Source organism: Drosophila sechellia, chromosome 3L (assembly GCF_004382195.2).
Source record: "Drosophila sechellia strain sech25 chromosome 3L, ASM438219v1, whole genome shotgun sequence".
NCBI classification, from domain to species: Eukaryota; Metazoa; Arthropoda; class Insecta; order Diptera; family Drosophilidae; genus Drosophila; species Drosophila sechellia.
Window position 1 is genome coordinate 13,932,149 of NC_045951.1, and position 120,608 is coordinate 14,052,756.

Below are 120,608 nucleotides of genomic sequence, written 5' to 3' on the forward strand. Positions count from 1 at the left end.
AGTTTAGCACCTAAGTAGCCTTTAACATTTTCCAAGCTCCTCTACGGAAGAAGTATTTATTAGCGTAAATTATAAATTATATATATGTATTTACTATTATTGTATATTAATATTATTAAAACTGCACTGCTAATTTTATTTAAAAATGTTACTTTAATCCATTTTTTGTTAAGTGTATCTAGTGATAGCAAGGGGGAGACCGAGAAAAAGAGCCTTTTTATACGGCGCAACTTTGGCGCTTTTTATTAAACAAGCCGACGAAGTGTAGAAGCGAAGAATAGGAGGAGATGGCGGTGGGGCAGAGCTGGGAGAGAAGGAGCCAAGAAGAGAGCGGACAAAAAGAGCAAAGCATAAAATGAACTTTGCCGGCTAAACCGGTAACACTTGTTTAACGCAAAAGAGAGTGCGGGAGAGCCAGTTATGTGCTGAAAGAGATATGTTAAGTAGAGAGCGACAGAGACAGAGAAAGCCTGATCGGAGAAAAGGGTTCTACAGGTGACAAAGACAAAAGACTGCAAGATTCCTCTAATGTCATCATTATTGTCAATATAACAAGTTTATTGACTGGCAGCAGATGCCGAACCCCCCACACCCCCTCTTGACGAACCCACCATGGGGTCATTAGACAAATTCCCGCGATAAGTTCTCTTCACTCATGCTAAAGCTCAGATTAAACGCAAGTTAATGACTTAATTAACTGCCGGGAAAAAGCGAGCAAGTAAACAAACAACAGCAAAAACTCAAGATAAAGATAAATGGTAAATGCAAGTGCGCAGAGAAATGGTCGGCGATAAAAATTGTCGCAGAAATCAAGGAAATTAACGCGTGGAAATATGTATTTGCCGGAGAAGAGTAATTATTATAGGTCTATTCCAGTAGAGGGCTAATGTCTTCTAACGGCACTTGCAACAGCTGCTGAAGATTACCAAAGAACAGTGGGAAGTGTAACGGACATCGATGGATTGATATAAAAAGATAAGAAGGTGCGGTGACCTAAGCAATGTGACATTTTAGAAACTGGAAAATATTTAGCTTATATTTGTCATATTCGGACTGAAAGGTTGTATACTCATTTCATTTTCTGATATGTATATCCCGGATTTTATTTTGGCAAAATGATTCGATTCCAGTCTTTTTATTTTATAGTAATTTTCGATGCAGCACTTATTCCTTTTATTCATCTTATATGCAACAGATTGTTCCTAATTTATAATATCGAAAAAATGGTTAATTTAAGTATTATTTAAATCGGAATCTACAAATATTTACGTATTACAAAGTGAATATCGAGGTTCAAATTTCCATTGACCGGGAGCAACACATGGAATTGGGCACAGCTTCCGGCCCTAATTTCCTATTAGCCCTGTCGATTGCATAATCATCTTGAATTCTAATTAATTAAATGGTCCCTTATTTAGTTGTTTGTTGATGCTTTCTTTTTCCTGTCTGCTAATCAACAGGAGGCCAAGAAGTTAAGAGGAGACAGAGTGCGAGCGGGACAGCATCCAAACAAAAGGCATAACAGCCCTGTCTTTCACTTCGCTCTCTCCGGCTCTCTGGCTCTCCCATCGAGAGTGTCAAATTCAAGGTCGCCCCCAGTGCTATACTACAAAGCGTATAGCTGAATAAAACCTCCTCTCACACCATTCGAGTGAAAGAGCGCATATTCAGCGTGTGAGCAGGAGAACAAGACTGCGAGAGAGCGGCTTGGAAAGAGCCCCATGTTTTTAGTTCCTCAGTTTGTCAGCGTATGCCCTGCCATGCGGATGTGCTCGCGGATTGATTTTAACTCGAAGTCCGGCTCCGTTTTCGTGTTTTAACGTAAGTCCCGTACGAGGGAAGTGGAATTCGACTCCGTTTGTTCGGTTATGTTTTGCGCGGTTTTCGAAAAAGTGAAAGAAATAAAGAAATTTAAAAAGCGGGGGAGGCTTATATGATACATAGCTAACGGTATTTATGTGCAAACAGCAAGATAAAAATGTGGCTGCTAGAAAAGTAAAGCCCGGTACTTTGCTAGATAAAAGCCAACGCCAATAAGTCCTAAAGACCACCAAAAATTAAATTTTGACACAATAATATTTTGGCAACAACAAATAGGAAAGTCAAATTCAAACGGTTAAACAAAATGAAAGCCTGCAAATAACAAAAATAAGTCTAAAACAAAAATAAAGAGCAAAAGCAAACGCAAATAAGAGAATAGAGAGAAATATTTATTATTTGCTTATAAGGCCAAACTAAATATTTGCCGCCGGCAAATGTTTAAAAGGTGTTAAGTGTTTCGTGGGAGTGAAGTTTTTAAACAGGAAAAATAAATCAAATAAATATTCAATGGTGTATAAGTGAGTGCAAGTAGATGAGCAACATGTGTGTGTTTTAAAGTGTTTAAAGAGATCGAGAAAAAGCCCCAAAAGTTCTTTGACAGCGATATCGAAAAATTCCAATATGTGGCGTCAGATCCTGTTTATTTTACCCACCCTGATACAGGGGGTCCAGCGCTACGATCAGAGCCCCCTCGATGCGAGTCCGTACTATCGCAGCGGCGGCGGACTAATGGCCAGTTCTGGGACCGAACTGGATGGACTGCCCCATCACAATCGCTGCGAGCCCATCACCATATCGATCTGCAAGAACATACCCTATAACATGACCATTATGCCGAATCTTATTGGCCATACCAAGCAGGAGGAGGCGGGTCTGGAGGTCCATCAGTTTGCTCCGCTTGTGAAGATCGGCTGCAGCGATGACCTCCAGTTGTTCTTATGTTCCTTGTACGTACCGGTCTGTACAATTTTGGAGCGACCCATTCCGCCCTGTCGATCTCTCTGCGAATCGGCGCGGGTATGTGAAAAGTTGATGAAAACCTACAACTTCAACTGGCCGGAAAATCTGGAGTGCTCCAAGTTTCCCGTCCATGGAGGCGAGGATTTGTGCGTGGCGGAGAATACCACATCCTCGGCCTCCACGGCGGCCACGCCCACAAGGAGTGTGGCTAAGGTCACCACCCGTAAACACCAGACGGGCGTAGAAAGTCCGCACCGAAACATCGGATTCGTCTGCCCCGTGCAACTGAAAACGCCGCTGGGCATGGGCTATGAACTAAAAGTTGGCGGAAAGGTAAGTTCTTTAATAAAAATAAAATCACTAAAAAGCTCAGAATTTATTGCATTAAGTATTATGATTAAATATGATATGATCATGACTAAAGTTAAAAACAAGTTCGATAATCATCCGTCGGGGGAGCACAAACTTTTGACCATGACAAAACTAAAAACGAAGTTACACACGAATGTTTTTAGAATGCTTATGCTAAAATGTACTAAATGTATGCTTTATGTATGAGTAAGTGAGTATTTCGTTTATTTGTGGAACTTAATATGCCACATTTTTGTTGGCCCCATGTAGGTCAATGATTTTTTTATGTCTTCATTTGAACTTCAGACTCAATTTGTAGAGCAGCGTAGAAGTAGGGAAAAAATGCATATCCTGTTGCGCCGAGAAAACAATTTCCAACCACCAGGGAAAACAGCAGGAGGTCCTTGGCAGGCCAGGAATAACGAGAAGAAGGAGAGAAGACCGACGAGCCCGCATTCTACCTGCCCGCAACTCACAAAAGATGGTTAACAGCGGCAGGTAGATCGTTTTTTTTTTTTGGCTTCGGTTGAGGAAAGGTAAACCAGTTCTTTTTGGAGTTGTGTAATTTGTAATGCCTGCTTAAAAGTATTCCCGAAAAGAAGTAACAAAAAATGTAACATGAACCATAGAATGTTTAATAACTTGAACTGAGGGTCAGCCTGTTGCATTTTCACGTTCTTTAATTTATTTTCCACCCGTTTCTCTTAGCAGCTTTTTTTCGGGTTATTAAGCCCCTCAGCAGACTGATTTTCCACGATTTATTTTCTGTTGGTTTTGGATGAGTGATGATCATCATATATGTATGTGTTTCCAATGTGTTCATCGTTTTCTATTTTTAGCCGTCACTCTGTTGTTGCCGGCTGCCATAAGTAAAGCGCATTAAATACTTCGAGGCAGGATAATTCACACTTCCCTTAGTGTCTGGATATCTGGCGGATACATGTGTATCTCTTAGCTACTTTAGCATTGCGATTCCTCGTTGTTTTTTCTTCTTTGGTCTCACTCGCTTTTTCTTGATTGGTCTCGTTTTTCTTGGCTGTGTGTCATCAGTTCCTCTTGAAGGCCTTGCTGCCTTCTTTCCATCCCCATATCATCATGGCTGTCAGCATCTTTGGTTTAGCCGGAGTCCCCAGACCCCGTGCTTAAATGCCTTTTGAGAGCTGCGTGCGAAATTTAGCAGCTTGTTTGCCTGGATTGCATTTGGCCCACATCACGATTGTCTGTAAGAGTATCTGCAAATGAATCCGTATCTGTATCTCTGTGTGTTTTGGCCCTGTTTGCCGTGCTTTATGAGCTAGATAGGTCTCTTTGTCTGCTAATGATAATGACGCCGTGTGAGAGCGTGAATTAATGCTTATTGGATAGATAATGATCCGACCATATAAACATATAATAGCCATGTCAGAAACTAGTGGTATTTACAAGCGTTTCACAACGGCTCCACAGGTACGAGTTAAAGTTATTTTCAGATAAGAAATTAGTCGAAATCACAATTGTAATCTTTATGATTAATGGACAAAGAATTATATTTGTACCCAGAGAAATATAGATTTATATTAAAAGAGACTGTTACTAAAAGTAATCCTTTGAAACCGAGCTATGAAAACACAATAATATTTGTTTTACACTACAGAATAAGACCATTAAATTGTCGATTAGCTATTTCATCTCGAATGCCTAAAATAACATTATTGCCCGACACCTTTGAATGATTTAACCCAAAGGCAACTCCTAACATGTTCCCTAAAGTCAGCAGAGTATATTAAATATTAATTCCATTCATCTAGGCTAATTTTTCAATTTTCCTCTTTGATATTTCCCGATTGGCTTGTCAGCCAGACCTTTTTGACTAAATTAACCAGTCACTCTCGTTGAAATTCGTGGCAACAAAAATCTGGCATACAAAATATGTAATTTTGCAAATCAATTACCCAAACCAAAGGGCAAAACACAGCCGGATGAATTACAGTGAGAAATGCCGAATGGAATTAGTTGAAAATTCCCTCAGTCTGTGCTGAAATAATCATAGGCGAAAACCCGTAGGGCATGACACAACTCAACCCTTTTGCCGCATTTCACAGTCCTTTTTCTTGGCCTTTTCCTGCCCCGAATCCATTATGCAAAGGCTGTGGTGCGGGGTGGGAAAATCTGTTTTCCTTCTGAAAGGAAACTGAGTGGAAAGCCAGCAGTCATAAGAGGGCACAATCAATTACGGATTCGTTCACAATTAAAAGTCCTGGTCGGGTGCGAGTCTCCGCTGCGGATGAATCAATTTAGGGCCTACAAATAATCCCCAAATCGGTCTGATTCTCTTTCACTTCACCCCTCTAAATGCGTCGAAAGCGTTCTAAATGAGGCTTTTAATGGATTTACGATTTCCTAAACAACCAAACTGAAATCCTTCCCGCCTTTCCGCAAACTAAACTGTTGTCCTTTCGCGCTCTTTGATTTATTTTGATTTATTTTCGGCTGCCATGGGTTAGGCGGTGTTTGCAATCGGGGCACGGGCATTCTGGATCAAAGTGGGCGTTGGATGGCATTCGTCTGGTTGCCCAGTTGTCTACACATGTAGCCATCAATCGGACATTGCCCCAACGGTAATCTGTTTGCTCTGAAAAGGTTTTGACGTCATCTAATGGTATACGTTTCGATGGAATTCGACACGGAAAAGGGATAATGATGGCCGGAAGTAAATGGGAAGCTCAGAAGGATATTGAAGATATGAACACAAATATCAATGATTTTTCGTTGGGAAAATACAGACACTCAAACAGCTGAGCTGAATAGTAATTTCGAAACAATTGACAGAATGAACAAAAATCGAAAGGATCAGTACAGATTTAACCGCTATATGTGTGTTACATCAGAATATTTGTTATAACACAATACTATAAAATACGATTTCTGAAGGGATCAATCGATTAATTTTTTGTTGATCATAGTATATTTGCATGGAGTCTTATATCAGTTCTACATTAAAAATCAATACAAAACAAACTTGCATAAAAAAACAGAACCTTTTTCTTAAAAAAAAAAACCTTAACGAAATCCCTAAACTACTCGACTTATATTTATTGTCCGCGCCACTTTTATACTCCGGCAGTTATCGACATCATTAGCAGCAGCTCATCAGCAACAATTCACCGTTAAGCCGTGGGATAATCTCTCATTGGGTTTTCCACCCAACCTTCTTGTGTTTCCCTCTGCTATCTGTGCAATTTATCCCTTAATTTTTGACTTAATATATGTACCAAACTATGGTAGAGGCTTTTGTTGTTTTTGCCATGTCGGTTTTCTCCATTAAAACTATAATCCACTTTATATTTCACGCTTGAGCTGTTCAATTTATAACCAATAAATGTTAAGCCGATGACGATTATTTATTTATTTTAACACGTATCTCGTTTCCCCCCAACGATGCGTGGAGAAAATGCAACAAAAGCGTTTTCAACTCAATTAATTTGATGGGGAAAGGGAAAATCTACTTCCGGCTACTTAAGCACAGACAAACAATGATACAGGAAGTGGGCGGCAGGAAAGCTAGCGTGTCCCTGTAAATCCATAAAAATGACCATAGAATCGGCAAGCAATTTATCCCCACACGCTCTTCTGCCCGCCACATCTTTTGTTAGCTTGCCTGGTCCAAAGCGATAAGGACAACAAAATCGTTTTGTCTAACGCAAGCCAATGTCCTGCAGGACATTGTAACTGTATACGATGAAAAGGCGAAAACCAGTTAGCCCTGTGACAACCAAGAACGAAAGTAAAAGCTCAAAAATAAAATATTTACCAAGAAACTATTAATATTTTCATTCATTCGTACACTTGAGACTTCAGACCCACACAGAAAACGCTTTCGAGCTGAAGTTACAAATCGTAGATTGACAACAGTCCCCGTGCTCCGATTTTTATGACACAACTTTTGAGCCGCCCACAGAAGTTGATTTTGATTTGATATATATACATATATTTTCAAGCTCCATCCATTGAATTTGATTTGGAACTGCTAACGCTTTTACTTTCGGCTGACAGCGGACCAGTAAACATGTTTAAATATTTAATTACTGCTAGCCGTTTAATGACAGTCCATTTGGCGGCCGGCACAATCCATTTACCATTTGCCTTAATAACTCTGGCTAACCGCACCCCAAAAATGCAATTCACAATTCAGTTGTCACCTCTAACGGCTCCCCAAAATGCACTTTTTTGTTTCTATTTTACGTTTACTAAATCTAAACGTTGTGCAGTTGGCTATTTTGTGTTCGCTGCAATTTGAATGCAGCATAAAAAGTATCTTGAATATCTGGCAACGAAATGTTCAGTTTTTATTTCTGGCTTATTTTAAAGTAAAACAAGAAATAAAAATTGTTACATTTTTCAAAAAATTGTGAGTTAGTTGAAAGTCGTTCGGTTTATTCGTTTTTATATCTCTTCATAACGTCATTCAAAGAAAATCCTAGTTAGGCACAATATCTATAAGTAAATATGTATACAATGTTTCTTCCGAAAAAACTTGTATTTGCTTTTTAATTTTCGCAAAACTTTTCTGTTTCCCTTAGAGCGATTTTCGCTTTTGTCGGATGAACTAGAGCATGAAACTGAAACACATATTCGCCCATATTGTTTGTCCCTTTTAATCAGAGAACTAACGCCCCGTGTGCTGAACTAAGCCCCCACAAAAGCCCCTCAATGCGAACCTACATCGGTGCCATTCACATCTTTTTGTTAGGCTCTTGCCACAGGATTCTTTCAATGAAGTGGCTTTCATTTGCACCTATGTGCACCGCAGTGCTCCACTTTGCGAAAAGTCCACCCTCTTCAGACCATACAAAATTTGACACAATTAAAAACAAAAGGAGAACGAACACAAATGTCAACCTCAGAGGGAGTTTTTTTTTTCGTCTTCTGTTGTTTGCTGTCTGTTTTGCTGTTTTGCATTGTTCTGTGAAGCGCTGCGCCATTTTGCGATGGCAAAAGGCATCTTACAGATACTTCAGATACCCCCAGATTTAGATCCAGATACATTATGCAGGACTGGGGCCCGCCGTATGTAAGCCAGTCTGTCTGATGAATTTATAATGCCCATTGTCTGTTTGGGCCCAGACAATGGGCAAACAAAAGTAAAACCGAAGGAGCCATAACTTCTTTGCAAATAAACTGAAATATTTGGGTCCCGCCAAAGATGGCTGACTGACATACTAAGTGGACCCTTTCCCAGAGGCCAATAAACCTCAATATTTTTAGATTGGAAATGGAACTCCTTGGAGCTACAAATTGGCTTCGTCTGTTGGAAGTCAGTTAACACCTCGCATACCCGACACAAGACTTAATTAAAAACTCAACTGAAATGGGCAAAAAAAAGGAAGCCACGCAGGCGCTCAAAGTCCACAGATGGAAAGGCTGAAAACGAGTTTGTTGGGGACAAAAAATAAAACGGGCAAACCGAAAAGGCAAATCATAAATTTTATGCTCCAACTGAGTGAGGAAAGGAGGAGCAGTCGCACAAACCCGTCCTGTTTGCATGTAGGTTGAATCGTACCTATATGTAAGGCATATATGTTATATAGTATATATGGCAATGAGAAGAAAACAAAGTTGTTAAATATTTACGGTGCATCGGATGATCAAAGAGGGATTCATTAGAAAGGATTGCCGTGTTTCAAGATATAAAGATAATGTTCTGCTGTAATCCTTTGCGCAATGGCCAAAACACACTCATAAAACGAGCCAATAAAATGGGAATGGCTTTGGAACAGGAAGTATAAATTAAAAAACCGCAGTAAACAATTAAGATCTGTGTTGGTTGGATCGTCTAACGAAACCAAGTGCATTACAGCAAATTATTGGAACTAATCAAGTTTCCGAATTTAAGTTTCGATGGTAGTCTTTTACTTTTTATTGCATACTATTTCATTTGAAAACATACGATAAATATGATTTGATATGATGTAAGAACAGCGTCTATAGATCAATATCAATTAAGAAATAAATATCCCAGCCTACGTGGCTCACTTATCAAAACCCCCACTTCAACACGCGATTAACGATAATCATCTGAAATTCTCCACTTTTTCTAAGTTGGGTAACACTCCTCTGTGAAAAACTTGCCACATCCAAATAGAGAAAGTTCTGTGCAACATGTAGGAAGAAAAAAGTAAAACGATTCTGGAATGTCAAGCAAGCAAAAATCATTCAATTAACGTTAAACCCGCTCCCGCCCCCAAAAACTGGCATGGCAGTATGTTGGAAAACTGCGCAAACAGCCATTAGTTAGATATAATTTAGCTCTGTAGTTATGGCCATAATGCAGCTACTTAAATGCAACTCAAATCTGTGGGCCAGTGCGGGGGCTCTTGGCGGATGCTTTACTCAAAAATGCTGACAGTGGCTATTAATTAAAGTGCAGACACTCCACGGAACTGTGTGCGGAGATCCAGATGAGCAGCTGAAGACCGGGGACAACTACAAATGGATAACGATCGGTGTTTTCTGCGGGGGAAACGGGGTCTTCAGCAGCCATAACAAGGCATCTGTAATCATCTTCAATCATAACACAGACATTCAGGCACGCACACAGCCATTTGAAGTTATGTATCTGTGTGTGCCACTAATGAACCAACTTAAAATTGTCATAACTGTAAATCATCTCGGACTTGTGGAGCGTGCATATGTGGAGCAATCAGTTAAGACCCTCGAGAAGACAAAGCCATGTGGTCGTAGGCGTGGGTTGGTATATAATCAAAATTAATACAAAAATGCGGCATTTTATGTAATATAGTTTTTATTGTAGGAACCTTTAGGTATAGATCAAGGGTCAAGATTTCCAACTGTTAAGAGTAAAGATAGATAACCTTGGTGATGATGGGCACCACCACGCTGCTAAAGATAATTATAAAACTGCGTCCTGTTCAACTAAAAGCCAAGAGTCAAGTTGGCCCAACGAAAACGGCCAAATGATGGCCAGCTATGCTTTTGGCCATTGGACATCTGATGTCTGACTGATGTTCGGATCAATCATGCGACATTTGGCGACTTAAATTGGATTGTCGCGTTAATTACAATGGGGGAATCGGAATGGGAACAGGCGAAGGATGATGAGCATTCATCCTGATTTCCCCTCTTATGACGAATCGCATGGCCAGCAATGATTTGTAATACGCCTGGATATATGTTTACGGCAGAGCCAAATTGCGTTTGGGAGATAATTTACAGCTTTCCTTACACACTCTTCCTCGGCTTCCTGACATTACGTGAAATGAAATTTCCCTTTTTTGACAAGTGGAAATTGTTTTCTTTTTTTTTTTGACTCCATTTTCATGGGTATGTGCGTTGCTATCGAGATTTGCGTGACGCGTCACAAAACTTCGATTGTTCCGAATGGCATGGGAAGGTCTCTTTTGATTTATGTCGGAGCCATAAAAACTAGTTCCCATTTTGCCGGAGAACGAAGGTTTCGGGATGTGGAGCTGTGGAGCTGGGGCGTTGTTCACATTACAGTGAGAAATTCGGTGTAATTTGGCGCATGTTTTTAGCTAAACGCTTCTTATCAGGCAAATTGGTTGATTGGCTGTGTGGCAGGAGAAAATAGAGCTTTGCATGTTGATGAATTTTTGGCGTGTGCGTCGTCTAAATCGTGACCAAATTGTGTTGGGTTTACGAGCACGGTCTACGGATCCACATTTGTGCATGTTTTTGTCGGATAAAATACCCCAAGACACGAAAGATTCGCTTTTTTTTGGGAGTGGGTGAATAAGTCAAATGTTTTGCGAGCCCCATGAAATGTGGAAAAGGTTATTTATGTGCCGAAATGAAAGTTGAGAATAAATGGTTATATGGGTCAGGACTAAGGGGAAAATTAGGTGGATAAGTCAGGGAAAATGTGGAAGTTCTTGGATGTGGATTTTGAATGACTCTATTATGAAAATGATGGGAATTTACATATTTTTATGGAAAATATACAAACCGTTGTTTTAAATTAATTTTAATTTGTGTAAGGTGTTTGATACGAAACTGATTTTTCTCACTGCAATCTCCAACTGGTTGTTAGGCAAGGCAAACCAATTGAAATATTCACATACACACGGGCCTCAAAAACTCAATCTCTGGCAATCAATTAGATGCCTCTTCTTCTGGCCAAGCAGGAGAATAGCAAAAAAAAATCATTTTTCATGCAATTAAAAGCGAAGCAGAGTCCCAGCTTTAATTGAATAACAAAAGCAAGTACAGAATTGCAGCAGCACACAAAAAATTGTCGTAAAAATCGTACGGCCCAGCCCATCGGGAGATGTCGATAGCACGAGATGCCGGCCAGTCCCTCTGACACGTGTCTCAAAGTAAAGTTTAATTTAATTAAAATCTCTGTATTCACTTCGAGGGAGATTGGCACAGGGACCGAGTCCCCCTGCAGATCATCTGCAGCACGCATACCGGACAAGCAAACACAATCAGAGCACCTGCAGATACTGGTTGAAGTTGCAGCCTCAGCATCCATCTGACTCTGTATCTGGATCTGGGAAATCGGTCTGGAGTGTCCCATCTCGGGCTTAAAAATACTTAAAGTGCGGTGTGATAAAAAAAAGAAACTAGCCCGCATGACAGCTTTTAAGGGTCTTTTGACTGGTTCTTCAGGTTGTAAGGTGGGAATGTTCGATATTGGCGCTGTTTGATTGAAGGCAGTTACACATCACATAGGACAGATGTCTTGTGAGATATGTACACCACTAAGAAGAAATATAGTTTTTAAATAACGAAATAATATTGTGTTCAACTGGATTTGAGGTACAAAATTATTGTTGTGTGCGCATTCATTTTTATATATATTTATAATTATATATAATATATATATTCAATATTATATTTCATTTTACCCATACATTTATATATTTTAATTCTTTTTTGACATATACTAGGGTATTTAGAACTGACCATCTGTGTGCAATAAAAGATTTTCTTATTCAAAACCCTCGATATTCTAGAACCCTAGCTCAGTCAATCTAGCACACATTTACTCACTTCCCTTTCGCTTGCATAGCAGGTGAGCAAACAATCAAGCAGAATGCTGATTTTTTTCAAACATCCGTTGCAGACTGGACATATTTTTGTGGTCATATGTGGCCATATGTGTATGTGTACCCCACCTGCTCTCACCTGGGTCCCCCCACCTGGCTAAATGCAACGTCAGCTCCTTGGGCTTATGCATAACCAGCATTGCATGTTGGCCACCTGTCAATGCATCGAGTGAAAATTGCTGGCCATGTCAGGGAGCCGAGGACCTTATATGGCTGGCCGGCATAACGCCTATGGCCATCGAACTATTACCAGAGCATTATTATAATGCCGAGCCAAAAGCAAGCCAACCCGAATCGAGCCATTAATAGCTGTGGTCTATATGGTGTGCCACTTTTTGTGCGAAAAGATTTACAATTAAAGTTGGCGATTAAATTGTTGCGATAGCCTTGCCTCGATTACCAATATGCCTTGCTTCGATTATATTATTTGCAGAGTGAAAGCCCCCGACTCGGACTCAAACTCAATCGATGGCTATCTGAGCCGATAGATCGATCTGAGCACATTTATCTTGGGCATTGGCTCGTAAGTGTAACTTTTAGTGCGTAATTTATGGCCATTGCTCTGCCTGTGAGTTTATCTTGAAAGGAAATTTGCTCGGCGATAAAACGATAAACGATAAGCGCGCTTACTGCTTTTGGTGTGTCCGAAGTGGGCGGTTAGGGGGCGGCATGGCCACCAAATCAATTTGCCACAGCTAATATGGGTTAAATGCCATGATTTCTATTTTTTGCGATATCGAATTACAACACTAGCAGTTATTTAGCACATTTATGTGCCGTTATAATGGCATGGCTCAAAATATGGGTATCCGCTTTGAAGGTGAAATGAATGCCGCTTTAATAGCTCCTGATGGTTGAAAATTGCTTTTTAGGTTTGGCTGGCACTTAGATTTAGGTGTTTAGGCGCTTTTATTCTGGTCCCGTACTATTTTATTGTTGAGAAATAATGGCTTATGGTTGTAATCAGGCCATTTCAGCAGTTGGTTACCTTTTATCGATTTGCCTATTCGGGTACCGCTGATAATTGAATTAAGAAACAGTTTTTAAATCTTTTTTTGTTTTTATTTTTAATTACCATTATTAAAGAATAATGTGATTTTCTGCAACAACTGTAGTTAAAGTGATTTTAATAAATTATATGCTAGCAGCAGAATGTTTCTGGTATATACTTCCGCGGTACAGTTTTCCTCTCCTTGACATCCAGATTAGGTACACTTAAGTACTCACTTGAAGGCTTGGCTAGCAGTCACTAGTCCACTTCTCTGATAGCCACTTCCTATGAGCCGTTGGCCCCACAGAATGCCAGCCCCATCATTTATAACTGTCAACAGTTTTTGTGGCCCAAACGGGCCAAGTAAATGCAGAAAAAAGCAAACTGCACACATCTAATATTTAAGCCATCAGCGTAGTCGGCAATTGCCACTCGACTGCAGCGAAGACCACCCCTTCACATCATCCTGGCCACGTTAGCTAGACAAACAAATTATGGCTACTGTCAATAGACAAGAGTTTCTAAGCCCAGACGGTGGAAAAACCAACCAAACAAGTCCAACAGGAAAGGGGCAGAATGGAGGTGAGAGATGCACCCACAGTTGCTGCAGTTGGACATTTGACTGATGTCTGGAGAGGAAAAGAGGCGATTTCGGCTGCAGTTTTTCTTCTTTTTACCATTCTCCACAGCCCCTTGACAAACTGTGAAAATTGCCAGCGGGCAATTGGTAACTTGCAACAGCAAATCAGCGACTGTGCAACATGTTGAACTTCTCGCCAAATTGCAAATTCTAAGCCAACTCAATAATTGCTATACCAAAACGAAAAAGAAAAACAAATCGCCTGCGTTTTTCTTTTCCATTTATCCAAAATGTTTTTTATTTTATCAATTTTTTTTATTGTTCAGTTTATCGCCGCAGGACAATTTACAAAAAGATATTCAGGCCAAGCCAACAAGTTTGTCTGGATTTTATTTTTAGTTTTCATATTCTGCAGCAGTTTTTCTGTTCTCGCTAAATTATTTTACTGTATTTTTGTGTATATCTATTTTTCCTGTTTGTTGCTAAATATTTGTCTATTCTTTATTGTTTTGCAGACAAAGCTCATGGCAAGCAAAATGGCAGTGTTTTATGTTAAAGTGGCTTAAAATTTTAGATAGATTGGACAGGCTTTTTAGAAATGTTATATTTCATATAAATATGAAAAGGCTTTAAGTATTTTTTAGTTATGTAGGTAAAGGCTATGAGGAGCTTAATAGATCGTTTGCTATATAAAAACTTAATCTAAAAGTTCTTTAAAGTGTTTAAATCGCATTGTTTAAATTCGCATTATGACAAACGGGTGATAACTTACTTTAAAAACATTTTCGTATTTTTCACCTTTACTGAATTATTTAAAACTAATTAAATATATATGTCCAATGCATTGAATTGTTATTTCATGATAAAAAGTTTCAGCAGATTAAATTTGAAATATAATGATTTATTTTGGAACCATTTGAACCTCGGTGTACAGTTTCTGTTGTTTTCCTGTAGACAAAACTGCAATTTGCATTTGACGAATGGCCAGACAATGAAAAAGCTGACTGGAGTTAAGTGGAAATCGCAGTCGGCCGCTTGAAGCGTATCGCCGAAAATAAAGGGCGCCGGCCCCAAGACACGCCCACAGCTCCACCCGCCCTCCTTTGACTCCTCGAATAGTGCGCTGTATTGCATTCGCTGGCATAATTAAAAACGTGCTAAGCGTTTTAACGATTCTTGGACACCGATGGCCGATCTACTGTCCCTTTTCCTCCCTCAGCTTTTGTCTCCTTCGTTTCAACTTTTCCGTCTCCTTCTGTAGCCCCGACTTTTGTCTATAGCCAACGATGATATGCTGGTTTGAAGTGCTTTATACACACGATGAGAGCCAGCAGGGCATAGAATAAATGTTCAATTCAGTGCTGCCCTCTTTGTCTGTTTTGTTGTTCCATCTCTTTCACGCTGTTCCATCTTTCTTACATTTTTGTTTATTTATTATCCATTTTTTTCCTTTTTTTTTTAATTTTCGTTCTTCAATGGTTTTAAAACTGAATTTCCAGCTTCAGATTTGTTAATTTTTACACTGAAAAAAACAGGTTAAAATTAAACTAGTAAAATAAATGTTGTGCAAAGTTTCCTTTAAATATTTTCGATCATAAGGGACATAATTTTCCGCATCTATTTGTGAAACGAATTAAGTTTAAATTATTTTCGCAATATTCAGAATTTTGTTGGTCTCTAGTGTTTATGCCACCGTTAAATGGGCGGAAAGGGCCATGATGAGGCAGCCTGCAGCCACTACGGGAAGTGCTCTAATGAGATGAGACTCGGACCCTGGCGCTGCGAATGCCCCCCAGGCAGCTGTATTGCATGGCTTTTATTTTTTTTAATTACGAAAATTGGATTTTTATGTTGACGGCAGGATGGGGGAATCCGAAATACAAGAGGGGCTGCGGCTAAAAACACTTGACATGCTTGGTGACGATGAGTGGCCACCAGGTTCACAACCACATGCAGCATTCAATTCTCCGCTCCCATTTCACATTTCTCATTCAACTGCAAATGAGAGTGTTGAGGTCTGCAGCCAGCATAGTGGACCATTTGATTTTTTATCTCCGGCTTAATTGAGTTGGTGGGGTGACTGGGGAGCCAGCACCATCCCCTCCGGCAACCCTCTAATGAAATTAGGTTAAAGCGGTTGTAAATAGGTGAGCATAAGAAAAACAGATGCCGGGGAAACGAACTCACGTTTTATTTTTCTCCACCGCCTGAATAAGTGATTTGGTTCAGCGATATCAGCATGTGTACAAAATTACAGTCGACTCCGTTGGAGTGTCCACTTCATGCCCCTGGCACCAGCAGTGGGTTAAGACCTGGGTGAAAGCATCGAGAATGCTTCACCGCAATTGCCGGTCATCTGGATTGGGGGGCGGTCTGGCTGAACGAGCTGGTTAAAATGCTAATGATAGGATAGGTTTCTCGATCCGCGAAGGAAAGTCGGTTGGTTAACAGATCGTAACTTTGAGAGCTCTAGATTTCGTGATGAAATTTTCTACGCCTTTGGTTAGCTTAAACTTAAAATTGCCATATAAAATCGGGGTATATTGTTTTGTAAATATTTTAATGTTCTCCTGATGAAACCATCAAATTTTTAGTATTCTGCTTTTTTATATATTAATAAATCATACAAAAATTTAAAATTTTACAGCGATTATTGGCATTATTGCTAAACCCATTTTATCACCCTTTTCGTCACCTCTTTAGAGCACACACAAACACAAGTCGAACCGCTTAATTATGTGGAAACTTAAAACTTGTCGTGCTGGGCTGCTTCCTGTTACGAAATCAAAAGCGATTACCGGCCAATTGTTGCAACTTCAAACCCGCACTTTCCCGCTCCTTACCCCACAAAAAACAAAATTAAAACAAGAACAATGTGAGCTTGGTGTCTGGCTGTTTATTTACCACATATCATATCGTGTTTCGCAACCGGCAAGCCCAACCACAATGTGTGCCATGATGATACGTGGGCTCTCCACTTCTCAGATTTTCTCCCTTCGGTTAGTTGTCACCCTGGCAATGACAACCACTTTCAGCTCCTGGTGGTGCAGCTCATCATCTTAGCCCTGTTAGTGAATGGCGCCCAACGTGTGGGACCCGTACCCGTTTCCCTTCAGCAGCAGATACGCCACCACTACTTCCACTTTGCAGATCCATCTTCATAATGAAACGTGTCAATTTACATGAAAATGATTTTTCTCATCTCCCTAGCAAAGTGGCAACGTGTTCTTAAGCAACCCATTAGGGGCTTTCCTACCGCTTCACTTCCCTACCGCCTCTGATTCAGCTCTTTAAGTGTTTTTTACGGCACGCTCAAACTTTTTATGGCTGCCTGCATCCTGTGATGACTCTCACGGACTGCGAGGAGAATTCTTCTCTTGTTTATTATTTAAAGCAAATTATCAAAATGCTTTTGCATATCGTAAAAAAGGATTTTTATGTTGTACATCATTAAGCATAATAATCCTGCCACTGATGTAGGACCTTCCTCCGAGGGAGGAATGAGTTCTTTTTATGGCTACTAATTTTTAAGCTGATTAAAAGCCATCAAACTGAAATCAGGAATCTTTTTGAGTGATTGTATCCCTTGCTCAAGGTGCACGGAATACTGATGAGCCAAGAGCTTCGCTTGACTGTGTAATCGTAAAATGTTTAAGGCTTTTTCGAAGGGGAGATCAATGGCGACGGATAGTGCATTTCGTATTCCACCAACTGTGTAAAAAACTTGAAGTGCAACCCTAAAAAATTATTTGTTTGTTTATTAATTTCAAAGTTTTTCAATTAAGATGTGATAATATTGATTATTTTTTAATTATATATAATTGAAGCCTATGTGAATAACTTACTAAATTACTTTTTTTACTCTGTTTCTTTTAGGTAAGTCTACAAGTCCTGAATTTTCGACTTTAAACCCAAATTGCAAGCTCGCATTGCTTTAGCATTCATCAAGTGTGAGTAACGAAATTATTTTCAAATCCATGTGAGGCACACTAACTCAACCCTAATTCTGAGTACCCAGTCCTGGGCATCAGAGCTGCCAAAAACTTTCGCCTAAAGCCAATTGCCGAAAAGTTTTCTCCAGAGGGTTTGGACCTAAGTTGAGTGGAGATCGGAGCCCGAAAAAGGGTCAGCCATAAATATGCAAATAATTCGACGAGCCAAGTGTCGCACTCAGTTAGTTGGAATCCTAATAAAAAGTTTTATGGAGTCTTACCTGTAAGTCCTTTAACTTAACCCCTGTCAGGTGATTTGGAGAGTGAACCCTGTGGCAAAAGTTTTTGGTTTCCATTATCTGCAATGAGCCAGACGCACAATTGGTATTTTTATTTTGGCTAGCAATTACCAAAAACCAAAATTCTCTTCGAGTTGTCAAAAGTTTGGCTTCCCCTATATATGCATGTTTTCAGATGGCAAAGGTTTTTCATCTGTTCGGGATTGTCTTCGGTTGAACAAATTTGAAACAAACATTTTCTTGATTCTTTGTCAGAACTTCCGCAGCCCTATTTTATATATTTTTGTGTATTTCGACCATCCATTGTGGCAGGTGATGCGCGGTTCTAGTTTCGGGAATTTTGGTGGAATTGCGGAAAATAACCATTTTTGTCTATTCTAATTTTCCTATTTTTTTTTTCGTTGGAATGGCTTAATTTACTTTTCATGGAACGGAATATCCACAAAGCAAACAAAACACAGTCTCCTTTTTTTATTTTCCTGTGCTTTGTTATGCGAACCATTGACTTTTATATCCAGAGATGTGGAGAACCCGAACCTCATCGAAAAAGAGCCGAATTGAAGTTTTTCTACTGCCATTTTGTGTTTCGTACTTTTGGCTGGCACTGTTCACGCTCAAGTGAAGCGATGTTGTTTTTAGCTATTGCCTATAAATTTTCCTGTGGTCGTCGGTCTACGGGGAATGAATGGGATTTCGGGTTGAGTCAGTGTTTGCAGGGGGAGGCGTGTTTTGGGGTTTCGGTATCGGTATTTTTGGTGCCATTTTTGGAGCAGCCATCCGTTCATCCATTCTTCTCCTGCTTTTTTCCACCCCTGTTTTCTCAGTTCACTCTTTCGTGTATAGGTGCGTTGGGCAACGCATTTTTGCATGCTCCATCCGCCACGCCCCAAAAACACCTACCACGCCCCCATCCAACCCACGATCCTATGTGTTGACAAATGGCTTAAAGTTTTCGGTCATGGGTCGCGTCTAGGGTAAGCTGCCTTTAATTTGAGGCAATTTGGGGGACCAGAAAAGATAGCATAGAAAAGAGAACCGAGGAAAACTAATGTCTTCAGTAGAAAAGTGAAAAACAAGTGCGTCTGAGTTGTCATGTTTTTTTGTATGCACTTTTTATGTCTTAGCTAGAGTAACTTTTTTATACACTTTTTATTTTTTTTTTTTTTACTTTTTATTTCTATGTGTAAAATGAGGTCTTTAAAATGTGGATAAACAAATTAAAGTCATTTAATAAAATATAAATATTAATTTATGCATTTTTAAGAACTATTTTAAAACGGTGCCTATCCCATCTCATAGGATTCTACCCTCATCTCCGATTTAAAATAATTTATGTAATAGAGAGATGAGGCAATTAATCAAACCTCAAAGACGATAGCTTCAGATTTATTTAAACACTCGCCTGTCCAAGTTGAAGTCCTTTAGCCAGTCCCAACATTATTTTCAGGCCAATTTATTTATCGTCTATCAGTACTCTATCTTATTGAAAAGCAGAACCTTTAAGCCCCGCCAGCGATGACTGATAAATGTGGCCTGCGAGCGGCATTCACAATGGATTCAATGCCAAATGCTGAATCACTTCCCCAGGAACTCCATTCCGAGTCCCGTTCCCCGTGGTCCAGCAGCATTTCCCGGATCAGGAGTAGGGCTTGAAAAGCGTTTCCGAGCGGCAGGTTGGGCCTTCATTAGCAGATAGTTTTCCATGGACGCAAAGCATTTTCCAGCAATTGAATATCCAGAGAGCCACACAAAGCATTTGAATGTTGGTCGGCATATCGACGTTTTTTATTTTCCCTCTTTATTCGCTGTTGTTGCTGTTCAAGCGGAAATAAATGAGACTGACAGGCTTTTGACGCAATTTGACGCAGTTTCTGTATTTTATTTTGTGTTCCCTTTTTATATTGAATAATATTGAAATCATTTATCAGCCGGGACAAAAGAAATTGAGAAATGAGGCATGGGTCACTGAGGAATACGCGAAATCAATGGGAGATTTTGTTGTGTGTTTTACTCAATTTTGTCTGTTTTCCTACCAGTTATCACAGTGCAAAAAACACACTTTTATAATAAATTAAAATAAATGCTACATAAAAAGTCGGCGGCTTTATATTAGTTTGGTGCTCCCGCCACGGGAGGCACAGTCATTGTCCAGCATCGCGGTAAAAAAAATGGAGAACTTTTGTACAAACAACTTTTCCATGGTAGTCGTATTACCAATGCGATTATATCAAGTCCGAAAATTAATCAAAGCATTTCGGTTTAACTCCGGATTGCATTCACTAAATTGAATCGGCTTAAACTTTTTAAGGTACTCAAAGAGAAGCTGGACGTGTGTGTCGGAAAAGGTTTCGGGAAAAAATCTAAAGTTAAGAAAATAATGTCAATCGATGTAATGGTTAAGCGGAACAGAGCAATAAATTGGCTAAATGATTTATGAATATTTAAAATAGTATTTTATTCGCCATTTAAATAGCTTGGATTGTATTACAAATTTTTAAAGTCTATTTTATATGACAATATTTTGTACTTATATCTCATCTCACATAATTGCAATTGTGAATTTGTGTGCATAAAAACTAGTGTAATATTAGCTTAACCAAATTAGTAAGCAGCAGCAATTGATTTGATTGTCCAGAAACACAAGGCGAGTCTAATGAAAGCCTAATGAAATTCAGTTTCAGGAATTCGACTAGTGAGCTCTAACATATATCGTACATCAATGCTTTGCCCTTAAGCTCATCAATTACGGACTTTTGTACCATGGATAGTCATGTTCAAATGGTGGAACCGAGCAAGCCCGCATAGATAATTAGGCTAACCTCACCAGAAATTTGCAAAAGCGAGCCGGGTGGAGGGGGAAAATTGGTAGGGAGTTGGAGCGGCATAGCCTCTTGATCCAGAGAATTCTGCTGGGCTGTCATCGATCCGAACACGGTTGAAATAAATACGAAATCATTTGTATATTTCCCGGAGTTTCGTAGTTTGTGTTTGCCGTGCTGAAACATTTATCGCTGTCGCTGGGTTAGACAGTCTGGGGAAAAGGGCCAGGGACCTGGACAATGCGGATGCGGACATGGCAAATGGTCCGGCAGGAGAGATGAGTCCGATGATTCCGATGAGCCTGCCGCTGAGCAGCTAAAACTTCCCCACGGGCCAGTCGGTTTTGTTTAGACTGCAAACTGTGAGATAAATTGTGGCGTATATCTGTATCTGTATCCAAGCGAGGCATCTGCAGTAAAATGCAGAGCCATGCACTGAAAAAAACCGCCTCTAATTTTCAAAAAAGAAATATATCCAATATCCAAAAACAAACTAGTTAATTTTCATAATTTGCGTAAAATGAAATGGAGCTTAAGTAAAAAATTCCATTAAATTAAGATGGAAAATAATACGTTTTAAATGAAAGGTTATTCACTTAAAAGAATTCAATATTTTTTTGGTTGGAGCCATCGTAGCATTTCGAATAATTTTCTAGTGTGCAGAGTCAAAACCCCTCACTCCATGGTTGATTACAAAGCGTTGGGAAGCGTACTGAGAAATGGAAATGCACTGTTGCATCCACGAATCCACTATAGCCCATCGGTATAACCCATCTAGCCCATCCTCATTCCTCAATACCCTTCCCCCCCGTCTAAACGTCATCGTTTAAAGTGTTAAAATAAAAGCAAAAAAGCACTGGACCCTGTTCATCTGGCTGGGGTTTTGTGTGAAAAATTATGGCAGCTGACTGTGAAAAATTGTTGCAAATAGTTTTCCGTAAATGTTTTTTATTTCGCTCCTCTTCTGTCGATAGTGGCGGCTTTTAGTTAATGCGCACTCGGCTTAGAGCATCCAACGTCAAGTGGTTTTGGTTTATCGGGTCTGGAATGAGGAATATGGGGATTTATGTTGGAAAGCAGAGATTATGCAGCTAGCATCGATGGGATCGATGTCAGTCGATGAGAAGTGCACAAGTGCCTGACATTCGCGTTTCGAGTGCGAAGGTTTTGTATCTGACAGTTTGCAGTGCGCGCTGGGAAGCATTCAGTATTCTCAATTTGTACGTGATATTATAACTGAAAGTTATCTATTCTGTAAAACGGTGGCTGCAGGGAGCCACCTAGCCATGTTGATTGATTGTTTTCACCAATCACAGAACACGAAGCTCGAGATAAGCTTATTGAAATTGAATAAAGTCGAAACGAAATTGGCAAAAGCAAGGAACGCTGTTTTGCAGACTATGCCAAACGAAAAAGGGTGAATATGATAAACATAAACTTAAGAGGGGAAGTTCTATACGTATAAGTACGTTATATGAAACAAACAAAGAGTTTTTAGTAACGGCTTTGTTTAAACAGAGGACTTAAGTTAAATTAAAAATATATAATATTATATATAATTTGATATTCATATAATTTTGCTCTCTAGTTTTTAAAGTCTGTTTAAATTAAGACCAAAACTGCCGTTTTACCTCCACATTACCAGCCTCTAGCACTCCATTTGAACATCCCATCAGCAATAAAGGCTTCCATAAAATTCTTAATAATTAAGGAACTAATTCATGCACTAAGTATATGGCTGAGAAAATACCCCATTTTGATTCGCTTTGAGCAATGACATCTGTTCTCTCCCTTTTCGCGGAAATCGCACACAATGGGATGTGATTTTGCACAACCCACCTGAAGAAACACCAATCACAGTTTGATCTTTCATTTCCTAGACGTTTTGTCTCGGCACGAGTATTTCGTTGATGTAATTTGATGCGTTATTATTAAAATGATATATAATTTCCAGCATTAAATCCCCAGCTGACAGGCCGGGTCGGTCTTTGTTCACATTTCGCTGGTTTGGTTTTCATGGATCCCTGGCACCTGCCATAACTTGTTGTTCTTGTAATTATAATGGTACAGCCCGGTGTCCAGGAGCGAGGAAACCGGCTCTGCAAACGCCTTCGTCTAACTGTACGTGTAGCCTGGCATCCCGACCCGATCCGAGATCCCATCCTATCCCCACTATATTCAACACCCCACCATCTCCTACCCCATACCATCTCCATTCCATCTTTGATGTACGTGCATGTACTTCAAGAGCGTCCAGCGCACACTTTTCGCCGTTAGCCGCGTGGCTTGTGGCGTATCTGTATCTCGGATGTTGCATGCCACAGACGCCATCGCCATCCCATCGCTGTTGGAATCGCCGTCGTCTCGAAATCGTAACAGTAACAGGCTTTATGCAAATTGTTGTAATATTTTGTGTGTTCTATGGTGATTTCTCCTACACTGCGGCAAACAATAAATGGAATTATGATAGCGTACAAATATAAGTCATAATCTTATACAAACCATACATTTAAAGCAAATAGCTTTAATTGCTGGATGTATTGATTATATTCCTGAAGACTTCAAGTCGATAATCGTAAATATATTAGTTAATGTGATATTTTAGCTACTGCAGTAGATAATATTTTTTCTTAGTGTACACTTAATACCCATGATTTTGTTCCTATTGCGTGTAACCAAAGATAGGCGCTGGGGGGTAGGTGTGGTGCGTGGCGTGGCGTGGGGACGAGACTTCAAATGGACCGTTGGATGTTATGGGCTTATAGGCGACACTCCATGAAACCAAATTACCGTTTTGGTAGTTTGAATCTGACAAAGCTCATTGGGCATCTCACTTTATTGCTGCGACTTTCTGCGCTGTGCGGAGGACTATTTAAAGTCGACTTTGAAATATGGTTAATGATCGGAGATAAGCTCGGGATTAGTCACAGATGGAAATCTATATGGGGGAGAAGAACTTACAAATATAAAAAATACGTCCTATGATCGTCTAGAAAGGCGAAGTGTATTAGTAAGTATATTTAAACTTAAATCGGTGTTCATAAAAATGAAGTTTCCTTTTTCCAACCTAAATGATACATTTTAGAGGGATTATTAGATCAAAGTCGAAAAGTTTGAATATATTTTCTGAAAAATGTAATAAATGTTTCACAATTTCACGGACAAATTCTTTGATATATTCCAATGTCTTGTCGTAAGTAACATCATGATATTGCACCCAACTCTCCCCTCCATCGGCACCAGTCACGCCCACTTTAACAGAGGGTCCCCGCTATATGCCACCCCTCAGAATCGCCCTGGTATATCACAGGCATATAAATTTCAAGAGCAGGGCCACCACAAATTTGTGGCCAGCAAACACGTTCCTCTCTATTAAATTTCATAAATTTATTAAATTATGCCCCAACCGTCGGGGCTCAACGCCAGAAAAACGAAGACAAAACAGAATACCCGATGAAGTCGCTTAAATATAGAATAATGTTTACACTTACAAAAAGTAATGTAACTTTACGTTATTACATTTTTGTATGGCCGAACTAATTTCTTAGCATTTCTCTCATTTGTTTCTAATATGCTCAAGCTAATTTTTTCGACTGAAAAACAATATTCCTATATATTGCTATTCATGAAATTTAATACTTGCAATAAAGTTTTTTGTGTGTATATTAAAACCCAGCGAAAAATGCCACCAACTGAGACGGTGCAATCGGTTAGAGAACTAAAAGTCAACTCAACAGGGGGGAACATTTCTAATAGGATGTTTCAGTAATGCTACGAAAAGTGGGAGTTGGGAAAAGTCAATGGGTTTTCTTTTCTGCCTGGTCTGCTCATTAGTTGTTGTCATTCAGAGGCTTGACAACCAACTAAAAATTAATATGTCAAATTATGCAGCAGTCGGGAATGGAAATTGACGGTGAAACATGGGGTGGGAAACCGAACTGAAGCGTGTCGAGACAGCATGCAAAGATGTGGCCAACCTCTCTCTTTCTCTTTAGTGTTTTTCCTGAGCTTTCCCGCACTTTTGCCCCCTTGTGCAATTAGAAGAAGCGGCTGAAACGGCTGCCAAAATGTCAAACCAAAAATTTGCTGCGTTTGCTGCTGTCTGCATGTCAATGTCAAGAAAGAGATAGCGCGCGGAGAAGAGATAGAGACGGGCATACTAGGCCAGGTACAGGTTTTGGTAGAAAGTGGGAATGTTCTCTGTCTCGCCCTCTCTTTCTTCCCACTTATGTCTATCTCTCTCAGGCTGCACCTGCTAGTCCCACTTGAATTTTAGCAGCAAGAGCTCCTCAGGAACAGTTAGCCACCAAATTGACCAATATTTATTGAGAAGCTTTTTTAGCAATTAGAAATGTCTAACAGCTGTGCCTATTTGTGTCAATTGAAAAGTTAAATAAATCTATATTTTTAAATAAAAGATTTAGATATATCTGATGTTTAAAAAATATATTATGTGACTGTTCTTCCCAACTAGGTTCTATGAAATTCTTTCTTGTCTGCAAGCTTTTCCGCATTTTCCGAGCTGTGCAAACATTCCAGGCAGCAACTGCTTTCACAACAAATGCTTCAATTTTCATTTGACTTAATGCCCCGTGATGCTGAATGATGTGTCTGCGGATCAGCCACGCCCCATTCCCCCATTGTATGAGTATATATCGGTTAGCATGGTTAACGTGTATTCGAGGCCGTCAGCTGGTCAATGAGTGTCAGTGTCACGTTGTCATCCCCTCTCCATTTTCCGCCAGCAATCCGCTTTCCCATACTCTACACTCCACTCGGAACTACGTGATGTGCATGGCCGATAAATATTTGTTATATACTCAAATCGAGGGTGTTGGATATCTGTGTATATGCGTAAAAGTTTTGTGTGGGAAAAGCTTTAACTCGGCCTTAAGTTGGTTTTAAGTTGTAAGCATTTAGTTGACATTAACTGGGATTTGTATTCTCGAGGGTGAGAGAAACTTGACTGGGATTGTATATCGCAGATGATAAGGGGGGCTAAAATATGTCTTTGCCTGCAGCGAAATGGGATTAATATGATAGATGGAATGTTTGTTAAATTGCTTAGGTACGTAAACCAATAATACAAGCAAATATGAATAGATGTATGAAATTTTTACCAAATTCAGTTTGATCAGAAATATGATTAAATTGCGTTAGCTCAGAGTTACAGTGCGAAAAAAGTTGTGAATATTAATAAAGAAGCTTAACGATCTGGAAATAATAAGTACATATATAGAAATTAATGATAATGTGTAACATAACGAGTACTATACGACACTTACTTTCGCGAGCAATGACAACCTTTAATACATTTTAATTTAATGATGAATATTTTAAGTAATTAGTGAAAATGTGGCGGACAGCCACTCACCTCACCACCTAATTCATATGCAGAACCCTTTTTTTTAAAAGCTAATTACGTAGGTTCTGAGGGAGGTGAGGCGAATTGCGGAAGGGCTACCCACCTGTGATCCTTTATAAATATTATATTCATATGAGCGACGCAACGTAAAAAATTCCCCCAGCTTAACACCTTGCATGTTTTGTCGTTTTTGTTCCTGAACGTACCTTAACCGAACTCCGGTTCCTAAAAATGACCCGACAACAATTCACATGTCCCCGGGCCTTGGACCTTGTGCGCTGTGTCACCTTTTCAGGCCAGGCTGTGAAAATGGAAGAGGAATCAAAATAAGTAAAAATTTAAAACAGATGCTCATTATAAATATCCATTAAAATTACATGGGCTGTAATCAAGGGGTGGACGCAGTCAGCCACAGGCTTTAAGGAGATGCCGATGCCATTTAACCCACCTCATTCGTCCTTCAGCCCATCGACTACACCCCCTTTTACTCGGGTTTCTCTTTTGTGCTTTCGCTTTGGGCATAATTTGCATGTAGTCAAGTGTAGACCTTAACAGCAATTTCTGTTTGTCTCCTTGCGCCCTGAAAGGGTTCACTGCAGCACCGACAACAACGAAAGGGAGGCGTTAACCCAAATGGGTAAAAAGGAGGAAATCGCGCCAAAAGTTGTTGGGCCTCCGGTTCCTAAAACGCCCGGTTCTTCCTCCTTCCATAAACGCAACCAACATATGGACGGGTCGACATTTTATAGCCTCCGGATCGGTTTCATTTTTTTGGCAGACCGCAAGCCCCAAAAAATGGTGAGCTGAAAATTCTCCAATATCGAATCAAAGTCCTTAAACCCTTTTTTTCTCCTGCCTTTTAATAAAGTGTCGACATGTGTAATTTGTGAGAGGGCATGCGGGATTTTCATGGGGGGCAACTTGGCTGACCCCCAACCAATAATATTAATAAATTATGAGCAGGCATTTTTTCGGCGGCTTCTTTTGTGTTGCGGTCAGCAAAGTAAAATGTGTGACTCGCTTTTTATTTTTATTTTTTTGTGATGTTTCGTGTCTGACTCTTTGACTCCTTTTTAATATAATTCTGGGTATTTCTGACCATTTGAACTCTTGACCCGAGTGGAAATTTGCTTGGCTTCTTCTTTTTGCCGCTTCCTTATTGAATTCAAATTGTTGTTCCTGTCCGTCTGTATGGGTTTTTCAGCCTGTTTCGCTGGCAAGGACAAAAATAACAAGGCGAAGGACCAAGAGTTCACGTGCGTTCCTTCTCGACAGAATCGTTCTGCCTATATCTTCCTGTTCGAATCCTGTTCGAATCCACCCCCAGGACATCGAAACCCTCTGTCTCATTTTGTTGTCTGTTTGCTCTCTTTCCTGCTGTCTGCTGCTCTGTCTATTTTGACTTTAACAACGTCAGCAACACCCCCAAAATGTGCACACAGGCTAACATATTCCGTCTATATGGCCAGAGGAGTCATCATTAACGCTGTCCGAGGGTTGACTGAAAAGTCCTAGAAGGGGAATTGATGTCAGGAGAAGAAAGGAGGTAGGGCAAGTCTGGAAACAAAACTCTGATCTGAAGTACCTTCTAAAAAAAGTTTTCCAACTCTAGCCGCACTGTGGAGTTGGAATAGAATTTAAGTGGACATCGGTGGTAAACTATGAGAGGGTATAACATGAGGGTGAAAAGTTTGGAAGAGCAGTTAAGATATAATATATATTCTATATATTCTATTGTATATGCTTTGAATTATAATTCTTATAGACAGTATCGATTAAAATTCTAATTCATATAGGAAATATGGATTCAAATTAGTTTTGTACTTTATTTGATAATTGATATTCCAAAAATTACCCGAACATTTTTTACCCACTGTTCCCTGTACTTTCCGTCTGTTGCCTCATCTCATGGAATCGTAATAATTTGCAGCTTCCACCATCATCATCAACACGCCCCCAACTAAAACACGAAGTTAGGGCCAGCTGGAAGATTCCCTTAGCTCTGCCCAAACTCGTTCCCTCCGACCCTTTGGCACCACATAACTCGCGACGGCATAAAATTTATCTATAATAAATTAAAAACTCCTTAAATGTTGGCAAAACTTGGTTTATGGTTCTGGCCCTCCTGCACTCGGAAACCCTTGCCCATTCTTAATTCCTTACCCACCTCTTATTTCTTGTGTTTTATTTGTAGCCTTTGGCGCACAAAAAAAAAAACAACTACAGCGAAATTTTCTATATTGTTTCGGTCTCGATGTTGCCACTTTCAGACTACACAAAGAAAGAAAACTAGAAAGTACGGAAAAAACTTAAGATATTAAACATTCTTATCAGAAATCTTATATGTATCTAGGTATTGTGAGTTGATTTTCATAATTTTAATCAGCCCATCATAGTTTTAAATGCACATAAAAGGAATTAAATGTATGTAATTATTATATAGTAATGTACCCACTTTTTAACGTCATTTGTTTTCTGTGTACATGGCGAAATGTGGAATTCAAGGAGGAGGTAGGCGGATAAGTCGGACTATAGTCACTATAGTGACTCTTGCAGGGCAGTTTAGTCGCTGTCCGGTTCTTGTTTTACTGTTTCCACAGCTTTTAGCCGCTGCTGACGGTCGGATGCTCACGCGGCCGGCATGAAAACTTATGTCGGCGGCCTTTGGGCGCAATTATTTATACATGCCTCATAAAAATCTCAAGACAATGGGACCCCGGCCTGGGACCCTGACCAAATATATATATATATATATATACATATACATAGAAGGGACTAACAATGCAAGTCTCTCGACTCCTTTTGTTGTGGTCAATGTTGCAACTAGTTGTTGTTGCTGGTTGCTCAAGGGGCACTTTATTCGTAAAGGTACAAGAAAGTGGAGAGGGCTACAATTACCCGTAGAAGAGACAGTCTGTTTGATTTTGGTTCGATAATAAAGATAGATCGATGGATCGGCGAATAGATCTATCGACCAGAGAGACAGGAAGCGATTGCCGATCGAGCCAAGATATAAAATGTTAAGTGGAACGAGCCTTATAAGTTTATGATGATATAAAGTCTATTTCACGATTAGATTAACAATTTAATTATATTTTTGTGATGAGAATAATTTGCCTATTACGAAAATTGGGTGAGAAGTACATAAATGAATTTATATATATGTGTATTACAAACATAGAATCGCAAAAAAAAATACTTTTTTATAAAAACACTTTTATGCCAATAATACTTCTGGATGGTCGCTTAAATTTTTAATCTAGCTCCGTTTGCCATTTCCGCCCTCTCATTTTCTTCCGCTGGCCAATTCGAATCCCTCAAAATTAGTTCATTAAAATTTAAATTTTCATCGCTTTCGTGGCTTAAAGTGGCTTAAAAGCTCGGAGAATAATTTCAGATAAATATGGCTGGACAGGCAAACTGAGGGCAATTTAGAGGAGTTCCTCCATTTGCCTCAAAAAGCCACGGCTCTGGTGCTTTATGTTATTGTTGCAGATCCGTATCCTTATGCGCCCCAAATATGCGTAAATATTGCCCCAGTCAACAGTTCTCTGCTTTCCATTTCTCTCTGTCTGCACTTGCTTATCGCCAGCATCGATTCCCCCCCGAAAATCTCTCCCATCTTAATGCTCCCCAAAAGCAGCAGAAAAACGCAATTTGCGCCGCTAACCTAACGATGATTGCCAAAAACGTTGAAAAGCCAGGGGCTGCTGTGTCCGGGGGAGGATTTTAAATTTTTAATGGGAATTTGAAATAAAGCAGAGACTGCTGGGGCAGCGACACAACACTTTCGGGGGAATTTGCTTTTTAACAGAGAAGCTGACGACTGCAGCAAAGCTTTATATCCATCTCTCTGTTTTTCTATGTTTCAAAGGGTTTTTGCACTGGAAAAAATAGTTGTGTACATTGTGAACATTTTGGGGTAAGCTCTTATAAACTTAAAAACGTTACCTGCTTTTGAACTGACTGTACAACCACATTTAAGTAAATCCCCCTAATTATCATAAAGTTTACTCATTAACAAGCATACATTGAGTATAAATTAAGTAGAAGTTTCTGAGTTTAAACTTATGTATAAATAATATCGGACCCGATTTAGAACAGCATTTTCCAGTGTGATGTACATATGTTTTATGGTGCGAGAAAGGGGGACAAAAAGTATCGCTGCAGTCCGGAGCTCTCCTTCATCTCCAAGCCGATTTTTGAGCTCACTTTGAGAGACTCTTTGCGGCGAAGCCATGCAACAATATTTTTTCGTGCCACTCCAGCCCCTCCTCTACTTTCTGCCGCCCTCGGGGTTTTTGTTTGAGTGTGTTATGTGCGTGCGTGTTATGCTATCTAAAATTCAAATCTCTTGTGGTTTACAATGCGCCAGAACTCCGAACTTCATTCCAGCTGTCCCGCGCTGGGGAATTGCCTTGGACTGTCTGATGTCGGGTACAGTCAATAATACCTACCGCGAACAGAAACCGAATGATTTCTAGAGCTTTTTGGGAACAATATCAACAGCTTCGTTGAAACATTGAAAATGAGACAAATAAAGTGCATTGCAAATGCTGACTGCGTATAATTCATCTTAAAGAGTTACTACTGTTTATGCCCTTAAGTGTTCTTGTGTGCGAGTGCGTTTGCATTGTTGCCACACTTCGTAATGCAATTGTTTCAGTGGGGGTTGATTTCGCCTCTGCCTTTTGGAGTTCAAGGTTGAGTTGGAGTACAGATTGAGTTCGGATCTCTGTACCGGGAAATCTCATTAAACTGCAGTTATTGTTTGAGTTCGGAGTTTGGACTTGGATGTGCAGAGTTGTCAACCCGATGAGATTTTTCAAAATGGGGTTGTTCGTTGTAAAGGACGACGATGTCATTTGTGTAATTCGGTCACCCTGAAGGCACAATTTTGACATTGTGTTCCCAAAGCTATGCTAATCTGACCTATTCCAGATATTATAAAATTGTAAATTGCAGTTTGTAATTAAAAAAGTAAATGTAGTATATGTTGCTTATAAGTTTATGGATTCATGTAATTAAGAGAACTTATACACATTGTATATTCTTGTATATTAAATTGCTGATTATTAATTAGCCATTTATAATAAGATTAAGGTATTTTATTCATCAATCCTTCTGTAAGTTAAGCTTACAATGCATATCTGCTTACGTGAATTTGTGTGCTTTCTCTATAAGCCTCCTCTGGTAATCCACTTTAATTACAACTCTCAATCCAATTTGAGCAACATTTAATTTAAGCCATATTAATTAATCTCTGCCTGCAAATGAATTTCCTCCCTTGAAGGCTTGCCCCCACTCTTTCCCGCATCACTACACAACTTACTTACTCGCCTCTGTTCGTTGTTCCTTTGCAGGATCTCCATGACTGCGGAGCCCCATGTCATGCCATGTTCTTCCCGGAGAGAGAAAGGACTGTTCTTCGATACTGGGTTGGATCCTGGGCAGCTGTCTGTGTTGCCAGCTGCTTGTTTACGGTAAGTGTTTATTTCTATAATTGTACTTAGTGGATGAAATTAACAACTTTAAATAGTTGTATTAATTCACAAAAATGGGGTTTAATCTGATATATACGAAAAAATAGTTTCGTTTAATTTTCATGAGTGAGCTCTTTCCAAGTGTGCTTAAGGATATTGTTCGTTATTGGTTCCCGCTACCATTTTTGCTTACCCTTGAGTGCCTGAGTGCTGCCATATTTTCTTTAGAGCTGAAAGTAAACATCTTTTATGGAGGCCAAACGAGTGAACTCCGCTCCTTCAGCAGGTCTATTATTCAGTGGAAAGGGGGAACTACATATAAGGCAGGATGCCAGGACGAAGGCGTTGGCACTTTAGCAAATCCCACGCATTGACATAATACCTGTCAGCGCATATTTTTCAATAAACTTGGCAAAACATATGCAGAAGCCATCCTATCAAGGACGAACTCCTACCCACACCTATCCGCCAAAAGCCCCAAGGCCTTCTTGGCAAGCAGGATACCTTTGATGGGGTCGGGATGTTGTTGGCATGTCGGATATACCCATATAGGGGAATAAAGGGACAAGAAAGCTCCTCTGCGCGCCTTGGCATGTGGCATGTGTGAATGCGGCTGTGGGAGGACAAATGGCAGAACAAAAGTACATTTCAAATATTATTAGAATTGCCCTTTGATATTTCGGAATGTCCTGGGCATACCATGTCCTCTGCTCCTTTTGATTCGACTATATTCGAATGCCTTCGGGATGGATCAGCTCTGAACTAATATTGGAAATAGTTTTCGCATTGTAAACCTTGCCAGTCTGAGTGCAAGGAGGTGGAGATTGAGAACGAATTTAAAGAGTTAAAGGTTACAGGTCAACGTGGTAAAGGGGTCAAAATAAATATGACAGAAATGTGTGAGGGAAAATGACCTACACATTAGTTATGCCTGTTTGCAGATAAGGTTAGAGAGAATAAATCGAGAGAAATCAAATCAGTAGGATGATGAAAGGGATAAGGGTTATTGCTATAATAATTTCAAGTCTGGCATGTGTCAAGCTTAATTTATAAACTTAATAGGCCACATAAATTCTTTTAAAGTGTATCAACTATTTAAAAGCTTTTTGTATTTTTTCCTTTTATTTTCAATACCATTTATCCCACTTCGCTTGAATACGTCCCATGACAATAAATCAATCAATTGACTTGTCTAATTATCTCATCTCCCTGGAACTATTCATTATGTGAAAGGACTTGTAAGGGATGCTCTCTGTCAATTTCTCACTCCGCTTCCTCCGTCACTTTCACATATGGAAATCAACTTGTTAGTCAGGCATTTTTCTTCCATCGTAAAATGTTTTCGCTTTTTATACGCTTTGTTTACTCTTGCTCATATCCATCAAGTGAAAAAACTGCCAAAATTTGAATAAAAAATCAATTTAGGTGCTCTGGACCGAGCACATGACAGGCACTAATCAACAGGAAAAAAACAAAAAATGAATATGATAACCGTGCTTATAATTCCCAAGCAATCAAGCGGGGAAAACGAAAAGTAGGTACATATATACATATGAAGGATAGGCGACCCAAAGAAGCACATCTATCAAAACTGGAGAGGTTCTGACTGACTGGCACACACACATACCAATCATAAAGTTGCGCTACATCCATCAGCCCCAGAGAAAAAAGGACCTTTTTTGGGGGGGATGGGTGTCCTGTTGTCTGGGGGTGCAATTCACCCCTTGAGAACATTGTCACTCATATGGGGATATGTTTTGCATGGCGTCTCCTCCGATTCTGTTCCCTCCGTGTGTGTGATAAATTTTGGCCATTGCATATAATTTGTCGCCCATTGTCAGTGCCAGATATTGCCTCCCTTCGTGGGCGTGGCATATCAGTGCAGCTCAAAGCAACAACAAATTATATGCAAATTCCGAAATTGTTTTTCCAGGGCCAACGAAGAACACTTTCATTTGGGAGCTCATTCTACTTAGTTTTTACGATTATTATTATGTTCTCTGAGTGTTTTCCATCTCATTTTCATTTTCATTCGTTGGATTTTTGCATTTTCCACGCATTCATCAGGTTCAGTTCATGCAAATTTCGCCCCTATGTTTTGTTATTTAGTCAAGTGCAACATTTTTCCGATGATGATGATGATGGGAATGTTCCCATTCCATTACATCAGTTTATTTTATGGAATTTTCTGATTGATTTCAATGTATGAAGATCATTTAATTGGAATTGATTGGATTTTCAACTTACGCATTTGTAGTGCACTAAAAGGTGGGAAAATTTATATTTTTGCTCTTATACTCTACTGTTCGAATGTAATGGATGAACTTTTTAATGCTTTACAAGCTTGAAAGAAAAACAGTCCTTTTTGTGTACTTTGGGACATCAATACACTTGGCTTTCATATTTAAGCTGTTGTGTGAAGTGTTTTCCCCATTTTCGGCTGACTTTAAAAAGTTAACCCAAATAAGCCTTCATAAACCCTGGAAAAAGTTCTTCCTCTAGCGCACACACATTAAATATTTGAATGGCTTTTTATTTGGCTTCCTCTTCCGTTTGCTATTTTCCCCTGTTTATGTGTGGATGCGAATAGTGCTCAATACATCTCAATAAATTCCCCATGAAATGTGGGTTATGTTTGTTTGTGCTTTTTGTTGCTTTTAATAAACTTTCTCTTTCACTGCACATATGTGTGTGTGTGGGGGGATAAAAAATTGCACATAGAAATATGTCAATGAAAATGGAAACAGCAAAAAATTACAAACGAGAGCATTAGAAAATTGCAGTTTATCCTTTGGTCTAGAAGAGCATGCTAAAAAATACATATCAACAAATATTTGTCGAACGATGAATGTTTGGCTTTGAGCTTGAAATGGTTCTAATTTTTATGGATTCTGCTATGACAAGTCTCGGTATTAAATAAATAAAGTGCTGAGCTACTTGATTGAAATGAAAACATGTATGTCAAGGAAAATATTGAAATAGTTTTTGATAGAAAAAGTAATGAAAAAAGTTAAATATTTAAAGAGCAATGTTTGCGGAACGAGGTAAATGTAATCTGAATTATATACACAAGTAATCAAATGGTCCGCAGGACATTTTTCAGATAAGGTAAAATTATTTCAATATCTGGCAGCATAAGAACGTAAACTTCAAGCCAAGTTAAAGTTACTGAAGGAAAGTAATCTTAACTTTTTCCCCAACCAATTTCCTACGACAATCCAACTTTTACTAACCTGGGAAAACCTTTGGGGCTTTTCATTTCAAGTATCAAGCCAAATTATAAACAAGCTCATTTTATTTCAATTTTCGCGAACCAAAGCAAATATTTTTGCACCCACAAAAAGTTTTACCTGTGCGACAGGTGAAATTGTTAGAGGAATTTTCACAGAAGTAAACTTATGTGCGGAAAATGAGAAATGTGAAATGGGGGATTCTGTGTGTCACGTCAACTGTCAACAATCAACACCTTTTTCATTAAGCGCATTAGATGAGATGAGACAATGAGTGAGCTTTTCCCCTGCCTCAGTCTCCTTTGCTTGACATGTGTTTTCCACTGAAAAGCGAAAAGAGGAAATGACATTGTGTGTTTGCCGAAAGAGCAAATAATCGTCTAGTCGTTGACTTTGATGATATTTTCTTAATTACAAGACCTGATGTGAAAAACCAGAAAAGGGGGAAATCGAAAACCAGAAACTGAAAGTTCAGTGAGGCGCATATTTCGATAGTTGCGACTGAAGAAGATACGAGCAAATATGACAGCTCATGGTGACTGCATCCAAAAACCACCGAAAATCAACTCTTTACAGCATTTTCCCTTTCTGACCAACTTTTTTTGCTTGACTGTTTTGACAGCTGAGTTTTTTTCGGATATGGGATACCTACATTGTTATTAATAGTTGTTAAATATGCACCAAATATTTAATCATTGATATGCATAAAAAACACATGTCATAAACATAAAATGTCAAAAACAGCAAATATAAAACTTCGCCGCAAACATTTGCCGCAAAATTTATGCCGCAATCTCTGTCCAACCTGACTAAAATGTTTATGTTAATAGTTAGTTATTCTAATGGACGATCCACCCTCCAAAAAAAAACCATTGTTGTTGCTTCTCTATGCAAATTTATACCATTTTTGGACGAGTTTTTTTTTAGTTTGTTAGTTGTGAGTTAAATCTAATTTATGCAAAATTCAAAACTGCCAACCGCTAGCGGAGCTCTCAAAGCTTTTCTGTGGCTTTTAGTTTTCAACACTCCAGCGAAGAAGAGGGGGCGGTGCGGTTTTCGGGAGGTTAGGTGGGTGTAACCACTTTAGTTTTTGGGCTGATTTTAATGACCCGACTCCACGAAATTTATGAGCGCTAGAAATTGAAATTACTTTTTTAACTGACCATGAAAGGCGCGGCGGCTCGAGTTAAATAATTTATTTGGTTTTCGTTGACGGTATGTTTGCAAGAAGTTTAATTGAAGAAATGGGCATTTTGGAAATGGAAAATTCATTGGTGGTGTTAAGGTAAAAGCATTATTCATAAAAATCATTTTAGAATTGCTTAATCCATTGATTAAAACGGCGGACTGTTTACAAACTGCTAAGAAAACTAGCAATAAATTAGAATTAGCCTGTCGCAATTTTCATTTGTACTCCTCTTAAAACAGTATTATGACTTTCTTAAAGAATTCGCTCATAAATATCTAAACAATTTTCCTGCTATATTTCCATTTACGAGTGCCACTCAAACTAAGCTCTTCTCCGAACCGAATTTCCTCAAAATTTCGTGTGGGTGTTGCCCAAAAAACGCTGCATGTTATTTGCCAAGTTGGAAAACTTCCGCCCCCGATGACGCATAATTTGTGGGCGTGTCAACTTTGGCGAGCGTGGCAGAGGGACAGAAGATTTTGGAGGAGTCTGTGCTGTGTGCCAAATGTTTCAACATTTGCAGCTTATTTCGTTTCATTTGTACCTAGTCACACCTACTCGAATCTCCCCTCTTTTTGCACCCATCATGCGTGGCATAACAAATTGCTACGGGAAGTGGAGGGAGATGATGTGGAAACACCCCTTTTTCTTGTTGTTTTTGGCATAAATAAACAATTCTATTAAATTTCTCAGCTTGTTTCTTCTGCAGTGGAGCGTAGTCAACAAAAGGAGTTACAAACTGACTCACTTCCTATCCCCTTCTCCTCCCTGACCCGCTTCCACGAATATATTTTGCATTTAAATGAGGATGGAAGGCTAGGTTGGAGCACAAAAGACAATGCGTAGGTGGAAATTAGATGAAAGCTTGGCTAAGAGAACTATGATTTCAAGGAAAACGGGTCGAACGAAAATCTATTTGTAACTTGATCATAAATTTGATTAAATGGCAAAGAAATCTATATAAAATGGGATAATGTATTTAAAGTTTTAATGTCAGAAACAAATCAATATTTCAGTAAGAGAATCAAGGAAAAGTGGTACGAACGACAATTATTTCTCAAATAACATAAAATTGGGGCTTAAATTAATAGGATATATAAAGAAACCAATAATTAAGTCTAAAAGGGAAAGTTGGATTTCATTGCTAAATTATAATTTATAAATTATCAAGTAACCACCCAAAGAGCCATTTTTTCCAGTGCAGCCGTGTGGTTTTCTGAGGGGAACTGATGTTAGCCACGACTCAGAGCCGAGAAGTGCGTTCTGCATCTATGAATAATTCAGAGGTTTCGTCGTGGCAACAATAATACTCGGCACATTAATGCAATGCGAACAAGTCAAACGCAAACACAGCCCACACACAGATACTCTCACGGACACACACATGCGAGCACACCACCCACACAATCCTAACTACCAGATAACTGTTTCGCTCTGAAAGTTTTGTAATGATCAAATTAAATGACTTTGCTTGGGTTTGGGTTTGGTCGGGTTTTCTGGTTCGGGGTTTCTGGCTAAGACAAAAGACTCCTTGGCCTGGCTTAGTGGGAATGATAATGAATTTATTTAAATGGCGCGTAATCAGACAGCCAACAGAGAAATTTAGAGAGGGATGGTGAAGTTTAATGTGTGAGTTTGCGGCTGGGGATAAGCAGGGAATACAGTATCTGTGTGTGGATTGTAATTGCTTTTAGAGCTTTGAGGAATTGTCAACCATTAAGCTGGCCTTATCTAGGGTTTTATATTTGCCCATATATATGTAGACATCCTATTGGGCCCTCTGGCAAACCGGAAGTTGTGTCCGTCTAAGAAGAACCCTTTATTGTTGGTTAGCCAAACTGGCAATTGCTGGTAAAATGACTTAATATACTCGACGTCTCAATTAGGGCACGATAGATATCTTTCGATTTCTATCAATTTCTGCAAAAGGCAACACTGCGTATGGGTAATAAACTTAAAGCGACAAGTACTTTTTTATTATATATGTAAACATTTAAAAGATAGGAACACTATGTTTTATTACTACTAGTTGTAACTATTAAATTATTAGTAAATAAGTAATGTTATGATAGTTCGACCTACAATATTAATAATTATAAGGCCGTCCAAGGAAAATTGTTTTTTTTTAATATTTAGGAAAGAAGTACATATTAAAGTGATTAAGGTTTCACAGCCCTTTCTTGCATTTGTCTTAGCTCTCTTACTAAACGCCATTCCAGTTAAGGACATTTCAGCCATTAAGGCCAACTGGCCGAGGGAAAAGAAGAAACCTTGCGAAATAAATGAGCCTCGGCCTTTGGAGTAAATGGCACAACAATCACAATCAGCTAATGTGTAGAGCCTAATGACCCAAAGGCGCAGAGATGGGGGATCTCCTAATAGGCTCTCCTCTCCTTTAATATCCCCGCACTGATATAAACACTAATGAATTTTTAAGGGAACATCAAAGCATATTTGGGGTTAATTAAGGCGAACGTAATTAAATTCAAATTTATATTTAATATCCATTCTCCACTTTTGTGACTCGTTGCAGGTGCTCACCTTCTTGATTGACTCGTCGCGTTTTCGCTACCCGGAGAGGGCCATCGTCTTCTTGGCCGTCTGCTACTTGGTAGTTGGATGTGCCTACGTGGCGGGACTGGGGGCGGGCGACTCCGTGTCGTGCCGCGAACCATTTCCGCCGCCCGTCAAACTCGGCCGCCTGCAGATGATGTCCACCATCACCCAGGTGAGATGACCCAAGTGAAGCATGTTTGCAGTGACTGGGAAACCGGTCCTCAATTATTTTTAATGTCACCGAAAGGGCAAATTTGATTTGCTGGATTTGAACAGAAATACAGAACTACAAATATAGGACAATAATAATAATATAAATATAAAAATTGTTAATAAAAAGTATTCATTCTCATAGGATTATATAAATTAAGAAAATATTCGTTCTCAGCATGAGTACTTTAAAACTGTGGAAGGTCAAATCCTTAACTTAATTGTTATTTTATTGACCGAGTTATCTTCTTTTCTCCTACAGGGCCACCGACAAACCACGTCCTGCACGGTTTTATTCATGGCACTCTACTTCTGCTGCATGGCGGCCTTCGCGTGGTGGTCGTGTCTGGCATTCGCCTGGTTTTTGGCCGCTGGCCTCAAATGGGGCCACGAGGCGATTGAGAACAAGTCGCACTTATTCCACCTGGTTGCCTGGGCGGTGCCCGCCCTTCAGACCATCTCCGTTCTGGCCCTGGCTAAAGTTGAAGGTAAGTTCTGTTGAAATCCCGGCTGGATTATTATCGATTATCAACCACCAATGCGACCTTGATCCGGTGGCTCATTAATCTCCCCGAATCCACATCAATTTCTATCACACACTCCGCCCAAAACTTTACTCAGCCATCGTTGCGGTTTGGGCAATTTCAACGCGTAAGACGAAACCGTCATTAGACATCATTTGCGGCATTAACTGTATCTATTTCTCGTGACTGTGGCCCGGTTGCTACAAGCCAAAAAGAGTTACAAAAAACTTGGGAAAACCAACAAAAAATTAAAAATGAAAAAGGAAGACAGTGGGGCTGAAGTCTTGTTGAAACAAATAAGTATATTCGATGGCCAGAATGAAGGATAAATTAAATTTATATTTAATGTTTTTACAAAGTGTCTCTTAGTTCCCTTTCTTAATATAAGCGTGCAGATATTTTTAACTTTTCCCTAAACCTTCTTTTATTTAAATAATATTTAAAAAGCACACTTTTAACTAGTCTTCACCACTGTAGAGATTCTTGTGCCACCCGTTTGTCAGTCATTTTGTGGTTCATTTGAGAATGGGGTCTTGGGCTGGGCTGGGGCATTTGGGTCTGGATACTGAGATACTTTTGGAGGCTTCTAATTCGGTTGTCCGCGATTTCTAAACAATTTAATGACCTACGTGGTCGCGGACAGACACGAAATAAATCTTGACGACCAATCAAAAATGTGAAATGCGGAGGGGAAAAAGAATGTAGCCTAAAAACGGTCACGTTAAAGTGCCGTAAAAATTTGTGGACTTCAGATGAGTTGCCTGCTTTTCTTTTTTTTGGGGGATTTAAGTCAAAGAACAAGACCAAAACTAATTCGCTTAACGCGCAGCCACTAAGCCAACTTAGAGGCCTTCTCGTTGTTGCCCATTCCTGGGCTCATTTCACATTTTTGGGCTTAATTAGATTGCGGCTTAATGACTCAATTGTGTTTGCCGGCCAGGCTCCTGTACGCCGTCTCTCTCGTCCAATATCTAGAGCCCGAACAATTTCCAATACGACCAGACGCTAGTAATTAAATACAGCAGCACATGATTATGGCTTGTTAGGCAAATCGAATGAAAGTCATAGACAATTTGGAGGGGTTACCGAGTGGGAGGTGGAGCATACCCGCTGATGGGCACTTATAGACCCGGCATTAACTGGATCTACTTGATGCCCCGGTTACGTAATTTCAGGGAGTGAGCGAGGTTAGGTGCCAGCTTAACACTGGATTACTGCTGCATTGTGGTAAACGGGGCTGGAAATTAGACGACTTGCCAAAATATCCTGGCAAGTGTCAGGACATGAGTTGTAGGATTTGCTAATCAAGACAATACTTTAGGATTTGTTCCATCAACTTTATGATACATTGTTAAAGTAGCACATTTAATATTCATATGCTATACTTTCATATGTTAAGATGGTAAAAATATTTAAATGCATTTTTATCACTTTAAATATATGTACAATTCGATGTCATACTTCCCTTTCCAGCAATGAACAAATTTTCAATTGCTTAATAAATATAATCAACATTTTTTCACTCTAGCCTAAGCAAACACAAACGCTGGAGAGTCACTCGCTAATGCATGCAAAATGCCAAAAGCCATAAAAAACATATTTTCCCCTCATCGCGTCTTATATAAATACATTAAAATCTCAGGCAAAGGAAAAGCGATTTATGGGAAAAGTCTCCGAAAAAAAATTAAAATAAAATGATGACTTAATGCACTGCAAGCGACTGGTGAAAATCGCCGTTGTTGTAAGGGGCACTCCTTGAGATGCTTCGCCAAGAAAATAACAGTAAATAGAAAGGAACAGGCGCAGCCGGCTTATACACTGAGATATAAAATTTTAAATTTAGAATAGTAGTAGAAACCTTTAAAAATGTACGGGCACAAATCATTTTTTGTGGATGCGTTTGATCTGAACACATTTTCAAACAGAAATTTGATGATAAAACCTTCACATTTCTCGCGGTGCTGTAGCCCATTCAGAAACCATTCAGCGGCAATTAATGTTAAATTTAAAAATACATTATTTTAATGTGTCGTCAGTTTGAGTGCGCCGGCGAAAGAGGGATAGGACAGTTGTTGCTTGGGCGTTGATGATGGCGGTAGACTTCTACAACAACTACGCGCCGAGCCAACAACAATATACCAACATCGACTGCTTTTGGGTAAACAAAGTCTGAATAGCTCGAGGCGGGAAGCTTGGAAGCTTTGGCCGCCGGCTACGTGCATTGAATCCGTAATTTGCGCACGTTCGTTGCAAACATTGAATAATGTTCACAGATATACCCGCAGCAAATCCATCCCCCCTTCGGCCGACCAACCACTGGCACTCCCCTTTAAACACTTCTGGCCAAGTAAATGGTAGGGAGGATCCACTGTAGAGGGAGCCAAAAGGGGAAGCGAACAATTTGTATTGACTCCACAACGCGTTGGCAGCTCATTTGATGGATTTCCCCCTATTCCGCAGACAGAAATTCAGAGTGGAATATGGGAGAAAGAGACCTATGAATCACCTGAACCTGTCCACCTGCTAAAGTCCAGTTCCGAGGGATTCCATTTGCTTTGTGCTGCGAATATTAAACGGGCCAAGTGGGTCTGCATTTTGATTTTTGGTCCAGACAAACATGAACTGCTGGTCTCTTAAAAATGTAACAAAATTTCAACTATTAAAAGCCCCAGGTGAATTTAACAGACTTCTGGTAATTGTGCGGCTTTTTAATTTATTTATAACAATATTAGATTAAAAGGGAAAATTAAGTGTTACAATCTTTAAAAGGCTTTTAATAGTAAGGCAGACCATGCTTTTTAGATTATAATGCGCATTTCTGTTCAACTCACGAAAATCTTAAGTATACCCCTAAATAGAAGACCAACTCAAAGGCAATAATTTGCTTTACTTGTCTAGAATTTATTACCATTTTGTAGACACGCTTAACAATTATTTTTCATTTATAAGAACACAAAAAAAAAAAGCGAGCCAACGAAGAAAATATGCAAATTAACATAAACCGAAAGAGACGCAGAGCAAAGGAAAATTAACAATTTGTTGCGCTTTTGCGAAATTATATGCCTGGCAGTCGTAAGTCCGTTGAAGAGACTTCTCTGCCCGCCTTTTTCTTTTCTTCATTTGTCAAGTTATTAAAGAGCAAAGTGGAGTGGAGCAGGCGGGCTGGAACTAAATTAACATAATTTATCCAAGCGGACTTATTTTTGCTTACAAGAGAAAGAGCTTCAAATGGTGAAAAAACCTTGTGACAAAGAATTGATGTATGTGAAAAATTGAATATTTACACATGTAAATGGAATTCTTTAACAAATCAGGAATTTATAACGCAAAATCACAAGCCTTAGGTATTTTGATGCTAGAATCATCATTTCAGGATCACAAAATAATCCTTAAACACCTGTTTGCTGTCTGGAAGCACTGTACTCAATTTAAAGGGATTTTCCTAAAGAAAAGTAAGCAATCGGGAGCCACTTATCGAATGGCATAAAAATACTGGCGTATGAATGATTTATGAAACAGAGTGGTTTTGAAGGAAAAGCGGAAAACGGAGGGCGGCTTTCAGTGGGGGAAATTCACTTTGAAATGCATTTGTCAGTCAGGTGGAAGTCAGCTGGAAATGTTATGCAAGTGCAGGCGGACTTTCGCTCAAGGATCATACTAAAAGAGTTGGCTAGCTCCTTGACCTAACGTACCGTCTCTTTCCTTTGCTTCGCAACCATCTCTTTTACTCTTCTCAAGTGGCCCCGCATAATCAAATAATGCGCTTTGGCATTTGCAGTTTCCATGGCAATCGTGCCAAACATAACCCACACAGAAACGAAATGAAATGAACGGCGCAGAATTAGAGTGAGTAGCAGCAGCAAATGAAATGCTAAAGTCGATTCACGGAATGGAGACCTTTTCTTGCATGCAAGTCACATATTCAGACGAAGACAATTGACGGACGTAGTCTCTGAGAAATAGAAAGAGACGGAGCGTGCGCTAGAGACAGAGATGGAAAGAATGCAGCTCTGGGGACAAAAACGCAGTCTTTAAAGAATTCACAAGCAGTGGGAATCGATAAATTCAATACATGTCTTAAACAAAGCGATACTCTATAAAGAAGTACTGATCTTGGCTCAGCATAAATTATCTTATAACTTAACGGATCTGGTATCACAAATAAAATACATATTTCAATTTTTACGCGTAAAAAAGCAATTGAATCTACTGCAACCATTTCAAGTTTTTATGCCATAATCCCACGGTCCGTAAAATCCTTATTTAATAATGGGAAAATAACTCTTAAATTTGATTCGTTTTAGCTGTCTTAAGCCAATAGCTCCCAAGTTTATATACCCCTTGAAATGATTGAAAGTCAATCCATATGAAGAAGCTCCATAGCTGTTGACCGCAGCAGCAGCAAAAGCAGCAACAGCCGCAGCAACTGCAGCAACATGCAGCATAGCAACACGAACAATGTGCGTTGAATGGCATGTGGCAAAAGTTATGGAGACTTTGGCGCGTAAAACCGGTAGCTAAAATGGCCGAAACAACGCAAGGGGAATGGAGTTTTGGGGGGACCGGCAAGCGCGATGAAGACAACAGCAAAAAGCGTGAAACGTGTGCGTGAGTCGCAGCAGCAGCAACAACAGAAATAGTAACAGCAGCAGCAACAGCAACATTGGCGACAGCAGCAGCAACTGATACGCAGTTTGAGATACCGCGGCGTTGTTGTTACATTTGCAACACGACTACAAGTTGCTATTACCCTGGGCATATCCAAACGGCATCGGGCCTCAACTTCACTTGGTATTGCAGTTCGTTGTCATGGCTACTGAAATGGCATCGCAATAGCTCTCAGAAATAAGAGGAAAGGTGGGACAGGTGGGGTGAGAGAGCCTTTTTCTGTCATCCGTTTGATTACATTTACAATCTGAGCAGTCTGCGATACCCTAACAAAGATTAGAAAAAAGATAGGTATTGGCCTTATGGATTCTATTTAATTCATTTGAGTTTAAAGGTTAAGTGCAAAACATCATTATTAAAATACATCATCCAAATAGGTATTACTAATCTATTTTATCAGAAGTTTAGCTACTCATTTCGTATAAATACCATTGAAGAAACGATTGCAGGGTATGATAAGTGCGATATTTATTCGAAACAATTGAGCTTGCCAAGGTTTCACTTTTTCGCTTCGCGCATCATTTGTGCGGCTTCTGTTTCTTTTACCCTGGACTCGGAGATTATTTGTTTGATTTCATTTTTATATTTTGTTTATATGAAAGCTTTTGGCATCATTTATCTTAGCGGGATCCAGTACGTGCTCCATTTGGCTAATGTCATTTTTATGAGTTTTTATTCCGTTTTGTGCCATAATTTGATTGTCATGTCTGGCCCTACGTTTTGTGGACTTTCCTATTAGATGATTGGGCATCAAAGTGTTTTCCAAAACTCAAAGAGGGCTTCTTTCACATTTAGCTGGCGACCATAGCTTGGAATGAATTATCGTATAATTATATAGAACTCGTAACGGCTCAGATCATTATAAAGTCATAAAGCTTTTGTCGGCTCCGGTGGTCCAGCATGCCCACTAATTTGCGGCAATTAAAATCATTAATTCAAATTAATATGATTCGAAAAGCATTAAAGCCGAGTTAGGCATCTTGTTGCCTGAGGGCGGAAAAAAAAACGAGCGAACTGTTAAAGGAGAAGAAGCGGCACAAGGGCCAATGACCAGAAGGGAACAATGGAAACCGTACAAAATGACTGGGCTAAGTGTGAAGACAGCCAAGTTAATGAATCTCCAACAGCCGAAAAGAGACTAATGAATGAAAAGACGGTATATGTTAACTTACAGTCTTTATGCCAAAATTAAAGCTAGTAAAAAATATTCTGGAATTAAAGGAGAAAAACGCGCATTGATTTATTTAGTATATTGTAATCAAAATTTTTTTTAAAGGTATTTAAATAGGGTAACATCTCTTGAACGTTTGGCTTAAATGGTTAAAGAAATGAAAGTATAATATCTTTGGGGGCTCTTTGACATCTATCCCCTGATTTTCAATTGTGTAAAATAAAATTAAAGATAATGTCTCTTATAAGCACCCCAAAATGCTGATGACTTTCCATCGATCCGTTGCAGCTAAGAATTTCTGAAACTGTTTCACCTCCGGCGAATCGATTCGATGCCTACATACATAAATACCATCCACATACCCTGTATAAACTCACTAAAGTACCGCCCTTACGGGTGGCATCCTGCTGTTCTGTTTATTTCTAATATCCTGTCAGTTGCTTTTTTTTGGGAGGGTAAATGCGAGGGAAAAGCGACAATAAACACGCCCACACGAAATTTGCGGACGAAATTGTCTTTTGCGGCTGCCATAAAGCGCAGCCGATGTCATTAAAATCTCTTTTCGGCACGAAAATTCGCACGCCGCCATATCGATGGGATATCCCTCAGCCAGGGGGCAATTCAAATGCTTCCTGCGGTGCTTGCCAACACCTTTGACCTGCTGGGTTAACACCACGCTTTTCGCCCGAAATTTCTCTCCTTTGTCTAATTTGATAAGCGATAGGAAGAAATCTTTCGGCGTGTAGATTGCTTTTGCTCTGTGTTTTTTCGTTGGCTTCTTCCTTTTTTTTTGTTTGGGTGGCGTGGGTTAAAGTGCTCAAATCGCTGGTGGGCAAAAGATTTCCGTACCCAGCCCCTTTGATTTTACTCGATTTCAATTGTGCGGCAGCAAAAGTTTTCTTAATTACGTTTAGTCATAATTTTTTGGGTATTTTTGAAACTTTTTTTTTCTTGTCAAGTGCAGAGAACTGTCGCTTAACCCCACAGTGGTACCCCACAATTTATTGGCACAACTTCAAAAAAGTTTTTCACATTTTTGGGTTTTCTTTCCATTTTCCACTTAGTATTTCTGCTTTGCCTTTGTTCTGGGCCAACACCTTTAACATGTTTTTGGCAGCGCCAGAAAAAAAAAGTGCCAAAACTTTCTCACTCTATCATTGCCATTCTCCCTCTCTCGCTCTCTAGCCATCCCACTTGCTCCCAGCTTGCATGACGCGTTGAATTGTTTTCGCAGTTTTTTGTTTGTTCATGTGCCAGGTGCACGGTAATGGGTTAATTAGCCCTCAGTCTGGACCACCAAGGGTTAATTAAGTGGCATGAAATTTGGCAGAAAAAATAACTGACCAAATTGATTAAAACAAGAAATATTAAGCGACATCCACATTTTAGGGTTTTTAAATTCATATATCGGGTTGCATTAAGGAAAAATATGTTAGGTTAAATAGATATGCACTAAAAATTGTTTATTAATGTTTATCGAATGATTATTTTATCGTTTATATCTAAAAGAAGGGTGCAATATACCACCTAATTTTATCAAGTACAAATCTAACAAATAGTGAGCTTAAGAATCACTTTTCTTCTTTAGTTTCTCAATATAACATTTATCTGAGGGTGACTTTCGATCGGTCAATATATACATCAAATAGATTGCCTCCCCTTAAGTTTCAATTACTTAAAGTACAATAACTCAATTCAAGATGCAGAAACTCAGAAGATGACTCAGTATCCCACACTTGATAAGATTCGAAGGAAATTTCGAAGAAACCTATAAAACCATCCCTTATAAATCTGAAGCTCCCTTTTTCAAATATTTATTTTATGAAGCTACAAGTTCGTGAAAAAAATATTTTTGGGGGAGCCGCAGAATGCATTAGAATTGGTTGAAAGGAAGGAAAAATATAAAACCGAAACACAAAGGAACTAACAAGCGATTCCACCTACTCCGCCCCATCAGCAAACTCTTCTAAGTGATTTCAACCCGGAAATGCCCATAAATCGATTGTATCTTGGGCCGTATAAGGGGTAAGACGAGTTTTCAGTGTGCTCCTACACTGTGCGAAAAATGATGATAAATATACTAATATTATTTAGTAAACAAATAATATCAAATAACAAATAATTTCAAAATAAATAATTGTTCATTTGGTAAAGTTTCTTTCCAAACTTAAAAAAGAGTCAACCTGTTTCGAGAATATTCTTACTTCTCCAGAGCGCTAACCTACAGCAAGAAATTAGTTTTTGGGTATAATAAGTTACAAATTGCTAATGCATTTCTCGCTGTGTATGGGTTCCTTTGGCTGCGGATGCATCTGGCTTTATGGGCTAAATGAATGAATTGAAATGGGTGCGGACGAGTGTGTGTGGTTTGTATCGACTTGTGGCCCACTTGTCTGGATTTTCCACCCCCATCCCCTCCCCTCTGGGTAACACCCCCTCGTGTGGGGTACAATGCAAATAAAAGTTCATTACAAGCTCAGGCCAAGGCGCTGAAAAAAAAAACTGTTGTAACCGAGGCTTTTGTTATATTCTCCGGTCTGTCCCACTTTGTGTTGTGTATTCTGCCTCTTTTATGGTCAACGGCCCCTTTCTGGCGCTTTAGATCGTGGGTGGGAAACGGAGGAACTCGCCTTGCCGGAAACGCCACATCCGTGTACGAGTCCATAAAGTCAATAAGGGAAAATGGTAGAAAAAGCGTCGAAAGCGAAGGAAATTTTGAAAAGCCAACGGGAAATGAATTAAGCATAAGCAATGATTTACCAACTTCGCCTTACTCACATTTATGATATGGGTGTCCGGTTGGGCATCCTCAGCTTATCCTCTTCGATCGTAAAATCTCTTTAAATTATAAGACTTTTATGAGCGATAACTACTGACGGAATAAAATTCGACATGCGTTTACGACACGGCACGCATTATTAAATCTAAAACCAGCTTTAGCCATTAAATATATGAGATTTTTATCTATGACAACTGTTGAAAGACCTCCGCTTCGAATTAATTGAAAATGTCAACGATCTGAGGCAATTATCGTAAATTATGAACACGCGCCCAAATCCAAATATTATTATTATTTTTATTACGTGCGTAGGCAAAACAAAAATCAAGAATTTCGAGCCACCCTCTAAAATTTAATGTCGTTTTCAGGGTGATTTCTTCATAATGAAATGTCAACAAATACAAATACATATGTATGTATGTACCAAAAAGGGGGAAGTTGGCAAAAGTATAAAATAGGGCCAGAACATGTTCTTTGTTTTCAGTGGTGGTTGCTCGACTTCCCTCTAGTCTTTGAAGTTGACTTGCGGAAATTGAAAACTTAATTGGCAGAGCTGTCTTACAGAGCAGTGTTCTGCGTTGAAGGGAAAAATAGAAAAAATATGGAGATTTCCAGAAGATATTTTGATAATTGTGAATTTAAAATACAACTTACACAAGTTATACTAAGTAAAATAATTTCTATACATGCAATATTACTAAAAGAATTCATTTACATAAATATAGGAAAAATAATGCTTGCTTACTTTATAAATTGAAAATTATTTTGCTGGACCACGTCCTGAAAATCTGTATCTCGTGCAAAAATCTCCATCGGTGACTCACGAGCAGACATAACAAATAAATTCCCCAGAAAATCAGAGCCAGCCAAATCTTGTAAATCGCAAATTTTCTATGCATTTTACCCGTTTGAAAACTCAGATGTGGAAAAAGGAACCAAAGCAACCCCAGACAGTATATATGTATATATATGTATATATAAAACGAAACCATAAAAAATGCAACAGACCATAATAATTTCAACGTTTATTTTTTTGAACATTTTCTGCTTTTGTCGCAATCTTCCACAGGATCCCTGCACATCCCACCACACCCCCCTTTGGTCCATCGAATTCAGGGTCTGACTATGCAAAAATGCAGCAGCCAAAAAGCACATAAAATTATTATGTGACGAGGAACGTGGGATGCGAAAATCGGGGGTTGTGGGGGGAAAAGGGGAGGACAATGCTCAAAGGCATTTCGGACTCGGCCAAAAATCAGACTCAGCATGTGCGCATAAAGCTCAAATAAACTCAAGTTGTTGACAAAGGGGTTAAAGGCCATAATTGTGGCCGTCGGCAGAAGGGGGTTAATATGTATGGGGTGGCCTAACCCTTCACCATAGGGAACCTTCCAAACGTGCCAGACTGAAAGTGGAATTTTTATTGGATGTGTAAACAAAACCAGCGGGGGAAAATGAGCCAGATGATCAAGTCTGAAAAGCTTTTTGACGGTATCACTAAAGTGAGTTTTTAAAAGCATATTCTCTGCTTTATAGGCTAATGGATTTTTTTTTGCCAGTATATAACTAGATTTTCGGAATTTGTATTTAAGGACATGTTATTCTATTATGATTTCCTTATGATTTATTGCACGTCTCTAAAACTTCATGAGGTTTCTTGTAAATTACTATTCATTATGATTTTATAAAAAGTTGCCAATAAATTCAATTTATTGTTCCAATTAAGCTTCGAAGTTTTTTTCTAAAACTTTCTCAAATATCCTTTTTTTCTTATTTTCCTCCAAGGTTGCCTTATCTCCCACCAAAAGATTTCTTTACAAAGCTAATAAAATGTATTATCAAACTTTTGCAGAAGTTGTTTGAAAAGCAACTCCATAAAATCAAATTTATGTATTACCTGCATTGCCCCCTTCCATTTGCCTGCCCCCACTTTCCAGCTTCTTTTTTACTCATTTCCTATATCGTTTTTTCTCCCTGAACTGCAGGAGGACAAAATCTCTGGTCGCACTTTAAATAAGCATTAAATTGATACAGCATAAAGTTGTTTCCGTCTCTTTCCCGTCCGTCTGTCTACCCCTCTCTTTTGCTCCCAAGACGCACTCCAGACAAACTCTAATCGCTTTATAACTTCTAACGCAGTTTATCAGAGTCGTCCGCAGCCCGTGGCCCCTCATCCCTTAATTCCAACACCCCCAAAAGTCATCCTTCCCATGCCATTAAGGCGGCTCAAAGGCAAAAGTTATTGTCACGCACTGAAGTCGCCTTCATGTGGAGTTGTGTGGTACCCTGAGAATAAACATTCGTTTTTAATAACTCAGCAACAAATTTTATTACATTAGAACATCTTTTAATAAGATCAGTTAAAAAAGTTAGTTTAATTTAGCAACATTATGAAAAGTTAACATTAGTTTACAGGGAATCCCTAAAAATCATGTACTCATTTTGAGAGGTACCCTCTCCCTGATAAATAACTCACGCATAAGGAGAAATGATATGAGGAGATTGTTTCTTTCTGTGCATTTTTTTTTATTGAAATGGTCGAAAGCGGGTATACCTGCCAATTTTCATGCAAAAGCTTTCTGGTTATTGCCTTCCTGCTCGCTCTTTCTCTGGGCTTGGGTTGGGTGTCTTTAGTGCCTTTTTGGTTTTCCCCGCTTTTCTTCTTTCGTACTGTATTTTCTTATTTTTTGTTTGGGACTGCGTCTGGCAAACAAGGCGGAAATTATTGTTGCCGGGGTCTTAAAGTTTTATTTTAGCCTTTTACATATATTTTTCCAGCATCTTCTTGCATCTGCAAAATTATGTTTTTTGCAATGTCAAATTGTTGTTTTGTCTGTGAAATTTGTTTTTTTTTCTTACATCTGCTGTTACTGTCGTTACATTCGTTGAGAATGAAAAGAAGTAAAGCACTTAAAAGTTATTAATTAGTCCGGTGAGTAATTCTCGATCAATGATGGCACAAAAACATTGCTATCTTTATAGCCCACTTTGAGTATTAACAATAGAATCGAAGTGAATCCCCAGTGAGTCAGTCGAATTCACACCCCTTTCGATAAGATAAACCAGCACAACAAAAATGCTATCTGAATTGTCAAGCTGTTCAAGTGGGATGTGTATATAAACTGGTCATATCTGCGGATGGAAAGGCAGTTAGCATTCAACAAGCAACGAGAGAAGTTATCGAAAGGAATATATCACTTTGACAAGGATTTAAATAAAAACATTCAAAATGTCGCCGCCACATCACGAAAATCGCCTGTTCGGAATCCACCTTGGCCTGAATTTGGGTGGAGGTGGACATCATCACCACCACCATCACCCACCGCCTCCGGTGCACCACCATCACCACCACGGGCCGCCAATGCACCACCACGGACCCCCGCCGCACCACCACCACCACTATGGACCTCCGCCACCGCCGCCCCACTACGATCATCATCATCACCACCACGGCAGCCACTTTGACCATCATCATGGTCCTCACCATGGACATCATCATCACCACTGCTAGTCCAATGGAATGGAAGGAAGATCTTTCGCCATCAGGCGGCCAAACAATGAAAGTGTTTATAAGCGAATTTAATTTATTACATAAAATGTACAAAAAGAAAAACTAAAAAAAAGCATTAAAACCACTTAGACTTACAAAGACAATTATTTTTGCCTGCTGTTTTATTTGAAGACGGGTAAATAATGCATTCAATTAGTTACCTTTACACATGACAATTAATGTACGAATCTTTTATATATTTACTCGTAAGTGATTTCTGCATTGCAAAAATACCTGTACTGCGCACTTAGTTAAAATAAAAACAACTAATCTTATCTTGATTGACATGACGCAAAGATTTCAGCAAAACGTAATTGAACAATTCTCTATACATATAAAGCTGATTTTAAAGCCAAAGGAATCAAGAATAATTTTAAAACTCAATAATTCAAGAAATTCTAATCCAATAAGAAGATTATTGGCAACCACAAACACAAAACAAGACCACCCACGAAAACAATTTTGTAAGCCGATAAATACAAATGAAATTAAATATAATTTTAGTACGGCTTAGATTCGCTTTGGGTGGGTCAAACAAAATGTTTGCCAATTACAAACCCATTCCGAAGTGCTTTTATTTTTCTGCGGTTGTCACAAAACGCTAATTAGACAGCAGCTACCATATAGAGTGGGTCTCTCAATACCCGCATATATTTATTTGTCTGTGGGCTATGGCCTGTCATAAAATGTAAAATGCTGCCCCCGGCGTGGGTCGTATGGGTATCGACACCTGGAAAATATTGGTAATTAAAATTTGCCAGTTGTCGACCAGAAATCCGAAAAAACCGCTTCCATTTTGGCCTGTCTAATAATGTTGTAAAACATGGTGCCATTAAGTCAAGCGACCGACGCCGAAACGCCTCAAAGGTAAAAACTGAAAAAACTGGAAAAATAAGTTAAATGATTAAGTGGTAGGAAAATACCCTATACATAATTTACAAGCTGAAGAATTAACTTAAAAATATTAAGACTTAAGTGATCTAGTAATTTTAAAATGTTTCAAACGATTTTTCTCAACAACTTTTAAAAAATTCTTTCAATGTTAAATATTAAAGAGAATGTGGAGTGTTTACTTAATGTACATACCCCAAATTGTTTTTAGTATACTATAGCTCTCTCATTGACATGTCGCGCTAATGGAATTGGTAGCAGTAAGTGACACTCGAGCACTCTCTTCAGGTTTTTGGTCCAAGACTGTCAATTAAATATGAACATTTTTGGGGTGGCTATCAACGATTTTTTGACAATTTCATGGGACAGCTTGAAAATTGACAGGCCTGATGGTAAAGTGCCCCTCCCCCTTAAATTGACTAGATGACAATTAACGTCTCAATTCATAAATGTTGCGTCTGAAAAGAAAACATTCCTCAAGCCGCGTGGCTTGCTTTTAATTAAAAAACTTAAATTATGCCACAGGCCTAGCCTGATCCATACTTCAGCCCCAAATAGAGCCGCCTGCCAACTTCGTATATCTTAATTGTTATTTGTATTTAATTATATGGCAAGTCGACTCTAGTTTGCGGCGTAAGTTGAAAATGTTGGAAAAACAACAGCAAGTGGGTGAGGAAAAGAAGTCAAGTCAAAGTTACTTCGCTTTTTTCGTAATTAAAATGTTTACTTTACATAGTTGGCCAAGTGTTGGCTCTGCCGGTGAAAAAGCGAGTTGAAAGATGAGAGAAAACAATAGAAATACGAGTTGCTTGGGCATCCGTCAGATACTTTCAGTGATTATGCAACAGGAAAACCATTGCACACCACGAGAAAAGTGAAAAATTTGTGAATGATTAAGTCATAATGACAATTACTCGGTTGTTTTTTTTTCTTTTGGCATTATTTTTTTTTTATTTTAAGGCATTATCATTGATTCTTATCAAACAATTGCTCCTGTCGTGTCTTACACAAAATAAACCGCCAATTATTAATGCACACACCAACAGACAGAGTACTAATTTCCTAATTTCCTCTTCTTTCAGGTATGTACTTATGGCAGTTCCACACCATAAACTAGAATTATGCAGAGTGTAAGTAATGAAATGTTCATACACTGATCACCAATTCGACCTGATGGTCCATTAATGAGTTTACCCAACTAAAGTACAAGCCAATAACATGAAGCCACAAAGAAGGACTGGCATAGAGCGCAATCAAATCGGGAGAATAAACCCATTACCGTACTCACAGTCCATCGTGTACCAACAGCGGGGACTAATCATAAGCCCATTCACATAACAATCAAGGGCAATTTCTGGAATTCAGTTCGCAGGATTACTTCTGATAATTTAATAAACCCATGAAAAGTCAAAAATACGATAAGTACGGTGGGACAACGGGGTTATGGCCTACCCCCATACGGTGCTATAAAAATTCCCCACCAAAACTTCTCATTAAATAAACAAACATACCCGAACCGAAGACAAAGGCCATTCCATATCGAGTACGCATTCCGAAAAACTAGTCTCCCAAACTAAGGCCGCGTAATGTCGCTTGTTAGTACTAATGATGGCCTGGATCCCAGTTCCTCAGCCATATCCTCTTGAATACCCCGCCCCTGGGAAAGCGCAAAAATAAATTTGTACATCTGCGATAGAAGCCGCGATATGGAAGCCGTGGCCAAGACCTCGGTAGGCCAAGAATGAAAGAGCGTTGCCCATTTCGCCTGCTTGTCATAAATTGCCATGGAGCGCCAACAACAAGTTTCCTTCGACTTGGAGCCTTTTAGGCCTCTTTCAGGTTCTAGTGATGGTAGCGTGATCTTTAGTACAATAAAATTTCTTAAATGATTATCAAAAAGTGTTGCGGATTAGTATTCTCTACCTGTAGCAGTTATTGTAAATCATTTCAAAAATTTTCATTCTTCTGAAAATATTTGAGTAGTACATAAAAATAACCTATATACTTTGATTAGAATAATTAAATAATTTACTTTGCCGTACCCCAAACCTTTTACAAGCCATCTCTAACATTTTGTCAAGACCCCAGGTCCGACCGAAAAAAAACCGACTCGGCCACAGTCCATTGGATGCCGACCGTCGCGTCCAGGCTGTAAAAATTAATAGCCAACATAATAAGCGGCATTTTATGACAAGCGTGCACCTCAGCACACTTACACACAGACACGCTCTCACGGACATGCGACCACGCCCCCTAGACAGCGCCTCTACTGATTTTTTTCGGCACTTGGCTTTTGGGCAAACATATCTGATAGACGACTCACACGGCAAAAGTCATTAGGTGAGGGATCAGTTGACCATGCTTCTTCATCGCAATCACTTTGAAAATTACGCAAATTGAAAGTTACATCGTTATGTTGCCGGCAAATGGGGAAAATCAGGAGGAAAGTGCCGCAACTCCCCCTCAAATAGACCCCAAGCTAACCAACAAGTTATGGACATCGTATTGGCGCTGCAAGATTCCGCTTTATGATAATTACACGCAGCGTTGAGATTTGTTTTTATACGATTTTGTCCAGGAAAATTGAAAAACTTTTCGAAGGCTTCGGTGTTTGTGTGCCAGGAAAATAGATGGTCGATTATGTAAGAGGTGATATGGAAAGTTTATTTATATAAACAAGCTAATGGATTTTGTGGCTTTTAATTGGATGAGAGCCATTTGCGGGATGATGAAGTGCCCATAAGTAATGACTGCATGCCGGTTAAGCTAAAGTACTAAAGCGGGAAAACATATATCTTATGGATCTCTTATTTATAGTAATAGATTCACATTTTCTTTGATCAATGCCTCTCTAAATACTTTATGTCGTAAACAGAACCTGACATATAAAATTGTTAGTTTGAAGCTAAAAACGTTATACCCACTCTGCTCAAATACTAATGCATAAAACTATAGAGATCTCGACGGGCAATCATTAAGAGTCAAAGCCCGACTATTAATGTCCCACTTTTGACCAAACGAAACCAAGCAAATACAAATACGAATACATAAAAACTAAGCACAAAGTAACCAAGTTGAATCTAAAATCGAATTTTGACTTAACTTTTATTGTCTATATACGGTTTGAGTCACAATAAATTTGATTGAGTGATAACTTCAAATGGTAATGACAAGAAACCAAATTTATGATGCTAATTAGCTTTGAATAAAGACGAGACTAAAGAAAAAAATATTTTACCCCACGTCAGCCGTTTTGCTAATAAATCTTTCAACAAAACCAATCCGAAGACGAATTACATAAAATGAGATTTGTCAAAATCTTTTGAAAGCCCAACGAACTCTTCTCGCATATAAAATGCAAATTAGCTTCAAAATGGGTTATCTCTTAGCCTCCAAAACCCTCCATCCATTATTCAGATTTTCCCCATCCAGCACATTATATTTTCTTATCTCCCTCGAAATGCATTTTCTTGTTTGCCTTTTTTTTATTTATTTTTCCATATTTTTTCGGCTTGTGGCCTGCATTTTTATTACTTGTCAAAATACAATAAAATTTATGGCAAGTTGGCAATACTTTTAACGCATTGGGTGCTGAGGGGATCAAAGGGTAGGGAAACTGCAGACAGAGGGCGAAAAAAATGCAAAGAAATCCCCCCCCATAAATCATGCAAGTGAAGTCTGGCCAAAAACAAAAGAAAATCTGCAAGGAAAAGAGGGAAATCGGTAAAACGCAAGAGCGGAGCGCATAAAAGTCATAAAAATAAAATTAGCCAAAGTGGGAGGAACTCTGGCAAGAGGAGGGGGCAAGTCCCGCAAAAATATGATAAGCCCAAATGTCGGTATTAAAGGGCATACAAATTGCATTCATACATTTATTAAGTATCAAGTACAGTGATAGTCAACGCATTTTTGTATGAGAATTACCGTAGGTTTATGAAATACTCTATTTCTACACTTAGGAATTAGTTTGGAAAATAATTCATTGGCATTCATTAATTCGCATCGGTTGCATTTCCCTGAGAGCTCCGAGTCTTATAATTAATGCCCAAACACTTACCTGCGGCTCATGATTTTCGCATATTTTCAAGAGGTTGGAATACCCGCACCATTTTCCCTTCTCAACGCCCTGCTAATAATGTGAAAAATAAGAAAATGAAAGGCATTTTTGTCTAATGAAATTCCACGTGCCATCACCATTTCTCCTTACTCGTGTTCAGCCGAGAAAGCCTGCCGTCATTTTTGTATGCGGTACGTGCCTGTGTGAAAAGCGTATTTAAATGCGGTTGTGGCAAATTAGTTAATAAATCACATGTGGAAAATTGATGAGTTGCCATTTTCCTGCTTTGGCTGGGAGCTGGTGGGATGAGCATTTCATTTGATTGTTCGCCATTTGTTTGGAAAATTATTTTCCCTTTTCGTTTCGGTTAGGAGGAAGAGGAACTCCCCATAGACTCTGTCTCTAATTAAGGAGACTTGAGTTACTCAATTGAATACCAAATACTGATTATGATTTTGAGCACGAATCCAAAAGAGCAATAAACCAGCAGACAATTGCTGAACATTAGCGATTGATGGTAGGCAAGAAGACTTACAAAGCTTACTGAAAAGTTCATGAATTCAAGACTTACCTTAAAATTTAGACAAAAGCAAAAAAAGCCCAAATGAACTCATTGCCATTGTGCAAGCAGTGTTTCCAATATCTCATTGTCATGTAGCTCAAATCGCTCCAACAGTCAACAATCTACAACAACCGGCAATCAGCAACTACAACAACCAACAACGACAACTTGAACCAATAGGAAACAGCACAAACAACACTTTGCATGTGTAGCCGAGGTTCCCCAAACCTAGAACACTGCCACACAAACAACCAGAGTAGCAACAAACAAACAACCCAAAATAAAAAAAAAACATAGGGAGGCGAGGAAGACAAGAGCAGTCCAAACAAGTAGAACTTGTCTAGGCCTAAGTCCAGAGGCGGAGATTCTAAAAAGGGATTCACAATTATGCACATCTGATAATATCATTATTTATTTAAAATGTACAATTTTACTCTTTTTGGAGTTTCCAAAGATTTTATATAAATTAAATACGCGTCAACTGAAGTTTAAGTTTGTATTTATTTCCCAAAGTTGTAACCCTTTTAACCCTGTTTCCACCTCCACCTCTGATCATTTCTTGCACGACCAACAAATGTTTCTCTGGGAATTTCATTGTATTGGTTTCTAGAAATAAGGAGACTCCAGCTTTGGCTTTATGCCTCCAGGCCATTTAAATGACTTTTCTTTGGCTTTATTTGCCGGTTCAGTTTCGCTTAGCCTTATTTTATTTTTTTAATTTTGTTTTTCTTATGCACTGTGCTCTTTTCTGGCCCAACTCTGATGTCTAAAGTCAAGATCACAAACGTGATTTGTTGTTGCCGTGGCTTAAGCTTTTTGCTTATTTTGGCAAATGTTCGAGCGACTGTGGAAGATCGTGATCTTTAAACTAAGCAACTCCGTGGCTCTAAGGCTTTGTCTTTGCATTGTTTTTTCTGCTATTTTTTTTGTTTATATTTTTTAGTGCTGTTGCTGACTCGATCAGTCGTCACTTTGGTACAGAAAGAAATAGTAGAGGAGACTTCCTTTGAACAAAACTTTAAAGTTTCTTGTGGTTTCTTGTGGTGTTACCCGATTTATGTTTGTTCATTTATTTTGACAAAGCCTTTGGCTCTTTTTCGACCCAAACAACATTGTGTGGGTGTTCCAATGGCTGTCTCCTTTTAACCAGCCTATATCCGTCTCTCTTTAACTGTTTGTGCGGCGCCGCCTCAGAAAAAGATTTGTGTATTTATGTAGAAGGAAAACCCCTATCCCCCCTTTTTTATCCAGTACACTCTGATTGATGTGGGCCACATTAATCAAGCCATTGAAGCGGCCGTCTGTTTGATGTTGGTCCGATTTTTGATCAAGCGATCTTGTGCCACTCATAACATCCCCCCTTCCCATTCTCCTTCTCTTTATATACGTATATAGTATGACCAGGTCTGTAATCGAAGCGATCGCCAAGTGATTTTGGTTTCGTTTACCGATCGCACGCTCGTTTCTCACTTGACTATCGTTTTACTTTTCGTTTGTTTTTTGGCCAAGTTAATGGGCAATTTGTTTTCAATTAATTGGCTTGTTGTGTTAACTGCCTACTGATTACTCAAGTGCTCGGGGCTTCCGTTGAATCGGAATGTTCGATCTCACCACCGATCTCCTCCGCTCGTTTTCGTTTTCACTTGCACTTTTCCCCTAGTTGCTGATCATAAATTTCGTTTGAATGAGATGCAAACGTTGCTGTCCATTAAGAAAGATCAAAGCAATCGTGATGGACAGTGGGATTTAAAAAGGAAATGAAAGAATGAACTTTACGATCTATATACAAGCAAAGGCACTTTTTAGGAACTGAACGGGATTGTCAGTGTGGGAAGAATTGGAAAAGACCTTTTTTTAGTGGATATTTATATTAGTAAAAAATATTAAATATAACCGCATTAAACTTTTCAATTAAAAATAATTATTGAATTTAAAAGTCATATCCAACTTTTCTCGTGCATGTAACTAAAAACGAGTTATAAGATATGTGAATTTGTAGGTGTGTTAAAATATTTCCTTAAGTGTTCGCACTGAAAACATATTAAACTAATGATTTTGGTTTAGATTCCCACTTTGGATTCCCACTGTTTTCTAATGAATCCCAGACAAGCGATGACACAACCGTCGTTCATTCATCTTTCCATCCATCCAACTATTTGCTATCCTCATCAGACCATGCAAAATACATCTTATGCCACATTAACAAATGAGAGCAAAAATTTGGATTGGTGGGGGGGATGGGAGGAGCCAGGTTAGTCTGGTCTGCCCTTTTGATACGCCGCCATCGTCTCGGCTTTTCTTAGAAATTGTTTAGTGTCAAATGAGGAAATACTGAACGTAGAGCTCATGCATGGAACTCAGAACATTTGAAATGGAAATGATCGCGGACAGCTCTGGAAACTGAAAGATGAAGATGAATGGCAGATGGTCTGTGATGTGTCTTTGAAGTTGAAGTGCTTTTTGTTCATTAGCTCATTGCCACTAATTTGGTTTCGGGCCACAATTTGCATACACATACTGTTACAGCTCTGAGAAGTCTTAATTGTTCGTTTGAAGTTTCGTGATGTAGATTGGAAAAGATCAGTTGTGACTAGAAAATTGTTTGGGAATTGTATATGGTTGATGAACTCGGCTGATGCCTTGAACCTTTAATTTAGTCTCAAATTATTACGAAGACAATACCAACAAAGATATATTCTAGGAAGAAAAGAGAATTTCTTATACTTTTAAATAAATACGAAGCTTTAGTTTTAGTTCTCGTTCAGTTCCCATCCCATTAGCCCACTTTTCCAATCGCAGCTTAACCTTATGACCACATTTTCCGAGTCTCGGGTCCGACCCAAAGATAATATCATATTTCCAAGTCGAAGCCGCACAACCCCAAAAACTCACACACACCTTTGTTGGATGTTGGCATCTTAGAAATTTAGTTACACCCAAGTCTAACCAGCCTAGAAAAGTGTCTAAGTAACTCATACAGTTAACCACTTAAAGGTGTTCGCTTACACCTTTTGTGTTGTTTTTGCGTTGTGTTGGCTCTTTCGTTCTTTTGCTCTTTTTCAACAACCCCCTCTCACCTTTTCCCACCACCCCTGTAAAATGCCTTGGGGCCGGGAAAGTGTGAAAAGACATAAGAAATGCCGCGCGCTTAAGCAAAATCTATACATAAAAGCCAACTTTCTGCACTATAAAAAAAACCTCTTTTACATGACATGACACAATTTGTTGGCAGTGTCGCCTTGTTATTGTTGTTGCTTAGGTTGCTGTTGTTGTCGGTCGGCCACTTCGACATGTTTGTCTGAGGTTCACTTCAGGTAAACCAAGCTCCGCTGCTCTAACTGCACTGAAAGAAAATTACCAATTTAAAATTGGATTTCTCAATGCTATAGCCTCATCTAATCCACTCCTATACAACACCATTCTTAAATACCTAGCGCACAAAAAATATAGAAATTAATTGAATTACTTAGATAATCAAATATTGTTGCAAGTCGTAAACTTTCGTATTTTTTCCCAGTGAACTGCGCTGCCTGATACTCTCCTTATTTTCTGCTGCTGCTCTAGTGATATTTTGCCCGGTTTAACTCAGCGCTGTTTGCTCTGCCACCCCGGCGTCCTCTTCATCGTCAACGCTTTGTTTATCGCGTGTGAAAATATTTTTTGCACTTTTAGTTTTACCGAAAAGTTTTCGGCACACATAAAAATGTTTAAGTTTTTGGCAACAAGAAGAAGAGGATTTGCTGAGGAAACTGCATACGAAATTGTTCATACGAAGCGTGGTCTTTTCTTGTGTGATATATACATACCTAAGATGCTTTGCGAGATGGGAAATAAAATAGTTTATTTTATCTGGCGGGTGAAATATTTTAATTAAAAGTAAGAAAAGAAGTGGCTCCATTTTGGCGTGTTTTTAGCTGCAATTGAATGAAAACATGAATAAAATCAAGACGAGCAAAATATTCACTCAAGATTCTGTGACATTTTTAAATTATTTATTATAAATGTGCCTTTTTGTTGATTCTAAGCTTAAATATATAATTCGAATAGGTAATAAATAATGCCTTGACTTTGCAATTTAATAAATATGATTTCGTTTTATAAAAATATTTGTTTAAGTAAAGTCACAGAGAAAAGATTCAATCGTAATCAAAATTTTTTTTTAAAATAAAAATCCAATCCGTGCAAATATGTTGGCAGTGCATTAAGTAAAAAAAAGTTTATTAATAAATCATAAACGAAAATTGAGCAAAAGCAGTTGAATGCATTCGATTGCTTGTTAATTAACATATCGGCAAACTTCAATTAATTGGCAATCAATCATTTTTAATGAAACAACAACGGCAACAAGTCGGAGACTTGTTAGCGAAGAAACCACGAAGAATCGGACGACATTATCGGCCCACAGCGATCTTGAACTCTGTGCGGAAAAGGCTTGAAAAACAGAGAGACGGAAAATGATAAAAAAATAGAAAACGTGCCTGGACAGGCGAGATGCAGAAATAATGCTGCAATTCTATCGAGCACCCAGCCAGCGCAACAGCGAAACGTGCCACACGATTGACAAGCGGTTTTGGCCTGGCCCGGCGACTTTAGGCCCCTCTTCGACACCCCACCCCTGTTTTAGCCAACTCTTTCAGCCTTTGGCAGAGTGGCCTGCAGCTGCAGCAACTGCGACTCCAATGGCAAAAGCTGCCAGCCAACCTGGCCAACAAGCGGCTCAGTTGCGGGTGCCACTGCATTTGGCATTAACACCCCCACGCCCCTGGCCAAAAGCATCCCATCATGGCCAAGATCCAGGGATCCAGCGATGCCTCGGGTAACTGCGACTTTTCAAAGTGTTTTCCCGGGCTAGGGGGATGGTGGAATTTGTGGGAATAGTTTAAAAAGTCAGCGGAAAAACGTTGTGGGAAAGGCAGTTAGTTAGTTGCAGGACTACCGAAGCTGGCAGGGAAAAGGTACAGGGGCATGGGGTGAACTTTAATCAAACTTTATCACAACTAATTATTTTATGGCACACAAATATTTTGCTGTCAGCGGGGTACAATTTTATAGAAATAAATAAGGGCTATGAGTAAGTAGCGTACCTACAAGTTACACTTACTCCAAATATTTTGATTAATTTAAATACGAAGTTAACTTTGTATACTACTTTATATATTAGAATTTAGAAAAATTATTAAAATTGCCAAATATGCTCGCTTATAGTGCTTCCGTCCCTCGATTTCTCGATAACTGTAATCTTTGCAACTTACTGAACACCGAGAACAAGCTGCAAGCTATTAAACTGCTCATTTGGCTAAGAGAACAGCTCACGGGCGTCTCGCTTGAAACTCCTCTAACATATTTCAAACAAATTTTTTTGCGCCTGCAATTTACGAGGCTCTTCTATCATGAAAGAAATAGTCGGAAAGGAGGCGGCAGAAAGAGGTAGCACCACTCGAGACGGAGTGCAACAGAATCTACAGCAACAACTATCGGCCAGGCATAATTAAAATGTTACAACAGCATCAGGCAAATGAGGAAGCCAACTGGGAAATGTAGTGGTCGTAAGAGAGGGAGATGGGGCATAGAAGGCCCTCCCTTTCGCGGCGTAGCATGCAACTACAACACTCAACATTCAGATTTTGCAGACAAGTTGCGCATGCGCCCAATGCAAATTAATTTCCAGCATTTTCCTATGCGCCTCAGCTTCTTACATGCAGCAAAAAAAAAAGATAGAACCAAATGACAACAAATATAATTAAAAATGGGAGCTTGAAGTTTGAAAACTATTACTGTTACTAATATAGTAATTAAACAAAACTTTTATTGAAAGTTAAGTATTTGAATGGCAAAATGAGAGTGCAAATGTATAATACAATTGATCTAAACCTTATTTTTTCTCTGCAACAGCCAAAAGCCCCTTTCAAGTTAATTACCTGCCATTTTTTTTCCCGCTCACGTTGACTTTTGACGAATTGTAAATTTGTTGCCCATGCTGGGAGCATTTGGAGCATGCCACAAAGTTGCTAAGCAATATCCTCCGCCTCTGAATTTGCCAATCAACTTGTTAAACTTTTGCTCTCTCGAAATTGCTCATGTGTAAAATGAAATGCACGAACATGAGAACTGCGAAGAGGGAAAGGCCACGCACGCGCTTTTTCACTTAGTTTTCATGGAAGTATGTGGGAAATTTGTTGATTAAACTTGTGCAGAACTTTTTAATTGCCTCGATGTAGTTTCAGCCGACGGTGAATATTTGAGTTGGCCCGAGGTGAACGAAATATGCAAAAAAAAGAGAGAGAGACAGCGACGTCGGTGAAGAAAGAGAGGGTCCATTCATGAATAGTGGGAGGAGACAGTTTGCTGACAAGCTTACACGATTTTTGTGGGTCCTATGATGTACATAAGCATTTATGAATATGAGTGCGGAGGCATAATTCCGCTCTGCTGGGGCGTGCATATTAGAAAAGTTTATTGAACCTGGGTGAAATGGGTTTTCAAAGGAATCCCCCTAATAATTATTAAACAGTTTCACATTAGACTGCATATTTTTGCAAAATTACATTTTGCCTAGACCTAACTCAACATAGATCTTCATACATTTCATAACCAAAATGGCAATAATTATCTGCCAAAAAATGTTGTTGTTCCCACAAATGTCAAGCATCTAAAGCCCTACCATTCCTAAAGTTTTCATCTTATTAAAACACGTGTCAGTTTTAAATTGCTTTTGAAAATCAAGCATGAAATCATTTATGGCCGGTCGTTGTCATATTTGACCTTTTGTCAAAGGACAGTTCAAATAAAGTTTAATATTTAATAATCCGCTTGAGTGCACAGACGGAATTATCCAGCCCAGTTGCCCCCACACCTTTGGGTTCAAAAAGGTCCAGGCCTTCCTTCTATACGATTTGGTTGCAGTCGTGTAATGATCTATGGCGCCTTAAGTCAAGATTTATGCCCTCAGCCTCGACGATTGGTATACTATACGTACATGGAAAGAGGCAGCGGATTTGGGAGGGGTATAAAAAAAAAAAAGAAGCAGCAGCAACAACCGAGAAGCCCCATAAAGCCAAAGAGGCGAAAAGTTTTATGCAGAAGTCGAGCGCCTTTTTTATACAATAAAATAAATAAAACAGACAGAACGCGAGAGTGGAGGAGGCATAAAATTGTATAAATTTATGAGGAGACCCAGTTTGGTAGTCCTAACTGCCATCGATGTTTGCTTCTTGTTTTTGGCTCTTTTTTTAGAATTTAATTGGACATTATATCGCATACTCTTATATAGGCAAAATCAATGCCTTACCATATATCAAAAAGCAAAAAGCACCAGGGAAGTGGGAAAAAAACAAGAGACATCCAACGGTAATGGCCAAAAAAGCTTTGCCATTGTCTGGGTTAGTTTCAGCTGCTTCAGCTTCGATTGTTGCTCTTGGCATTATTTATGGTGGTTACTTAGCCGACTGCCGAGTACCGCCAGAAAGCCCCTCCCATTTCTCCTCCGATCTCGGCGATGTGTGAACAAAAAGTTATATCTTCCACCCTGGGAACGGGACCATCTGGGTGGAATGGAAAATCACACTAAAGCGCGGACAACTTCCTTCTCTGCCTAATCACTTGACTTTTCCCTGCTACGGACTTACAAAAGAAAAACAGATTTCACATTGATGTGAAAACATTCATTCAAATGTAATAATCGGATGAAATTACTCCAACATATTTTGGCCCGTTTTTGGATAAAGCACTTAAAGTAAAGCATATTTATTCATTTTGCAAAACTTATCCTATCATTTAAACATGTTAATTACATTTCAAGAACTTTTGCTAAATGATACCACCTCTTCAAAGGAAAGTAAATATTTTAGAATAAATTTTAAAGATTAAGAAGTAAATATATATGATATTAAAGACGACGAATTGAACGTGAATATATTTAGTAATTTTTCTCTATGTGTAGTCATATATTCATCTGTCCAGTTGGGCAAAAAGCTGTCGCATCTAAAGCGCCTTATCTTTTCCCTATTGTGTTTGTGAGCCGTGATGCAAGCCAATGCCACGCCCACTCTGTGTCGTCTGAACGCCCACGGTCGACTTAACTGGCGCCACTTTTTAAATCGGCTTAAATTATGAATGGCTATGGAAGAATGGGATGGAAACTGATGTGGAATGAGCAGAAATTGTCTTTTCATTATTATTATTAAGCTGTATACATTTGGGACTAAAGAAGAACTGGGCTTTAATTTGCCTAAGACTTGAGCAAAGTGTGTACTTAACATATAACTCGCAAGGCTAAATAATCAATTCAATTAAAACGCAAAACTTAATTTTGAGTAAAGTTTAATAAAAATATTATTGTTCCAATACTATAACCTCCTGCAAAGTGACCGTAAACAATTAATGACAAGGAATTTATAAAAGGGCATGCTTAACAGATAATTAGCAAAAAAAAATGCTTGTCAAAACAAATCCCCCGACTTAGTTGGTTGGCATAGCAAAACCCTTTGTCTCCGCCCATTTCCAAAAAATATTCTGAACGCTAACCATCTTAATTGCGCTGTCCCCAAAACCAACCTGGTTGGGAGTCATATGTTTATCTGGACCCTGGACAATATTACCTGGCATTAGATGCGAATAATACCGGACCCTAATTAATGTTGACATGGGATATGTATCAGCACTCCTCCATTATTATTCCTTAAGCTTTTATGTCCACTGTGCCCAGCTGAAAGTATGGCAGCAAAGGCAGAAAGAGAAATAAAATAAAAATCTGCTAGATTAGTGCGTTAACATGGGGTCATCAGTTGGACCGGTCAGAACAGGGCCAAGGAAATGTCTACCCTCGTCTTTATTTGCAGATTATCAGTCGGTTTAATGGAGAAATTTAATTTCGTACCATTTTCCTTATGGCCCGGAAAATTTGCCAAACTTTAACCTCAGAAACAGGTTTTTTTTGTTGCCTCGTTTTTTCGGTTATAATTAATTTCGAATGTCAAATTACAGCACGACGCCTCTGACAGGATGACAAGTGGAACTTTATACACATAATTAAATAATTTTCTTTTCACGTTCTTTTTTCTGTCACTTTTTCGCCACTTCTGGGTGAAAATAAAAGTTAAGCTGCAAAGTCTGAGGGCTTCACCTGGATGGCAACTTTACTTGCATAATTTACAATTCTTTGCCGTCGCTGTTGCTCTTTTGGCTCTCATAAATTAAGATGAATCATGAAATAATAAAAAGTGAAAATGCGTCAACTAATTAAAATGCTTTGGCCATGTTGAAAAAATAGATGTGAAATAAAAGGTGAGAGTTAAAGGCCAGAGGCAAGATGACATCGAATTGAAAGTGTTAAATGTGAGGAAAAATTGCTAATGAGCGGCATCATGATTTCTATAAAATACTTCTTCTAGAGAAAATTAATTTTTGCAACCTGGTTATGCAACATTTAAAATGTTTAAGCATTCGTTGAAATGATTAAAGAAGGTCTTATTGTTACAAGAATCTAGGACGATATCGAAGCTCATTAATTTTCCATTCCCACAAGTGTCTGCAGAATCCTGACAAAAGGCCCATTAATGATATTTCTTTGTAAGCGCATTTTCCACGAATTAATTGAAATATTGCCGGGGCGATGGTGCGGCGATTGAAAGGGAAAATTTGTTGCGGCTACGCGAGAGCATTGTAATCGCCAGAACAAAGGACACATAAATCTGCTGCCCGCCAAGGAATGCGCCGTATTCTTTTCAGTTTTGGTTCTGGTTTTGGTCATTTAAATTGCCCCCTGGCTTTGGGGACTTGGCGACTTTGGCCACCGGCTTTAACTATGCCGCCTGCTTGTTGCGCCTTGTTAACTCCACCAAGAAGAGCCACAGAAAATGCCAACCGACCAACGAGGCCAAAAAAAAAGTACAACAATTCAAGCGAACACTGTTCGGTTGAAAAGATGGGGAAAAGCGGAGTCCAGAGCACTTTGCATACAAGTCTCGTTTGGCTGCTGTTTCACGTTCCTTCTGCACTCCACTTAAAAAATCGTTAAGCATAAAAACAATAAAAATAAATACCTATAAACACTTAAAATGGCGCAGCTCCTCCTCACCGGTGAGTCGACTGAGTACATCAGGCAGTAAATACCCAATGCGAGTTGGCCAACTTGGCCAGTTGTAAATGTCAAGCAAATTTGGCTCGCTGCATTTTTCGTTGTTCTCCCCAACTTTAACCCCCACTGTCCAACTTACACGTCTTAACCCCTCACCGGGTTGGAGGGGTTTTTCAGTGACCATGAAGAAACGGCATTTAGAAAAAAGATTGTGGTGAATTAGTTGAATAGCGAATGAACATAAAATGAACACACTCGAAATAAACCATTATAATTTTATCCAATAATATTCAAAAGCTTGTGCAATCTCTAAATCCATGTTCTGTGAATTATTTTCATTTCAGGTATGTAAATTCCATGAGTTATCCGTTGATTGACCCCTATGTCCCCGAACGAGTGAGTAGAGCTACTCCTCCCAGGAGACCCGCATTTATTTATGGCACTACTCTGTCTAATTTGCCATAATTAGACACGATAAACACACAAGCTCTGGCAGCAGAGGGCACTAAATATTTATATATGTATATATATATTTACTGGCTAGATTACCAACATCGATTTGCACTCGAGTTCCTCTCAGCCGGCACTCACTTGACATCGCACATGGCACATGGGACCACAAATGGTGGCAATTAGGCCTGCTCTTGAGGTCTCGACTCCGGTCGAATTTATGAATTAGTTTAAAGTGCAATTGAGGACGCAGAAGCTCACTTTGTTTCCCCTGCAATTATGCCATAAAGTTAATTTTACTTTGATTTTGCTGGACAGCCGCAGGCCCTGCTACTATAACTATATAAATTTAATCAGAGCTATTTAGGAGCCGGAGAGGATCTTCTTGTAAACGAAACCGGTTTGGTGTGTACTTCACTGTAAGAAATGGAATCTGTTTAGGTTTAGGGATTGAAAAACACGGACAGAGAATTACATTTTTAAAAGTTTGGCATTTAATTGAAAGCATTGTGCTAAGATGGCAAAGGATTTTTAACACCAATAAGAAGGAAGCAATCATAAAAACATATATTTATATACAGGAATACATATACTGGAAGGCACAATCATTTATTTGATATTTCTCTCTCTCTATTAGCATTATTTTTTCTGAGTGTTTGTATCATCCTCGGAATCTCTGAGTGTTTGTATCATCCTCGGTTTCTGGGCAATATCAATCTCGGTCTCGGTTTGAGTCTTAGTTCCATTTGCGGACTGACGGCATCTGAAGTACGGCGCTTGCCAATGGGAATATCTACCGATGGCTCAGCACAAGACCGGAGCTCCTCCTGATCCCTGGTCATATCCCTCCTGCGGCATTCGCCCCGATTCTCGCCACTCCTCCACTGCCCACTTGAGCTGGTATTCTAACGCACTCGAGACTGGTTTCTCAAAAAGCCACTCGAGCTGCCCGTCAAGTGTCTCTGTGTGGCTGGGCTGTCAATAGACTTCTTGCCATGATGACTTGTGTAAAATCTATATCCACAAAAAATATATGCAACACTATATTGACGCGTATATACGGTCTGTATGTTTAGTTGCTTGTGCACACTTGAAGAAATCATAATTATTGCCAGTCAACTTTTTTGAGTGGCCCCAGACTGGTTCATAAATTTACATAAAAGATAAGCACTGGCACCACTGAAATGATTGTGTATATGAAATAAAAGGCCACTCTGTGTGTGAGCTAAATTTGGTGATCCGAAGAGATCTAAAATGATCTTGGCTCCATTAGTCATATTGAATTGGCTTCGGACACACATAAATTGCCTGATGGGATCGCTTACTGGTTCAGAACTTTATTTATGTTACCCTGTCAAGTGGATAGTTTTTACTTGTGTTAAATTTTTATATTAATGCAGAATAGAATGTAGAGTATATTTTAAGCCATTTATTAGAATGAATGGCATTCTTAGCATCAATCATGATAATGTATCAATTAGATGCTAAAAATATTATTTTCTTATAAGATTCGACTTCATATGCGATTTAAAGCAATAAATTTCAAATTGAACTTTTTAAAAATCATGATTAAGAAGTGGAACAGAAAAACATTAACATTAGATGCCGTTGTGCAGCCAAATTATGGAAAATAATTCACACAACTTTATCAATAGGCCATTTATTGCCGATGCAAAGCCGTCGATTAAGACGCCTATTCAAATAAATCATAAATATTTTGTTGCGTTTGTTTTTGTGGTTTTGAAAGTGCGTCTCGCATTACCGGGCCAAAACTGAAATCGAAACTCCACGGCATACATAGATGGCGCAACATGTGGCTAGGTGGCGACCAATTAAGCGACTACCCACCTAGACTGTGGACTCTAGACTCTAGACTCCGTAGACCCGGGACTAACCCAACCCATTACGAATCCGAATCCAATCCCAACTTCAACCCAACCCAAACTGCAGCTGTAAATCAACTTTGCAGCTCTCGAGAGCTCAAAATACATGCGTGGCAAGAAAGCCAAGTGAAACATACATAAATTAACATCAATAAAGCAGCAGCACAAACTAAACTCGGCTTATGAATACGGGATATATATGCATACGATTCATTTTTTGCGCTGCCGCATATAAATCATTTTTAATGGCCAGATGCATGAGAGTTGAGGGCCTTTGATTGTCTCCCTTTCACACTGATACTGTGCATGTTAAACATGTGTAGGGTTATGATATGGCAGGATCCTTAGGATGGATCCCGTTTTAAGATCCGGTTCGGTGTTCAGCCGGGAAGTCATCTGTCGGATTCTTCGAAACGCTGTTGATTTGCAAATTTAGATAAGTTTTCCACTGCAGTTAAAAATATGTGCATGACATCGTTTTGCCTTTTTGGCAAAGTGTTTTTTTGCCCCAATATGTTTTGGCAGCACTTGCAAAAACTGCTAAAACAACTTGTAGTTGGTGCGTGGCTGCGTCTGATTGTGTCTGAGTACCGTTAACTGCAACGCTTAGATACAAATGCCGAGATAACAAATCGTTGTACAACGCTGCGCGTACAAAGTTTCGCCGCTTTCCTTATTTTCTCGATTTCGCGTTTTCTTCAATTTTTTTTTTGGTGTGTGAAAAATTGCCCAATCCCAGGCTTGGCTTACTCCATTTGTTTGTTCCGTTCCGATCTACTAAGCCATTTTTCCATAGCAAAATGCACTGAAATCATAAGTACCCATCCGGCGATAAGTCAGAATGTGAACACCCTTGTTGAATTTTTCATGTAATCAAATCAAAAGTAATTCGAATATAAACCGTCTTTATTACGCCATTGAATGTAATTTTAACCAACTCAGTATGTATACCCATATTGCCCTCAGTGATAAAAGTTAGTATCTTTATCTGCAGGGCTGCCATCTTTCCATATGCATCTGCAGTTGTCTATCACTTGTCCCTCTCACTCGTTCGTTATCCCAGTTATCCCGCTCTAGCCATCTCCCTCCTGTTTTTGTGAGCGACATTTTGACGCGGCCAATTCAAGTGCAATTCGGCGCTGGCTTTTGAGTTTGGCTTTTGACGTGGCCAAGATGGCGAAGTGGTCAGGGAGCCGTAACTGTTATACGCTCACTTTGGCCCACCTGTCAACCTGTCAAAAGGTAAACCGGCCCACCTGACAACGGGAAAAGCTTGCTGATTAACTGCATTTTGCAATTGTCACTTAACTCGAGGTTGTTAAAGTGTTATATAAAGATAAACGAGGTTTTTATTGTCATTGAAATACGCTTTTAATTTTGAAAAATAATAGGTATTTTTTTCTTTACACATATTTAAAAACTATTTCAGAAATACATTACAAACACATGTATTCTTAATTTTCCGCAATATTTTCTCGAGATTCCTGAAAATACTCTGAAAATTCTTGCCCGTAAAAAGCAACAATCTTTTAATCAAATTTTAAAGTTATGCATAATTAAGCCGACCTTTCTTGTCCACAACATTAGGGTCCAAATAATTTTCAATTATCCCCACCCTCCCAGAGGACCTTTGTTGATTTACCAAAGGACTGCGAGGAATGGCTTTGGAAAATCTTCCCCTGGATGGCATCAATCGCCCCTCGCTTATCTTGCTCAACTTGCTGCCAACTTCCGCAGCGCTTCATTAATTTTGCAAGCACATTAACAGTTTCATTATTGCTTTTGTCTGAATTTAAAGGAGAGCCAAGTCCCCTACCCATTCCTTTAACAATTTTCCCAACGGAGGAAGTTCTGGCCAAAACTAATCATTTTTAATAACCAATAATTTATTTTTAATCAAATTTTAATGAAAACTCTCCCGCCCCAAAAGGAGGCGGTCTGCAAAGAGCAACGAATGAAAAATTCAACAAAACCTGGAGAGCAGGAGACTTAAAACGCCGCTGACCAAGGATATGGAGGGGCTGAGGTGGGCCAAACATTTTGGTCAAAAGACTTTTGTGGGCCTTGTCATGCATAAAAATTAGAGTAGAACAGAAGCCAGTTCATGGCATGGCCCTCAATTCCGAAGTATAAGGCGTGGACCAAGATTGAGCTGAAGATTTATTAGGCCTGAGATTGAAAGAGTCCGAGATGTGAGGCTCGCGATAGCCGTATACGAAGGTCGTGCAGAAATCAAACAACCCACCCGACGACGCCATCAACTTGGACTTCCAGTTCTGAGTGCAGGCGCAGAAAAATCTCCATTCTTACAAAAATATAAGAATCTAGATAGTACTGATAGAAAACTGATTGAATATCTCTAACAAGTTTAAATGTTTACAAATAGATACTTGAAGCTTTGGGAAAATTTAAATGAAATCACGTTTAACAATGTGACGTTATTTTTTTCGGTGTCAGCGTGGACAACGTTGAGTGCGACGCCTCAATCGCTCGGCCCCTTGCCTTAATTAATTTTCCTTTTGCCGCCTCTTAGCTGAACCAAAAGGGTTACACTGCTCATTATTTTTGCCCCGTCCACCTCCCCGAAATCCATCTTGAGCTGGTTCAGCTTCTGCCGTTGTCATCTCATCGCATCAGTTGCTTTATTCTGCTTCTCTGCCAGCGACACTTGCAATTGGGATCTGAATCGGGATGGGATTGGGAATCAGATGGGATTCGCGTTGAGTTGGGGCTCTGCAATTGCTTTGATTGCCCACAACACACCGCCGAGGACTGGACAACTAGAAAACTGTGGGCGCAGTCCAGTGGGGAGCTAAGACAAGGGCGTAGTTAAAGCATTACTGCTGCAAAGGGGAAATACTATAAAAATCCAATAATGAATCAAGTTATCGTACTTAGCTCACTGATAGTAAAGGGTTCACCTAACAAGGTATTAGGCCTCAGGTATTTAACAATCTCTTATGCAACACTGATATACAAATAGTATTACAAACTGTTACTGAAGCTGTTCTACAACTATTGTCAATCGCATTCCACCTAACACGAACACAGACCCCCCGAATCCCGATGCCTCCGCCCCTGGCCGACACTTTTACCCATGTTTGGTCATTCTTTTTGCGCCTCTCCTGGTTTTACTTAGCCCACTGCAAGTCCCAGCTATTTGCCATTTAGTTGCTTATTCTTGGAGGCTTTTGCCTTCGTTGCGGCATCTCAAAAATGTCGCCGGTTAACTTGCTTTCAGTATACTTTGCTTTTCTTTCCTGCGGTTCTGTCATGGACTTTGATTGTCGTCTTGCAGTTGGATCTGTAACGTGGACTGGGGATGTGGAAGAGAGCCGCCCACTTGCCACTGACCAGAAGATGAAGATGATGATGATGACAATTATTGCCACTGCAGAGGCTTCCTGGCCAGCGCAGTCTCCTGCCATTGTTATAGGATATCTCAGCCTTCGTCTTCCCTTTTTTTTCACTTCCCCTTTTCGAAGAGAAGTGTTGTCTGGCTGGGGCACTTTTTATGGCTTTTCATTCGAGACTCTGTCGCTGGGGAAAAATCGGTGGAAAGGAAGGCGGTGGAACCGCAGACTAGCCGCCACTTATAACTATTATTTTAAGCAACGTGCAGCGATGAGGCAACAATTAATTTTCAACCGCCTTTCGCTGACGCAGACATGAAAAAAAGCAGACACAGACGTTAAAAAAATCACTTTAAAGTTCTTTTACTTTAGTGATTACCAATAAAAGTTGTAAATAACTTAGGAATTTTAATGGCCAGGCATCTTCTGGTGCTTTAATTTCAAAATTTCTTTATCTACAAGTGAAATCATACAAAGTTACCGAATTCTATGTTTACGGAGGATCCTTTCACGATATTATATTATCCCCAAGCAACGGAAAATTTAATTTCCTTTTAAATATAAAAATTTTGGATTTATCCATTTTTCCCCCTGTAATTTCTCTTTCCATTTAATTTCGCGCTCTATTTCCCATTTGGTTGGACTATCGTGGCAAGCAATTAATTAAAAAATTAAAGACCGCCGAGGTTAGCTAAGCAATCTATCGGTTAATTTCCGTTCCATCAGGCGAACAAACCGACGTGGATGTCATTCGCAGACCGCAAATATCTTCCATTCTCCGCTTTTGTGTGGTCAAGTTGATAATTTGCCAATGAGGCACATGGGAAATGGCCAAAACATGGCCAAGTCGAGTATGTTTGGGCACTTATTAGGTTGGCCATTAGGCCATAGCCATATAGAGCACCAATCAGCCAGAAAGAGTGAGAGAGATGGGGGCTAGAAAGAGAGGTACTCGGTGACAGCTGTTTGAAGATGACGGACGACATTCGCAGTGGACAGTGTTTTGCGATGTCGTCGTTGTCGTCTGTAACTAATTTTGTGGAAAGATAAAACAAACAAGCCAGCTGCTGTTGCTATTTTTGCTCATACTTGATGTACTTCACGGTAGTGGAAAGAGATGGCACTAGAGCCATGGACAAAGAGGGAACTACTTGCTGAGTAGTAGCTTATTACAGACAACTAAGTGAGCCAGGCATATGCTAAATTGTTTTCATGATGAGTTGATATCAGAGGGATGGGCAAAGAAAGAGGTAAAACATGGAAGAAGATTTTTGGGGGTGAGAAAGAGATGTCCACATAAGCTTCAAACAAGAGCCAACAAAATTTCCTATGAAACGAGACAAAACTGGCAAAAAGCAAACATATGGTGGGCTAAAGGGGACTAGGAAGGCGGCTGGGGGAACACAGGGTTAGTAGCAAACAGCCATAATGGATGCAAGCAACAACAGCAAACAACTTCTGCAGCAACAATCGTACGAACGTTGACAACATGGCTCAAATGTCAGGCAATGGTCAACGGCTGTTCACTGAGTTATACCCCGTAAAACCCCCCGAAATCGCCCGATATATGTAGCTCCTCCACGCGTTCCCTCCTGCGTCTCAGCCAGCCAGCTCTTGTATCTATTGTCTGTGCTTTTTTCCCCATACCGTTTTGGCCATATGTGTCTGACTCTGCCTGCGACTCTGGGTCTGATGTGAATGTTTAGTCAGGGCTGGCCATTTTACATGTGTGCACTCCGGTCCTGTTTGTCCCCTTCTGTGAACACCTCCTCCCGGACCCCCCGTAAACCCAGCAAAACTGTCAGCTTCCGCCTGCCAAAACGTAACATTTTTCGGAGAGTTCGGGGCATTGATGAGGGGGCGTCTCACGAATGCAAAGATGTCCCTCGACAAACAGGCCAACAGCAGCGGGCAAAAAGTATAAGCTCACGAAAAAGTCCAAAGATATTAAATGACCAGGTCCAAGAAAAACCAGGTCCTTACGATCTGCGACATTAATGTAATATCATTAGAGTAACATATAAAACAGGCGATTGTAATTAATTAGGGCGATATAGAAAAAGTATGTGAGCACTATATGAAAATTGTAAACTTCAAAAAGGTATGGATATTGCTAGTGTCTTGACCACAGGTATGCAGTCATAAATGTATGTTTGCCAGTAGTCAGGTAGGGGTCATAACTTCTCCATAGAAGGGCATTACGGCTTGATTGGGGAAGAGGGCTCGAAGGCAGGGTCATGGAAACAGCAGCAGTCCGAGAAATTTGCATGCAAGGACAACGTCATCAGCTAGTAAGATGGGAGGAGAGATCTGAGGCTCGGAGGTGGGAAACTCAAGTAGCATCTGCACTGGACGCTGATGGGCGATGTATAACAGTGTGTATAACAACAGGCAATGGGAAAATTTGTTGTCTTTGGGCTTAGTATTGGGTGGTTTCCGACTTCCTACAGGTGAAAAGCTGTCTATGGCAGTTAAATGCAACATTATGGAACATCTGTATGAATAACAATAGAAAGAAAATGTTGGCTTCTTCTATCCTTGCAAATATTGAAAAATATGTTTTTCTAAATAAAAATCAGAAGCCATTGAGAAAACCTAATTAAATAACCATTTATATTTCGTGTTAGCATTTGCTTAGCAGCTGGTTAGGACAGTTTTGCACTTTTTTTAATAAGTCTGTAAAATGCTTTAAATTCGAAAACTATCGTTTGGCACATACGCCAACACAAAATAACACCCCCGAGTTCCCCATATCAAAACCCTGCCCCGACAGACATTAAGTCCTCATATTTATGCGCTTAATGCTTAGTTCCCTTGTCACCCTCGGTCTTAACCTGGTTACATGTTAGTTGGCTTTATGTCTTGGAATTTTTATGTCTAATGCATGCAGAGGGCTGACTTTTACCCCTCCATTTTTTATCCCCTCATACAGGGGCCTGTTTATTAGCAGTTGCCCACCCACTGGAAGCCCAAAGACACTTAAAAAAAAATAATAGTAATATTTTTAAGTTGCTCTTATGCAATTACTAGATCACCGAATCGAAATATAATAAGACATTTTTTTCTTACCCCTATATAAGTGATAGGTACTTAAGTTTGCACACTTCCATTTCGGTATTATATATCTTGAAAACACCAGTTGAAGAGAACATGTTGCTGTGCACTCACAAATATAAATACGAGGCTTTTCAACTGCGGCTTGCTATTTTTCTTAAGCATTTTTATTATTTTTTCCTTCCTTCGCTTCGCTTTGGTTTGTCATAATTTTTGTTTATTTTCTTTGCCACCCGCAAAGCTAATAGAGGGGTTTTTCGGGGACGGAGCTTATGTGGGATATATCTCCAGACCCTGCACAGCTGTTATACTCTTCCTTATGTCGAATGCCTTTGTGCGATTTGCTCATCTCGCCAAACTAACAATGCCCGACAATTCCCATTGTTTGCTGGGTAAACTTTTCAAAACTGTTTGTTTGGTCAACATTTTATATAAATTTTCTATGTATTTATCCTGCTTTTCAGCCGCTCTGTCTGCCACTTAAGTTAATTTTGTACCCGCATGGAGATTTCAGCTGGAAAAGTCGAAACACACAAATTGATTAAACTGTCAACTGACTTTCTAACTGACAGACAAACGGAGGGACAGCGTTGACATTTCGATTATTAATCATTTGCCAATCGGGAAGCCAACATAAGAGGATGTGAGGGCCGTAGAAGGCGTGGCAGGTCGGTGACACAGCGACTATCTCTCTCATCAATGCGGGCTAAAGTAGTCTTTTGACAGCGAGACAAATTGCATAATCAACTTAAGGGCACTGGGAGAAAACCTAAAAACGTTTCTGAATGTAATTACAATATGAATATTAATGTGAATAGAATATTTTTTTTTTTTTAATACTTAATATAAAGCGAATTAATTGTTATTCCTAAAATGTAAGAACATTTTTATCTGATTATCAAGATGCCACGCCTTGTAATTAAGTGTATAGCTCACGAGAGACTTTCAATTCCGACTTTTCCCTTTTCTTACTTTTAATAACTTTTACGCAAATGAGCCGAAAACTTTTGTGTCAAACTATCGACAAAACGGAAGAGGAACAGCACCTGTTGGTAATAGTTAACTAGAAAAGTAGGGTGAAAGTTGTAAATGTGTCAGGGAATGGGCACTAAGTCCCTCAGTTAGTTTTACAGCTTTGAACTTTTGAGTCTGCCAATTGTGTTAAGTGCATTTTGATAGTTCACAGAATAGGTTGAAATAGACAAAATGCAGTTGGCCCGAGAAGGTCGTGCAATGTGAGGGGAATTATAAATTTAAGAGGGAGTCAAACAAATATTTAAATTTTGATTTTATTCTTGAGCATTTAAATAAATGATAATGAAAAAAACGGAACTTTATGTAAAAATATTAAATTTAGTCAATGCAAGTTTAAATTGTTGATTGGGGCTCAGCCTTAAAACTTTAATTTCAAAACTAATGCTTCTAAGCTAAAGTGGCGAACTGTAAACATGGAGCCCCTCGAAAGCCAGTCAAAGGAAAAGCGCCTCCCCCGGTACTCAAAACTCCTTCAAATGGCAACAATTTCCTCTTTCTGCCTTCCCCTTTCCGCCAGCCCAGTTTTCACCATTCAGACAAAGCAGAACAACAAACACTTCAGATGTTAATTACACGTTACAGGAACAACTCACAAAAGCGTGAAGGCGAAAAGGAAATCCTCAAAACATTTGAGGAGCTCCGAGTGCGACAGAGACTGAAGCACAGTGCGAGAGAGAGGGAGCTAGCTCCGCTTGAGCCCGGCTTCACTTGAACTTAATGAGCTCAGCTGCCCGACTAGAGCGATTTCCCCCACAATTTTCCTTTCTTTTTCCGGGATTTTCCGCTTTTGTGCTGTCCAGTTTTGGTATGCTACCCTATAATGATGCCGCAATGGAAAACAAGAAACGGAAAACCCGAAAATACTATAAAATCACATAAAAAAGAAAAGAGCTCGACCTAAACTAGCAAGGAGATTTTCGGAAGGCTGTGGGCGGTCAAGAAGAGAAACTTTTTGCCCTGCGGAGCGGTTTATAGTTACGACAAAAGCTGCTTAGAATTTGGGAGGATTCCCCACCATCCATTGTAGGAACATTGTTTACCTTTGTCTTAGTCTTGGTGTGTGTGTGTGTGAGTGTGTGCCATCTACTACCGCGTTAGTTGCACATTTTGCATTTTCTTGCCTTTTTTGGCCCGACTTTTGGCTTCCTTTCACCCGTTTTTGCCCCACAACCGCCTTGGCATTGTCTTGGCGCCCCCTGGCGGGCGTTTCACCCATCAATATTGCTTATTTGCAACACGGGTTTTTTGTCGGTTATTGTTGTTTGGCAGTTATTGTACTTGCTGATGCTGCAGCTTTTAACTATTACACTGAAATGCATTTGAAAACGAAAATTCGTTGTTTTAGAGGCATACAATATCCTTCTGGCAGAATTTAATTTTAATATATTTATATTTAATTTGTTTCTCAGCAATAGGAAGGTATGCAATTTCTTAAACACTTTCAAATAACTAATAAAATAATATATGTGATATACCTTTAGCTAAATTTACAAAACAAACTTTTCTGCTTAATTTTTTGTGCAGTGCAGTGCCTCTTCTTCCTCCCTTTGTCATCCATTCAGGGGAAGTCCCGCAGTACAAATTGCATTCACTTGTTGCGGTGCTTCTTCTTTCTCTTATCCTGCACTGCTTGGCCGCACTGCTTCGCCCTCAGTGCATCTTCTTCATGTGTCGCTGCTTGCTTCCCCACTCTTTGTTATTGTTCCTTTGTGCGTTGATTTATGGTCTATACGACATGCATTGCATGTGTGTGGGTGGCACCGACTGGGTGCAATTGGTGGTTCATGAGCTGCAGTTCTAGGAGCACATCCTTTCTCCCCTCCCCCTGCGAAACCCATTTACCACTTTGCCCTTGCAGAGCATACAAATTGGTTTTAGTTATTAATGGTGTGTATAATTAAGCGAGCTGCCTTTTGTTGCCAACTTTGCCTGCAGTTTGCTAGAATGTTTCTTAATAATTTGTGCTGCGCATCCCTCCAGACTCAAGAGTAAGAAGGCCCTAACAACAAGAAAAAGAGCAGCAAATTGCAGTGTGGACGAGTTTTAAATGGGCAATAATGCAAGCTACAAATTTTCCGAACAATTGAAAACGGGAAATAAAACTTTTTATGTATGATAGTCATAATGGTAATATATTGCTTAAAGAGAGATTTTATTGTTTAATCAAATAGCCAAGTTAATAAGGATGTTTGCATAGAAAAGAGTTATGGTTTATATAGAATACACTTGTGCTATGGGATATAAATTTAAAGATATAGATTTATTTTGCTCGTTAATTTTCCTTAATTTCAAGATCCACAAAATAGGATTAGAAACCAATGCAAAAGAAGAAACCAAAAAAAACAAGAATAGGTCTAGCCCCCTAAATTTGTTTGCTATCAATCAGAGTTGTGGCCTTCCGGACAAAACAAATTTACTGCATTGATACCCAAAACCTTTTTTTAACAAGTGAAAAAGTCTCATTACAAATGCAGGAGCCATACAATGTTTTTTGTTCAGTCAGGAAACAGAAAACAAATTGGTGGTTTGGGCTTTGACCTTTCAACGTTACTTGTTTTCATTTGAATTTATTTCTATTTATGTTTACGCATCTGACGCCTTCATAAACTTTGATTTCCCCTTCGTTATTTTTTTTTGGACACTAAATGGTAAACAAATGTTGCCCAAGCAACTTTTAATTGAATGTATACAAGAGCCCTTGTTCTTCGGAGCCCTGATAAAATATTAATAAATTTCCTATAGAGATTTTCTGTGTGGATGGGCAAAAGTTTTGTCTTCGCTTTTGTGAGAGGCGAGAGCAAACTGGAACTTTTCTAATTTATTTTCCATATGCGTCTCTTGCCCGTGTTAATACATATTATATAATACTTGATATTTTTCTTTGGACCTGCCCTGCGTTGCGCTTTTCTTTCCGCACTTCGGGAATTTCGGCGCCTTTTGTTCTAAGACCTGTGCTCAGGATGTGGCGGCAAATGTAAGCAAAACTCTTGGGGAAAACTCCCGGAAAGTTTCCCAACTGTTTTCCAAGCGGAGTGGGCTGGGAAAAGCGGAAGACACCGCTTACCTCGATGGGTTGGTTGGTTGGTTCATCGTGGGTCTCAACACCGCTGGTGTTGACTGTTGTGGCTAAAAGAAAGCTTTTCCCCGGAGATATGTTGCCTGCTTTAGGTCCTCTTTTTGTGACCCGCCTACTTTGTGGCCGTTTGGTATAGAGTTTAAGGGGAAAATCTGATTAAGGCACGAAGTTTTTTAATTCTACTAATATGTGGCTTATATATGTTTAATATATGATATTATTAAATTAAAATGTTTTATGTTGCTAGAAAATGTGCCAGTACTTATCGAAGTTAACCGACAAATCTGCATGCATTTCCTACTGCCTTAGCTGTACGATTTTCTCGACCTAGCAATAATCATTACAATCTCCTCTCTACAGCATCACCTTAAAAATCACATTTAACATTTTTAGCACTCAAGTTGAACGAGGGAGCCAAGTGTTTTTACCGCCAACAGAGTAAACTCGAGCCCAAAACAATTTCGTTAAATGGAATTTCCCCTAATGAACATTTTTCTGCTGCTCTTTGCGCTGCCTGATTTTTTATGCGTGGTCGTGTCGCTGGATAATTGAGCTGAAGCTCACAGCCAGCACGCGACAGTCGGCACGAAAGGGTTAAGTTTGGCTTAGGGGCCAGCGGGTTAAGGATGCGGAAAAGGGTTTTATGGGTCAGCCGCAGGAACCGCACGCGAACGTGGGCCAGTAATAAGAAAACGAGCGAGGAGATTTATTTTGCCCTGTTTTCTTGTCCGGAAAATGGAAAGCTAAAAATTAAAATGCCAAGTAGAGTCAAGAAAATAAATCTGCAGAAGGTGGAGAAAATAAAAGGATATTTAGGAGTTATTTCAGGGACAACAATCTGCAAATAAAGGATTTTGGTATCAGTTTCCGGTCTCAGGAGCATTCCAATTAAAAACAGAGATTTTGGTTTTCTCCTTACTTTCGCTGTGCATTTGCTTATCAAATATATATCTAAATGATTTTATTGTATATATATTTTTGAAAGTTTGTGTGAAGTCATACCTCAAAATTTGTTTTAAGTAAAAGATGAAGAGCATTTCTGTTACCTAGCATGACTGGAACTTGATAAAAAGAACTCACCATATATCACGATTTATGTCATATGACCCCCACTTCTTTAAGCCATACCCTTATTTATGGATCACACATTCTTGAGCTTAACCCAAAGTTAACCCACACGCACGTTCCAATTCTATTTCCCTCTCGACCAACCACAAATACCAAAAACCGAAGCAATTTCATAAATTTTAATCCTTTTTTATTGCCCAGGTAGCACGGAGTGGAAGAAGACGCGGAAAATGGAAAGTGAAATACACAAAACTCATTTCCGCAGCACGTGCGCCAGGAAAATGTTAAGGGGGCTGTTAAAGGGGACACTCTTCTGCTGAAGGGGGAATGAAAAGCTGTGCTTAACCCCTCAAAAATTGCACACAAAGAAAACATTTTTACCACTATATTAAAAGTTGGTATATAATTTTAAAAGTCAAATTTTATAATGTAAGAATCACACTTTTATAGCCTGTTTAATATTTTAAAAATGTAAACCTAGAAAACACTCCACGCAGGTCGCAAAAGCGTATTCATTTTTAACAGTGTACGATTGACACTTTAGAATTTTCAAATACTCAAAATATTAAATGCAAGCAAGATTTAGTTTAATGTGTACAGCAAGTGCATGAATGACCACGTCCACAATTACTGGAAAAGACTGGAGAAAGAGGGGCTAAGCTAGAAGGGATGGGAAAGTAGAGCTCTTTCGGCTGCTCACTAATTACTTTGCCACCTTCAGCGCATTATGAGAATGCGAGTGCTCGCCGACAGGGGGCGCCGCACTTAATGTCAAGCATATGCCCCAAGCTCACTGCCTGCGGTTACCTCTATCTGTCTCTATCTAAGCCTTGTCTTCGCTTTCTATCGCTCCAGCAGCTCTTCTTTTTTTCCTAACCTGCTCGGTTTAATTTAAATATGACGCAAAAGAGAAAAACGAAATAAAGGAATGCTGAAACACAAAAAGAATGGGATGATATGACGCGAGTGTGAGATTGGGTGTCAGTGTGCTTATGGCGCTGAAAAGCGCTGTCAGTGCGAATGAGCGAGGTATAGGTGTAGAGTCCACACTAAACTAAAATAAGTATACGCCATGTGTACCGGAAATGGTCAGGGAATAAAATTTCGGCGAATATTATACTTCACAAACTTTAAACATAAATATTTAACTAATTTGTTTTTAATTTCATTTTTATGTCATTTGTACACACTTGTGTCAATAAACCTAATCGTAATTCATTTCCTTTGTGCAGTAAGACGGAGGACAAGATCTATGCTAAAAAGTAGGGTGTCCCTAAAAAAGGCAAATCTCTTCTTTTATTGTCCCGAAGTGCAATTTGAAGAATGAAAAACCGAGGACAACGAATGGAGAAGTACTTTTTTTACTGTCAGCTGAAAAGATAAAGATCCGTATGATGGCAGGTTGAAGGGATGCTGGTGCATTTCTATGCAATTATAAGTCTCTACCCCACTTGAACCACTACAACTTCCTCTCTTAACACGACTAACAAAACATGTTCATTCAACAATCAGCAACATTCCATATGTTGCATGCCGCACAACCTAGCGCAAAACTTGGTCCACTTCAGAACACTTTAAAGCCACAGTGTTACCACAATAACGCAGCCATTCTACTAGTCAATTAATAACTAAATCTGCTTACACTCAACTAAATACGGGTGACTTTATTGAAATTGTTGAAGTTTAATTATTATTCTTAATATTATTATTATATAATTATTTTTTATTAAACTTTGACAGATACATATTTCGAATTTTTTTTCGTTGACTTTGACACAAAGCATTTCTTTCGACTCTGGGAGGCTCCGCCCCCACTTTGAGCATACTTGCTTACAACTTTGAACTTTCGACATCCAATTGTGCTGGTGTGTGTGAGTTAGTACTTGTGTTTGGGGCTTCCTCTACATGCAAATTGAAATTGTTTGCCTTGTCTCAGTGTGTGAACCGAATTGAACCTTGGCCAGTGTTGTTGCCGCCAGCTGTTGTTGTTCCTAATTGTCGCTGTTGTTGCTGGTTTAGTTGTTGATGGTGTCGCCGGTGTCGACACGTTATATAAATTCCCAACGAATTTTGGGACAAACATTTATAGTACCCCTCCCTAGCCGCACAATGTTTAACTTTCAAATATTTGCAGCAACTATAAATGAGAGACACCAAACAGAAAACAACACCACTTAATGTAACTCAAGGAAGACGTTTCGTGTACACATAAGAAATAATATATTATTAAAATTCGAAATAAATTAAATTGAAAATATATTTTGCTCATAGTGTCTATATTTTAATATTCTATATTCCATTCTATATTTATTAAAATATAGAATTATTCCAGGCCGATTTAAACATTTTAAAATTCGCATATCAACAGCAAATTTTAAATTTATATATTATTCGCTTTTTTTAATGTGCACCCTTTTTGGAACACCACCTCTGCGGTTGCCTCATGAACTTTTACTAAATAAAATATGTGACCAAATTACATGAAATTGTAAAAAAAATAATAGTTTGTGCCTTTTTTAGGGGCAATGGGGGTTGCTAATGACACTTGTCGCGTGTGCGGATTTTATGTTCTTGCTGTTTTTACTCTGCATTTTCCATTTTGTATGTTTCGCTTCTCCGTTGCACATTTCCATATTTAATTGCGCATCTTGATAAGAGTGACTCCCCCTTCCACTATGCCACGTTTTTGCAACAACAACGTTTTGCTGTTGACATTTTCAATGCGAAATTATGCGACACGGCAACTCTTTTTCCCCCTTACCACACTTGCTGCTTTTTTTCCACCCGCCAGTTAGCGTTTTCTTTGTTATTCATTAGCTGCCGTTGCTGTTGACCTCAATTTTTATTGCCTGCCACGTTTTTAATGTCGCGTGTCGCAGGTTTTAGTTGTTTTTTTTTCGTTTTTCTGCGTCTTGGTTACAATTTTTTTCCTTAAATTTAGCGGTTGTGCAACAGGTTGTTGAACTTATATTTTTGGCAAAGGTTTATTTTTGTACTTCGCCGAAATATTTAAGTGAGTTTAAGATGTAATCAAAATGTCCATTACGTGAAAGATTTTTTAAAAAATGATTCATGTATATATTCACTATTTAAAAACCTCCATATAAGTTCTCAAATTAAACGAGTCTCTAAAAGTACAAATTGCACAATAGACAGCTTTTTCCTTAACCCCACAAAGTGGGGTCATTATTACCCATGGCAATTTTATGACTTTGTTGTCAAAATGTTTATCTAACACTTGAGAAGCATTGTCCATAAAATGATGAAAGAAAACGCATTAAGAGAGCAAATAAACTTTTATTGAGATAGAATTCTCGTTACTAAAACAGATGTGCCCCAGCTTTAGCCCTCCCTTCCCCTTCCACACCCCTGGAGGCCCACAAACCCATCGACGGATGGGTCAACGCCAACAAAAAGCAAATAGCCAACGAACGATCATGAGTTCGAGGGGTTGAAGAGGGTGGAGTACACACATATATAGGAAGAGTAGGGGAACCAACATAACAGCTCGACAATTGTTTTATAATTATTTTATCATGAACAAAGCAGAAAGAAGTAAGTGAAATTAAGACATAAGAAACAAAACATTGAGTAGAAAATTCCCTGCAGTACATTATGAAATATGCTGAATAAAATATATGTGTGAAAGAATATCAATTTATAAGTTAGCAAGTTACTTATATACAAATTTATTGGCTATTGAACATGTCTAAAACTGCATAACTACTAATGACTATAGCGTATCACTTTGGGTATCATTGCCAAATAATAAAAAATGTATAAGAAATATTTAAAATACAGCCAATTGCATTTGATATTACTCCACAAGTAGATGATTTTATTAATAAATCTTCAGCTTTCATTGACGAATAATCAAGCATTTTTGCTTTTTGAGTTTACCAGCATGCCCGAGCAGTTGGCAACCGAGTAGCGGGTAGCATAAAAGGAAAATTGCTTAATTTATGTGTCATTTATCTAAATGGAGCAGCCGAGCAAAAGCAATGAAAGCAAAGAGCCAATGACGCCTGCTCCGTCTCCCCATATTATTTTTATAAAGCGCCGCGATAAGCAACTGTCAGTCGGTGCAATGGGGGCCAAAGGGGCTAAAGGGAGCAAAAGGGGCTGTGGTGCCATAGTAATTAAAAATCCTCAACTCTCGTTGTTTCTGCTGTCTTCTGCTGGCGACAATAATCGCCGACTGTGTGTGGAAAAGAGACACACAAACGGGCACTGGGGGACGGACAGAACATGCGATTAAAATTTTAAATGACAGTTGACAGTTTCATCATCAGCATGTGTACAAGAGTTTTACATAGATATGAGGCAGATAGTGCCTTTCAGGGAGTTCCGGGGGCTGACGGCGACAGGAACTGGTGAGCAGGTGAAATGTCATATGAGATCGACTTTGCTGCGGAAACTGAAAACCAGAAAGAGGGCACCTGATGAGAAGAAGCGCAAAATATGCAAATGCTTCTCAGTTATCTGTATCGTTAATTGTATGTTTTGGGTGGAATTAATATTAGTATCGGGAAAAAGGTTTAAAATTCGTATTCTAATGCCAATTGATTTCGTCAAACTGAATAGTGCTTTCATGTATCTGAAAGGACTATTCAACTATTCTTAAAGTCAATAGTATCGCATGAGCTGAACCTTGCTTGCTGCACAATGTGTTGAATTTCATAGTAAATCCATCAAGACAAGTACTTCAATTGTGTGGAATTGTCATCCAGACCAGAAAATAAAGCGACACAAAGTCACTCTCTGTTTGATAGCAGTCCAGTCTTCTACTCAAGAAGTAGTGCCTAATATCTTACTTGAACAATGGTATAACATTGCTGGTGTCTGAATTCCAGTTTTGGGCCAACATATTAACACCTTTTGTGATTATTGTCTTACCAAAGCTAAATAGTATTATCAACCAGAACAATGCCAACAAATGCGGCTTCTTCTCATAATGAAATGCAATGGGGTATTGGCTAAAAATGGAATTCTGCTGCATGCACTTCATCAGGAGAAGGAAAAGGAGATGAGGGCGAAGAACCCCTGACTGACTGGCTGACAGCTGAAAAAGTCACCTCACTCCCGTCTTTTCCCCGGAGGAACCCGTTTCTCTCAGTGCAACATGCATTCCTCATGCCATACAAAACAATTGACATGCATTGTTGCTGCTGCTACTGGCATGTTGCTCTTGCTGCTGCGATGTTGCTGCATCTCTCAGTTCCTGGCAGCCTCTCAACTGCAGAACCCCAGAAATTGTCACAGCAACTTGTGCCGCGCACAATTTTCCAAAATGAAGCTGAATTAAGTGAAAAAGTACAAAACTGGTTTCAAAAGGTGCAGACAGAAAAAAAAACACAATGACATGAGCACTTGATAAGGAATCAGAACTAAAATCATAACGCAAAAGTCAAGACATACATTTCACTTTTTTAAATATCAAAAACATGATTTTCATCAGTAGACGTAACTAATTGATTGTTGGGAACTCTGAAATTTCTCTCAGTGATACTTTTAGCAATAAGGACACGAATAGAACTGGTTCTGTGTATAGGCCCTGCTCTTCATTTATCAATACTTGATCGGAGACCGAAAGTCCGGTTTCCCTGGCTGGTGCATTTCATTTGATTTTATTTCATTCGGATTTCAAACCATTCTCTGGCTCAGATATAAATTAAGATCCATATCGGAAGGGAAACTGGATCTGCGATTGAGTTGGTGGAAATCGAAAGAAGCCAACGGCAGGTGGCATTTCGTATCGGAGCTTGGGATATGATCCCGATTCACATTCGGACCCAGAATTGTGATTTATATTCAATAGTTGTATACGTGGGATTAGCTCGTTTATTTCATTTGGTTAAATTTTCACTTGCGAAGAATTCTTCTCCGTAAATTCTTTTCCACAGAGGATATTGCCGACTGCCTGCTGTTATTTATTGTATTCGTTTATCGGCGTTTTCCCGGTTTCCAACTCGCTTAATTTGCCCGGTCCAGTCCCAAGTATCCCTCTCTTGTTCCATTTAGCTATTTTTTCTCTTTCTAGCAAAGGCAGGCTCTTGGTTTGTCAGCATGACATGACTTTTATGGTATAAAGTTATATTTCAGGCTTCCACTCGTAGATAACTTCAAAGGCTGGCGATTTGTAAAGGCGCCATCTGGCGTTGAGAATGCGAATTCAATGGCTATAAATGTCAGAGCATCGATGGGTTAAGGATTTATGCTATAGGCGGTACCATTATATCGGGGTTATAATGTTTGGGGCTTGGAAAACGATTACTTCGCACGGAATCCGCTTAGAAAAGTTAAACAAAAAATGTAAAAACCACAAATGTTAAAATTGGTTGCAACTTGTTAGTTTAAAAACTTCTATATAAAACTTATCTGAAAAAATGTTGATTACTAATACATAAAAAACAAGAGTGAGAGACGCATTAATTGAAAGCATTTTCAACTCAACGAAGCGTGGAAAATTTCCCAGCGGCCGCAGCGTGGAAAGGCGCGACCAGTTTTCACAGGGAAACCGAAATTAACATGTCACCTATAATGAGAAAAAGAGCAAAAAGGCAGAAGCTTCGACGAGGGGGGCTAATCGATAATTTATGAGCGGAAATATGGCACGCCGAACGAATGATGGATTAATTTGGGGTACGGAAATCGGGGGGCAGGTGTGAGCTGGGTATATTGTAACATGTTTATAAATAACGCTAATGAGCGGGGGAGATCGGTTGGTGGCAAGAGGTGGTGCAACCTAACTGCTCGTAAAATGTTTAAACAAGCGGCGCATTGACTTTGAACTAAAAAAGGGGTGGAGTGGCCCCAGAGACGCTGCTGTTTTTTTGCTGTTACCTTAAAATACGATACTTTTATATAGATACAGCAAATACTATAGTACATTTTTTCGTTTTATCCAACTTTCAGGTGACATCCTTTCTGGCGTTTGTTTCGTGGGTCAGCTAGACACGCACTCCCTGGGCGCGTTCCTGATTCTTCCACTCTGCATTTATCTCTCGATCGGAGCACTATTCCTGCTGGCCGGATTTATTTCGCTTTTCCGAATCCGGACAGTCATGAAAACGGACGGAAAGAGGACAGACAAACTGGAGCGCCTGATGTTGCGAATAGGTTTCTTCTCTGGACTTTTCATCCTACCCGCCGTGGGATTACTGGGCTGCTTGTTCTACGAGTACTACAACTTTGACGAGTGGATGATCCAATGGCACAGGGACATCTGCAAGCCCTTCTCAATCCCCTGCCCGGCAGCCAGGGCGCCGGGATCTCCAGAAGCCCGCCCCATCTTTCAGATCTTTATGGTCAAGTACCTTTGCTCCATGCTGGTGGGGGTCACTTCCAGCGTTTGGCTGTATTCCAGCAAGACGATGGTCAGCTGGCGGAACTTCGTGGAGAGGTTGCAGGGCAAGGAGCCCCGGACCCGGGCGCAGGCGTACGTCTAGTATGAGACGGGTCCGGCGGGCGGGGCCAAGTCCACGCCCCTTACTCCCGATCCGGAGGCGGCCAACGAGAGTTACTTAGAGTTTAGCACATAGACGTTCCCTATGCCCAAAACAAAAAAAAATAACACGCAGTCGTAGTTCTTAGTAGCTTTGTATAAAGTTCATCATCTGCATATGTCCCCGAAAATCCATGAAAAGAGAAAATCAAAAGTTGACCATAGGCTATTGTTTGAATTAAAAGTACATTAGTTGATACGAAAGCAAGCTTGTTGAACCAAAACTACGCGTATAAGTTGAGACTCTAGCTCTAAGTCGAGTTGTATTTTGTAGGATTTCATTGCTATCGCGGTATACGAACCTGTAGCACCTATGATATTTCATTTTTGACGCAAGTTTTAAGTTAGGTTCCGATTTTTTGAAAGCTTTAAATGTGCCCTACAATTAATGAGAATGTAGCTATAAATAGAGTATCACGATAACGGTATGAACGTCAGGCATTAAAAGGATGTGAGCCCCGGCTGCTCTGCAGAATATTTTATAAGCCAAGGCTTCAAATTTCATTCATTAGTCACAGAAGAAATTATTTTCCACACAGACATAATAATTATGCATATAGAGCACACAATCCGTACATATAACCATGCAGTTTGGTGCTCACATCTATGCTTCATCTATTTATAAACAAAAAGGAAACCATAAACTATATAAATGTATTATGTAGCAATAAATGTCCTCCATGTGCTAAACTTACTGCAAATACGATTATTATAATTTTAACTATAACTCTAACTGTATTTGTAATTCTAACTGTAATTGTATATTTGTTGAACTAATTAATTCTAAACGCGTAATGGAATAATTTTTAATTCAATTTTTAAATGACGTTGTAGTCATAGCACTTAAGCGAACAAACAAACAAAACACGCAAAAATTTTGTTGCCACTTTATGGAAATTTTTCCCTTCACCCCAACTAAATAAGAGTTGAAACTGCCATTTAAATATTTGTAGACACATGAAAAATCACCAAATGGAAGATGTTTGCCAACTGTTGAGCATTTGTTTTCTGCGCATTTAATTGAGTCCTCAATTTAAATTGGCACTAGTAATACGTGAAATTATGTCCAAGCCAGATTTGTGTAGCATTTAAGCTGATGGAAATGCATATTAATTATAGCAATTATCGATAGTCGGTGTAACATAGCGAATGCCCAGCGGCAAGCGAACAATTATAAGTGTATAAAACAAATAAAAACATGCAGAACATCATTGAAGCATTCAATGGCAAACACAAACGGAAAATGCAAAAATAAAACTTTATTGTATTGTTAAAGACTGAAATATGAAGCGTTTTTAATTTCACTGGGAAAATGTTTATGCAATTGCTGGTGTTGACCAACGCAACCTTTTCGATGTTTTTCAATTACTTAAGTTATTTGCGTAGCACAACGCCTGATGAGAATTAAGTATCCCCAAGGCTTGATTTAAGCTTTTTTTTTTTATTTAAATTCTTTCATATTTAAAAAGTAAATTTAAGAGCTTTTCCTTTACCAGATATTCAAAAAATTCAGACATAAAACTAAACTTAACGTTTTGTAATTTAGTTTCAATTTATTATTTATTTGTGGAAATACTATAATTTCATTCTAGCTGTAAGATGAACAAGTCTTAAATAGCATTCTGATAGAAAGGCGTTTCCTTACTCTGGATCATTTCATAATATCATAATATCGCTTTTGGTGTTTGATTTTTTATCGCAGCTATTTGTTAAAAAAGTAATTGAAACGTTTTGAATGTGTAAATATTGTAGAACCAAATATGAAAAACATTGAACTATAACGCAGTGGTTTCCAGTGTTAATGCATTATTCGTCGACTGAATATCCTGCGCACATCAGCGTGTAGAGCCCTACGCCTGCATATCGGGCACCGATGGGATCTGCGGATGGCAGTTCTGATGCAGCTATTCCCGAATAGGTGTCCACATCGGAGAGAGACCACGCGATGTCTGCCATTGGAAGACCAGGGTGAGAGGCAAATCGGGCACTTAATGTCCTCTTGCATACTGTCCATCCTACGGCTGAGTCCGTCTAGTCCCTCGCGCAGCTCAAACACATTCTCACTCATGTTCATCGCATTAAGATGCTCTACCGAAATCTGACCGGATATTTTCAGCTGCAACTGCTCTAGGATGCGTGTACGCTCGGAATTGAACCACTTCATGTTGTTGTTAAGGACCTCCATTCTGCGGACACGTTCTTCTATGGTGACTTCAGAATCCAGCACCTGCTGCGCCCTTAGGAAAAGATGTTCGGTGACTTGCATGAAGATCATCTTTCCCACGAGAGACTTAATATCGTTCAGGGACTCCGAGCTGTTCGACGACATTGTGTATTGTGATGGCAAAAATCTTTCTTGCAAGCTAGATTACTAAGTTGTTACTTTTAAAACTTTATCAGGATGATATAAAAACTTTTAGTCAAGCGGTTGAATTCATAGAATGTGTGATAACAAAGTTGTTTTTAAATTTGAAGTGTATTTCCAAACATATAATTTTGGATAACTTTTCAAGCAACCGTTACAAGTTTCTGCTGATGTATATTTCCGACAATTTTAAGCCAAGTCTTCAGGTTTCAACAACCAGCACATTTTTCCGAAATAAAGTTACCCATCCACCTCTAAGATCTCTCGAAAAATCCCGATTCTTCTCACCTTCATTTTGTTGGGATAAAACTTTTCCCATTAGATGCAACTACACATGTAAGCGGGCAGACAAACCATGGCCACAAAAGCAGCTCGAATTCAATCATAACTTGCCAACACCCGCTGGCCAAGTTGCACGACTTTTTCTACACCTCCCACCACCAAACACTTGAAACACATGGCCGTAAGCCTTGAAATTTACGAGTCGCAAGGAGAAATCCACGCCCATATAATTTTGATTACACTTGTTTTCTAAATACTCTCCCATAGAAACCGCAAAAAGGCATGAAAAACATTAAAAAAAGAAAACTCACAGACAAAAACAAAAGCATTCGAAACACATGTGTACGGTGAAAAGGCCAAAATAAAATCTAACCTAAAGACTGTACTTTCTGGGGGGATGCTGATGTCACACAGCAAAAAAATAATACAAGCTTGAAATGAAAAGATACATTTTACTTTTAATAATTTGATATAATAAAAGTAAGTACCCTAAATAAAATCAATATATTTATAATAACAATGTTGGATTAAACATGCTATAGATTTAAATAATAATATTTCCATTTGATTTTGAACTACTTTATCCTGTATTATTTTTATTAAAGCAAAATGTAATTTGGTTCCATTTTTTCGTGCAAACTAGAATTGAACAACATTTTTTTTAATTTTTTCCGGCGTGGACTATAGAATATATAGACGCTAAGCTCCTTGGCAACAAATTGCAGTTAAAATTTGGGAAAGTAGTTGGGGGAAATCACTCTGGCCGCCCACGCAGAGGGACATGTATTAAAGGATATGAAGGATTTGGCAATGTTGTACGAAACACGTGTGCGATTTAACAACTACAACAGCCACACAGAAAACTTTTTTAGCAATACGGCGAAAAAGAAGAGAAAACTGCACACGAAAATGGAATCCAATGTTCGGCGGTGAGTTTTGTTGCGTTTTTATGCGACCACCATAAAAAAGTTATTAATGTGTGGGATTCGCGAATGTGAGTTTGTGTGTTAGCGTGAGCAGCTTGGGGGCAGGAAAAGCCGAATAGAGGGAATAGGAAAAGCTGGCTGCACACGGCCACAAAATGGCGCGGGCGTGTGCAGGCGTTAATGTGGCAAAAAATGTTTCTGAACCAGGACGAATCTTTTGCTCGCCGACTAGAATACACTCGAATCTGTGATAAAATATTAAATTTTAATGAACTTATTCTCAGAAAAGAAAACGAATGATGATGGCTTGCTATATTACTTAAACTATCTTTTTAAGCAAAAAGATCAATAATTGGATTTAAATACATCTTAAAATACCGATGAAAAACTTTGTCGTATTTAATAAATAATGAGTAGTGTATCTGCTCTCCGTTATTATTTTCAAGTTCCAGTTCATCCGAGTTTTATTATTTGCAGTGCAGTTGTTACCGCAAAATGCGGGCGTGAAAATCATAAAGCAAAACATATGAGTAGATGTGAAGTTAGTAAAAAAGGAACCATAAAAAAAAGAACTTGAGGCCGTGCTGGGAATTTCGGAATGCGATATACAACATTTATGCGGTTGCGCGCTTACAACATTTGTTTCAAACCTAGGAATAATTAGAGATTCTCATCTTTCACAGAAGTCGAATTAATCAAGTCGTCGTGTGCCTGTAATTTCAACACACATAATTTTGAAGAGGGTACACCCCAGCGATCTCCTTACCCGGAGGATAACATAACATATTACATTTTCTTTTGTACTTTATAATTAAGATACCACTTGGTCTCATTAATCTTTATCACACATTAGGTTATGTTCAGAGGAATTACTGAACGATTCCTATTGAAACCTTAATAAATAGAATTAGTTCCCTTAAAAAAAAAAAAAGCAGTTTCACAATCATCATGGTGTACATAAGAATGCTATATTTATGCTCAATTATTGGTGGCAAAGTCAGTTGCACCAAATCGACACAGCTTTTAAAAAGACCAAACAGAAGTTACACTTAATTAATTGCCAAATTCGTTGCGACACAACTGAGGACGAAAAAAATTGGCCTGAACGGAAGCCGCTTTGTGAACGCCTGGGGGAGTTTGCAATTTAATTGCAATTTTCAATTAGGCAACTGCACAAATGGACCAACGAAGAATATGCTGGAGGGCGGAGTATAGTTTACTTAATTAATGTTTTGCTGGCGAGAGCTTAAGGCGATTCCACAACGTTGGGCGACACAAAAACGAGACCCGAAAAGTATGCAATAGAATTGGTTCGACAGGAAATTGATTCAATGGGATTAACATAATTAACTAATACAAGAACAGGCATCCAAAAGCGATCAAACAGGTTCAGATAAAATTACTTCTCAAGAATGGGAAATTTATGAATACCAAAATTTAATACTACCCACATGTACAACATGTTTAATGAACACATTTCATACTATTTACTTTTTTCGCAAATGAGTAAAATATTTAAAATTAAAATAAAAATTTGTATGTATTATTTCTGTACTCCTCAATAGATGGAATTTGTATTTAAGATATTAGGAAGATGAATTTTTCTTTGAATATCAAATCGAATTTAATGGGTTTCAGCTTGTTGCGACACACACACCAATCTATTTTCAAACCGTGCCGTACAAAAATTTGGACAGCTGCGCTCAACTAGCAATCAAATTTTATTGCCATAGGGGAGATTTAGCCCCCAAGAACCCCCTTTGCCCACCAACCGACGCCATTTTCGACTAGCTGAAATCACACAAAAGGCTGCAAGTCCACCGCAAACAAAAGAAAGTTAATTGTCGGGCCAAATAACAAGTCGGCACCCCTCCATGCCACACAAATCTCGATGAAAAAAGGGTGGATACGGGGGGTGTTGGTTCAATATTTGCCTTAGTGGCCATGAAGTAGCTGCTAATTTTTCGCCGGGAAAAGTCAATTAAATTTTCAAAAGGAATGGCGGCGAAGGCAGAAAAACTTTTCGGCGCCGAAAATGAATAAATGATAGAGCATGAATATCAATCAAAGTTAAGCACTGCAAAATGAAGACAAACAATCGAAAGGGATTGAAGCTGGGAGAAACGTGGATGGGAGCCGGAATTAAACCAAAATCGAGATGAGTCATTGGGGCGGGAAAACCAGCTTTCATTAGTTCCAGGGGGTGGCATACATTATGCGGCAGCCACACCCACAAATTGATAAAGTTTCCCCGCTTCGCACACACCGACCACCCCACACTCGGCTAATCCAACAATGCCTAATGACAGTTGTCGAAAAGTTTTGGCCGAAAATCGATTCTAATGGCATCGCAAATAATCGAATCGAGTTGTTTATCAGAATGAATAGTTTTGCTCATTGGCCAAAAAGTTGTCAAATTTTATAGTTATTTGGGGTTGGCTGCACATTCGAAAACATTTCTGTGCGATAAAACCCTTTTTGGCCAACTTTTGTGTGGCTTATTGATAAAGTTCCACCTATTCTTTTTTGTCTCCTCTCCTCTTTTGGCCATAAATCAGTTTGGGCCAAGAACTCCTGCTGAGTGGTTGCTGGGAGGTGAGTCTCCAATGGGACATAAACTATGCAGCAGGTGGCACTCATAAGGGTTTTCCTTTGAGTAATTAAAGCAATTGCGACAAAAGAGCCACAAATGCCGAAACAGCATGTGGCCAAAAAAGATGAAGTGGGGGGTTCTAATCAGATTTACACTGCGAAAGCCGAAGGAGTTTGCCTTAATTGTCATAATTTCTTTTTCGCGCCTTCCAAATGTGTCAAAAATACATGGTACATGAAAGAAGAGGAAAGTGATAAGAAGTTTTTCCAATTAGAAACTTTTAAATGTATTAGGCTGTCAGACAGAAATAGCTTTAGGCCCTTAGATTATGATGAATTTTGAAAAACAAGTAAATAAAAGAAAAATAAAAATAAAAATAAATTGTAAATTTGTTTATTAATAAATTTAAGGTAAGGATTTTTTCACACAGCTTTATAAGCCGTTAATGGCCTTAACTATAAGAAATGAACTATAAAAATCCGTACAAGTTGTAACATTAAATACTGTTCAAGGGGTCAATTAGCAAAAGCATTAGCGTTTATGGCATGACCTGCAGCATTCATTATTATTTTTTAAGGCTCACGAAAGCACCACAAGGCGGCCAAATAATTAAATGCCTTTCGCTCCACGTACTCTATAGAGATCCGTTGACGGTCTCCGCCCAATCTGGCCAAAAAACCTAATGAAAACCCATTGAGCTGCGGAGTGATCTCATGTCGAAGCCAGCTGTCAGAGGTCGCCACCAATCGAGTTGATTGCCCGAACAATGGAGACTGATTAACGATCTTAAGAATATAGAAATACTTCTCCTGCCCGATAGAATTATGCGCGGCCAGCGCACATAAATAATAAAAGAGGGTGGAGGAGAAAAATATGAAAATAATTTCCATTGGTGCGGGGGGGTAACGGGGGAAAGGGGAGGCGAAGACGCCATCGCGAACGAACAGTAAGGGTCGTGAGCATAAATTTCAAAATTGTTTCTTGGCCTCGGCGCGCGGCATTGATGAAGTACATGGAGATGGGCGGGGAGCAGAACTGGGGAGCCTCATATGCCACAGGGCAACTTATGGCCAAGAAAGGTGCAGATTGGAGTGCCACAGTGAAATAGAGTCGGGAAGAGTCTGCACTTGAAGAAATACGTTACAAACCAACAGAATCTAATAACTGGGTCTTATAAATATTTAGAGTTAGAACGGATTTTAATGCAAGTTGGTCCCTTCGATATGATATATTATTATTTTATAATATTATTTATAATATGAAGAACCTAAAACCTTTTTTTGAGTGCAAAAGGAAGCGACGCCAAAGACGCAGACCAGGAAACCATTGTGCTCGACTGTTCCCTTGGCCATTCTTGATGGTCGATGCTGTGCGGGTGATAAGTAACATGAATCACGTTTTATTTTGCCTTTGGACTTTAACGATGCAGTGGAGCGTCGGGCTGGGCAAGTCAACTCCAGACTGGCTCAATGGCTGACTGACTTCGTCTTCGAATTGGCTGAAAGGTCAGAGCCGAGTGTCTAGAGTCGAGGTTTCCTGCAATTTTTATTTACCTTTTGTGTATGAGAACAACTTGGTTCTATTCTTCTGGCGATTTTACCCTCCAACCCTCCCTCCACCGATCAGCTTATGGTTTATTTTGTAGAATATGCTTGCAGGGATTTTCGTTTCTCGCTGCTTTTTCCATTTGCCTTGGAACGTGAGAATTTAATATTTCTTTTCATTAGCCACGCTCGACTCGAGTTCGAGCTTAGGGTTCTGTAAGTGCAAAGTGGAGCTGGGACTTTGGAGGAGGCGGGCAGGCAGTTCTGGCGACACTTACAAATTTCATGGTTTCATTTTGAGGAGGTCAGCAGCAACAGAAATAAATTATGTCGAACAGGGCCGACTGCTAAATTCATTGTAGAGAGAAGGCAGGGGAAAATGAATCCGAGGGGCCGACGGTTGGCAAGGAAAATAGTGGAGCAAGAAGCCAGAAAATGTGGGAAAGGGGTCGCCTGTCAATAGGGCATTTAGCAAATGCAAGACGCAGTTAATTGGATTTTTGCAGAAAATAAATATTCGTTGATAAGATTAAACGTTACAACTTCAACCGTCAAGAATAGAACGATACTTAAGTCAGTTCGATTCAATAAAATCGATTTGAAAGCCATCATTTGTAGGTGTCTGTGCTTCTGTACTTACAACATTTTAATTGACTTTATTTATTTTTATATGTTTAGGGAATTATTGTTACAAGAAACCCTTGCCCCAAATTTTATGCACATTTATGTCTGCCCATTTTCATGGCTCCACCTTCAATATGTGTCCACAGAAGTTTTTCCACCTCAATCCCATTGCTGTACCCCTACCCCTTTTGGACCACTAACATTGCTAAGACCCTTGTCAAAACTTTCGTTGCTGGAAACAGAAGTTAAACCGAAACTATTTGCCAGTCACGTTCGTCTTGATAACTTGTCGCCAGCTGGAAATCTGCGGAGCATACGAGAGACATTGTCGCCAAATCCGCGGCCAAGTGTTGCGACTGGCAACACGAGGCAACAATGTTGCATCCACTCATCCATCGGAGCCTCTGGATCCTCTAAGCCACTCGGTTCTGCCATTTTGGTGGCATCCAGAAGTCGTCGGCGACCAAGTTGGCAAATATCAGCCACCAACAGCCATCAAACGCAGCTTAGGCGCGAAATCCGTCCGCTAAACCCCTTCACGGCCACGCCCTCTTCCGCCCCTTTGGGCCACCCGGCTTATTTTGCATGTGTCGCACTATTTCTGGTCACATTTCGGCTGCCACTCGGCTTCACGACTTTCCATCTCTCGCTGAATGCTACAAAAAGCAGCAAGCCTGATATTTCGATGTTCCCAAAAGAAACAGTTTGTGCACTCAGAATAAAAATCCCACTATAACGATAGTGCCCCGAATTGGAAAATTGGGTAGCTTTATCGAGTTTTTAAATCAGAAGTTGGGACTGACTGACTTTAAATAAGCAGCTAAATAAGCAGACAGTTAATTTATTAAGAAACTAGTAATATTTTATTTTAGAAATAAATCCTCTTGCTAATTCACATTTTGCTTATAGTTCTACCTTTGTCAGTTCACTCTTTTAGTATAAATTTTAAATAACTTACAACTTTAAGCGCTTCTTGTGCTGTATGACAGCTTGGTTTAAAGAACCTGAGGGCCCTCTTAGCCCACGAAAGCCCCCGACCCCGTTTGGCCATCACCTTTTTACTAGCATGATATTCGTGTCCCGCAAGCATTTAGCATAGCATCATCAAGTCGGTACCCCTAAACTGCCCTCCCGTTTTCTGCTTTTGGCGTAACTAATTTTTCTCCTGTGTTTTCTTGGCTTTTTCTACGGCTCTTTTCGGCTGCTTTGCCTTTGCATTATGCATCTTTCTGGCAGAAATGAGCGGGGGCGGGGATTTTACCATTGTTCCCCAGCGCCGAGCAATGTTTACGCTTGCCACATTTACTTTGCATGGCAATCCGCTCCATCCCGCCCCGCAAGCTCTTGTCCTCTGTCTTGCCAATTTGGTGCACTCCACTTGCTCTTCTCGAATGGCTCGCAGGCGTTGGCTTCTGCGGATGCCTCTGCCTCGCTTTTCGCCTCGGTTTGGTTTTGCTTGGCTTGATAACACTACCAGCACTACAAAAAAAAGAGTTTCCTGTCCTTATTTAATGAGATAATAAAATAAAAGATTATAGATATGTATCAATCTTATTAATAATATATTTTTGATTTATGACAAAAATTCTTAATTCTTACATTTCCAGATTTTCAAAATTGTAATTATAGTGTTTATTTAATAAAATACTTTTTATTATAATTTTTAAAAATATTCTATCCCAATAAATTTGGAAGTATAAACAGTTTTGTAAGTGCCTCTCTTTAAAAACACAACTTCCACTGCGTGGAACTTTCGACAAGCTGAGTTAACTTCATAGTTTTGTGCCCCCAAGCAAATTGAGTGATTATCAGTTTGGCTTACCTGAAGATTTTCTTGACGAGAAGACCGGTCTCTTCGGGGGGATTTTTCCCTGCAAGTGCGTGTGGGTAAATTTTCATGGCTACGCTTTAATTATTGAATCGCTGGTCTGAGCTGGAAAGAACTGAAGTTCACTTTGCTGTCTGTCCAGCTTTTAGTTTTTGACAAACTCACTTTGCATATTAATTGAATTCGTTTAGGTTATGGCTACAAGACTTTCTACTGGAAATCAGAGATGGCAACACAAGATAAATGATTTTGGGGCGAAGGTCAAATCTCAAAGAAGATAGCTAATTAAAAAAAATTTATACGAACGAGAAATTTTGGCCAATAATTTTTTTTTAGTATATAAAAAAACCCAAAAGAATTAAGAGTAAAAATTTTAAACCAATCACTCTATCAAAAGCAAACATTCTAAATCCATTCACTCAACTGCGCTTCTTTAGCTGTTTTGATATAATGCTTATTTCATATTTATACAAACAGACCACAGCATAAACAAAACAAATTTATTATTTTATCAACTGCAAGAAATGAACCTCAAGGAAGCGGCAAACACTCGATGAGTTGTTCAGGCTAACCTCAAAATGAAATACACGTTCCGAACAAGAAATGCCTGGCAAATAACTGAAGACTTTCAAGCCATGCACGAGCACAAATTAAAACCATAAAATATTTGCAATCACAACGAAAGGACAACAGCCAGCGAAAGGGCAAATAACTAAACGGAAAACCAAGGAAAATAAATTCCCAATGGAGCAGAGTGAATGGCAAAAAGCTGGAGTGCACCGCAAAATCAAGCAAAGTACGGCTGCATTAAAGAAATTAAAGTGCCTGGCCAGGAAGTTTATTTTTCGGATCGGGGCTGAGTCCGGTCCTTGGACCTTCGGGTTCGTCCTGAACAGGCTCCCGTCTGTCGATCCTTGGCCACTTTCAATGCCGCTCCCAACAACTTAACAACTTCTGCCCCAAAGGAAAGCCGAGGAGAAAGAATTTCATGAACGGGGAGTTATATTTATGTTTTTATAGCTCAAGGGCGAACTCTGAGTTTCAGGTTAGCGGTGGATGACTTCGCCAGCTTCTTTATATTTCCCTGGAATTATTGTACCTGTAGTACTTTCGATATTATCTTTTCTAAACGAAATCAGAAAACTCTAGACTTTCTATCTATGTAATTAATTAAACTTAAGAAATTATTCCTTGTTTTTATCACTCAGCATAAAAACATGTACTCGGTTTGTTATTATCCAAACTTCGAATACGTTTTTGCAACTCATAGCTCAACAAAAAACCTCGAGAACTCACAAAAGAGAAACCAATAATTCCATAGCGGGTATCTGCAAGTCGCAAACCGCGGCAAAACCCGCTCACATGTTTTTAGCCCGTTTCCTTGCTTTTTGTCAATTTCACATGCAAGACGTTTTCATTGCCAACTGCAGACTGGAATTACTCCTGCGGGGCGAATATAGGCGGGAATGTAGCTAGGAACGTGCACAAGGATCCGGGATCCGCCGGGACGGACGGATTCCAAATGCATCCTGCACGCGGCAGTGGGGACCAGATAAAAGGAGCGATACACGAGCAAACACGGAGACCAAACAAAAACAAACAAGCCGCAGAAGAGATATTCAATGGAGCGGAGAAAGGGAGAAGGATGTACGGTGGCGAGATAGATACGTGACTTGCGGGATGGGGAAAAGGACTTCCAACGAAACCATTGCAAAAACAGCTAATAAGGCCAGAAACCTATATATATATCTTTTTATTTGCAAATTCTGTTCACATTATTATGCATGAAAGACTATACTAATTATCAATTTCCAATTAAAAAGCATAAACAATCTAATAGAAAAAATTATGTAAAATTTGTTTAAGTGTTTGATCCCCAGGCTCTTACTTTACGGCTTCATCTCGAACTGCTGTTATCCGGCATGCGCCTCACATGAAAACTCGAGCAAGTCATCAGAATTCATAGGTTGTCTTTTTTTGTACATCTTGCAGAAAACCCCCTATTTTTCAGTGCCGCACGGTTGCAATTGCAAGTTGCTGCTGCGTCAAATGCAAAATGTGATTTAATGCCCTTTGGTGTCGCATGCTAATGAGGCAAGGAAAAGTTACTTCTTTCTGCCTGCGTTGGCAACTTTTCCCTGGCACGTGCCTGGATCCAAGTCCGATTTTGGGTCCAACTTGGCTTCCAAATGCGGGTCACCCTGGTGGCTCAAAACTAGGCATTGTGACGGGAATATATTTAAAATATGTAGTAACATGCTAAATAGTTTCCCCTTCGACTTGAGTTATGAACCCTCCTCCATTTGCTAATTGTGTGGCCTGAAAACTGCAAAGTGGAGCCAAGTAGGGTCTGTGAAGTTTTGGGGGGAATAGAGAAAGGGGGAAAACTCACTGGACGTGACTGGAAATGCATATGGAAAAGTTGTCCATATGGGTTAACAGTAAAGAATTAAATTTTGTGGCATATATTAAAGGTTATGTAATGAAATTCGCACATAACTTATCGCTGTCATTATTTTTCATTTGATAGAAATTAACTTAAAATCGACTACAACAATGACCCGACCGTCAAATTCATCTTGCTTGCATTGAAAAGCTCTCTTCTAAACACTTAATCCACCCAGTTTACTACTTCCGCAGAAGTTGTCTTCCTCTTAGCCCCTTTTCCAATTGAAACGAACTTTTTCTTTTAATTGCTCCAACAGACTGGGAAAACTGTGCGGGAAAAACTGCCGCTTATCGTTTGATTTTCATTGCAAGTACTCGGAACTTGGCCGTTGGAGTTTTAGGTTTAGTTGCAAACAATATGAGAGCGGTTCCTCAGATCTCCGCAAACTTATCTGTAGGATGCACTGAAAAAAAAATTATAAAAAATAAAAAAGGTAAATATTTTGCATATTAAGATAAATTAAAATTTTTTTAATTTACATAATAAAATAGGCTAAGATTAAATTAATTTATATTCTGTGATATAAGTATACTTCGCAAATTAACAGCGTCCCCCTTTTTAGAGTGAACCACAATTAAGCGTAGTCCAAGAGGAGCTCATTACAGGCAAAAGAGAAAAAAGCGCCACTTGAAGGATTCTTTCAAACTTAGCCGCCCCTCCCATCCACTTCAATCCCGATCCCAGCTGGATTAGGGGCCAGTGGGAAGTAGGTTATAGTGGGTTACAGAAGGGGGCGTGGCTGCTGTCTGTCTGCATTTGTTGACGCCATGTCAAAGTTGCCTGCTCGGCTGACAAACATTGTCAACGCCCTTGGCCAACGTCATCATCAATGTCAGTGGCAACACCAATGCCTCCCACAATTTTCCATTTCCCACCCCCTTGGGGCTTCCAAGCTCCGCTGCCCACTCGGGACATCACTCAACTTGAGCTGAAAATTTCCCATTTTTTGTTTGTGTGGCTGACAGTCGGGAGACCCGCGATTATTTTGCTCTCCCTCGGAAAAGAAGATGGCCATCAATTTCCATAAGTTGTCATAAAAGCGGAATGTTGCCACATCTTTTAGTATATCTACATGGGGTTTGATGGCCCATTAGGACAACCAGGCGACAGTTTTAATGGGGTTTGATTTAAATTTTATGCGCATTTGTCATTAAAAATTATTATTTTACCAGCCAGCTGGTGGAAAATGTCGTAAATAAAAATAACAAGTTGGGAAGTTTTTCAAATAATAATTCCACAAAAAGGATTCTTGCAGTTTTACAAATTGAATGGATACAACTGGAAAAAAACACACAGTATAGTTAAGATCTACGTAAATTAAAATTTTAAATATTGTGGCGTTAATACTGCGAAAAAAATGTATGTAATTTAGTTAGAGAGAGGAAAATTCTTATACTCCCATACCTGCACGACAATTGAATTGATTTTATCTGTAAACTTCGCAAATTTGTTATCGCTTTCAATACCAATGTTTGTTTCTGTGACTTGTCCAGGAAAGCGCCTAATAAACAGATACTTGAAAAAAAATAGTGAACCTGTATTAAATAGTAAAACAACAAATACAAAAGTTTTTGAACCAACGAAAAGTTTGTATAAAAAATAATCAGACAATCGCGCCGGAAATTGCAAATTGTGGTTTTTTTTAATATAAAAACCATTATTTTTCAAATAAGACAATTTTTTTAATCGTATAAAATACAACTGTAAAGAAATTACGCACCCAAAAACTAAGTAAACATATAATTTATTTATCCGTTTTTATGGCGTTAGTATTGAACTGAGTGCAGCTGTCAATTATACAGCGACGAGCTTTTTCAAACTTCTTAACAAATGTTCAGATAGGTTTCGCTTGGCAGTTGTTATTCATCGATTAAATAGAAGGCATTGGCAGCATTTAACACAGAAAATGAGCACATCAATAAGGTAAGTTAGATCAGATTTTTTTAAGTTAGATTGATGTTTGCTACAAACAAGCCTATTTTCAGATCCAGCCGAGGAATCAAGCTTAGTCGGGCCTTTTCTCAGATGTATGCATTCGCATAGATTGTATTAGCTTCCGGTGCCACAAAATCATCTTAGCCTGTGCCTCTGAGTTTTTTGAGAGATTATTTCAAGAAGATTCGGACGAATTTTTGTTAAATGGAACAACTCCAGAGATTTTTCAGATATTTCTTTCTTTCTTCTTGCTTCTAACGATGACCAATTCGGCAATCTAGAACCGGATGTATTGATGTGTCTTCTGAAGTGCGCAAATATGTGGCTCGCTGTGGAAATAGAAGAAAGATGCATCGACATTCTATTAGATCTATACCCTGACATGGATCCGGATGCCCTTATTGAACTTTTTGCAGTGTCGCATTGTGTGGATCAAAAACTATTAATGGAACAGTCTATTGGAGTATGTATTTACTAAAAACGATATACTATTCTTAAAACATTACATGCAGGTCCTGCAACATAAATGGAGAAACGAAATGGACTGTCCATCAACTGTCAGAATGGAGATCGACTGCTTTGAAGAATATTGTAAAAACACCTCGGAAATGTTTTCTGCGCGTAGACGCTTTGTGATGGTGGAAAACTGGATAAAAGGGAATGAATTCAATAATAGACCTTGCTCTCAAAAAGATAAAATTAACAAAATTATTAAGAGCATTAACTTTTTGAAAATGTCATTGGAGGACTTTTATAATGGTCCAGGAAAGTCTAACGTGTTGCCCGAATCAGACAAGTTCTAAATAATGTATAAACTTGCCCGTTCAAATAATGAATGGACTGTTATATTGGACGAAAGGGATCGAGATAGGTATTCGCTACCTAATTGTTTTGGTGATGAAGAAGTCGACTAAATTTGTGATTTATTTAAAGTTGATATAATTAACATTTTTTTATTTGTATTTTATTTGTTTTTTAATTAATCCGTCAGAGTTCCTTTTAAATTTTTAGAAAGCCAAAAATGGGAATTCCATTGGTAATACCTTTTTTTCCTTATCTTTATTTTATGTTTTTTCTACATATTTATGCCTTTACAACTGTACGTCCTCTTGATTGACAGTCAATACAACAATGGAAACAACTTATTTTTAGATTTAATGGGATATTTTAAGTCATTTCCAGCAGTTAAAATTGTACTGAAATCAGACACGTTTTGGAAATATACCACGTTTAATATATCCCCTTCAATTATTATGAAATATTTATTTCCACTCCCGAATATCGGCAATTAAGCCCATTTTAATTAGTCTTCTCTCCTCCGCGCCAACTCCCCTTTTCTGCTTATCAAAAAATATGCATTTAATATGTTCGCATTGCAAATTATAATATGCAAATTGATGTTGCGTATATTTAGGTTTCCCCGTTCCCTCCGCCAGAAAGGCCCCTCATTTCCTTGGGCAATTCATATGGGAAGCACGTAATCGAAATGAGCACTGAAAAGGCTACTCCAATACGTTGCCAGCTTAATTACGTTAATGTGAGGGGGCATCGAATAGATTTAATGCCAATTTTAACTAATTACCCCGTATAATTGCATATCACGCGGACGAACGTACATAATAAATGTGGGGTAATTCGAGCAATAATGCCAGGCGGAAACAAATCAAAAGAGCATAAGAATATGGCTGCGGGAAAATATCGCCAAATTCGGAGAGAGTGCATTAACTTATTCCAAGTATATTTTCCGCATGTATATCTGTCACAGTTTAAAATTGAATATGTCACCGAACCAAAACCACACAAACACACATTTAGGAAAACTCACACCCTCCTATTTGTATTCTTCTGCCGCCTCCAACTTGGCAATTTTCAAGTGACAATTTTCAACACACGCCAACAAACCAAAGCTTCTTTTCTGCACTGTAAAATATTACCACGAAATTATAAAAAAATATTTCTTTGGAAATTGCCTGGGAACTATTACTTTTTGGAATTATCTAAGGCAGAGTGTGTTTTGATGTCATATTTTTTTGACATTATATTAATTCAAAATCTAAATTAAATATAAGTTAAACATATTTTATTGTGCAGCCCAACGACCCACCAGACTAAAATGCTATGCAATTTCGTTCTTTGATGGGGAGACAGCCACACAAAGAACTGTGTTGAGAAGGGCTCAGGAAGGAGTGAACGGAGGATAAGGAGCCAAGTGGGAATGAGGATGGGGAATCGAAAGGAATGTCAGCAGTCGCACATATTTTTTACTTCGATATGTTCAAAATATCTTTAGAATAGTCCCAACGGTACTTAAATGAATGTCGTCGCAAGTAGTCGCCTGTCACGGGATTTGCGGGAAGCGATGAGCAGCATAAACTGTGACTGAAAATCGAAATTTGATATATTTATTATATTAAGCGTAGGCAAATAATCTAGTTATAAAATTCAATAGTATACAGTAGATTAAAATTATGGCTTCTATGACGAAAGGATTCTTGAAATATTGAATAAAATCACAGAAGTGATTAGTTATCAGTTCGAAATTCGTTGCATTTTACTGTGAGTAACTCAATTTCTCAGTTAGTCCATCACTTTCCCGGACACTTTCATCTTTTCAATGTCGCTGGTAATGATGATGACTGACACTGTCGATGATGATGATTGTGAGATGACGATGATGAATTGATGGCGTGACAAGCCCCTAGCGTCCTTCCCATTCCTCGTAGCAATTTCAATTTTGCCTGACATATAAATAACTTTGAATTTAAAAAAAGAATATTCACAGAATTTGTTTGATATGGGGAACAACACTGGGTAAACATGTCTGTTGTGTTATGTGCACTACATTCGGCTACTGTGGGCGTTGATCGGAAAGAATTTCCTCGAAAAAGTGGAAGCTGATGGCAAAATGAATGGATAAGTTGGTTGAGTATATTTTGATTGATTTCAGCTTGCCATTTGGAATTGTATGGACCCATTTGGTATTTGCCTGTTCAAAGGCCACTTATAGATAAACCATTATACGGTTTTGGAGTAAATTAGACGAACTTCGATTTTCAGACGTTAATGAGTAGCTTTACGGGTACCTTATTTAAAGAAGGGTGTACATTCGGAAAATTCACTCATATTTTCTTATCATATTAAGTCTAGTCTTAGTCTTCATTTAATTTCATTACTGATTTGTAAACTTATCCTTTAAGTCATTGCTTAAGTATACTCATACCCCCAACAAAACTGAATATGTAAAGTGTTTATCAAAATTGCAGTAAGGAAATCTCTGGCTTTCGGAACTCCATCCCCCACCAACCATCCATCTCTATCGCCTGTCATTAAATTATGCATTTGCGCAATCACTTCCTAAAATATGCAAAGGATGTTCCAGGCGGTGGGCGGGACTGCAGGACATTCAGCACGTTCCGAGCCTCATTGCGATGTGGCAAGTTTCCGCGAATTTTCTCCCCACCACTTTTCCCCGGGTAGGAAGTTTTCCAAGCAGCTGGCTGCGCTTGATTTGCGTTCATAGTTTTCATCCCAACCACCCACTTTAAGACTGGCAGTCCAACCACCCACTGAAACACCTGCTATAGTGTCCTCGTTGTCATCGCTCACATGCCGGAAGTTGATAAAGTGCCTGGCAAGGCAAAGGAATTCCGCGGCATGTCGGCCCCTCTGCTCTACGCCCTTCGTTTTCCACCTTCCGTGTCTTCATTAAAATATTACTCACATGCAGGCAAAGACGGAAATGCATTAAGGTACCTACTCCTTCCTCGCTATTATCCTTTGTGCGTACGCAACAGTTAAATCCGGCAACCGGTTCAGTAGCAGCGTGAACAATCAAAATCCAAGCGCCGGGGGAATATATTTGGTTGTATATTCCGACAAATGGTTTTTGGGATTACAAATACGATTCGAATTTTCAGGATGGAAAAATATTTCTCACAACAGTTTCATTGAGCTAAACTGATAAAAAATACACTAGCAGATTATTATATATATAATTATACTACTAATTAATTACTAATAAATAAGCCATTGATATCATGGCATCCAGTTTGTGCATCTCTCTGATACAGGTCAATCCCATGTTCTATCTGCAACTGATCCGCTGCTCATAAATCACGCATACGCCGCGTTGCACCCAGACGGTGTTGACAGTTCATTAAATTCCAATGAACGGCAGATCGCGCATTCGATGCGTGCTTAATCTATATTTTTATGTGCTTCTCATTCGGATTTGCCAAATTAATGCGAGGTCTGCAAGCGCAGCGATAACGTTAATTATGCCACATAAATCAGGGATTCGGAATGGTGTTACCCCCAGTTTTCAGCTAGATGAATGGATGAAGCCGGCAAAGCGAAAGGAATTTTAAGCCGAACAAATGAAACTTAGCTGAAGTGTGAAAGTATTTAATCGGATGGAAAATAAAACCGAAATGATGTGCATGTGCGTATAAATTACTAGCTAACATCCACATGAACTTAATTATTATTATTATTCTTATCATCGACCGAGCTGGTAGCAGCTGACAATTGAAAACTGCTGGCTCAGACAGGCTTACAATTTTACATTTCCTAACTAATACCGAGCACCATCGCGTATACTCAACCTAATTGATTTCTCAACACAAGTTTCCATCGTTAAGCTTCTTTGGCAACAGGCAAAATTATAATGGGGAGGTGGATAGGGGTAGGAAAATGCATGCTCTGATTGCACCCAAATATGTTCAATATAATTGTGGAATAATTTCAATTAAAGTAATGAAACATGCATGCAGGATGGTCCTCCAACAGAGATTCCAAATTCCAGTCTGTGTGCCTCTTTGTCACTCTGCACCCCGCAAAACTCAATTATGTATGCAATTTGCATTTGCTTCGGTCCCAAAAGCACACATAGAAAAGGAAGGAGTAGGTTGGAAAATGTATCTGATGCTGAAAAGCATACTTTTAGTTTTGTTTAAAAGCTCGTTAAAATGAAGTACTAAAAAAATTATAAAATAAAAGACATTGTTTTGATAAATCAATAATTTCAATGTCACTTTTAACCATTTCTTTAAAAAAGTGCACAGGCGACAATTTTGACACCGACATATTATAATTTCAAATTATTTATATTAAAAATGTTTCCTTTGCGTCATACATTTTTGTAGGAATTTACAGCTCAGTGGTATGCTCACTGAACGAAAGTGAGAAGAGCTAGAAGAAAGTCATGGCCCTGGGCAACGGAGTAGTCTATAAATTTGTTGCCAAACACACACATCTACAAGTAAACATATTCACAAACAATGGCAATTGTTATTATTGTTTCTACTGGTGCAGGTCCATATTTTAATGCATTTGTTGCTGCTGCCGCCTTTGTTGTCATTTGTTTTGCGTGTTGTGCGAGCCACTTTTGTTTATTATACATTCTGCATTAATATATGAAATAAAATTATATAAACATTTAGTAAACAGTGAGTTTCGTAAATGCAGCACGTTCATATACCACGTGTTGTTAGGAAATCAAACTAAAGTTACATACAAAATTCGGATTCTAAAACTTGAGCAATTAAAATGCAGATAAACTAGTACACATTATTTGTAGAATAAAAATTACAAATCCAAAATATTTTTACGCTGTTAGCACAATAATATTTGACCATTACCTTATAAAAATAAGAATCACTGTGCTCATATTTATTAACGGAACGTGGGTAAATGCACTAGAAAATTGTTAGTCAGTGCGTATTAGTGATATTTAATTATTATGGCCCTGTACGCTTACAAATAAATGAACTCTGCATAGACTTTTCAAAGTTTCATATGACAGTCCTATAAGCTTTATCACGAAGGTATTCATTTAAAGAACCAAGTTCAGTCGGTCAGACCTTAGCTATTAAATGTCTTGGAAATAAACCCGATAACTTATCAATAGCCTATTAGGCATACAGAAAGTGGATATAAATCGCTTTTTCCATAGAGATAAGTCGCTTTAAGCTCCCTTCTCCAGAAGTCCAATTTAAAAGTTCTCGAATGCCAGCTAATTACCATCAAGTCGAAACATTCCATGGAATGGAAATAAAAAAGGACTGGTGATGAGCTCTTATCATGTCAATAATTCAAGGAGGACACTTGGCACAAGCTCTAATTACCAATTGCCCGGGCGGGAAATCAATAAATTGCACTCATATAGTCATCGAATGTTTCCAATGATCTCGCTTGAGGATTCTCGATTTTAGCATTGTCCGGGGCTCTAGCTATTGTTCATGTTTATGAGTGTATGTAGGGATTTCGGAGCCCTGCTCCACTAATTGGCAAGCGAAATTGGTTTACACATCACCCATTCCATAGAACTGCTCGGCACTTCAAGCTGATTTGCATTTGGAGTCTGAGAAGGAGATTTATGTGTTCTGGAGTGGAGCTTGGGGGTCAGCCGACGGTCTTTGAGTTCCCTCCCGATGTTTGCCACCTTGTTTACAAGGCTCCTTTGGAAGCGGATAGCGGGAATCTGGTCACAGGCCAAACAGTTTGGGGCTAAACTTAAGCAGCTTGTAAGGGCACATACAAAGGTTAATTGGTTCGGTTGGGAAATGCTCCAGTATGAGAGTATGAGATATAAGAGTGGAACTTGGGTCACTTTTATAGTGTCATTTAACCTGATAGATAGGGTTCCCAAAGCGTCCATCAAAACGTACCCTAAATCCTTCAAATACAGATTCCTACATGTGGATAAGAGCTCCAGTCTAATATAAATTAAAGTGCAACAAATCGGACTGATGTGTCGGTCACCATCTATCAAAAGCATAAAGGAACCATCGCAATCTAACGCAATCCGTGCGATTTCCTGGCGGTTGAGCTAGCGGAATTTATCAATTTAAACGGGTTCCTTCATCCGACCGCATTACAAAGCCATTTTGAAGGCTTTGGCGCGACGCTTAATCAACGAGGTCCTGGCAAAAAGGACATCCCAGCTAGCTGTCTCTCCGGCGGACTGCAATCCGTAACCCAATCCCAGAGGCGCAGTCTAGCCAGCGAGTTTCCGTTTTGAGCGCCGTAATAAATTTCTAGCCAGCGACTTGACTTCAAAGGGGTTGCAGCTATAAGGGGGGCTGCATCCTGGCGTGGCACCCACTTTCTCCACCTTCCGTGGTTCCTTTCTCCGGCAGCTCAGCCGAGTTCTTCTTCCTGGTTGCCGTCGCTTTGTTCCGCTTGATTTACGCTAACAAGACATGAACGAATGGACACGGAGACAGATGTACAGTGGCGGTGGTCAGGGTCTAAAAAGGGGGGTAGATGGGGAAAAAACAGAGGCGTAATGGTAAGCAGGGGGAGAACTGGGGAGCAGATGAAGGAGACACCCGGAGACATTTTAAATGTGGCGCAAAAGAACGATTACAGGTTGCCATCGTCCGATGGATGCACTCAACCCACACAAAAAACCGCAAAACCGCAAGAGTGAGAGGCACCACAGGAGCGTAACACTGAGAGAATTATTTAATTTTTAACGTTTTAACGTTTTTAACAGTGTTTTAAATTTGGATAAAATTTCCGTTTGGTCTTTGAGAAAAAAGGAACACGGGTACCGGACTGCACAAAATAAAAATATTTATATTTACAGTATATTTCCCTTACGTGTAAAAGACTCCTGGCAAAAGTGCAGCCAATAGGGGAAAGTGGAAGTTGGGTGGAGTAAGCGTTGCCAATTCAGGCGAAAAGTTGGCGCACTTTTCTATTTCCGACCAAAAAAGAGGAAAAGACGTGCCCACGAAGATAGAAAAGATAGATAAGCTGGAAAAGGGACAGGGGAAATCTGGAGAAAGAAATGGTGGAAAGGGGTGCCACGGGCTATATCAGCAAAGAAAGAATTTTCAGGAAATTACAGGAAAATGAAATAAATGAAGATGGATACGCAATTTGAATAGCATTGAAATTGGTCCTCTGTGGTTGACAGACAGTCCTCGTTTGCAAAGAGACTAGTATTATAAGCAAAAAAAAGGGACAAGCTATCGGGAACCAGTGAGTAGCATATTTAATGATACAGACAAAAACTTTTATCAAGTTTTCTACTCTAATTGAGTCGAAATTAAAGTGCTAGCTACTACCAAAGTGTGAGGGAAGTTGCTGTGAACGGATAAAAATATTGTTGTGATGGTGCACAGGCAGATGAGAACTCTGGTGGAGATTGTGGTAAAGTTAAAATTCGTTTCTGGGGCCTATTAAACATTTTTAAAACGGATTTTTAAACAGCAGCTGAAATTAAGCACAGAACTCTTAGTTTTTTTTTTAGTTTAATTAACACTCTGAAGGACCTTTAACTGTCACAATTACCACTTTGGGGCACTTTGCTGCTGAAAATTGTACACATGACGATGAAATTTTGTGCTCGACACAAGCCAAATTCTGTGCAAATTGCTATGAATTTTGTCAAATTTGAATAAACTACTTTAGGTCTTTACCGCCACGAAAAATCCCACTGCCCGCTGACCGGCAATATGACTAATTGTGTAAACAACAGGAGCTACCAATATTTTGCGAATAATTAGCAAACATTTTCGCTCCATACCAATGGGTGGTAACTATTGTGCAACTTCTATTTTTGCCCCTTTCAACCTTTTATGGCAACCACAATTTTCCCGGCCACTTCAATAAAGCTATCCTTTCCCCTCCCCCTGTTTTGCCTGATAGATGGGAGCTTCATATCTGTCTGCCTGTTATATAATTTTAATATTTTGTAATTCCATTTATTTTCGCAGAAACTGAGAGGGGGATAAATTCTGCATTTTCGGACTGCAGCGTTAATTTAATTAAGTGCTTATTAGCCGGCCAAAGCCCACAGCCCCCATCAAAACCACTTTTTGTTTGCTCGATGGAGGGTAGATATTTGAAGGGGAATCAGGGAATTAGAATGTTTACAGGCCAGCTGGTTTATATATTATCTAGCTCTATGCATAATTGGTAATCCAACATATTTATGTATGCCACTTCAATCACTCGAGTGAACTCTGCTGCGATAATTTAATTAGCGCACTTGTTACCTTATTAAATTTGGATTAAATAATTTTACAAATATTTAACCAACATTAATCTGTAAATTTAAACACCTACAGCAAGAGAAAAGAATATATTTAAAATGTTGAGTTCAGGAAGAAAAGTCCCGATATTAAAGATATTTTTATGTGTACAATGCCTACATATTTAACAGTTTTTATATATTTCCTAATGTTATGGCACTAGAAATATAATTCTTTTAAATTGCTACCAAAAGTTGTAGATCAATATTTCCATAATCAGATAGATATTTTAAATAAATCTTAAATAAAAGTTCGAGTTCAATATTATGCTGTAAATTTGCTGATCTTTTTTCAAATCGTAAAAATTGGCTACTATGGTTGAAAATGAAGCCTAAGATATCCAAAGTCTGTTTAAAAGATAACGCATCTAGCCAGTTAAAAAGAGAAATGTTTGATTTGCGCCTACATTTATTTAAACTTGGTTGTCCCTAAATACGTTAAGACTCCCCTCTGAAAATGAATCTGCAAGAATTTACACAGCCATTTTGGGTCTCCTTTGGCAATTATTTAACAGCAAGTACAAAGGAGGAGCAAGCGACCGAACACTTGTTTATTTATCATTTAACTGTCCTCTGTTTTGCAACCTTTTCAGAAAGTTTTGGTACTACTCCCCTTGGAACTTTTCCTCGTTTTCAGTTTTGGATAAATGTTGCTAATCGGTTTGCAAGTGCACGCAGACAAAAAGTCAACTGCTGGGAAACTCATTTGCATTTATTTGCTGTCCATTTCTGGGCTTTCCCCCATTTTCCACCCGCTTTCCCCTGTTGTACCCGCACTTCTCCCTCCTTGACCTCTCCTGCAACTAATTGCCCCTTGCCTGTTACTAATTGTTTTTGTTTTTAGTTTGCCGAGCTTAGCAACACTTCGTGCCATTACTTTTCAGGCACTCGTTTTTATAATTATTTTGCTCAACTTTTTTTTAGGCACAGATATAGAGATGGATGCCTGCAACTAATTTCCGCTTTTTGCCACTCGTTATTCACACACTTGGTGGCGAATGGAAATGGAATAAACAAATGAAATAATAATAATAAACAACAGCAGCTACAGCAGCCTCAATGACAGCAACAGAACATTTATTTTTTTGTCGGGGCAAGCAAACAAATCCAAAAAAAAACCAAAGTCGCTCAGAATGACAAAAGAAATGCGTACAAATTACCCCAAAACGCAATGGACAGAAACAGCAGCAGCAACAAATACGGTGAAGCTTCTATTGCACTGACCATATTCGTGAATTTTTCTATTACATTTTTATAATTGCTCTTTATACATATATAAAATCTGTAAATATAAGTTTGAAAATAAATATGATATATATATAATAATACCGGTCGTATACGTAATTTTTATGTATTAGAATTTGTTGTATTTTAAGTTTACTCCTAATTATGACAATAGATAGTTGCTGGATCCTGTTATATATAATTTAATCTATTATTATTAAAATAAAAGTTATTAACCCGGAAATAAGCTAAAAATCTTATTGGTTAAAATTGTGACAAGTGTTCGAGTTAAGCAAATGGGACTATAGCAACTGGTGAAAAAGTTCCTGCTGCTGACAATGACAAAAACAACAAGTGCGCAACTGAAAGCGAAACAAGAGCAACAAGAAGAGGAAGACAAAAAATATGGACACTGACACTTTACGAAGATTTATGCGTTTTAGTTGAGTTCTTTTCCCCCCAGCCACCCATTCACTCTTCCCGTTCCGGCTCCCAGTTCCGAGTTGCGAATTCTTTTCCGAAACAAATGTGAGTAACATTTTTACATCTGCCCCGCTGCCCCGGTACCTTTTTTGGCCAGTGGATTGCCGGGTTAAAGTTGAGAGGCTTAAACAAATTGCCATTTAAATTTGCATTAGCACAGAGACGGTGGCACAGTGAGTGCCAAGAGTCTGACAACCGTGAAGGGATCGTAGCTCACTTACAATATATTCTCCTTTGATATTTTAGTTTGTCACGGAAAGGCAATTGAGAATGAAGCAGTGAAAAACGCAAACTCCAGGAATGAATGAGAAATTATAAATCATTAAAAAATACTATGCATAGAACGCTTAAAAAATAAACCAAAAACACTATTATAAAATAAAAAGAAAAAAGGAAGTTTGTTAAACATATTAAGGTTTCAAATATTATCATTAAACTTAAATATTATAAAATTATGTTTATATATTCAATAAATATTCAGACTCACCCTATTGAAAATGGTCTGGCCAAACAATTTTAGCCCACTGTATTCAGCTTTTCAATTCGCACGAATATTCATAAACAAATTGCAAAACAAATGTGTAGCAAATTGCACAAAATATTTACAAACTTGCGGCAGCGACAAAAAATAAATAGGCAATCTAAAATAAACCAAAAAATCGTGCTCCTATATGCAAAATTATATTTTGAATATTTTATATTGAATTTATGGACAACACGGTGGCTGAAAAAAAGAGAAACTACTCTTTATATTCAATGAATTTATCAGCAGTTTTTTGGAAAATTATTTTTGCGGTACAAAACAATATATTGTTTATTTATTACAGAAAAACGAGAAAATTTAAATGTTCACCTGACACCCCGCCGCCGAAATTGGGCACGTGTCAGAATCTTGTGAACCAACACCCCGAACCACCTCTTTTCGTGCGTTTTGGAGTTGGGAACTCCATATTTGACGCCAGTTGAGCATGAAAATGCCATTTAACAATGGCACAAATAAATAAAAAAAGCAAGCTGGAAACGAAAGCGCGCCGAACAAAAAACAAACGAACGATAAAATGTGTTGGAAAATGCTTAAAAAAAACAATGCAGGGCCACCGTTACAACAATAAGCGATGGGAACCGCCGATATGGCACAGCAAGAAAGAGAAGCGAACAAAAAAAACCGCCAGAAAACCATAACAATAAAAATGTCAAAAAAGCAGCGAAGCTTAAATCAAATTAATGTGAGCGGTCCAATAGGCTCGCGTTGAGGTTGCTTTTTTTGCATTATTTAAAAATGCGTTTTCCAGTTCCGACATCGAAGCTCAACCGGGGAGTCCTATTAAAAACGAATAATTACTGATCTTTTATGTTGTAAACGTATTACATTTATCTAATTGTAAGGAGATCTACTTTGAAAACATTTTTTTATCTATTATCTCCCTTAAATTGTTCTTGATCAATTTTAAATTGTTTAAAGACAAGACTATTAATTTAATATGTTTTATTGCTTTGTACTCCCCTTTAGAAATATATCTCTGTTTCCGACCACTTTGAGAATGCCACAGTACGTTATCTTAACCATCGTCTTTTTCTCTTATTTATTAATACATTTTCTGTACATAAATTACATACGATTGAACAAGATTTTAAAATGCACCAAAAATCCATAATGTTGGCGCATAAATCGTGTTGTGAAACGCTGTCGTTGTCAAAATTGATAGTCCGCCACTTGAACATTTCCAATGAACATTTTCGAATGGCGTCGTTTGTTAACAACAATCCGCGATTGAAATTAATGGCTGAAGCCAGAATATTTATAATACAATAATTCGTTTCGGTTGGTGGACTTAATGAGCATCGAGCATTTGGTTAATTGATTTCCCTGCCATTTGGCTCTTGCAATTTATGATGGAGCTGCATACTCATTTTTATTTCCAACACTTAAAATGAAAAAACAACACTACCATTTTTGATATGAATTGTTAAGATACAAATTTAATTGAAGAATATTGGCATTTCAAGAAAATCTTGTTAACTTTTTAATTGTGTGTGACTTATAACTATTTTTGCAAAGATTGTAAGTTTCAGCTTACAAAAAATATCTTTTAGTGCATGAAGATGCCTGCCGATTTTCAATTCGAATCATAAACTAACTGGAAAATACAATAAATCGCCTGACCCACAAGGATCCCGGGCGAAACAAATGGCTTTAATTATGCCAGAGCATTTTTTGCAGGACATCAGTGGACATCCCGGTGTCCTTCGCCCCTTCCCCCCTTCGACATCCAGGTGCATTGACCAGGCGACAATGATAATAAATTCCTTGTGCCGGAGCCGCCTCTTTTAACTCCCCCGATCCCCATTGGGTCATCGAGGAGCTTGAAAACACTGAAAAATATTATTAAACTAGTATTGCCACACCTACCTGCGTACAGCTATCTGATCTAAGATTCATAATAATGAGAATCATGAGATTCATAATTGCGTAACCCATCGTCGATTAATAATAAATTCAGATGATTATTATTTTTCTCTGTGTGACCTAATGCAAGTACACAAATATTTTCATCCAGACAGGACAACAAGTCCTTTTCTCCGATGCCCTGTAAACTATTTACAAGGGAGGAATTTTCATTTTGGCAAAAGGAATTTGCAAAAGGCGGGTGGCAACGAATATAAGTGTGTGTGGGTTGTGTTGGTGCTTGACAAAGTGTGACCAAGTGTCATAAATAACTAGGTTAAACAGCTGCAGTTACAGTCTACGGCAAAAATATGTGTCATTAAGTGCAAAACTTACAAGCGGCAAACACGCAGCTCAACTTGAGCGAAAAAACTATGGGAAAATTGGAAACGGAGCTGGCAAGTGAAGAACGTTACCCCCTAAAGCTACCTCAATTAGTAGTTCCTTAGGAAATTTATGGGAAACCCAATAAGAACTTTTTTTGCTGGCATGCAAAAAAAAACTGTATCGAAAACTGTCCGTACAAATGAACTCGTATTTTACTATTCAAATCCTTGAGTGGCATAATAAGCGAATCCTGCAATCTTCTTCTTTGCCTCCAATTACTCATAAAAGTTTCAACAATACCGGGTAGCGACATACAAAAATTACAGCGCAATAAATATAAATAAGGAGTGAAAAAAAATTGGGGCTTTAAAATACACCCCCAACGCCACCATCACCTGTTTTGGCCATAAACAGAATGCCAAAAAGAGCTGCCAACTCCCGTTTTTTATGGCCAAAAATGCAAATCCCCACCAATGACTTGGCCAGGAAAAAGGCCACTCATGCAGGCCCTAAACTCACCTGGTGGTGGTGTAAATTTGGCACACCTTTCACACCGCGAAATTGGCTGTGTAATAAAAATTCAAGAAAATAAGTTATGTAAACTGCTAAAACGGACCGTTTGCTATGGGAAAATAAGTTATGCTTAACGGTCGAAATCTGTCGGATTTCTGGATTTTTTCACATTTGATTAGATTTATTTAAATATGAAAAGTAAGCAAAAATAATTATTTTCTCGCGAATTATTCAAATTAAACGGATCCCTCGACAGCTGTCAATTCGGTTTGGAAATGTTAAGACAGGGCTTTGGTGTCAGTGGCATGTTGCAGCATTATTACAGTGGTTATTGCAACAGATTAGTTGTGGATGCTGTTGGCGCTGTGAACATGCCACAGTTAACGAGGTGAAAGTGCTTAACGTTAATCACTAAATTGGTCTTTTAGGCAAATTTCATTAAACGTGTGGGAATATTTTGGAAATGGAAAAGGATTTGAACGTTTTATTTTATAATTTGAAGGGAACAACTTAAATAATAATAAACTAAAATCTATTCATAATATTGCATATTTTTTTAAATTAACAAAATAAAATTATCTGTGTTAAGAATCAGGCTAAATAATACAATAGATATTTCTTTTCAATGTTGTTAATATTTTATTTTGACCGATTATCTTGATTTATAATAACAGAAATACACTAGACAACTTAGAAATAAAATCATGTAATTATTTTACGTTACTTAAAAGTCAAGTGCTATCTTCTCAAAATTGTTTCCTTCTCTAAAATCACAATATTATTTAAAAAAAATCATTTCTTTTCACATCGGCTTTGGCAAATCATTTTTTGTTTTCCTTTCACGTAAATTTTATTTACCTTGCCCACAGTCAAACAATTTATCTGGCGCCATCTGTTGGCTTTTGGCTGAAGCGCCCGTCGTGTTTGGCGCGTTCTCGCTTTATCACAAAAGTTTTACCAAGATGTGTTTTTATACCTTTTCATAAAGTATTTTGATTTCACAAATTCATTAAATCTTTTAAATTTGTTTCATTCACAGGTTTCGACAAAAAGCGTTCTAATAATTAACATTTATTTAACATACATAGCTAAATAAGTAATTCGCTGATATTAATTAATAATATGATAAATGACTCTGTCCTTTTTAAATTTACATCCAAGAATGTGCACTCTTAATTTTAATAAATAATTCAATGATAAAGCTATGTATATAACAAGGGCATAGAAAATTCTGATTTCCTTTCTGTTTTTCCTGCTTCGATGTGACTGTGTGTGTTGTCATCGCGTGTTCGCTAAACATTCTTGAAGTGTTTGCCGCTGTTGCGAGCTGCTAGTTGCTGATGTTGCTAGTTGCTGATGTTGCAGCTTGCCAGTTGTGTTTGCTGTTGCTGTTGCACTTTGGGCTTATCTTATTGAGGAGGCCACTGCGACGACAAGGAAGTCATTAGCAAAAGGTTAACCAACGAACTAACCTCTTTCCTGCTCCTTTTCAGTGGAAAATCTTATTTTAAAGTAAAGTACCGATATTGCTAAGTAATTTCAGGTTGGAAAAAATGTTTTTTATATTAAACAACTCTCACAAAGGGCACAGAAATTTTGTGAAAACTGATTAAAACAAATCGAAAGTTTCGTATTTCCGGTGAAGCTTAACTTTAACACAATTTTGTCTATATTCAATGGGATCTCACAGACTTATATATTAGAAATATATATTTTAGCTCATGTCCGTCTAAAAGCAAAAGTTTTGTTCAACAAAAAGGGGAAGAAAATTGAAATGCAAAATGCAGTATAGAAATCAAAAGGGGAAAGTCAGCAAAAACTTTTTGGAAAAATAACAAGGGCAGTCGCACTTAAATCAAAGAATTTACTGTGGACATAATTATTGATATGTAGATAGGCTGGAATTTTCGTACATACATATTACATGCTACATCTCTATTCCATTTCGAACTTTAATTTTAATTTTAATATTATTAAACACATTTTGAATTTTGTTTAAGCTTCTAGAAATTATTGGTGCAGCCACACAAAAACAAATATTTGATTCATTTTTCTTGGTTGCCACCACACTCAAAATAATATACCTAAGACTTTATAACGCATTAAAATCTCTTTGGTAGAAACGAAACTGGGCACACATTATCTATTATCACTTGTTTTTCTTTCAGTGATCGAGTAGATGAAACGGCGGAAGCGAAATGAAATTTCTTGGAGAGTGAAGTGATATGCTTAAGCAGCAGCAACAAAGCCAAAAGTGAATGAAAGGCGGCGAAATAAATGAAAATGCAAAACGGGAAGAAGTTAAAAGTTTTGTAATAAGTGCAGCCAAGAAAACCCAAGGGGCTGGTGGGCGTGGCAGGGTCACATCAAGTGCGACAGCTGCAAAGCCGCAACGCAATGAAGAAAACTTTGGTCCTGACAGCAGCAGCGCCGCAAAGTAAATAAAAAGACGTTAGTATAGTGTTGTATAGTTGAAATTGTGGTTGTTGCTTGCATTCTGATCCAGAACTGAACTTCTTAATTCGTCTCGTTAGCTGAGTCATTTTGCGGCGCTAAGGGAAAAAAATATACTCACCATGTAGCTACAATGCATGTAATTCTGGTTTTTATACATACTATGTCGTGCGAGGTGCTATACATACATATATCAAAAGTCTTTTTAGGGTTAGATGATAGGTAAACAAATAAATTAATTGGAATCAATATTGAAAACTGGTTAATTTTTCATAGGCTAAGGTAGCTCAAATCCCCTACACAAACTTGCACCTCAATCAAGTGCCAATTGTTACAGATCCCCCTTTAAATTCCGCTCCCTTTTTTGGCACCCATGCAATGCAATTCCATTTGCAGGCCTACCCACAATAGTTAACAGCATTGTTACACTTTTAAACGGTATACTTACACCCATTCCAAGTGATTCGAATGGGTATATTAACATATGTCAAAATTAAGAACATCTTTCGTAAACTTTTCAAGCCAATCCTATTCTTAAGCAACGAAATGGGAAAATGCCTTTTTTATTTGTACTTATTATGCCATGTTTAACATCATGACAAACTGATTAGCAGGGTATTTCGCAGTTCGTACCTTTGTTCTAAATGGGTCTATTGCAATGTGCTGCAAAAGGTAAAAGCGAACTTGCAAAAACCCGAAAACAAAAACCAAATGTGAGCCCCTACGATGCCAGGACTGCAGCACTACTGATATATGTACAAGTACCAGAACCACCAGCACCACCAATGGACGCCTCCTGGTCGGGACCACTGCGGTTCATTAGCGGCTCCAGATGCGATTTGTTCGCAATGCAAAGGGGCGGTGAAGTGGGTGGTTTGTTCGGATGGAGGGTGGTCAAGGGGGAGTTGATTCAAACTAGAACACATGAGCACGTAATTTAGTAGCCGCTTTAGCGCTTTTGTATGAAAATCACAACGGCACCAGCAACAAAATCGCTGAAACTCCAACAACATACAGC

The 120,608-nt window shown here is 38.9% G+C and overlaps 4 protein-coding genes across 4 annotated transcripts; 3 read left to right on the forward strand and 1 right to left on the reverse strand.

The window, feature by feature from the left end:
- Positions 1 to 1,748: 1,748 nt before the first annotated feature.
- On the forward strand, positions 1,749 to 89,837 carry LOC6605658 (frizzled). Its single transcript, XM_002030440.2, has 5 exons — positions 1,749 to 3,114; positions 31,550 to 31,669; positions 38,622 to 38,816; positions 39,117 to 39,342; positions 87,966 to 89,837. Exons 1-5 carry the CDS (start codon positions 2,443 to 2,445, stop codon positions 88,496 to 88,498), a joined length of 1,746 nt encoding a protein of 581 aa, XP_002030476.1. The 5' UTR covers positions 1,749 to 2,442; the 3' UTR covers positions 88,499 to 89,837.
- On the forward strand, positions 51,137 to 51,653 carry LOC116801011 (histidine-rich glycoprotein). Its single transcript, XM_032718131.1, has one exon. It carries the CDS (start codon positions 51,226 to 51,228, stop codon positions 51,505 to 51,507), a length of 282 nt encoding a protein of 93 aa, XP_032574022.1. The 5' UTR covers positions 51,137 to 51,225; the 3' UTR covers positions 51,508 to 51,653.
- A 287-nt stretch (positions 89,838 to 90,124) lies between the features above and the next one.
- LOC6605659 (putative RING-H2 finger protein ATL21A) lies at positions 90,125 to 91,038 on the reverse strand. The gene has a single exon (XM_032718604.1). The coding sequence runs from the start codon at positions 90,881 to 90,883 to the stop codon at positions 90,353 to 90,355; it is 531 nt and encodes a 176-aa protein (XP_032574495.1). The 5' UTR covers positions 90,884 to 91,038; the 3' UTR covers positions 90,125 to 90,352.
- Positions 91,039 to 103,062: 12,024 nt separating this feature from the next.
- On the forward strand, positions 103,063 to 104,503 carry LOC116801165. Its single transcript, XM_032719167.1, is given in 6 exon segments — positions 103,063 to 103,088; positions 103,151 to 103,170; positions 103,173 to 103,337; positions 103,340 to 103,563; positions 103,613 to 103,975; positions 103,977 to 104,503. Coding segments are annotated over 6 exon segments (855 nt in total). The 5' UTR covers positions 103,063 to 103,071; the 3' UTR covers positions 104,043 to 104,503.
- The last annotated feature ends 16,105 nt before the right edge of the window (positions 104,504 to 120,608 follow it).

What these genes read in the sequence shown, in the direction of transcription:
- LOC6605658 (XM_002030440.2), top strand. Translation starts at nt 2,443, where the DNA reads ATGTGGCGTCAGATCCTGTTTATTTTACCCACCCTGATACAGGGGGTC. An exon ending in TTGCCAGCTGCTTGTTTACG is followed by an intron (nt 31,670 to 38,621) that starts GTAAGTGTTTAT and finishes GACTCGTTGCAG; the next exon opens with GTGCTCACCTTCTTGATTGA. An exon ending in GGCCCTGGCTAAAGTTGAAG is followed by an intron (nt 39,343 to 87,965) that starts GTAAGTTCTGTT and finishes TCCAACTTTCAG; the next exon opens with GTGACATCCTTTCTGGCGTT.
- LOC116801011 (XM_032718131.1), top strand. Translation starts at nt 51,226, where the DNA reads ATGTCGCCGCCACATCACGAAAATCGCCTGTTCGGAATCCACCTTGGC.
- LOC6605659 (XM_032718604.1), bottom strand. Translation starts at nt 90,883, where the DNA reads ATGTCGTCGAACAGCTCGGAGTCCCTGAACGATATTAAGTCTCTCGTG.